This window comes from Barbatula barbatula, assembly GCF_947034865.1.
Source record: "Barbatula barbatula genome assembly, chromosome: 1".
NCBI classification, from domain to species: domain Eukaryota; kingdom Metazoa; phylum Chordata; class Actinopteri; order Cypriniformes; family Nemacheilidae; genus Barbatula; species Barbatula barbatula.
Genome location: NC_136766.1, coordinates 24,089,930 through 24,234,108, shown reverse-complemented (window position 1 = coordinate 24,234,108; position 144,179 = coordinate 24,089,930). Strand labels below are relative to the sequence as shown.

The window sequence follows — 144,179 nt, the reverse complement described above, 5'->3', positions numbered from 1 at the left end:
CCAAGCAGCATTTGGTGTCTTAACAGAATAAGCCCCCGTGTCATCAGATTGAATAGTACATGTTGTTTAATCTCATTTTCTCTCCTTGCACCAGTGAATCTGTCCCAGGGGAGAACGCCAAATTACACCACGTGTGCGTCTGTTCGGGTTTTCGCTATTTACAGGTCTTTTCCTTCCTTAAGGTCTTTTTTACCTAACGTAAATCCCTCTCTAAGAACTCTTCTATTCTTCAGAGAGTGCTTATGGACCTTCGTGGCAGAAAGAACAGCCAATTCAAAGTTGAACCACTGTCTGCCCCAGAAATCTGTGTGAGGGCTGTTCTGTGCGGTTGTCAATCAGACACATTTATTGTGCTTGCCCTGTCTCTCTTTATGCCGCTCTTTCCTTTTGAAGAGAAACTAGGACAGTGCTTTTCTAAGAAGTCAGCAGTGGGTGATATGAGATAATGTAGTGACCCAATACAATGTGAGAAAAAACGTGTTTACCTCAGCAATGCCAGAGTTCTTCATAGGGCATTAGGCACGTTAAAAAGGGTGAGAGGTAATCAGGTACTGCTAACCCATTTCTGAGATTCTAATTCTCTACTCAACATAAATAAATGCAGATTTTTTGTTAAGGACACTGAAATGTATCTAAAGTAAGACTCTATAGAGATTAAATGGGATAGTTTACCCATAGGTGCCCCACATTTATCATTTAATCCTAAGAATTTGAGAGGATTATGTAGGATGGACTGGTGGATGAACTGGGAGAAGTATGGATCCCATGAATGAATGAATAAATGTGTGGTAATAGGTCATCATACTCATGAAGCTCATCATTTTGATGAAATGCTTTCATTGGACATTCTTCATGATAGCTTGAAGCAATCTATTTTCAATGTCAAACAGTTCCTGTTGGCTATGTTTAACTATGCATGTGCCGGCAACTTGATATTGTTACAATGTTGTTAATGTGTAATTACATGTTATATGTTTTAAATAATTCCATTCTAGAATAAGAATTAGCCTCTTGATGCAATCCACAAACGCACACATAAGAATCCTGATTACGGCAAGGAGAACAGATCAATCAGTCAAGCTCTCAGATGTTTAGCCCTAGGGAACCTTGCTTTTAAACCTCCAGACCTCAGGACTCCAGAAGAAGCAATAGCTTCTGCTCTGTGGTCTACTGACAGCATGATCACCTGGACTCAATGTCAGAATCAGTCATGTGTGCCTTGGCCATGTGCATGTTGTGTGTACACATGAATACATCCATGGACATTTCCATTGCTGCCATATGATAAGGCTGCTAGACTCGGGTCAGTTTAAGAACCTCAGACTGGTTATAGGGGAAATGTTGATTCTAGATTAGGGGCTCCCAGCCCTGTCACAGGAGGACACCCAGTTACCTTTGTCGGCCAAGGTGGAATAAAGATAACATATTGGTGTTATACCCATTTGTGTGGTATTAAGGCTTTGGTGTGTAAAATATTTCCTTTTAAAATATTTCACAATTGTCACTGTTTAAATGAAAAAAGGACCTCGCTAAACCTTTCCACAATTTCCCCAAAATGCATAAACATTTCAGCATCCACCTTCAGCTTTGCCCTAAAGCAGGTTGCCTATCAACTTATCATCTATATTCTTAGCTTTTCATTTTGCTTAGTCTGAGTGATTAGTATATTTTAGAGACCCCCTTCTGTGAGGTAGATACACACTTTGTATATGTAAATGTAGCTGTCATAAAAATGTTACATGATAAACAAAGAATTGTCAAAGGATTCCAATAATTCAAAAATTGGGGTAAAGAAATTGGCTTGAAGAATATTTCCTGGTAGGCAGTATTGCATAATGTTTTACATGGTATGAAATTATTTGCATCTAAAGGTGAATGATCTGTCAGTTCAAAGCACACAAACAAAACCAAGTTTCTGGAAACACAGGTATTGCATTACATCCCAACGTTGGGTGTACTGAACTTTTTGCTTTTTGTTTCAGAAATTGCTTAATATTTTGAGAGCTTTGGCACGTTTGATTCTCATGTGGGAGACATATGCATGTAATGTAACAGGGAATGAAATTGGGAAGTGGTATGCATTGTCACTCATTTCTATCTCTCTCACTCACTCACACACATGCACACACACACAAACGTGCACACATCTCTTGCCAATGAAGAAGCCCTGTAAGGATAAAAAGCTTCTTTTAACACATATCATAGTAGAGATGCAGAGTGCTGAAGCTGGGAAAACACGTCAGTAGATCAATGAAGAGACCTATTAAATGAGGTAACGGTGGTTGAGCTAATGCTTTGCCTCTTGTAGTGTATTCAGTTGTGCATGAAGATGGGGTTGAAGGTCAGTGGGACTTACTGTATATGCAGTCTGAAGTTTTTCTGCAGGGTAGAGGATGAAGCCTGGACCCCGGTGCACAGTCTTCACTTTTTAAAGCTGTTCCAGAATGAGTTTGGCTAACATGGCAAGTGTATTTACAGTTATGATCAGAAGAGTAACTCTAAAATTGAGACCAGATCTGCATTAAAGAGGAACGTTATGAACAGTCAACCACAAATCCATTTTTATAGATCAATATATCAATGTCAAAAAATAATAAGAAAGCATGACGTTCACACTGACGCTTCACTGGAAAAAAAAACATTCAGTTAACTGTATAGAGAATATAATGTCATCAGAGGATGCATCTTTATGTCACTTCTATGGGATAGACATGTCCACATGTTTTTCTGAGGTGCAAAGATCTATTTTAAACAGCATAACTGGTTATGTCAAGATGATGTAGAAAGGAAAATGGCTGTTCAATTTAAAAAACTCAACATTCTGTTTGCCTCTCTTAAATAAATTGATTGCTCAATTGTGATTTTTTGAGAACCTGTTTTTTGTCATTTTGTTTTGGGTATTTCTAAAAAGGTTGTGGGGGCCACCAGCCCTAGTTATAAACGGAATACAACCGCACATATATTAAATATATGTCAAGCTTTTGGAGACATGTTACATGCTCGTGCTGGGAGTATGAAATTAAGCTCAGTTTTATGAAGGATTTAAGTAGGCTTGGCATAAACTACACATATGCAAAGTTTATTGTGTCAAAAGCCAGGATAGTTACTACTAAATATTTGATAACTAGAGAAGATCAACAAATTAATAACTGATAAAATGACAGTCAATATTTGCTTAATTTTTAAATATAAAAGGGACTATATAAACGGTTCGGCTCTTCACCCTTGTTCCTTTGGTTTGTCCTATTCCTCTAGAAAGCCCTTGATGATAGGTGTGATATATATGTGTGCAGCATGATGCTGTGGGTTTGGAAATCAGAAGGAATCATCTGACCTTCTATAAAAGTGCCTTTCCTTTGCAAGTGGGGAAAATTTGCTAAAAATTTGCAGAATTTCCTTTCAGATATTTTGATTACGCCCTGTATGTGAGTTTGTGGGTGTGTGTGGTGAGGAAATATAGTTCTGTGAGATCTTACCCGTCAGACTCGCCAGCAGCCTGGGTAAAAGAAGGGAATTTTCTTTCTTATCTCTATATGGCTCTGTGCTCATCACCTTGCCTGAATCCACTTAGTCAGACGTCAATGCACAAAGTAAGGGCTACCCAGAGCAGAACTTACAGAGCCTAGGGTGTCATTTACGCTATTATTATGATCTAGGTCGTGATTTAGTTCTGGTATAGCCCTGAATCATCATATAGACATGAGTACATTTAGGGCCATTTCAGTTCTTTGTAATGCTGCTATTCCAAGTAATTAGTGTCGGCTATGATTATGAGCTACTTGAAACATTTGAGTGAGATCTGAATGACCTTTAAATCTCATATTTTAATTCGTATCATAAACCTGTTATTTTATTGCCCTAATCCTCTTGCTCTCCAACCTTTGTGGAGTTCATCCTTCATTTAATCTGTCCTAGCTTGGCTTTAGGGTGAAGCTCAGGTCCCTGCTGTTGTCACAAATGATATGTCAGAAGCAAAGCGAAGCCATTCGTAGGAGCCATGCCGGGACTGTATAATTTAACATGTTGCACTCAGCACTGCAGCTGGTGCCAAAATGCTATACTACAGATTTCATCTAATCATATTCCATTCCATACAGCTTCATGCAGTCATTCATAGAAGGCTCTGTGACAATCTGTTTTGTTTGGTACAATTAATCAAACCCTGCCAGAGACCAGAGGCTCTTGTCCGTAAGAGGTCCGACTGCACTACACATAAGTAATTCTCTTATTTGTGTGAATGTCAACCTGTCAAATGGCACCCAAAATGATGCATTATCTAATGAGAACCATCATAAAATGCATGTGAAATGTGCTTGTGAGATTCACCTGTTTCCTGGCAAGAAGACGTGTCATTAGAAAAATTGTTGGTGCGAAATATTGTGATACATCAACGGCAGTTCCCCTCGTTTCATCATATTGAAAGGACTATGCGTGACATAAAATTTTCCGGCCGATGAAAACGCATTAATCTTACAATAATTGCATATTAGGATTAATTAAGAGCACCGTCCAGTCTGCGAAAGGCACAAGCTGGCTGGCCACCACCCTCGCAATCCGTGGCCGTGCGCCAGAGCGCAGCTGCATAGCTGACAGCCGAGTGGATCAGCGCACGTTGTTTGGTATGCGGCGGGTTGCAGGGATTGATGATGAGCACGCCCTCTCGCTCGCTCCCATCTCTCTTCAATCTGAATGAGCGCGGTCCTCGTCCCGTCACTGGCTCGCGATCTTGAGGAATTCGTGATCAATGAAACTGAAAACGAAGACCGAACAAACGAGTGACAAGCGCGAGAATGCGTCCCATGAAGTGCAGTTGAGAGGAGAATGACACTTTCTTAATGGGTGAGTTAAGCTTGTGTCAAATGTATTGTTTTGTCATGCATCTGTGAAAAAACACTTGTAGCTGCGTTTCTTTAAAACAGATCAACGTGTATCTTTTTTACACCATTGGTATTATTCGGAAACATGTTTTAAAACCGTATTGGTATATTTCCCCGCGCGTTTTCGTGTGGTGGGTGACTCATCTGTAAAAAAGTAAACGAAAGTCAGACAGCAGTATCTTTTGGAGTTAGTTATGCCTGTAAATTGCTCTAAATAAAGCGTGGATGGCAAACGATAGGCACGTTTTAAAACCCAGAGACTTGGCTCTGTTTGACGACTCATTGTTTCACAGTTATCCTGTACACAGATCAGCATAATGCACATTGGGAATTATAAAAAATGATATCAGGATTGGTGGTTCTGTAGCGAATAGATTGATATGCGTGACAGAACTTTATAGTCTTCTCTGCGCATCACTCCACATCCATTACACATCGTATTAATCAAGTGATATAACTCATTAGGTATACAATTTGTGTTAAATAGTGCTATGACCTTAAACAAGTCACTACTGCATTTTTCCTCAATGCATTGTCAATAAAGAGTGTAAAATGAATTATCTTTCGGGGGATATTTAAATGCTGCGTTTTTGCTCCAAGCAGTTCAGTTTTACATGTGCAAAATCATATGGCGAGGCAAATTTCGCTCATGTTCATTTTATGACCATACTGGGGCATGTCTGCCTTGAGCTAATTAAAAGTAATCATTCATAAAAGAGGTTCTAGGCTAACAAATATGATAATTTTGACCATCTGTTGTAAATGTAGCATTTATGGTGTTTGAATCTTGTATTTTTGTGTGGGGACAGACGCGACATCATTCTCGCGTCTTCCTCTTAAAAAGCAAAGTAGGACTTGGAGAGGCGCGCATCGAAAGATAGAGGACGAGTACACACGGTTCGAAAAGTGGACGTTGTAATAAGAAGTGATGACGCAATGGGGCTGACATCATCCGAACACAGAGGTTAATGCGTTATTTTGTAACATTTAGCATTGCTCAAAACAGAAATATAATTGAAGAAGGATTAAATTAAATTGTCCATATTAGTCTAATGTTGAAACGATTGAATCCCAAAAACCTTTTCCAGACGTGCAGTTTGCCTGATGAAAATGAAATTGAAACCTTATCCCATTGTAGTGGAGGAAACCGTGTGTTATGTTGACGCTGGATTAAAGCTATTTAATCATTTTTAATTATTTCCTTAAGTTATTAAATTGAATTATAAATAAATAATCATCAAAATAATGACTGTGGTTGCAGTCTGATATTATATTTTACAGAATAACAGCACATAACCAGAAATGTATTCACATCCTCTCTCTCTCTCTCTCTCTCTCTCTCTCTCTCTCTCTCTCTCTCTCTCTCTCTCTCTCTCTCTCTCTCTCTCTCTCTCTCTCTCTCTCTCTCTCTCTCTCTCTCTCTCTCTCTCTGTCAATTGGCAAAGTATAATACCTATTTAAAATGTGTTGCCCTGTGTTATGTTAGATTTTATGATTATTTATGTATGAGTATATATATGCAGTATACATAGCAACCTCATCATGCATTTTATGATTTCAGCAGGTAAGGATAACAGCTGATCTAGAGGTAAAACCCTGGAGGCAAACTGACGATGTGAGTCAATGCTGGAGTGTGTTTTAGAGGGGCATTGGTTTTGTGGTTAATGTTCTGATTCTCTGTGGGGATTCTCTCATAAATATGAATTTGCTGCCTGGTGCTGGCATTAGAGTCTGTCGGTGGGACTCAGGACTGTGTTTAGTCAATGTTCTATCAGAACTGATTGTTCCCAGTGGGAAGGTTTTGCAATAGGAATGAATGAAAGCTGTCGGAATCATCTTTTTTTGCTATTTTATTTTTGTTGGTGTTGCCATTTTGTATTGTTGCCATTATTGTGTTTATTGGCATTTTTTATTTGTTTACAATAAGAGCACACAGAAAGTGGGATAAATAACAACAATAATTTCAAAGGGATATTTCAGCCAAGAAACCACACGAATTTCCCCAAGTTTTACTCACCCTCGAGACATCCTAGCTCAATATGACTTTCTTCTTGAAGAATAATGCAGTCGGAGTGATAATACCATGTATCCTTTTAATTCCAAGCCGTTGAATGGGAGTGAATGGGGGGCATGTTTTTGAAGCTCCAAAAAGTGCATCCATCGATCAAAGATCGGCTCGACATGGCTCTGTAGTCATAACAAATGTCTTCTGAAGCGAATCAATGCGTTTGTTTTAGAGAAATATTAATATTGACAATGATGCAGGCAACGTAAGTTCCGGTGATGAACGTACCATTTTTTGTTACCATTCTGCATCATTTTACCACAATGATGCAGGCAACGTAAGTTCCGGTGATGAACGTACCATTTTTTGTTTTGTTCCAATAGGATACCGTCTCCTCTGTGCAGGAGCTTTAGTCACCATCATTTGCTGGAAAAACTTTTGCTGGTCATGCGCAGCCTAGAAATAACGGAAGCTAGACATTGTACTGTATATAATAATATTGTCAAAGGATATTTCTCTTAAATAAATACACAGATTTGCTTCTGAAGACCTTTGTTAAGACAACGGAGCAGCTTCAAGCTGTTATTTGATCGATGGATGCACTTTTTGGAGCTTCAAAAAATGGCCCCCCCATTCACTCCCATTCTACTGCTTGGAAGTAAAAGAATATGTGGTATTATAACTCCAACTATTTTGTTCTTCAAAAAGAATGTAATATTCTGTCGGCTGCCTTAAGGGTGAGTAAAACATGGGCAAACTTAATTTCTTGCCTGAAAGTTGGTGACCTGACCTACTCCAGTTTAAATTAATTTGCTGGTTTAACAACAGTGGTGGAAAGACTACTGAAATATGTTACTTGTTTGTATTGTTTTTGAATTGTATTGTTACTTAAGAAATTATTTACTCAAATACAGGTAGAAGTGCTGAAAAATAATATGACTCAAGTAAGAGTGGAAAAGTAGTTTGCTTAAAAACAACTCAAAGTACAGCGCCACAAAGTACTTTCTTTTGTATTTTTACCCCAAATTGAGTTTTGTGAGCATTATGGAGTAGGAAAGATGCTCATGTAATAATTAATTCACTGCAGGCAGGAGGGCACTTACATAAAGACCACAAGTGAGACTTACTGAGCCAGAAAACGTGTGATGTTGACTGATGCCATATGACGACAATAAACATCTATATCTGTGTTCTTCAAGCCATCTCAATTATAAATATGCATAATTCTTATGCAAATACCAAACACAGCCTGTACAGCAATATAGAATTTTATGAAATAATATATTTTCTGTCTCAGTCTATAATAGGAAGCAACAGATCATTTGAATGTTTTTATTAGGGGCAACATAATAAAAGGGATAGGTTTGAGAGGCATGAGGGATTTAAACAATGTGAAAATAAAGGTGTCAGTAAAAAATTATAATTATTTAAGTGTGTGTCCTAAAACTATTGTTCTAATGATCATTCATAAACAGCATTACAAATATGTGTTGTTAAAACTACAGCTCTAGAGCCTAACCCTAAAGCATATTATATTATAACACATAGACCTAGATCATTCTCCGGAGCATCACACAGTGTATTCTATATTCATAGTTATAAATATATTTGAATTCCATTTTATGTCTTCTAGTTTGTCAAGAGAAAGCATTTTTTTCTTTTCAAAAGTGCTCATAAGCCTATATACTCTAGGACCCCGGGGAATCCCTGGGAGCGATGTAGAAATATTGCGAATGAAGGAATCATATTGAAATAAAACAAAAGAGAGCAAAATTACAATTACAAAAGTACTCTTCATATGCAATGTATATTATGCACAGCAATAATTTGACATTAATTCAATCTGAACTGATTTATTGCGACCACTTTACTAAACAGTCGCTAGTTTCTCTAACTATGCATACTTTGGGTATTAAGCAGCGAGTTATGACCCCTGACTGACAGCTAAACAAAGCGCTCTTGGTTGTTAATGTTGAGGTTATTTCACCTTTGTATGAAGGTTGCCTTTCAAACTTTTGGTTTAACTACACTGTTAAAAGGGGCATTTTTTTACAATAAACTATGTGTATGCATGTTAGACACTGCATGTTGAAATTGCATGTTGTAGTTGCGCCGCCATCTTGGGAGGATAATGCAAAGTGCGGTTTAAGCATCCCACCCCCTAGCTGAACTGCAAGTTCTGATTGGTTTTGCCCCTAAATAAGACATGTCAGTTATTGTCTGAAATGCAGCGATCCACAGAAGCAGTAGTTTCAAAAGTGCCTGCCAAACGCAAGCTTACCCTGTTTCTCCAATGGCAAGTTTGTTGTACTTTTTGGTGAAAAATAAATGTAATAAAGTTGATTACTTTGTTTTTATTCAACTCAGGTAGGAGTAAAAGTACCACAATTTAATTACGCTAAAAAAAATTGAAAAAATTCAACAAGCACTGTAACGAAAGTATTTGAAGAGGCTTGTTCTAAAAAGAGATTGTAAACGAATGTGCATTCTAATGAATATCAATCAAATTGCAGTTGGTTTGTTTTGATTTAAGCCATAATAACAAAAAAATTAAGCTTAAACAATAACAAATTATAATGACATTACATGACTTTTGAAAAATTCTAAATGGAGAAAATTATCTCATCTTGGAACCCAACTCTTCATTTGCTAGTTACTTTCCACCACTGTTTAACAAATACCATGCTCATCAAAAAATTGACCTTAGCATTTATTTGTGCGCAAATTATTCAATGACTTTAAAGGGATCACTTCTTTAGTTTCTGTCAGTAATTTACACAAAGCGATTTGTCTTACCAGCTTTGACATTTAGTTTTTCTTAAACCAAACCCAAAATGTATCCAAACACGCGCTGAACATACAAACACATGAGAGTTCTGGAATGCATTTGGGTGCTTTCACATTCTCTCTATCTTTCACATTCTCCCATCTCATCTGATCTTGTCATGGTGTACTCTGGTACCCATGTCCCTGGATTACGGCCCCAGAGACAAGCTTCAGAAACAACCTCCTGTCACACTGCTGCTCACTGGGGACTAAAGACATCCCAATATCTTTGACACAATGTGGGGGAGTTTCACTGGCCTTTCCACTCTTCAGTTATTCTTTTTGAGTTGTCAAAAAACAGGTGAGAATCCATATGTCACTTTTCCTTCATGGGCAGCATCAATGCCAGGACAAATCACACAAAAGGGCAAGTCCAGAGAGCACACACACTTGTCAGTCACTTTACATTTGTAAAAGTTTGGGTAGATTGGTAAAGGTTACGCTGCTTATTATCTAGACCGTTATAAAATAAAACAGAATTACCTTGTAAAAAGTAATAAAAAGGAAACGGTATCCTTAAAAGGATACGGTTTCCTTCTTCAATAACACCTAAAAATGACGTTTATAGATATAATTTAATTGTCGGTACATTTAAATGTTTCTTACAGATGATGCTGACACTTCCTTAGGGCTTGTACTCAGTTGTCAATGAGTAAAGAACAGTAAATGTTTTTTGTCTGATATCTAACAAAGACTTCCCTCTGGAAGGCAACTGACTGATCAGAGTACGATGTATTATACCTATTCCTTAGTAGTTAAGTATTCATAAGTAGAACTGTGTTTGGTACTGTCACTGCTTTTTTCGGTCCTTTCTTCACATGGCTCGGCAAGTGTGGCGTAATTGTGACTTGATATCTCTGCATAGATCCTTGTTCATATTTGCAGTCTGTTTCCAATTGTTACACTCTTTAACTGTGACGCTGGTGTCAGCAGTTCGGGTCCGAACCAGCTAGGGAAGCACAATGCAGTATTGGACTGGTATGTTGTATAGCTTATACAACAGTCAGTCGCATTAACTTATGGACAAACCTTTTTGTTTTGTTTGGTCTGATGGAATACATCAGCAAAACAGCAAACAACGCCCAGTGACCACCAGTAGCCGCTCAACTTGGGCATTCAACAAAGTAGTAGACTCAAAGCTGCATGATTTACATTTCTTTTTCTTCTACAACAGATTGGCATATTAAAAGTGTTAGCATGTGTTATTATCTTTTCTTGACTGTATGTCTTGCCTTGTCACACATGGCAATAACAGTTCTGAATATAGTGTCCACTGTTAAAACATGGCGTAGTCTAGTTGTAGAACAGGTTCTCCAAGCTTAAAAATACACAAGGACAACATTGTATAGACTGTTTGTGTTTGCCTGCATCTGAATATACAGTACAAGATAAAATGAGTGGAAAAGGGAAGTAGACACTCATTTACATTAATTCATGTAGAAGGTGCTTTTATCCAAACCAACTCACAAAAAGGGGGAAAAGACATTGCATAATAGTGCATTCTGAATGAAATATTTTGACTAATGTACTAAAATGTTTCTTTGTGGCTTTGATGTAATGCCCACATACAGTACATACTCACACACTGAATTGGTATAATTTGCATATATTTAAAGGGTTAGTTCATCCAAAAGTGAAAATTCTGTCATGAATTACTCACTCTCTAGTTGTTCCAAACCTGTATACATTTATTTGTTTAGTTCAACACAGAGAAATAAATTTGGACAAATGCCTATATTCAAACAGTTCTTGTACCCCATTGACTACCATAGTAGGACAAATTACAATGGTGAAAGTGCTCCAGACTGTTTGCTGTCCTACCTTCCTCAAAATATCTTCTTTTGTGTTCAACAGAACAAAAATATAGTATTTTTCCAACTATTTTATTCAATGGGGTCCAAGAACTGTCGGTTATAAGCATTCTTCCTAATATCTTTCACTGTGCTCATCAGACTAAAGAGAAATACACAAATTTGGAACAACTCGAAGGTGATGAGAGAATTCCCTTTGAAAGACGTGAAATCAAAAAGCAAAATTCTAAGTGTTTTTCACTGTTGCAGTGATTATTATTCTGTGCACACCATTCTTTTTTAATTCATTAGCACTTGAAATCTTAAATCAAAAACATTAAGCTCCATTCCCCCTCTCAACAACAATTCTTCACCACATGAGGTATCATGTATCATACGTATCATAGCATTTTTTCCCTCCCCTCCAGGCCCAACTTACAACTGACCATCAAAAAGGGAAGTGCAAAATGAAGCCCTGCCCTACATTTCTTTGCTCACTTCAGAAGCAGTCACGATACGGAAAAGAAGTAAATCGCAACTTCTGTTTCATGTTGATTTTAAGAAGTATAAGACTACCGAGTGACTTTGAAATACACTTTGTTGCAAATTCCAAAAGGGCAGGTCACTATGTTGTATTTTGCTTGCTGGTCACCAGCTGGTCCCTCAGACTTCTTATATAACCCAGTCAGAAAGGCCATGCTTATTGGCTAGCTAGACCAATGCCAAACCAACGATAACCATTAGAAACCAGCCTAAACCAGCATCGATATTCCTGCTGATCAGCTTTCTTTGTAGCAGGGCAGACACATGGCTATTGTGTATTTGTTAGCTTTTAGTGGATAAATAAATAATCTGTTTAGCTCAGAAATATGGTTGGTACGTTAGCTGCTACAGATGGGGAGTGTTGTCTGTTTTATTAAATATCTAAACAAGCATGATATCATAACTAAACCATAGTTTTGAGAATGTTTTTCAACAGTTGATCACAATTTCAATAAAGGGCTATATTTATACGTTTTCTTTATTAAAATGTGATCATTCTTACTCGGTTCCTCACAATTTTTTCCTAGAATTTACTGGAAATACTTTCACTTGTGTCAACAGCAATTCCTCATGTGCGATCTGCGTGTCTTATTTAAAAACTGTGAAGGTTATGGAAAAACACATAACTTTGGACCAATATATACGAAGGCTTGAACTCCAATTATAGAATCATCTAGAATCATCTGACCAGATCGCAAAGGCCAATCATATTTTGTTCAGAATGTCAGCATTTACAGAACACACACACACAAAGCGCCGCCGCTTCCACCACGCGCTGTGCGTAGGGCACCAAGTGCTGAGGGGGCACCAAAATTAGCTTAATGAAAAACATTTTTTTATCTAATATAATTTCATTAGGCTATAGAAATATTATTAGGCAGGCACATTTTAGTCATGTATATGTAAAAAAAGAAAACGGCCGAATAAAATGGCTAGCAGCGGCATTGCACACACACATACACACAATTTAATTGTTTGGGTGTCAGTAGTGAATTGATTTGACAAAGAGAAAGCATGTCTCATCTATACATACACAATCAGGATTTGTCTCTCAAATCAGCAGAAGGATTCAAAAACATGGATGGCAGGGTGGTGGGTTACCACAGCGCCCCCAATCCAAACTGTCTCACTTACATGGTCCTGGATATACTTTTTTTACCCACAAATGTCACACTCACATTATTTTTCTAATTTCTAATCGTAAACAGAAACTGAAATTCATGGGTGAATTATTTCTCTGCTACCAAATGTATCCGTGCCAGATGCTTGAGTGTCATATTGAGGGTGCAGAACAAATAAAAATAGACAGGGCTGATTGGGGAAAAGCTTGTTTACTAGCTGATATTTTAATTCTATGTTTTGGTGACAGTTTTTTGTTTAATTAAATAAAATAAAATTGTATTTATATAGCGCTTTTCACAATGTGCATTGTTCCAAAGCAGCTTTACATGGGAAAATAGAAAACGAAAAACACAAAAATAGTACAACACAGTACATGGTGTTTATATAAGAAGTTAAATTATTCTAGTAAATTATATCTAATAAATGCAGTCTTCTGGTCATTTTTTCATTATATTTTGCATTAAGTAAATGCTTTGCTGAAAAGATGTGTCTTTAATCTAGATTTAAATAAGGCGAGTGTGCCTGATCCTCGAATAGTGTCGGGAAGGCTATTCTAGGGTTTAGATGCTACATATGAGAAAGCTCGACCCCCTTTGGTGGATTTAGTTATTCTAGGTGTTATCAAAAGTCCTGAGTTTTGAGATCTTAGAGAGCGTGATGGGTTGTAGTGTGATAAAACGTCTCGGTTACGTATGTAACCTCTGTTCCCTGAAGGAGGTAACGAGACGTTGTGTCGAACCGACAGATGGGGTTCGCCCTTGAGAGCCTATCATCTTCTGACTATTTTGAAAAGGCCAATGAAATTTGCATGCCGGGCTCCGCCCCCGGATATCCGGGTATAAAAGGGGAGCCGGCGTGCTCATTCATTCACCTTTTGTGCTGAGGAGCCTGAGAGCATCTCGTGACTGCTGCAGCGGATGGCTATTGTTGTGGCATGAAGGACACAACGTCTCGTTCCCTCCATCAGGGAACAGAGGTTACATACGTAACCGAGACGTTCCCTTTCTGTCGGTCTCTCGACCCTCGGGGGGCAATACAGTGGAAACATCAACATGGTCTTACCGGCAGGGAAGGATGCGAGCGCCACCAGGAGAGCCGTCTTCATCGTAAGATGAGAAAGAGCGGTCTCTCCAAGGGGCTCGAAGGGAGGCCTCTGAAGGCCCGCCAAGACCACATTGAGGTCCCAAGATGGTACGGAGCGCGGATGAGGTGGGTTAAGCCTCCTCGCGCCCCTGAGGAACCTGAGGATCAGGTCATGCTGCCCTAAAGGTTTTCCAGCAACTGGCTCGTGATGAGCGGCGATAGCTGCTACATACACTTTCAGTGTGGAAGGGGAGAGATTACTCTCCAACCTCTCCTGCAGGAAGGACAATTCCGTGGGTCTTCTCAGCGAGAAGAACACCAAGACGAGAAGAGGCGCCACTTAAAGGCGTACAGCCACCTTGTGGCAGGTGCCCTAGCCTGAGTGACGGTCTCCACCACCGTGGGGGGTAGACCACTCAGGATCTCTTCGTCCCATCCAGGAGCCAGACATGGAGGTTCCAGAGGTCTGGTCTCGGGTGCCACAACGTACCCTTCCCCTGCAAGAGAAGGTGCTTCGTCAGGGGAATTGGCCAGGGGGGAGTTCAAGATGGATGTCAAGATGCGCCTCTGCGTGAGCATCCTGAACGACAGCTTTTGAAGGTGCTTGTTCAGGGTACGCAGATCCAGAATGGGGCGCAACCCTCCACCTTTCTTGGGGACGATGAAGAACGGGCTGTAAAACCAACTGGACATCTTGGCCAGAAGGGTGGCCACCTCCTGCTGTAGCACGGGAGCACCCTCGCCTCTGACTGAGGTGAAGAGGATGCCCCGAAACTTGGGCGGAGGTTTGGCGAATTGGATCGAGTAGCCGAGACGGATCGTTTTCTCCAGCCACCTTGACGGTCTCGTGAGTGCTAACCAGGCACTCAAGACTGCGACAGGGGCACTAGAGGAACGATCTGCTTCACCGACCCCGCAGAGGGTGGTTCGCTGGCTAGCGGTGCCGGCCCAACCTCGAGGGTGGGCTGGCTCCGCTGACTTACCTGCGTGGCGGTGGCGCAGCTCAACGCACCGTCGAGGTGAGGGTGCTGAGGGCTGTGCAATTTTTATACTCTGTTTTGCGTGTCGCCACGACGCAACGTCGAGTTACCGAACACCGTCCTGTGGAGAGTGAGTGCGGCTGAAGAAAGAAAGACCCAGAGAGAGAGACTGCTCTTTTTGTGAGGAAGTGGGCGCTAGGGGCCCAGCAGTTGTTGGGACGGGGCAGGGACCGTCCCTTTCCGACCGGCCAGCGATGGAATGGTTGGGGTTCGGGCCCGTTCTCGATCTCCCCGGGTCCGGCTCGTCAGGAACGCTTATGCTTCTGCGGCGGCTGCTGACGAGACGGTGATCGCTTCCTCGCCATCCTCTTCCGGCGGGCGGCCTGGGGAGGGGGCACCGTAGCCGGAGTTGATGATGAGGAAGGCTGGGGCAGACGTTATCCGGGACCTCGATGGCCGAAAGGCGGCCGGGTTGCGGTTGGGCAGGATGTACCTGATGGCCTCCGTCTGCTTCTGCACTGCCGAAAAAGGCTGAGAGAAGTCCTCGACAGCATCACCAAACAGCCCTCCTTGCGAGATGGGAGCATCAACAAAACGAACCTTCTCGGCTTCCCGCATCTGCGCAAGGTTTAGCCAGAGGTGCCTCTCGTGGACCACTAATGTGGGCATCGTCCGACCCAAAGCCTGCGCCGTCACCTTAGTCGCCCGGAGGGCGAGGTCGGTGGCAGTGCGGAGCTCCTGAATGACCTTTGGGTCGGTCTTACCCTCGTGGAGCTCTTTCAGTGCCTTGGCCTGATGGACCTGCAGGATGGCCAATTATCCAGCTGCGAGCGCTGGGGCATGGGCAGAGCGGTGCAATGCAGCCCGATGCTCGCGGCGGCCCGAGAGAGCATGTCTGACATCTCAACGTCTGCCTTTTCCTGAGCTCTATCTCCCGGAGGAGACGGCTCGAAGGAATCGTCAGGGTTGGATGCCAGTAGGTCGCCCTCCGATGCTGCGAGGGACATCTCATCTTCGTCACGCATCGTGTCCGATTGCGTGACGGAGGAGTAAGATGGTGTGATACCGCCTTCCCGGGAACGGCCAGAGAAGCTAGACGGGGCGTGAACGGTCCGCGAGCCATCGGCTGACGGATTGACGCTCACGGTAATCCCCATGCCACCCACTGCGGTCGCAAAGCGGGAAGCAGACGAGGTGGTGGCTGACTCTCGAGAGAGCGCAGCCACCCGTGACCGCAACGTCTGTATAGTCATCCGCCCGCAGTGCAGGCAGGATGACTCCACAAAACCTGCCTCAGCGTGTTGGATGCCCAAACACCTGACGCAGACATCGTGTCCGTCCCCCTCCTCGATGAGGGAGTCGCAACCACGAGAGCAGCGGGACATGCCACGCTGAAGAAATTTGCTCTTTTAGAAATTATCTCTTTCTTGAAGACCTCTGGAACTGCTGAAACGTTGGGGGGATGATCACTGGAAGGGACAATACGCTGCACCAAGTCAAGATATCAGCTTCGTAAGTCATTCGATGGGAAGGCGCCGAAGAACAAAAGGTGAATGAATGAGCACGCCGGCTCCCCTTTTATACCCGGATATCCGGGGGCGGATGCAAATTTCATTCATCAATTTCATTGGCCTTTTCAAAATAGTCAGAAGATGATAGGTTCTCAAGGGCGAACCCCCTCTGTCGGTTCGACACAACGTCGAGAGACCGACAGAAAGGGAAGCTCTGTCATGTAGGTAGGGGCTAAACCGTTTAAGGCTTTATAAGTGATTAAGATAAAAAATATGCATCTAAATATATTTTGTCTTTCAAAATGCAGTGCATTCATTTCTTGTATGTTGCATTTAATTCCTCCTTAAAGGAATGGATAACAATGAAGTGACAATGATAGTTTATTGATCAAATATTCTTTATTTTTTCTATCTCCGGTACTTTTTTAGAAGACTTAATGTTAACTATTTTTGGCAAGACATGGTAACAAAACCCACCAATCAAATGAAAAAAAGGCTTTGGCCCTGGTTGATGATTTAACAAATGAGCCATTGAGTGCCAATGATTCTGTGTGTGTGTATATATACTGTATATCTACCGTTGCTCCTGTGGATTGTCGGAAAAGTGCAAGTTTATTTAATTTATGAAGCAGAAAATTCTCAATACCGGTAGTTATGCAGCATGTAGCAGGGCCAGGAAGACTAGTTATTTTCATTGTTCACGCAGTCTTCGGCATCTCCAGAGGAGCCATCAAGAGAGTTTCCGAAAACAAGCTCCTTCATAGTGGGACTAGGCTTAGGGCATAGTTTCTCACATCTGTGCAGAAATCTGATCTTGTTTGAAGGCCATTTTGAAGACAACTGAAATAATATTGAGCAATTATGACAGTATTGTGGCTCAGGTGACAGGCTAAAGGTCATTGACTTCAGGGGTCTGTGTATTTGTACAATGTTTCAAAGAGTTCACGCATTCAACATAAGTCAGTTAAAGTGCCTCTGTGTTCACACGTTGTCCCTCTTCTGTGACATTAAGAATCCTGTAGTGTAGCCTGTCAGATTGAAGCTTTAAAATGCCTCTCACACTTTTACAAGAGATTCAAACATCCATCCTCTCTCCCAAGGGCTTTCAGTTCAATTTGGGTCAATACTTCCACACTCATGTCCTTATACTGTCCCATTTATGGCATCTTTCATCCTTAGAAGATGACTTAGGAACGGTTCACACAGAACCCATCTTTGCATGACACAGCGCTCAGGAATGGTTTGAAAAGCACAGTGCAAACCACGAGGGTCTCGTTGCACTCTTTTGATAACAGAAATTGTCATATGCCAAGTTGCTATTGTAAACAAAGCTTATGACACTTGTCCCGCCTTCGGTGTCTTCTGATTGGTCTACTGCTGTAGAACTGTGTGTAAACAATATTTAAAACGCAGGCATAACTGTAAAACACGTCCGTCTACAGCGTGTTTACATAGAAAAACGTCATCTGTGTAAATTGGACAAAAAGCAACACAAATTGGTTCATTCATATTTCGCAGTACTCAACACTTATATAAGCTTCTGACCCCTCCAACTCATATTACGTGGGAATAGGCTTATTCCTTGCATAATTTACATTTTTGCATTAAGAAGACGAGCATTTAACAGTCCATGCATTACAAATTAAGCAATATCAATTACCAAAGCATTTACCGTTATCTTAATAAAAATGTTGGTTTTAACTTAGCTGAGAGGTATCTATCGTGATAGAAAGAAAGCTCTTCCACAACGTAATCCAAATCCTTCTGTCTCACAAGACTGCCTTCAATGGCTTTTAAATAAAGCAAACTGAGATGTCTTTGACACATTTCTGTGGTTTAAAACTCATTTTGTTATTTGGCCTTCTACACGTGACTTCTGCACAGCACGCTTATATTACACCGTGTTTTTTCCTCGCCTCTAGGTGTCCCTCTCAGGATTATTTATTTGAATTATTCACTTTGGTTATTACTTCACAGCTGTAAAAATAATCCCTTTATTCCACAGTATTCAGCTACTTTATTGAGAACATAAATGAAAAATTTTCCTGGGCCCCCTGCTCGTCTAGTGCTCTGGGCACATGCCCAGTAGGCCCGTGCGTTAATCCGTCCCTGGTCGTACTTAATGTAACATACGTTATGTTTTTTTAAGACAAGGATTCAGCTGCTGTAAGCAAGAATTGACACACACAATAAAAGAGTAGCCTGAGATAAAGGAATAAACGAAAAAGCCTGAAGCCACCTTAAATAGGTTTTGGAATCCCCTACATGCACAGTATGTGCTATGGTATACCTCAAGATTAGGGTTCAGTCCTAAAGGTCTTTCTTTCTCTTCTCTTTTTTTGATTAATAAGCCACTGTTACACTTCCCCGCTTCTCTCTGGGGTTTCAAGAATAGATCCAGAATGTTCAGTTACTGTCCTACTGTGGGACCTCTGTGACATCTCAACTCACTGCTTTCCATTAACCACTGGTTTCTGCATTGGCTGGAATGATTCTGGTATTTAAACTGTGTTTAATATTGTACATGAATTAACTTTATCAAAGGAAAGTGTCTCTTATGGCTTTTAAACACAATAGGACATTTGAGGTCAAATGTATGCGAGTCAGTGGGACAGACAGGATGTTAAGATATAAGTATAAAGGATAGGATGACAGCCAGCCTTCAGAGGATCAGTGAATAAAGAGAATCACTCGGGATTCAGATCCCTCTCTGTCCCCCATTGAAAGGCCATTTATCAAGGCTTGTTTGCCTGTATCTATACCTGCAGACCTAATCAGATACAACTAACTGTCCTCAAAAAGCTATGTTGCCAGCCTTGAGGAAGGCATGGTTCTTATTCTCAAATGGTTAAATATGTAATCGGTGGACCAGTACAAATCCAGCTGCTCATTACAAGTACTCAGAAGAACTCCTTCCTCTTCATTAAGGGTCCATTTGAAGTAACATGTAGTTAACCTGGGCAGTTTTAACCCTTTCATGGCCGTAGCCATGTTAGCCACCCAGCATTTTCACTGTCTCTCAACTTTTTGGGAAATTATTTAATATGACTACAGTTGACAAATAATTACTATAGATTCACAACAAGCACAAACGTCTCGGTAACGTATGTAACCTCCGTTCCCTGATGGAGGGAACGAGACGTTGTGTCGACAGAATGGGGTTTGACTTGAGAACCTATCATCTCTGACTGACTTGAACAGGCCAATGAAAATTGGCGAATGAAATTTGCATGCCGGTCCCCGCTCCGGGAAATCCGGGTATAAAAGGGAACCGGCGTGCTGCATTCATTCACCTTTTGTGCTGAGGAGCCTGAGGATCGTGCCCCGACTGCTGCAGTGGGCGGCCAGCGTTGTGGCATGAAGGACACAACGTCTCGTTCCCTCCATCAGGGAACGGAGGTTACATACGTAACCGAGACGTTCCCTTTCTGTCGGTCTCTCGACGTTGTGTCGACAGAATGGGGTTCCTCGGAAAACGCCACAGTGCTGTGCCGCGTCACAATCTCCCGCGAAGCGACGGTGACTGGCCTGGGCGTGTCAGACCTGAGCGCTAGCGTGAATTGTAACTTTCCAGTGGAAGGGAAGGAGTCCAGAGCTTTCTTAAAAAGATGGGAGCCCATTCCACCGGCCGTCAGGGACGGAGGCCACAGAAGACACAACGTGGGGTTGCCGAGCACCGTCCTGCGGAGGGTGAGAGCGGCTGTGAGGAAGACCCAGGGAGAGAGAAAGCTCTTTTTGTGAGAATGTGGGCACCAGGCCCTGAAAAGGGCCCGGCTGGTGTTGCTGGGACGGGGCAGGCACCGTCCCAGTCCGACCCTCTGGCGATGTAGTTGCTTGGGTCGGGCCCGGTGAACTCGATCTCCCTGGGTTCATCCCGTCAGGAACGCTTCTGCTTCCGCGGAGGTTGGTGACGGGATGGTGCTCTACTCTCCGACGTCCTTCTCCGGGAGGCCGCCTGTGCAGGGGGCGCTAGAGCCGCAGTCTGAGTCGTAGAGGTGCGGGGCTGCTGGGGAATATCGCGCATTACCGCGACTGCACGTTTCACCTGGGGAATATCGACATAGCCCTTAGCTGCCCCGTCATCGAGGGAAGTCAGGGCGACCAAGCTAGTCTGACGTGCAAGCGCCGAAAAGGGGTTCCAGGGGGTCCGACTGAGCTCATCATGCACTTCCGGGAAAAGTAGCACCGGGCTTAGAGTCGCGGCCGGCCCCGAGAAACCACGTGTCCAGCCGTGAGCGCTGGGGAAGATGCAGTGCGGTGCACTGCAGCCCAATACTCGCGGCGGCCCAGGAAAGCATGGTTGACATCTCGACGTCTGCTTCCTCCTGAGCTCGACCCCCCGGAAGAGGGAGCTCCAAGGAATCGTCGGGGTCGGATGCCAAGAGGTCGCCCTCCGATGCTGCAAGCGACATCTCATCGTCGTCACGCCCCGTGTCCGAGTGCGTGACTGAGGAGCAAGGCGGCGTACCGCCTTTTCTGGGACGGTCAGACGAGCGAGGCAGGGTGTGAACAGTCCGCGAGCCAGGGGCTGACGGATTGAGGCTCACGGTGATCCCCCTATCACCCTCGTTGCTCGCCGAGGCGGACTCCTGCCGCGGGACGGGAAGCATTCGAGGTGGTGGCTGATTCCCGAAAGAACACAGCCACCCATGACCGCAACGTCTGTATCATCATTCGTTGCACCCACGAGCACAGCGGGACATGCCACGCTGAAGAAATTTGCTCTTTTAGAGAGAAGCTTTGGAAGTTGCCGAGACGCCCAGGGGAAGTCACAGGAGAAGGGACAGTCCGCTGCACCACGTCGTAAGACCAGCAACAGTTGTAGAAGAATCGCAAAGTCGTCAGCATCAGGATGCGAAGGCTCCGAAGAACAAAAGGTGAATGAATGCAGCACGGCGGCTTCTTTTTATACCCGGATATCCGGGGCGGGGACCGGCATACAAATTTCATTCGCCAATTTTCATTGGCCTGTTCTAGTCAGTCAGAGATGATAGGTTCTCAAGTCAAACCCCATTCTGTCGACACAACGTCGAGAGACCGACAGAAAGGGAACTATAGTTACTAAAATGAATTATATAATTAAACTGTGGTTTTACTCAAAATATGAGTTACTATATAGAGAAAGTGGTACATTTGTGGATTTAGTGCTTTTAATGCAAATACCTTTTACTATTAAATTCCTCTTTGTAGTGTGTTTTGGGTTTTATTCCAATAGGATTTACCATCCCTCCAATTGGTGAAATGTACAGATAGGTGGAACACCTGCTAAGCATTTCACTAATTTAATCCTGGAACGTCTCCTGATGTTGGAGCAGTGACAGGGACATCTCCCTGCCACCCCCTGCAGTTGATAGGTGTTACCCTCTGTGGCTGTTGTCGGGGATAGTTGTTCTTTCCCCCACTCTTGTCTTTCCTCCTCATCCAGAGCCAAAATCTCCCCTTCTCTGCCTCCTCCGCTAGCTCTTTGATTGCACTCTTTAGGGTCCCTCCGGTCGCTCCTACCTCCCTCAGAAGACGTGTGGTTGACAGGGCCATCCTCGTCTTCCAACCTCCACTGGATAGATGGTGGTCTTCCAGCCAGCCTCCCGGCACTCAGCAGCCAGTTCTGAGTACTTGGCCTTCTTGCTTCCGTAGGTGGCCCCCCTCTGCAGGTATTGTGAGCTCAATGAGCAGCACAAATTGTGCCATGGTGGACCACACCACTATGTAGGGGTGGAGAGATGTAGCAGTTATCTTTTTTCATGTTTTTCAGTTTTTGATTTTCATGTTCCATTCCCTGTCAGGGGAAAACGGCCTAGGTTTTTCTCTTGGTTCGATGTTTCTTCTCCCCCGTCTTCCGTGACAAAACTGATGTGATTGTGGTTCTCTGCTGGTGGTACCCCTTTGCTGCCCTGTCGACGCCCCTTTAGCACTTCGGCTAGCTTTCTCAGATCCTGGTTGTGGTCCTGTAGCGTCCCTGGGAGAGCGCGATCTTACAGCCTGACAAGATGTGCTGGAGGCTTGCATTAGGGGTATTGCACAGTTCACAGCCTTCTCCCCTCTCCAACCACTGGTGAAGGTTCAGAGGACAGGGAAGCGTGTCATAGGATTCGGAAGCTGAGCCTTGCCTGCGGGACCAGTACTCATGTAAATTTACTTGGTTACCGTCCACCTCTGCCCAAAATAAAATGAACATGTTGTTGAAAAATAGATGCCTGGTCGATATGTTATGTGAAAATGTGGAAGATTTAGTTTGGCGAAAGGTGAATTCGAACTTGGTTGATACGTATAGCGTCAAAACTAAAATAACTTGTCACACATCTCACTCACTGTCAATGAGGAAGTGATGTTGTTTTTGCAGTCACATTTTTTGTGCTTCCGATGCTAGCTGATGCTTCTGCTTTCATACGCAGCTCTCTGCTCTATGTCTCCCAAATTGTTTGTTTCCAGAATGTGTGTTTCATGTTGTAGGAGATTATATTGTAATGTTTGTCTCTTCCTTGAAAGATGGGTAAAGGCAAGCCCTGGCAAAACACACACACGCACGCACACACAAAAAATGTATCCAAACCACGAGGCTGCCCACTTTTTTCTTAATCCTCTTTCCTTTGTGATCTTCCTGTATGGCATTTTCCAGATGGCAGGATAGTGTGAAACAGGGACAACTCTCCATCGCAGTCTTAGAGAGACACTGAATATTTTGGATTGCTGTATGACCGTACGGAAGAAACCTATTTTACAAGGATTTGTGCAACAAACAGTGGGTCTATAGAGAAATCGCATCTCTACCTTTCTAGGTCGATCTTCCTCACAAACATACATATACAGTTAACTGGACCCTGCACCTTGATGAGTTTGTAATATCCTATTTTGTTCTTCTTGGATTTTTTGTAGGTTTGCGCACATGTACATCCCACACATACCTCATCGGATCTTCCTCCCAGGGATGTCAACCAACAGTCACACCTCGCCAGCAGCATCACTAAGGATTATGAGACGTAAAGTTCTCTGACGGTATGTCATTTGCTTGCCAGCTTCCAGATTAGCATCCGTGAGGATATATTCACATCTCTAGATTGTGAGAGGTCATCTGAGGTCTAGCAGTATTCTTTTAGTGTGCCTTAGTGTAGCTTTGCAGTGTAGCACATCATTTGTTTTTTATGGGATAGATGATGTACCAATACCCAAATAGGATTTCTATTTCCCACAATGTAATTTTCATCAAAGTGATATGCCATGGCATGTGATTAAACTCAGCAGTAATTGTGAAGCCTTTTGCCAAACTGATGATTCATTTTAGTCTAGCATTGTCTGTATAAGACTGTTAAAGAGGAAGATGAAGGACAGCCCCTGTGTTTAATGCGTGTATCTGTTGAAGATTGATTTTTTTAAATTGTCTCAGTAAATACATCTACTGTGTTTTCTTCACTGCAGAGTCGTGGTTGACTCTCACTTAAGGCTCTGTGAAATTAAAAGTCACATCAACAAGAAGCTGTGTAAAAGCAGTGAAGATGTGTTAAAAGGTTGTCATGACTGTAGGACACCAGCTGTTCAACACATTGTGTACAGACAGCTTGATGTCGCTTATGAGGCCCGTCAACATCATGGTTTTATTGTAGTCAAGGGGCCCTATAGAGGGCTGCCTCGATATGAACTACATACAATACATGCAATGAGTTGGAAAAACGCATAAATGACAAAAATGAAGACAATTGCCTTGAACATTTTATGACTATTCTACTGTAAAAACATGGTGGGGTTTCAAAAATGCGAATTCCATGACAGAGGACTTGCAGTGTATGTAGATAGAACTAGCTCAATATAAGCTAACAAAAACATAACACTTCACAATGTAAGGTCTTTATACAACTTTGAAGTCATGGTTATGTATATTATATTGCATTTGTGTCAATAGATCCTCCTTACTATACCCATTGCACCTTTAAATAGACTTGTATTCTGCTTATACAGGTTACACAAATTCGTTCTTAAATTCTTCTGCTGTTTACCATACAGTCACATACAGACATTATTTGGTTCCTTACCAGAATGCACAAACTTTCTGATCTTTTCCACATTTATGTATTATTGCGCCAGTGGCATGCAAAACAAACCATGATTTTCTGTTCTTGTTTTACATGTCTGTTGGTTACCCTTGTTTCTGTCTAAGCGGGTGGATCTTGACTTCATGTTAATACTTAAATGTCTGGCTATGAATGAGGATGCCTGGTTCTAGAAACTGAGTTAGGTAGAGTAAGACCCTTTACTACCACATGAAAATTAATTTAGAATTGAAGTCTGGGCTCTTGAGCGCTGAGTCAATTAAATCTCTATGTACATTACAGTGGGTCCAATAGCCTGCATTTTTAAGTACAGTATATAGTTAAATATTTACTAGACATGTCAACTGGTCCTTTGAAGTTTACTTGGTCCATGGTCATCTGTCTTTTTGTGCTGTTGTTAAAATATGTTAATTGAAGCCTGATATTGTGTTAAACTACAGTACTTTGCCTCAAGGTTGTCATTTAAAAAGGGGTGTATTGATTGCAGAACACAGTTTGTCTATGTGTGTATGTGTAAATAGTGCACATGCCAGTTTTCAGGAAAATTGGAAAGAATGTACCAGACATTACAGACTGCCATTCAAGCGATCATTTCAAAAACCTTGACAACAGAACTTAAATCATGCTCCCACATCTTTAACATATACCCTTACTTCTAGCCATCTGGTAACAGTAAATCTTGGTTTTTAGACTTTATTTCTGGTGGTCTCTTCCCATTGGCCATCAACCCACAAATATTTCGATAATGTGACCAAAAGGGATCAACACAGTGCTCAGATGTGTAATTATATGCACTCTGGACATGACTAAAGCTTGATCTAATGTCTCATTTGGATTTATTCCTGGATACATATAGCAAGACATGCCTAAGAAGAAAGGATGTATTAGAGGAAAGAACATTTAAAAGGGCATTGAGTTGAGGGCTGAACTAGCCTGTGCATGGTTACTTGTTTTATTCTTGTAGTATATACTGTTTGAGGCAATGGTTTGAGCATGATCATCACAGAAGTGTGTACACATATGGGGAATGCGATCATAAGACGATTACTGTAGATGTTCCAAAGAGCTCTGGACAAAGCTACATGTGGCCTAATAAGTCATACTTTCAGAAATAAATATTGTTTGTTAATATGGGAAGAGAGCAAACAAATTATTTAGATTTTCCTCAACCCCATCAGGAAAGACAGCTAATTTGAAATAGCAAATAAGTAAGCAGGGGAATGCATAATTACATGAAAAAATTCTAAAATGTTTATGGTGGGACTTAAATTATATTTTCAGTAAGCCTATTTTTGCTTTGTTAAACACTGAAATACTATTTTCTCACACTGTGTGAAAGTTTAATACTGTTTCTGCAAGTTCAATACTCAGTGCAAGAATGAAGAAACAAGTTAATATAACAACTGTTAAAAGGTCCAATGTATAATTTTCCAATATAATATACATAACTATGTCTTCACATGTGTAAAAAGACCTTTCATAATGAAGAGTTATGTTTTTATTACCTTAGAATGAGCTTTTTCTATCTACATACACTGCAGATGCCCCTAAATGGAATTCGGCATGTTACATTTACATTTAGTCATTTAACAGCTGCTTTTATCCAAAGCGACTTACAAATGAGGTGAACAATGGAAGCAATTGGAACAACATAAGGACAACAATAAGCAGCGCCGCCGCTCCCACCACGCGCATCACGCACTGTGCGTAGGGCACCAAGTGCCGAGGGGGCACCAAAAATAGCCTGATGAATTTTAAAAATTTTAAGGCATGTATATGTAAAAAAAAACGGCCGTACAATCCCATATCACCCCATCCACACCACGGCAGTGCCGGTTGATCGCGCGTGCGCCTGACGCAGTTTGACAGAGGCCAGCTAGTGAAGAGCTATGTATTGTGTAAATCAATAGAGACGCTTTAGCCTCCTCGTTAGAGCGCTCGTCTCCCAATCGGACCGACGTCGATTCGAAGCCCGGGGCGACTAACTTTAATTTCGGTGCAGCTTGCAATCTGAATTGAGATTTTATTGTTAAACATTGATATTTTTTGTTTTACTATTCTGTTTACTGAAGAAAAGTTTGCACCTTTAAGGGGGGGGGGGCATCATAATGGAATTATGCTTAGGGCACCAAAATGGCTAGCAGCGGCCCTGACAATAAGCATAAGTGCGATAGAACTGGTCTCATATAGCCTACCACAGTATACAGAGCTGAGTTAAAATTTTTAGAAAGAGTAGAATAGAGATAGAAGTCAGAACTGATCGGTCAGATGTTGATGGAAGAGATGCGTTTTCAGACGATTCTTAAAGATGGCTACAGAATCTGGTGATTTCGTAGCAGCGGGCATATCATTCCACAAATGTGGAACCGATCCAGAGAAGATATGTGAAAGCAATTCTTTACCTTTTTGGGATGGCACCACAAGAAGTTGTTCGCAGAGCGTAGGGATCTGACGGGTACATAAGTCCGGATTAGCGAATGAAGATAATGCGGTGCCAAACCAGTGGTATCTTGTAGGCCAGGAGCAGAGTCTTGAATTTTATGCGAGCGACTATAGGGAGCCAATGTAACTTAATGAAGAGAGGAGTGACGTGTGCTCTCTTCGATTCATTGAAGACCACTCTTGCCACTGCATTCTGAATCCTCTGTAGAGGTTTTGTTGTACAAGCAGGTAGACAAGTCAGTAGCACATTGCAAAAGTCCAGTCTGGACAGAACAAGCCTGGACTAGGACATGCGTAGCATGCTCATATGGGAAAGGTCTAACTTTCCTACCGGGTGGTGCTGGTAACCTGAATTGATCACCACTTCAAGGTTTCTGTTGTTTCTACAGTAGCCCGAAACAGACATACTGCTCTACAGAGCACATTTCGTAAATACGCTATGTCTTTTGGCAAAGAAGCAAAAACATGACGACATCTTAGTTGAGTGAGCCGTTGCAATTCACAACCTCACCGCTAGATGCTGCTAAATTTCGTACACTGGACCTTTAAAAGTATTGAATCATAATACACTAACCAAAATGATTTACAGTATTATATAATTAAAATGAGTCGCTGCAGATTTTAACCCCTATTATAGAGTTGAAAAAGCTTCTGTGGAAGATGAAACAGTAAATGGAATGTTTGTTTATAATATCTTAAAACTTTAGTATTAACCAACAAAAGCGAACAAGATTTGTCATTTTACACAGTTTCAAATCCATACAGAACAGAACATAGTAAACAAATTGCAATGACAAAAGGTAGGACACATTAATGCCCATCAAGCAGTAAAACTAGCAAATCATCAAACATTTTTTCTGGTTCTTTTTGGTAGATTTTTGTAGTTTTTGAGAATTAAAGTTTTATTGTTCTTTCAAGTTCACTGGCTGCCAAGAACATCTTGTGACTGTGTAAGTCACCTGTTTTTTATTATTACTCTTGATAGTCATTTTTCTTACTTTGAAATGTGGGATCAGATTACTGTAAAGCTCCTACAAGATTACTCCTAACTTCAAATAAAATGTTTTCCATCAGCATTAAATGAGCTGCAAATCTGTAGACTAATCTTCGGTTCATGCTTTGATTTAAGATTTCATGAACAAAAAAACAAGCTTAAGGAATGCCTAGTAGCAGACTCAAAAACTGCATTACTAATACTAGTCTTAACTCTTAGAAAAGTGTAGAAACCAGTAGAAAGTATCCAGTAGAATCTAGTACCATTTCTAACATGAAAACTGTCACGAACCACAATCGAGATTATTTTGTTGAGCATGTTGATATTTCTTATGTTCTTACTGAGGAAACAGAAGATATTAGAACTAGCAGCTTGCATGAAGGCGGTAGTGTGGTTGGAGAGGTCACTGAAGTGTAAGCCATATACGTCCATCCTCACCAGAATTGATTCATTGAAAATTTCTCCATATAGTGGAATTCAATGGACTCCACACGGTTAAAGGTAAAAAATCAGTTTTTTCAGAAAGTATCAGTGGAGCTTCAAAGGGCTTTAAACGATACCAGACGATGAATAAGGGTCTTATCTAGCGAAATAATTGATCATTTTCTAAAAACAAATCGAATGTATATGCGTTATAAACACAAATGCTCGCCTTGCTTTGTTTTGCTAGGTGCGTTCATGAGTTCACGTGATGCATAATTACGTTGAAAAGGTCACGCAATTCCCCAATTTATGAAAATATATTTTGAAAGTGAGCAAATCCTTTAAAAGATCACAGCTTTGCTTGTGCATTAATGCGATTAAAGTATTATTGTTACGTTTCGGATTACCAAACATTACTTTTATGGGGTTTATGATACTAGCCAGAAATCTGTCAATTTTTTAGACAGTTGTTTTCTAGAAAGTCGAAGCTGAGCCGAAATACTAAAAAACAGGCACATGTTGCTGTCAGATAAACTGGGTCTGTCGCTCTGATGTGTCACAACCAACATCCTTGTCTGAGCTGTACTGCTGTTTGGTGTCAGGCAGCCTATCACACACACATCCATTCTTCGTCTTTCTGACCTCTGTCTGTCATAGAGAATACGGAAGACTTCAATGACACATCACTGATCTGTGTGAGGCCCAATGAACAGTATACCTGTGTTGTGTCTGTGTTTGTGTAAATCCGGTCGGTTGCCTTTTTTAGCCACAAAGATTGTAGTGTGGGAGGCACTCTGGGTACTTCCAAAAGCCAGTGTTGGGAAGATTACTTTGGAAATGTAATCGGTTACACATTACAAGTTACTCTATTTAAAATGTACTAAGCAGTGTAACTATACAAAAGTAAAGTAACTGAACTCATTTGATTACTTGATTACAACATTAAAAAAATCTACTTAACAGCCATCTCTTCTGTGAATGCTTGACAGACTAATGAAAAAAAAGACCTTTCTCTCAACAGGTTTTGCTCTGGCTTTTGTTGAAACAAGTAATTTGGTATTGGCACCTATTGTATCATTGCACGTCATATGCCTGTATGACCTATAGTTTTATTGCTCCCTGGACTCCCTGTAAGTCGCTTTGGATAAAAGCGTCTTCTAAATGACTAAATGTAAATGTGTATGCATTTGGAACTCCCTTCACAAAGGGAATGACTGGCCAAATGTCACATTGACAACGACAACTAATACTTCTTGTTGAACATTTCACCTTGTTTTTTCACCCACTTGGTATTAATAAAGGAAATATATGATAAAGTAAACCTATTTACAATAAAGTAAACCTATAACAACTATTTTTATACATACTTTTATTTATACTAAATTATCTTATACTATATTTTAATCATCTTAAATCATATTTATCACTGACAAAATAGTGTAAAACAATACAAACTAAATGATTGCAGTTACATTTAGGGAATGTGCCTTTGTGCTATAAATATACGTTGTGCCTGTGGGTGATATATATTTAGCCCCTGAAATCCCACTTCCATGCCTCAACACCCACCCCATCAGCTAACTGATGCACAAAGTCATTCAGGGGTCATCTAATGGACCACACTCAAAGTTATCCACCTATGCCAAGAGTCATTCACAACCAATTCACGCCAAATGAATTCATTCATCTAATGCAAAGCTTCACCCAAAGATTCACCTAACTCAATGAATCTTGAACATACAAGAGTCATTTACAGTATACATTCCCTTACTACTTTTAAATTTGATAACTGTATCTCAATAAGTAAGTTTGAAATCGACAAATGAAGCTTTCTGCGGAAGGATTCAGGTCCCTCCATCAATGCACGTGTATTTTTTACCTGTTTTTGTGTTGCCGAAAGCAAAACCGCAACGTCAACTTGCTTAGGAAAGTAATTGCACAACTCACCAGAACAAGCTGCATTGCTTGTGGTTTCATTTATAGCCGACAGCACAAACAATCTCAACGTTTAATATGGTGGTTAAGGGGTTTGTTAAAACCGTTTCAGCAAACACCACCATTAGATCTGGAAAGAAAATGGGAATACCCAGGGTATATGCATAGTTTTTTTTCTTAGTTTTCAGCTTAGTCACCCAGAGGTGCTTTTGATTGGAATTGATGTTTTTAAAGGATATTATTGAAACCGTATTTAATCTGTTCTCCCTCTACTGTTGGCAGGAAGAAGCTGCCAGTACTACGGCAGAGAAACTTAAACACTTGAAAGGGTAAAAGTGAAAAGCCGTTCATCTGTTTTCCAACTGCTCTTTGTGTCAGGTGTTGTTAAACAGAGAGGTTTGCTCCTCTGAGAGATGGAGAGAGTAAGATGGAAAGTGTGTGTGTGTTAGACTGAACGAGAACCTGTCTCGGTCATATTCATCATCGGCCTTACATACGGTACCTCCGCCTACATTTCAGAAAAAAAACATTCACTACACATCTCAGTTCTCATACTTTACTTTTGGGGTCAAAATATCACGCAGACATGTTGATAGACTCAATAGGCTTTGAGAGATTCATTCAGACAGAAGTGTGTGTGTGTGTGTGTGTGTGTGTGTGTGTGTGTGTGTGTGTGTGAACGCAGGTGTGAAATGATAGAATACAACCTAAAGTGCACATCCCACTGTGCAGGTGCTGTTTCATAGCGGAATGGGCAGCAGAACCCGTCTGAGATAAAATGTTTGTTCTAGTCCACCTATAATCTCTGCATCTCTCTCCAAGAATAACCCCTTTAAAATTTCATCATCATTTTCTCACAGAACACACAGAAAAAATGGCGATCCTATAAAGGTCATCGTAGCACTGTCTGGACCCCATCGATGGACTGTGCCATTTAAACATTTCGTAGATAAAGACAAGTGGCTTAGACACTAAGACATACTACAGAAGTGATTTCTGTAGAAGCTTTTGTAGTTTAGCCACTAGAGAATGAGAAGGAACATGGAATATGAGATTTCTCAATGAGGAATTATTCCTAACTGACAATGAAGGATCTGACTAGAGCTATTTTAGTCGATGCTCAGGTTAATTCCATCTATCCACAATTATATGTATTTATTTTCAAAGTAGGAAGTCAGGTGTTCAGATTTGGTGCTTTTCCACCGCATAGTACTGCATGGTAAGGCGCAGTGCAGCTCACTTTTGGGGATTTTCCACTGGGTACAGTACCTTGTACCTGTTCCTGTTTTTAGTACCACCTCGGTTGAGATTCCAAGCGTACTGTACCGATACCAAAATGTTTACACACAGATCACTTATTGGGCAGAGAGAATCCTTACCAGCATCATTGGACTTGCAACACAAGAACACAGACTTTAATACGTTATATTGGCATTTCTTTGTGACTGTAATATAGAGATTGAGACCCTTAACCCAATGCGAAATGCAAGATTATTTTACTCTTGTGCGCCGTCGAGCAAACCAAGTTATCGTTTTCTGCTCCTTGCTGTAAGATTTCCATCGGCCACAGATATGCTCAATTACTCATGTATTGTGCGTTTGTTTGTGTCACGTTTACAATGATGCTACAGCAGAGGCGGCGCAACTATGACAATGAGTTTATAATCCCACCCACTTTGAAGCTTTACTTAACCGTTGTGGAAATCAAACTGAGCCGAGGTGAAGTGAGCTGTGCTGAGTCGTACTTAACCTGACGGTACCATGCAGTGGAAAAGCCCCAATAGAGTATAGAGGTGCAGTGAAAGTGAAATATCCATTTTATTGTATTTATCTATCCATCCATTTTCTTAAATTATCTGGTGTTGGATTTCCTTGCAATGCATTTGATTTGTGTCCCTTTCATCTCGCAGACTCTCAAACAGTACAGATAAATCATTCTTTCAGCCATCCATTTACTCCGTCTGCCCACAATTCCATTCAGTGATTAAACGATCCGCTTAAAGGAGCAGAACAGACTCCGCTGTTAATGATTTTCTGTGGTACGGCGAAGAGATGAATGACTTGCGTCCCCACCGGTCATGTCAGCCTGGGCACAAGGACTCTCGGGAATGGAAAGGATTGTTTGCTCTTTTTCTCAGTCCTAATGCCTCGCTATTGCTCCAAAATGAATCAACATTCCTAATCTTAATGGAGTAATTTTGTGCTAATTTTGTCATTCAGCCCCGAACTGTTGATACACAGAAGTGGCATTCCATTCCCCTTGGCGAATGAAGGGGAGATTGCTTTGGTCAACTGCATGTCATACAATTTTATTATGAAATAGAGAAAGGAAAATGAAGCCAGATCACTTATTGTATTTTCAGATTCAGCATGGTTGAGGTGCAACCGATATCCATGTCATTGAATCTCCTTCGAAGAGAAAGTGTGCGTGTGCATCTTTTAAACTAACATTCAGATCTGTTTAAATACAAGAAAAATATTCTGAATTCAACAAGTGAACAAATCAAAAAGTTATTACAGAACTCTATAAATTTGAAGATTTGACCGGCAGGTTAATTGTTTGCTATCCTGGATAGCACAGATGCCAGTCATTTAAACTGTAATATTTCATAAAGTTTATTGCCGAAAAAATTTAAATAAAATGTTCTGAAAAAAATAAATGCAGTATATCAATGTTAATTTTTAGTTTAATTCTTTATTACACAAAGGTATAATTAATAATAAAATAATTTAAAATTTAACAACACCAAAAAACAGTTCTGTGTGTTACATCTACTTAAAAACATTATTACATTCATTTTAGATAAGAATTCACTTCAGAGAGGATATAAATCAAAACAAACTTTTATTTTGCAGTGTAGGGTCCACAAATTCAAAAGCAAAAAGTGCAAAAAATGAATGACCCAAGTAACAATAACATTCAGGATGAATATAGGATGTGTTGTATTGTGAATACGTCACAGCAAAAAGGAGTCATGTCATGCCTACCAACACCCTTCAGCCATGACTTATTCACAGTTCAGCACTAGCCTCAAGTTCCTGATTGCTTTTTTAATAAGGTTACCACACAATACAAATGAAAAAATATGTATCAGTGGAACTTTCATTAAGTTAAATTACTAAAAGCCTTACCTCCGCTATGAAAATAGTCAGACTGACAGACCATGAACAGCAAATTATGTTGCTAAGGATGATGTGCAGTGATCCACAGAACGCTTGGGTCCAGTGGTCATAGCTTTGTTTTATTCACAATTTAAACATTTTATAATTGGTCAGTAAATATATGTTTTCGTCACAAAAAAATAAATACCTAATTCATAAGCGGTTGTGTGTATTGGAACAAAACAAAGAAAATGAGGGAAAAAAGCCAATTTGACATAATGTCACACAAAACTCCAAAAATGGCCTGGACAAAATTATTGGCACCCTTAACTTAATATTTGGTTGCACACCCTTTGGAACAAATGACTGAAATCAATCGCTTCCTATAACCATCAATAAACTTCTTACATCTCTCACCTGGAATTTTGGACCTCTCTTCCTTTGCAAACTGCTCCAGGTCTCTCATATTGGAAGGGCGCCTTTTCCCAACAGCAATTTTAAGATCTCTCCACAGGTGGTCAATGGGATTTAGATCTGAACTCATTGCTGGCCACTTCAGAACTCTGCAGCGCTTTGTTGCCATCCATTTCTGGGTGCTTTTTGAAGTATGTTTGGGGTCATTGTCCTGCTGGAAGACCAACGATCTCAGACGCAAACCCAGCTTTCTGACACTGGGCCCTACATTGCGACCCAAAATCCTTTGGTAATCCTCAGATTCATTATGCCTTGCACACAGTCAAGGCACCCAGTACCAGAGGCAGCAAAACAACCCAAAACATCTTTGAACCTCCACCACATTTGACTGTAGGAACTGTGTTCTTTTCTTTGTAGGCCTCATTCCGTTTTTGGTAAACAGTAGAATGATGTGCTTTACCAAAAAGCTCTATTATGGTCTCATCTGTCCACAAGACGTTTTCATAGAAGGATTTTGGCTTACACAAGTACATTTTGTCAAACTGTAGTCTTGCTTTTTATGTCTCTGTGTCAGCAGTGGGGTCCTCCTAAGTCTCATTTCATTTAAATGTAGACGGAGAGTTCGCGCTGACACTGATGCACCCTGAGCCTGCAGGACAGCTTGAATTTCTATGGAACGTGTTTGGGGGTTGCTTATCCACCATCCGGACTATCCCACGTTGTAACCTTTCATAAATTTTTCTCTTCCGTCCACGTCCATGGAGATTAGCTACAGTGCCATGGGTTGCAAACTTTTTTATAATGTTGCACACTGTGGACAAAGGAACATCTAGATCTCTGGAAATGGACTTGTAACCTTGAGGTTGTTGATATTTTTGAGTTGAGTGATCTTATTTATCCACAATTTTGAAAGGGTGTTCAATTTTGAAATAATTTTGTCCAAGTCATTTTTTGAGTTTTGTGTGACATTAAGTCAAATTACACACATACACGAAATAACGACATACATGAAAAATTTCAGTCAGGCTTTAGACCGCGTCATAGACTGAAACTGCGCTCGTTAAAATTACAAACGACCTGCTTATAGCATCAGATAAAGGTAACATCTCACTTCTGGTCCTGCTTGACCTTAGTGCTGCGTTCGATACCGTAGACCATAACATACTTCTAGATCGCTTACACAATTATACCTGTATTGAGGGACAGGCACTTCAATGGTTCAGATCTTACTTGTCAGACAGACATCAATTTGTCCATTTAAATGGGGAATCATCAAGTCTAACGCAAGTAAATTATGGATTACCTCAGGGATCGGTTCTGGGACCCGTGCTGTTCTCCATATACATGCTGCCCCTCGGAAACATTATTAAAAAACATGGAATTAGCTTCCATTGCTATGCAGATGATACTCAGCTATATATCTCATCAAGACCAGATGATTCCTCCCAGCTATCCAAATTGGAAGGGTGCATTGAAGATTTAAAACATTGGATGACCTGTAATTTCCTTCTTTTAAATTCTAATAAAACAGAAATATTACTTATCGGACCAAAGACACGCAAACCGAATATTTCTGATTATAAACTGCAGGTTGAAGGATGTACTGTTACTCCAACAAATACAGTAAAAGATCTAGGCGTTATATTAGACAGCAATCTGTCATTACGAAATCACATCTCAAATTTCACAAAAACAGCTTTTTTCCACCTAAGAAATGTTGCCAAGTTACAAAATATTCTATGTGTTGCTGACGCGGAGAAGCTTATTCATGCATTTATGACCTCAAAACTTGACTACTGTAATGCGCTACTAAGTGGTTGTCCTGCATCATCAATAAACAAACTACAGTTAGTTCAGAACGCAGCCAGGTCCAGAAAATACCATCACATAACCCCAATGTTATCAACCCTTCACTGGCTACCCATTAAGTATCGTATTGACTTTAAAGTTCTTTTAATCCCTTATAAAGCCTTAAAGGGTTTAGCCCCTACATACCTAACAGAGCTTCTATCACACTACAACCCATCACGCTCTCTAAGATCTCAAAACGCAGGACTTTTGATAATACCTAGAATAACGAAATCTACCAAAGGGGGTCGAGCTTTCTCATACGTAGGTAGCACCTAAACTCTGGAATAGCCTTCCTGATATTATTCGAGGATCAGACACACTCGCCCAATTTAAATCTAGATTAAAGACGCATCTTTTCAGCCAAGCATTCACTTAATGCAAAATATGCTAAATAAACCACCAGGAGATGCTGACATTAGATATTATTTACTAGAATAATTGAATTTATTATATAAAACACCATGTAGCGTGTTTTATTTTTTTCGTTTTTCCCCTGTAAAGCTGCTTTGGAACAATGCAAATTGTGAAAAGCGCTATCTAAATAATATTGAATTGAATTAAAATTTGTTTTTGTCCCTCCTGTTTTTTTTTCTGTTCCAATACACACAAAGGCAATAAACATGTGTAATGCAATACATTTCTGTGAGAAATATTTGATTTTCTGGAACAAATTTTAGGGGTGCCAACAATTTTGGCCGTGTGTGTATACAGAAATCGAATAAATAAATACAAAAACAAAATGCATTAATAAACCCTGATAGCCTACTGCCTTGTTTTCCACTTCATGCTGCTTACAACTGATAACAAATATACTTTGATAGAAACTCTTTCAAAAGTTTGCGTGATATTTTTGTACTGTTGATGGTAAAAACAATACGATGAATAAATAATTTATTATCACTGGCTTTTCAGTCACATTACTGCAAACACGCAGCAGGTGTGCGCACGGGGTCTCTAGCTCGCTCACACACCACGTCGCAGTGGCTCAAGCTTCTGAGTCCCTTTGCTCTAACGGACGCTGGAAATGAGATGTGCAAGAAACTAGTCCTTCCATCAAGAGCATTTTAAAGGCGATAACATGACAAACCTTGAAATTAAACATTTGAAGAATATCCCGTGGTGTGGTAACCGTGGTATAAGCGGAATAATTGACTCCGGTCTAATTATTCGAAAGTTAATGCACACCCAAGGTGGTAACGCGGCCACGACGTGAAGAAGAGTGGCCGTTTCACCTCAGGTGTGCATTAACTTTCGAATAAATGAAAGGACCGAAGTCAATTATTCCTTACATATTAATCTATGGCCCCCTCCGTCCTCTCCAAAAATGTACTATATGATTGCTACTGTTCATTTAAACAGGATTAAGAAAAGTGGTGTAAGATCACAGTACAAGACACAATTCTTTATCTTTGTTCATCAGGTAAATCAACACTTAGAGACGAATTAACAAAACTACTGCTAGGTCAGGAAAAGAAAGTATACGCTAGGTCTAGGCTTTCCGTGAATTCACTTTCTTTCTTATAGCCTATTGTTCTTTAAACTCAGGTTATAATGTGGCATGCTGAACACATGAACATCTCTCAACCTTTCATTTAATTTGCAGCACACAGTTCACATAAAATTGAAGCTTTAATGTGTGTGATTTCTCACCTGCTAGTATCACCATCACCAAATGGAATTGTTACAAAAAAGGAATGTTTTCAAAGAGGCCAATTTACCAATGGCTTACCGGTAATGTTTGCATACTGTATTAAAATAAGATTAAATAAACACGTCAACGTTATGCAATAAGATTAAATGAATGAGAGCAGAGTGAAAGGCGAAAGGTTGTAATATACTGTATATGGGTCACAAAATGAACTCCGGTCACCCACACCTCACAGAATACGCACTGTCCACATTCTAGTTTACTTTTTTGATATTGAACCCAGAGCAGTTTACAGACAGGGTACCCATGCATTATAAATTAATATACAAAACAGAATTCCCCCACCCCGCCTTCACCCGTTCAGTTCCTCGGTTATCAGCAAACACAGTTAGCTGTTCACTTTCATCAGTTGATGTTTGAGTGTCAGAGTAGGCTGGTCGTGGACTTAGTAGGCGTTAGAGCTGTTTTCATTCTGAGCCGCAGATCTTTTTTATTATGTGTGGTTGACTTCTTCTTCACGGGCTAACTTTGACTGTGGTGTCAACCTTGCTTTGAGACAGAGCAGGGAAAGATGAGTCTGATCTCTGGGTAGAACAGGGAGAAAGTTCCTGAAGGTTATAGAAACTTTCTTCAGATTTTTACACTCAACTTTTGTAAACTCCTACACAGACAAACACAAAAAACTATACCTTTAAAGCTCTTTTATCCTTGCCGGATCATAGTAAAAAGTGGGTTTGCTGACCACACCAGGGAAAGTATAACCAGTAAAACCTTTGCAGGTGGAAAGTTCAGCAAGTGATTGTTTTTTAGTCTTCACCTCTGTCCAATGACTAATCACCATGCTTTTGATTTCATGTGTAGCTTGTGGGCAGAGCTGACCTAACAGATAGAGCATTTTTGGGCAGAAACAAATGAAAACACTTAAGACGAAACACGCTTGAATGATTCACGGTGGAAAATAGAGAGAGGGTGTGTTTCTATGCATAATAACAGGTCCGTCATGACTAGATTGACACTGGCCCCCAATTAAAAACTAAAATGTCAATAATTATCACGTCATGTCAACCAATACCCTGAGTTTAGGAAAGAAAACTAGCTTTGATATTAAGTCTGTGTTGACCTGTGTCAGTGCAATAGTTCAAGAAAAAAACATGCATTTAAAATATACTTTGTTTCAGAGTAATTGCAGACTACTGTGTCCAGTGTCAGAAGCGTTGAAGCTTGGGCACAAAGATATCCATTACTGAATCAAATACTGATTCATTGACTATGGGCTTAATGGAACAGCTGGGGTAAACAGGAATGTTTTACGCAATTCATTTATGCTCCATTTAAAACATTTAACTGGACCATACTGAGGCATATGCATTTTTTGGAAAAGGATGATCATCATAATTGTACTTTAATGCTATTACCTTTATTTGTTGCATAAGTAAGATATTTATGTGTTTGTGTATTTTGTCGGTGTTCTTATTCATATTTTAATAGACACACTGTAAAAATTATTTGTTATCAAGTTATCAAGCAGCCTTAAAGCTTTAGTAAATCCAACTTCAACTAACATTTTTTTGTTGAATAAACTAAATATTTTAAGCGAGCTGGGTAACATCATTTTGAGTAAGTAGACAATGTTTTTGGAAGGTCATTTTAAAGGATTGTTTGAAATCTTAATCGTACCATAGGCAATCCAAGTTTTGACCATTATGGTCATTTTTTAAATTAAACAAATGTGTTTTCTTCTTTTCATTGAGTTCCAGGGATAACATATAGTTGGCAGATGCTATTATGCAAAGTGACTTGCGGAATATTAAAAGACAAATTTAATTAGTATGCATACCTTGCAAATTGTAGTAAACATTTTTTTAGTCTACATAATTAAACGAAAATGTATATTTTTTCTTATTTGGAATAAGTATTTATCAGTCACATAAACCATCAAATAAAAATCAAATCAAGCTTTATATCTGTATGGCTGTTTGAATCACGATTACTATTTAATATTAATGGAATTTATCCCCCAGTTAATCTCATTGACCGAGTGGCCAATCAGGGGTTTTCTGGTCTCCTCATTGTGCATGCTGTGTGTCTTTTGTCTGGCCCTCACAGCGCCTGCAATGTGGAGGCCAAGAGACTCAAGGCTACAAACATGACAACTTCAATACAACACCTACCAATAAAGGTCTGTCATATCTATCAAGTTTTACAGTGGGCTTTATTCAAGGAAGCAGCAGGCAATTAAATTGACACAAAACCCTGCCCTCGTTCATTTAGGGTTGAACTTTTTAATGGTCTTCTTTCTTTATTTCTTCATTTGAACCCAATCTTCGAACCATTTTCATTTGTCAGGCAAGCACCTTACCTAGGCAGTTTCAGATGGAAATGAGTTTGCCCCTAATTATCAGCGTACAAAGAAAGTGCTGTCTGTTTCTCGAGTGAAGTCAAGTGATGCTTTCAAGCTCATTTTCATTCAATTGACGGACTGGAAGAAATTTTGCTCTAGTTAAATAGTTTGATCTGTTTAGTTGAAGTCAGTGCCCAGTCTCAAGGCGAAATTGTACACATTGATGATTCTTTTGAACACCTTTAATAAAATAACGTCAACATTTCTGCAAAGGGTTTTTGGGCACCCATAAAAGGTCCACACTTTGTTCAGAAACTAAGTTCAGAAACGGGTCAATTATCTTTACCTCTGTAGCATGAAAAACTTCTGCTTAGTAACTTACAATAAAATAATTCCCTCAAACAGCCTCCATTTCTACTGTAAAAACCTGAGCCAAACTGCTTGCCTTCTAGATACAATAAAATAAATAAAGCTTATCCTCTCCATGTTGGCTATTTTTCACAGGGCCCTCATGTTCTGCACTGAGGGTCACATTGCTTTTAAAGGTACAGAACTCAAGCCCCAGCCTTGATTGGAAGCGATATGTTCCTGGCAGAATGATTAATAGTGGTTCTTTGTTTGAAGCACCATTTCAAAGATGTCCTTTCTCGACTGTATCCCTTTATTTTCTCTCACTTGAGAGGAAGCACAATTCAGGAGGATCAAAGTCATTTAGGTGAGAGTGTATTTCCCTTTCTAGCTGTTATACGCCCTTCTGCTCTGTGTTTAGGAAATCGCTGTCGAGAGCGGCAAAGAGAGATACTAAAAACAAGGGTGAGAAGAAATAGAGGAAAAGAAAAATGAAAATTGTTGATTTTTCACTATCGGCCATGTTACCTTGGTTACATCCGTAAGCATTACAGAATGCCTCATGGTCGAGAGATTTTCCTGAACAGAGGGTTTTTGTAATATTCTCATAAAACAGTGTTTTTCTTACATGAAGAACTGGAGTGAAGTGAGAATGAAGTGTGAAATTGCAGTTCCGTAAAGATTGTTAAATAACTTCAGAGTATGGTTAAAATGACAGAAACTTGCAAATTCTTATCCTAATAAACTGTAAAGAAAGAAGCTGTGTTTTGATGGCCATAACAATACATAATATGTATGTCAACAGATCTGTTGATCACGTTTCTACAAATCCGTCCTGCTAACACAGGCTCTGGCAAGTCTTGTATGGTACCCGTTGCTCGTGCAATACGACTGCTGAAAGTCATTCAAATTACGATTAGGGTTATGAAAACATCCTACCATTATCCATAAAGTTAAAAAAACAATTATTGAGTTTATTTTTGTTTATCCTTATAATGAGAAAAAATTGGACCCTACATCCCAACCATATGTACATCCATCATAGAAGTCTGGTTGGCTAATAGATATCTTCTGAAGCGAAATGACGAGTAGTATACAAAGGGCCTTATTTTTCTTATTTTAACTAACCAAAACCAAGTGCAAATACTTGTCCACACTTTGAAGAGTTTCAGTCATAAACAAGATTCCATATTTGATTCCATATTGAAAGTTTCTTTTTTATTTCATAGCCATGTAATCTCCTTATTTTCGTTACAAGTTTTCACTTTAAAAATTGAAATCTGTGTGATATTATTAAAATAAGCATTTAAAAATATAAAAATTAAGCTGACAGCCCTACATTAAGCTAGCGTAATACCTGAATGAGCCAAGGCCAACTTAAGCTTTGTATTTCCATCTTATTAGGTTCCATTCTGTTAGGCATCCTATTAATTGTCTCGCTATTTTAATCAAGTGGATATATTTATATATTAAAACTTTATAATTACTAAAGTGTGTTTTAAAGTGCCTGAGCTTGACCAGAGCAGTTCGAAAAGATTATTCCTTTATAAGAACATTTTCCTAAATCAAAAGATATGTATATTGTTTTTAATGTGCACATGAGGCACAGCATGAGAGGAATGACCCATCTGCTCGATGATGAGTAACCAAGTAACTGATTGAACCAAGTCTAGTGTTCCAGAGACCCTTACAGCTGTGTTTTAGATGGGAGCAGGTGAGACCACATGTGGTGAAGTTGACGCTCTCTGTTATACTGCTCTCAAGGATGCACGTCCACACACCTGAGTAGACAGCAAGAGGACTGAGTGATATTTCTCCTGACGGTAAATGTGTGTCACCGCAGCACTCGTGTCAACTAAAGTGTCCTCGCGGACTCTGTTCTTATTCATATGGAACTGCTCTGTGCATTTCAGACTGTCAAGCACAATCTGCTGATCTCCACGCTGGCTGAGATTGGTACCCCAGATATGCCCTTTTTTCTGGTTTGATTGTTATTTAGATGACAGGTCGTACCTAGTCAGCAAGAAATATTCTTTCTCCAGAGCTCACACTTTTATACAATGATGTGTCAGAGCGCTGCGGGTCTCCATCTTTACTATGCGGTTGAAAAAGTTATTAACACTTTAATATGAAAACTTTTTTTCTAAGCTTAAGCCTGAAAATGAGAATCTGACAACCTGTTGATATAATCTATTAATAGTAAATGTCCAAAAAGTAAAACACAAAATTAGTTATATGAGGGCATAAATATAGTTACTGTAAGATATAGTTGCTATAGTTTTTTAGTTAAATTATAGCTGTGTTGATAAAGCTAACGGACTAACAGTTTTTGCAAAGTGGGATTTATTTATTCAGCAATGCGGCTTAAGCAGCTCACGAGAGAACACAGATCGGCTGGAGATCGCTAAACTCTTGTTTCTTGACTTGAGATCCTCAACGGCACTTCCACAGTGAGAGCATTGGCGTATGGTTGCCAGATTGCAGAAATTAAGACACCCACTTTTAACCACTACAGCATGACGAAAATGTAACTAAGTTTGTATTGACTAAAACGAGACGAAAATGCATAGACATTTAGTCAACTAAACTTGAATAAACAAAAACCGGGCAAGGATGACTGAATAAGATTTAAAAAAGTATATTTGTCGTGGGACTAAAACTAAGACTAAAATTTAAAATCTCTGACAAAATTAAGTCCAAGCTCTACAGGTATTGTACCTCATTTTAGTTCTCAGAGCACAAGCTCTTTACTATTTGGGAATGACACACTTATTTGTTTTACTCTTCTTACTCTTGCACCTTAAATGTTTCAGTTGTCATGTTAGCTAGCTTCGGTCATGTGACAACATCCACATCATTTGTTGGCGAGAACGTATTTCCTAAACTGCTTGGATGTACTGCTGGTGCTGTTCCACAGATCTATTAAACCCCCTTTCCCTGAGTTGTTTGCTAAACAATGAAAATATTGCTCTGTTTCTGTGAGTTTCCGAAAGTTGGGATGTAATATGGTCTTCAGACCAAAATTTGTATGATGCGCCGCACCTCCTCTTAAATACAAGTTTGTCTGAGAGCTGCCATGCTAATGCAAACTGTCAACAAACACTTGTCCTCTTCCCATAATGCAAAGCACAGCTGACTACGGCAGCTGATTTAGTCCAAAAAAGTGCAGTTCTTTTTGCATTTTGGTCTTTTCAAGGTCGGATCCGCTGCAAAGGAAACGCTACAGGGTTTGTTTAAAAACGTTTTTGGTGCGCACCCGAGTGCAATTGCTTCTTTCACACATGACCAAACGAACCGGACCAACAAGAAAAATTAACTCTAGAGCGATTCAACCGTACTAATTGAGCAGGTGTGAAAGCACTCTATGCCTTCAACCAAATTAACTATAGCTCGAAGATGAATAACGTAAAAAACATTTGCTTCTAGGCTAAAGATTTCATCATGAATCTGGCACTGAAATTTTTTCCTGCAATTCAGTTTAAATTATTTTACAAACACAAATTACCAATCTTAAAAGCTAGTCTTGAAAGGTTAAATGTTATCAGTAAAATATCTGCGCTGCTTAAAGACAAATTCAGTATCTGTTTGAGGTTAGTTTTACTCTTTTAATTTGATTTCCAGCACTGTAAAAAAAAAACGTTATTTTACAGGTAATATTCTGTATTTTTTTACAGAATTTCCCCATTTTTTCATTAAACAGTAAAATGCTGTTGTTTAACAGATATTTGCTGTAATTAAAAGTTTTACCATTAAAATGACAGTGTTTCATTGTAAATAACAATTACATAAAAATTATGTTTTTTAAAGGCATTTCATACTATTTTTACAGATTAAAAATTTATTTTTACAGAAAATTACAGTTGATTTTTACAGATTTAAAAGATGTATTTTTACAGACAATTATTGTAAATGTTTTATTGATTATTTTCCTGTTCATGACAAAAATGTATGTAAAATTACATAAATCAGTGAATTGAAAGTGTTTTAAATGTATCCCCCTTGAGAATGTTCCCTCCAGGAATAACTTTCTCCAGGGTGCAATGTCTGTTAATATAATAATAGCACATTATAGCAAACTCCAAATGAACTATATTATTTTGATAAATTATCAACAATGTAAAATGTGGTTTATTTAGGGTTTCACCATGCCCTGGCAGGCAATGCCTATGTCTCCTGGATCAAAGTTCTCAAAGAGCTTAACTTTTTGTTGTCCATGGTTCCTTCAATGATTATTATAAAATTTACAATTTCAAATTTCAGAACTTAGACAACTCCATATTTCTGAAGCATTTTATTCATACAAAACATTGTATTACGCCAGCATCAATCATAATTTGACAGATCATCTCTTGTTTACTGTGCCATGTACCAGGGCTGAGTTCATGCAAGACAATGCATGGGGCAAAGCATCCCTAACACACTTAATTATCCTACCCACAGTTCTCAGAGATTTTAATTTATCCAGTGCAGCAAGTGATAACAAAGTTCGTAATCATAATCATAAACACACGATAATCATAAAGCACAAGTAATTTTTTACTACACTCTTGTTTTTTTCAGGCTGTTAACCTAGTGACTAATGAAACCGAAGTCTCATACATTAAATTATCTCGTATGAAATTGCTTTGTCCATGTTGAAAAATAGGGTGGATGTAGTGAAGTATGGGGCCAACAGTCATACGGGAGCACCAACAGAATCTTTCCTTGTGGAATTTTCCAGATAGCCTATGTTTTACACGTGCACAGAAAAACACCAACAAATCCTAATGGTTAAACTATATATAACTATATAACTATATATATAAAACATATTGCTACTACGTATTTGCACATATATATAAAAATTGTTATTGTAACTTTTGTTGAAAAATATTTCCACAGAATAATGAAAATAATATTATTCTACTTTCAACTCCATACAACTATTTAACATTCACACGTTTATTCAGATGCATCTTGTTGTTTGTGTGCGACACAGATTCAAATTTGCCGCCAATTCCCGCCCACAACGTCGAATGTGTCATAGGTCATAACAGCTGAAAGAGCAATGATTTGGTCACATGTTTTAGACATTTGAATTGACAAACGGTTGTCAGAGACGTCTTCTCAACGGGTTTGCGCGGGTGTTTTCAATTCAATGCTTTTAGGTGAGCCATCCTCGGATATCATCGAGCTGCATTGGCATTTTGGAATAAGGAATGTAATGTTTTCTCCTGCGTTTCGAACGAAGGTAAGAGTGTTTTCAGCGCGATATAAAAAGTATGCATTTGTAACTGGTGTGAAATATTTGAATAGTTTTCCCCCTTTATTGTATAATTTTCTTGAATTTACTTGTTATACTACTGTTGTTTTCTGTTTTATAATTCAAATGGATTAATGAATCTCACACAATTTTGTTCATATTACTGTTCACAAGTAAGAGAATATAACGTTAAATTAAAGGAACTTTTCTTCGAGTCTTCGTTTAGAGTGGGAGCGTCATCGGTGAAACATCGCGGGGTTTCTCCATACAACGTGCGATCGCATGCACGTTGTTTTTCTCGAGGACGTTTCTCTGGTAAGCTGAGTTTTATTTAATGCAAGTTTTTGCTCCAGTGTGATTTAAGTGATAACAGCATTTGATCGTGTTGGTTGTGATGAAGTGTTTAATTGTAATAAGATTATGAAATTCATAATGTGCTTATAATTATATTATTACGCCCAGTGTCTACAGGAGAGCATGAGAGAGAAGCCATTGCCCCGTTGATCCACTGATGATGTGGTCTGTTAACAGGTATGTTGTTTGATAATTTAAAATTTATGAAAGAAAATAGATCTGGTTGACTGTTAATAAACATGTATTGTACATAGTGTTTTAAGAATCCATTTGAATGATTCGTGCTGTGCATGACGCACGTGGTGAGGCCTGCACATGGTGTAGGTTCTAAATGTAGTGAATACGTATGGCATTGTAATTGTTTCATTAGCATAATAAATCATTTGCATATTCTAGTCTTAAAGCGATAGTTCACCCTGAAATGAAAATTAGCCCATGATTTACTCACATTCTAAGTGTATATAACCTTTCAGACGAATACATTCATATTAACAAATGCCCTGGCTCTTCCCAGCTTTATAATGGAAGTGAATGGGTGTAAAAGTGCATCTATCCGTGATAAAAGTGAAACTCTGGATGTTTTCGTTCACTTAGATCTGTTACACACGAAAGCTATGAAAGGTAATTTTCAAAATTCTATAATAGGGGCACTTTAATATAACTCCGATTGTATTTGTCTGAAAGATGAATGTCATATACACCTAGGATTGCTTGAGGGTGAGTAAATCACAGGCTAAATGTCATTTTTGGGTGAACTACCAATGCCATACAAAATATCCATGTCTTTCGTTTCTCAGTGGAAGAAAAATAACGTTTTTTTTTAAAGGAAAACATTTCTGGACTTTTCTTCACAGAATGTAGTTTAATGGCACCCAATGTTTCTCAGTTCATATCCATGCAGTTTCAAAGGTCTTTGAAGTGCTTCAACGGGCTCAGCACGATACCAGCTGAGGACGAGGGGGTTTTCTAGCGAAACGATCGATTATTTTTATTATAAAAAAATTATATACTTTATATACAATAGTTCGGATTGAGCTCAAGACTGAAGAAGCTGGGAACTACGTCCTCATGCTTGGATGGCACCGGCATTGTACCCATATATATAAGTTCAGTTTGTAAACAGTGGTGCGGTACTTCCGCACGTGCATGCGCCGTTGAGCATGATGTCGTAGTTCCCGGCTTATTCAGTCTTGAGCTCAATCCGAACTATTGTATATAAAGTATATAATTTTTTTATAATAAAAATAATCGATCGTTTCGCTAGAAAACCCCCTCGTCCTCAGCTGGTATCGTGCTGAGCCCGTTGAAGCACTTCAAAGACCTTTGAAACTGCATGGATATGAACTGAGAAACATTGGGTGCCATTAAACTACATTCTGTGAAGAAAAGTCCAGAAATGTTTTCCTAAAAAAACGTTATTTCTCTTCCACTGAGGACAGAAAGACATGGATATCTTGGATGGCATTGGGGTGAGTAAACTTAAGAAATTCATTTTGAGGTGAACTAATCCTTTAATATCAATCATAACAGGTTGTTTCATACCCCTTTTCCACCAACAAGAACCGGGTGCTGGTTCAGACCAGCTCTGCCTTGGTGGAAAAGGGGTATCAGTGTTTACTCCATAATGAGTTTGTAAATTTAAAAGAAGCTTAAACTAATCCATTACACCTTAAAGGTGCACTATGTAAGAGTCATTCATGGATAGGGGAAGTCCTAACCCTAAATTTAAATAGTATTTTAAAATATGTCCTCCTTTTGTGATTTCAGGTTATAGATAAACCTGTGCTTGTGGATCTACATCAGATGACCATGACAACCCAGGTGTGGAAATAGGGGACTGTTTTTAATCTGAAATCTGTGTAATCTATGATGAACGATTCTTCTGACACCATATGAATGCATACGGTCGTCTGGCAGAAGCTAGATAATTTTGATTATAAAGTTATAAATATGGATGTTTTTCTTACACAAATGCATCTCTTTGCTTCAGAAGGCCTTTATTAAAGGATTAGTCTACCTCAAAATGAATTTCTTGAGTTTACTCACCCCAATGCCATCCAAGATGTCCATGTCTTTCTTTCTTCAGTGGAAGAGAAATTAAGTTTGAGGAAAACATTTCAGCATTTTTATCAACACAATGGAATTCAATCGCAATGCAGTTTCAAATGGCTGTGGACGTCAGGAATAGGGTCTTATTTAGCGAAACGATTGGTAATTTAAAAAAAAAAACAGACACACAACATGTATATACTTTTTAACCACAATTATTCGACTTGTGCTTGTGTTGCACCTCGCTGGGCATTACGTCATCACGTTGGAATCGTCACCCGTCATGTCATTTATCGGTGTACTCCGGTTTAAAAAGGCAGGGAAGTGCGACAAATTCCATCTCATTTTGTCCTCCAATTTCAAAATCGTCCGACATCTTTTTTTATTTATTTAAAAAAAATTGCGACGTTTCCAACGTGATGACATAATGCCTGGCGCGTTGCAGACCAGCACAAGACAAACATTTATATACTTTTTAACCACAATTGTTCATTTAATAAAAAAAAACTGTTTCGCTAGATACTTTATGACCCTATTTCTCAGGTGCGATCGTGCACATCCCTTGAAACTGCATTGATTTGGATTTCAACATTTTGGTTGCGTTTGAAGTCCGTTGAGTGGAGAAAAGTCCTGAAATGTTTTCCTCAAACTTAATTTCTTTTACACTTATGAAAGGCATGGATATCTTGGATGGCATTGGGGTGAGTAAATTATCAGGAAATTAATTTTGAGGTGAACTAAATCTTTAACCCCCCCAGAGCCCTGTGATTGTTTTTATGATGGATAGATGCACTTTTATGGACTTCAAAACAGAAGCACCTGTTCACTTTAGCTAACCCTTTAAAAAGTATTTTTAACTCTGGACCAAGAAAATGTTTCAGTAATTGCTTTAAAAAAACAGAAGTTCACTAATATCTGTCTGGTAATACAGGAAGGCCTTTCCTACTCTATGGGTATGCTTTTCTTTGAGAACCATGATAAAAGTAGCTTTGGTATGATTTAACTGTGAGCATCACCTTACAGTGTCAGTAAATTTGTAAAATAAATTTAGCAGATATTCATTCATTGATTCTTCTGGCTGACATGTTAGTGTCTTAAAAAAAGTTACCATCAAAATAGCAAAAAACACTCACTCACTCTCACTCACTCATACGGATAGTGAAAACACTTTATTTAGACCCATGCATAGTTCAAAATATTGTGTATTTTAATTCCTTTAAATGTTTTTATTTATCCATTAAAACATTTTATTTGACAATCACTTAATTATCATAATGTAGCTATTTTTTCATGCTCTGCTTGTATTTCTACTGTCCAATTAACATTAAACGTTTGTTTGCAATTCACTAAAATGACTGTTCTGTTTTATTGGAGGTACCCATTACATTTTTATAGATTTTGTTTTACTGGTAGAAACAACATTTCTTAGTTACTATACATTAGATTGGCTATATTTTAACACAAAATATTGTTTCATATAACGACAACTAAATACCTTAATTTACAGATTATGTATGTAGCTAATTTTAAGGTATTTTTAACGTACTATGATTATTTTTGCAATGGCCAATAATTTAAAAATATATTTATGTAATATTTTTGTCTTTGATTTTATGTACTTATTGGGGTTTTATCGATTGTTCTTAGTTCTTTTACAAAGATAAACTGTATTTTGAAATTAACAAATAAAAGCCATATATTTACAGAGATTAACCTGAAAGGTAGTTGTTTTTATTGTATTTTCACATAATTATTACGTTTTCTTACATGTCTTTTTACTTATTTTACAAAGATAAACATTATTTTGAAAGAAAATTCCTGTATAAATACAGAGAAACTTGATAAAGTAACAAATAAAAGCCATATATTTACAGAGATTAACCTGAAAGGTAGTTGTTTTTAATGTATTTTCACATAATTATTACGCTTTCTTACATGTCTTTTTACTTATTTTACAAAGATAAACATTATTTTGAAAGAAAATTCCTGTATAAATACAGAGAAACTTGATAAAGTAACAAATAAAAGCCATATATTTACAGAGATTAACCTGAAAGGTAGTTGTTTTTATTGTATTTTCACATAATTATTACGTTTTCTTACATGTCTTTTTACTTATTTTACAAAGATAAACTGTATTTTGAAAGAATATTACTGTATAAATACAGAGAAACTTGATAAAGTAACAAATAAAAGCCATATATTTACAGAGATTAACCTGAAAGGTAGTTGTTTTTAATGTATTTTCACACAATTTATCTGTTTTTCTACAGTTAAATAACAATTATTAACAGTAATACACTGTAATTAAACGAATTATGACTGTAAAATATTCTCTGTATTTTTACGGTTTTTGCATGTAATTTTGAAAAACATTCTTTTACTGTAATTTGACGGAATACCTCTGGCAACTTTGCTGCCAGAGATTTACCGTTTTTTTACGGGTTTTTTTTTTACAGTGAGGGCATTGATGTTGTTTAGACTGTTTACTTCTTTTTAATGCGTTCTGAGGTTACTAGTGTGTTTTGAGTAATGGCTGGAGTATTCCAATTTACTTTGACACTTGCTGTGGTACAGAATCATTACCACACTGAAAAAAATAACTTGTAGGATTTACTTGATTTTTTTATCGCAAGTTTTTGCATTCACTTTTGTAAAGTAAATTTTACTCTTGAAACTAAGTAAAAGTTATTTTGAAATTATGATTAAATCTTAGCTGTATATAATAAGAAGGTTGTGTAAATCTAACTTGATTATTTTAAGTAAAATCTACTCTGTTGTTTTAGTCAATTTAATTTAAAATTTTGAGTAAATCTAACTTATTTTCTTGACCTGTGTGTTATAAGAAAGTTATGTAACTAAAAATTGATTTGTTTTGTTGCTGATAACAAAAACAATTATTGGACTCAACTGTATCAAAAAGTATATAATAAATGCTTTATTTAAATAAAATACCATTGCAGCATTTAGTAAAAAATTAATATAAAATGCAAAAACATAAAAACAATTACAAACAAAGCAAAATAGCAAAATTAGGTAACCAATTAAATGAATCTGAACACGGTAAGTATAAGCATCAACACTGGTGGCTATTATAATTCTTCAAAACTTGCAAACGTTTTGATGCAGCAAAAGGACATGTTAGGTCACCTCAGGCAAAAAGAAATTTAAGATTACAAATCGATTCCTGATTTCTACCTAATACAGTCTTCCAATCTGATGTGCACAACTGACAGCTCTGGGTCACTCTTCAGTCCTTTAGAAACTCCTCCCCCTCAATTTCCTGCAATTAGACAAAAAATATTGAGTACACCATATTGTCCTTGAATACATATGCACACAATTAAACCGTAGCTATAAAATAAAGAGAATACATGTGACCTACTATTAACATCTTTATTATATAATTTAGTTTTTTAACCCAAATCAATACTTCCCCTTAAGGCAAGAAAATTTGACTTGATATCATAGCAGGTTATTTTTGCAGTATATAAAAAGACGTATTCAAGATCATGCAATAGCTAAAGTATATTAATGATAGATAATCCGTGCAAGAATTAATACATGAGTATACATGAACATATAAAGAGGCAGATCTGTGCAGATTACAGAACTTCAGATCACACCATTAATGTGACATGTGCTAGAAGTTTCAAACTAGGCCTATGTCTCTCTGCACTTTCTATTTTAAAACGTTTACTTCCAGCATTTTAAATGGCGTGGTCAATAGCTTAGTTTTATTCACAGGGCAGCTAAACCTCTGCAAACCAACGATGTGCATTAAACGTATATGTGAAGAAACATTTTGTTGCTGAGGTGGGCCAGGGACTATTTATTCCAGCGGAAGGATCGCCACTAGTTATTTTACTAACTGAGAAAGCAAAGGAGTGCAGGCGCGACGCGAAGCGGGAAAAGCCCTTCAAACATGATTTATTCACGATACAACAGAGCGTCTCCTAACTTATTTACTTACTTTAATGCTCCTTACCTGATCAAATGTATTACTGGATGATCGATCAGACGCTGTGGAGGCCGTATAGCGGCGGAAACAGTTAAGCAGCGCAGTCAAGTTAAGAAACATGTCAGAATATCCCGACACGTGGGTTACTGCGCAAGGCACACCGAATTAACATTAATCGGTTAAACGGCAACACCTAGCCTAGCACACCCAAGTAACGGTAATATGGAGCGAGAGGACGCGGAAGATAAAAGGTCACACATAAAAGTTAGCCTATCATCAATTTTCATATTCAAAAATACAAATGTGACGCAAAATATAACGTTACTGTTGCTCATCACTGCTGTTGTTCATTCAGTTGTCCGAATGAAAATAAAGAAATGCTTGTGAAAAACATTGTCGAACACTTAAATGTCGAAAAAGACAACCTGTCAAGAAATACACGACAACCTAGGAAATTAGGCTACTGAACGCTGCAAAACAGTTCTAAAATACAGTGACATGGACCCTAACATTAGCTAAACATATATGAACGAGAAATAATAATAAATATATAATATAAAACATTTAGAAGACAATTAACTTTAAACATACCTGCTTGTGTGGATGATATCCGCTCCCTCATAAACGACCCCTGAAATGGCGGGAGTCACGCGCATGCGCATTGACGAATTCTTAGAGAATACTCTTCTGTAATATATCTGTCTAGAAAATATCGAACTAAATATAACAAAATAATTTGCCATTCACTTGTCTGACCAAATAATTTAAAGTACGTCGAAAAATATTTCGAAATTACACCATTTTGGTTTGTTCAGGTGCGCTTCAAAAAGAAAAATGAAAAACTCTACAACGTTTTTTTTACGTTGTTATAAATACTTGAGTAATCAGTGTTAATGCAACAAACATTACATTTGAGTATTTATTTATCTTAATCAATACATGCACAACATAAACACCACGGTAGGTTTTACTCAACATTTTAAAGTTCACACATCAACTAACTTTTTTACGTAGAAATACTTTAGTTTTTTAAATAAAGTTTACTACCCCAAAAATCATTTTTATCAGTGTAGGTTCTTTTGTTGTGCTGAGACAATCCAGGATTTTTGCAACTGCTGGAACAATAAATACCATCAACTACCACCTTTACAAAAATGAACCATGTTTTTTAGCGGAAAAAATGCAGTATGTGACTATTTTGTGAAAACCACTTACCATGAGTTCTGTTTCAACTGTAGTAAAGGCCATTCTCTACAGGTAAATATAGATAACATACAGTTGTAGCTTCACTTTTTGTAGTGACACTTCTACACTGTTCATGGCCCTTCCTTTAAAGCCCTTAGAGCTGATTATACAATAAGAAGTTATTCTAGACTATCTGGACAAATGCCAGCAGAGACAAACCGTTTCTCAACAAATAATTGATGTATTGGAGCTGAAATACTGACCTGTGCAAAAGTAATTGCTCAATGGTCACTTAATTAAAAAACAACTCCATTTAGATTTTTAGACATGCCAGTGTGTTCAATCACCAGAGAAAGTGCAACACAAACAGGACTTTGCAACAAACTTGGTAAAGTAGGTTTGTAATCTGCTGATCAACAGAGGATCAGACATGAACAGCATTTGTTGCACAAGCTTTACCTTTGCATTGAACATCATATTGTCAAAACATGCCGACTCCCTTACTAGATCAATCTGTGTAATACTGGGATATCCGTACCAGGACTCAAAGAGTAGGAAAACAAGAGAATAGATTATGAGGTTTAATTGCTTTGACATGAGTGTTGATAACTGCATGTTGTATGCTTATCTTTAGGTGTTAATTGAAGTATTCAAGCTTGTTTGACACTGGCATATTGATCCATGTGTAACACAGTTAACCAAAATAACTTATTCATGTGTAAGGAATTACAGTATATTATCGTTATCTTGTCCTTTGTGGACTAGATAATATATTGTAAGGGTTAATAAGAGATAAGACACATTTATTTTCTGAGATTTTCATTTGGCAAACTCATTTATTTGTCTCAAGCTTAATAGTAACACAAACTCAAGTGCTTTAAATCCAACTTTGTGATTTTTATTGTGCATTATTCATCAGTGCACAAAAGAACAATATCAGCCAAGTGTCACAGTCACGTCTGTCCCCATGCCTGTTCCCCTGAGTTTTCCCCCGGACTACACCTCCCAGCATCTTTTTTGGCATAACCTTGTTTGTGGTCCTTGGCGTGGCGTTGCGTAGCGTAACACCAAGGAGGTTTTTGTTTAGTGTTACTAATGACCAAATACAGTCACTACTGGAGGTATGTATAGCCCTTAAACCTTACACATCTGCATTTGCCAATTTTCTACCATTCTTCTCCCCAGATTATCTCAAACTCCATCAAGTTGGATGGGGAGCATCAGTAGACAGACATTTTCAGGTTTCTACTAAGATTTCAGTTTGGGTCAAGCTCAATCACATATGGACCACTCAAGGACATTGACAGAATTGTCCATAAGCCACTTACAACAGTCATTTTCTTCGGTCTCCATATATGATCATGGAGCTCAACCAGAGTGACCATCAGCTTCTTGGTCAACGCGCTAACCAAGGCCCTTCTACATTGATTGCTCAATTTGGCCAGGAGGACAGCTCCATCACGAGATCTGGTTGTTCCAAACTTCTTCCATTAATCATTAATGTAGGTTACATGCTTCCGACGACTTTAATGTTTTTGTACTCTTCCCTTATCAGTCCTGTCTCAGAGCTCTACTGGCAGTACTTTTGAACTCAAGGCTTGGTTTCAACACTCCACTCGAAATGTAGTAACATTAACACACAAAACTGGAATGCTTCTGAGCGAAATTTCAAGTGTCCCAGAAAGGTGTATAATACTTATGCAATTATTTCAGCTTTTATTGGTAAATGTTCCAAGTACTCACAAATCTTTTTCTGTTTTGGCATTATGGTGTATGGAGTTTAGATTCATGTTAAAATTTAATTTAAAGTAGTTTTACACAGAGCAGCAACACAACAAAAAATGAAGGGGTATGAATACTTTTGCACTGTATTTCGGCATGTGGTTTTCTGAAAATGACAGATTACATGGAAGTAAAATGAGTTGTGAATGTCGTTTTATGTGCACTTTAACCTTTGTCAAATTCAAATCCATTCTTTCTGCTTAAAGTGCCTAATGAAACATTCCAGTCAGGCTGTAATATGCAGGACATGTAAGTCTCAATCATTGATTACCATCTGCTGTTGGATATGTGCACCAGTGATCAAAGCATGCAGCGAGAGATTCATTATTCACATTCTGAATATGTTGTCCTTTTGGGGGTTGAGGGCTAGGTGATAATTTGTATGGATTTAGCTTGAGGCCAAAAGGAAATTAATGTTTGGGAATACCATACCTTCATCTACAGCTCATCTCTCTCCTGAAATACATCTCAACCACCGTTCTGTTTCAGAAACAGATTAAGTAACATAAATGTCAATCAGAAACCAACTGGTATAAGAGGATAAAAATGAGAAAGTGCGTACTATCATGTTTGCTGGACTTCAGCGGCGATAATGATAAAGGAAAGTACGGTATTGGGCAGCTCAAATAAATTGTAGAGGTAGATAGTCGCATGAAATAGACTGTCTGAAGGCTGTTGCTGAGGTTATTTAATGGCATAGCTGGCCAATTAAGAGTTTTTCTCTGTAACAGAGACACTCCTGCAGAGGTGCCAGCTCTCAAGATGTCTATGACTACGGGAAGCAAAGCAGGGAGCTAATTTCGGAAATGCTATTATTCCAATGAAGATGCAATAGCATTGTAACTATCCGCAATAACCATCAATTGACTATATTACATGCAAAACAGGGGTGTGCGGTGGACCTTAGAAATGAAAAGGCAAAGTTTTCTGGTCACGATCCTGTACTTATCTGAATTTAAAATGTAAGTTTACGCTACATTATCGCAGGCAGCCATTAAATGGTTTGTATTTTACATACCACTAAAACAGTCACATAAATGCGTCACTCGCGTATGTCCCCCATGCGTTCGATACATTGCATACCTGATCACAGCAGAGTAAAAGTATTGCCTGTTCTTACGTGACTTTTCCCTATTATCCCCGGCTTCCCTTCAATTTAAACTCACAGCACGCTTTAGGGCTCTATTAAAACTCAATAGGCTCAAGGGAGGTGAGAGATATACTGCCTTCTTCTGAAATCTGCTGGTTTTGCTGTTGGATAGTGTTAAATTACAGCAATGTGAGGTTTTATAAACTATTTGATACAAAATTGTTTTGGAGGATCTATTGACAGAAATGCAATATCAAATACACAAGTGTCCATATGTGTATAAAGACCTTACGTAATAAAGCATTATGTTTTTATTTCATTAGAATGAGCCATTTCTGTCTACATACACAGCGTGTCCCCTTGCATGGAATTCGTCATGTTTCTACAGTAGCAGTACACTGGCGTTTTGTAAATACGTTATCTCTTTGAGAAAGAAGCGAAAACATGATGACATTTTAGTCCTATGTTATCCGCCGAAGTGCTTCGAAAGGGAGGGGTGGAGTGAGCCATTGGTTGCAATTCGCAACCTCACTGATACATTTCATACACTGGACCTTTAATATTTTATTTTCACGTCGCATTGCTTGTTTAGATGCAAATAGATGTTGGCCGATGAAGTAGCAGTTAAATTAATTTAGATTTTTTGTCAGAGTAGAGTTGATAATTTTGTAAGGCAGCAATTTCCAGCATCATTGTCCAAAAAGAGAAAGAAAATAGGTAGACAGACAAAGAGAAAGACTGTAATTTTCTCAGTAGTTTTGGTTTGACAGGATCAATTCTTGTTTGTAATAAGAGGTTTTGGGTGTGAGCTTGTCTGAAGACTCACTCAGAAAGCATACATTCAGATGACTCACCACTTTACTTCCTGTTTGATACGAGTGACTCAAAATGTGTGTGTTATTGTTTCAGAATTTGTGTGGGTTGGCATAACTGAAAACTTTGGTTTAATGCATTTAAAATAGTCAACTTGATGGGGAAGACATGACATTTCATCCCACTGCGGATTGTCCCCAGAGGAAACATGTTTAAGGTGGCAGTATAGCATGCACTTCTTTCTCCCCTTCTTGTCGTTTCATGTTTTGATTTATATTTAGATTCATTAAACACTTCCTGCATATAGATCCTCCTCTTGTTTTGGACAACCAATTTGAATAACACAGCCCTATGCTAGAGTCATGGGTGAATGAATCTTGTCAAGAACATGTCTCACCCTCAAACTTAAAACAAAGACATATGAAATTCGTGAGAGTTATTAAAAGTCAACCGCAAAGCTCAGACAACAATTGAGAACCTTCCATTGTAGGTACCACGGTGATCTCTGAGAATGTTTGTAGAAAACTTAGAGTAGCGTGTTCATAATAGATGAAAGCAGGCAAATCCTGGCCCTACATGAAACTGCATGATAAGTGCTGATTATCCAGATTCTTTGTGTTGGTCTTAGTTTAATGTTCAATATTTGTCTAGGGAACCATCGTGAATGATGACAGATTTAGTTCATCATACGTGTTCAGCGGCAGGTTCTTTTTACCGGAGAGTCAGCATACTGCAGACAGATTTCATTACCTGAGCACAAAGAGATGCTCCTCTCTCACTCCACTCGGCTTCATTTCTTTAACTCGGATTCTCCAAGGTCTGGCCCCACTCACGTCAAATCAGCTCACATTTTTTCTTCTATGTCTTCTCATGCTTTTTTCAAACACTCTCTCCGAGGACACTCAAACGTTATATAAACACTACATAAAGTGTATGCGGCCAAACATGATTGTATATAAAAACTTTATATTAGAAGCTAGTTGTTACAGTGTACTCAGAAGGTTTAAATCTCAGATTTTTTAATCAAATTATGTAAATGTGTGTTTTCTGTAGAAGTGGTACTGTATGATGGTTTCATACAGTATTGTATTCATATTATTGCTTCATAATTGTTGAACAGAAAACTAAATTAGCATATACTCAGGAAGTTTCAAGAGTTTCTAAATGCTTGAAATGTATGAGGGTAATGGACATTCAAATTGCTTTTATATTATTATATTGATGTGATATTTAAATAATGTTAATAAGGTTTTATTATGACTTGACTCATGGCCTCATAAACAGCCACAGTCTGTTTGATGAATTCTATCTTTTCAAAGCACTGTTTGAATTGTTTCTTTATATATCCACGACTCAAATGTACAGGGCTATAAACTGTAGAAATCGACTTTTGAACAAAAAGTAAACCCTGAAAAGTATTCACTGCAGTTAACTCTGGTCTCCCATATGCATTGTATTTGTCAGAACCGTAATTCCAACCACACAGATTTGTGAAATGTCCTCATACCCACAAATGCTGTACTGGATTGCTGTGGTCTCATATTGTCAAACGGGTTTCATTACCGCAGGCTCATTTACAGCAATTACATGGCTGATTTTCAATGGAGATTGATTTTGTGAATGTGATTTTGTGTGTGTGTGAGCGTGTGCGTGTCTGTGAAAGATGAGAGAGAAAGGGAGATTTTAAATGGAGATGTGGGAATAATGGAGAAAAGATTGTAACTGTCGCATCTCCCCGTCTTAACACACCTCAATTACAAAGCTTGACACCTCTCTCCTCTGAAACAGTGTGTGTGTGTGTTTACACATCACTCTCCATGAGGGCTCCATCAGTTTTACTGTATCGATCTCATATCTGAAACTCTTTGCACATGTAATTCTCGCAAAACCACATGGGAGCTTTGGAGGTGAAACCCAGGTTATCGTTCTTCTTTCTTTTAATTAAAAATTAAATCCCCATTCTACCATTCTCACTGGGAGTTTTTCCTGTCTCAGCGCGTCTGGTAAAGCACATCTTTCTTTATACTGATTTCTTGGTTAGAGCAAGGAGGTGTGCAAAAGCTGAAGAGTAGCATCTGTTAGTCTTCCAATTCATTTCAATGGCGGTACTTTTGCTGGTGCAGGACCTCACGGAGGTACACTCAGGTTTGAATTGGACAAAACACCAGTGTAGTGTCAGTGGCACCATAAGTCCCTGTTTAGCTTGAGGATTTGTCAAATATTTAGTTGTATTTTATTTGATTCCGTCATGCCCATGTCAGAAGAAACATGTACAGTTAAAATGCCAGGTTATGTTAAACCGAGTGCTGGTTAAAAAAGGAAAAACCCCAGCTTTTTTAAATTATACTAAGCGGTATTGTTTCAACCCAAAATGCTGTGTTGTTTTAACCTATTGTTGTGTCAGATATTAACATGTTTTTGGGGTTAATTCCACGCGTCCTTTTATGACCCAACACTGGGTTGAATGCATTTTTATGCTCTTTTGTCTCCTGTGAAAAACAAAATACTGTAAATACTGCGTGAATGTTAGTCCTGTTGATGATAAGAAAGCACGGTCCACATGACTCATTTATTATATTCCAAGTGTTCTGAAGCCATTCAACAACTATGTGTGAAGAACAGATCAGTGCTATTATTCACTGACAATGTCCTTCTTGCCTTCTGCTCTAACTGACAAACAAATGTACTTCACACTTCTCCACATTCAAATATTTGACGTCAAACTTGGTGTGAAGTTTCTTCAAATCTTATCATTTTGAAATGACTTAAGGTTGAGTAAATGATGACATTTTTGGGGGTGAACAAATCCTTCTTGATATGGAGGAAATCAAGCTTCTATTTGGAAGCTTTGCCCGTGCATGTTTATTTCTTGATCTCCTTTCACCACCCCCTTCTACTTTCCTCTCTTCATTTCCCAAACTACAATAGAGCGCAGGAGTATCCAGAGCAGGGTTCTCACAGAGATAGAGAGCGTTTAAGAAGGAGCTGTCAGGGATCCTGGGCATATCAAGGGATCTGGGGAGCTGTATGTCTGAGGATGTCTGGTGCCCAGTGTTCACTTTTCTTGGCATATGTAGGCAAACCACCAGGCTGAATAATTCATCACAGAGACTCAAGGAGCGAATGCTTCTCACTAGTACTTAACAGATTGTGTAACTTGAGCATTGTAAGTGAGAGACAACCCGGTGGGGCCATTGTCATTTTATAACTGGAGAGGCTGAAGTTGACTTTCAGTGTTCCGTTCTGAAAGCGGGTAAATGTTTGCACACTTCACTTGCTTGACACAGAGTTAGCTGTGGGTTAGCTCATTTTGGCCAAACACTGTTTACATGTTAACCCCTTTGTGTATATTTTATGTTACGTGTACAGTTTATTTCACAGCGAGTGGTTAAAAGTCTCTACTCTGTGGTTTAGTCACTTTAAATAAACACTGTCCGAGTTTCTCTGGTTTTAATCTTTCTTGTCTCTTAGTCAATATGTTACAAGCACCTCTATGCTTGTGCACCCCAAACGCTTGGTATCAACAGTGAGTGTTAGCAGGTGTCCCGTGAGTGCGCTTCTGTTGAAGGGCATATGTTGTGTGTCACGCTTATGTAACTCTAAACTAAATTTGCCTTTTATTTCGAGCAGTCAAAAGCAGTTACTTAGGTTCACCCAAAAATTGAAATTCTGCATTCAATCACACTTTACTCATTTCAAACCTGTTTGAATTTCTTTCTTCCGCAGTACATAAAATAAGATATTTTAAAGAAACTGTGTAATGGAACAATGCTGGCACACACTCACATCTATTGTATAGACAAAAAACGATGCAAGTGAATGGATGCAGGATATCTTCTTTTGTGTTTTGCAGAAGAAAGAAAGTCATACAGGTTTGAAATGACAAGAGGGTGAGAAAAGGATGACAGAATTTTCATTTTTCAAGTTTCGGTTAGAGTGCTACCTTAAAGGTAGCTGCCTGTGTAGGCAGTACATTTACATTTATGCATTTGGCAGACAAGCTACTTTCATTGCATTATCCTATACATTTGTTTCAAAGTATGTGCAATCTCCTGGGATCGAACCCACAACCTTGGCATTTTTAACGCCATGCTCTTAACACTGAGCTAACCACTACCACTCTTTGTGACTTCTTTCAGTAGGGAGTTATGCAGCTCATCACTATCACTCATAAAAGGCTGGTAATCATAGGGGAACCACTTTTCGTGCTATATACAGTAGAACCATATTTTGGTGCTTCAGTGGTTCTTGAGTGTTTGTTTGGGATGACTGATGCGCCACATAGAACCTCTGAAGAACCACGCAAGGGCTTAACAGGTTATTTATACGGAAACCTCTGTAGAACCAAGGAAGCACTAAGATATAGGGCTATATAGCACTAAAGTGCTTCCCCTGTGATTATGAGCAAAGAACCACTTTTTGTGCTATGAAAAGTAGATGAAAACTATGAGCACAGCACTGAACAGAAGACACTTAAAATGACTGTTATTTTTATCCCTAGAGGAATCAAAGGGATTTTTCTCAAGATTGCTTGGCATGACTTGGCAGTCTTCACAATACAGTGTGATCCTTTTCAAGCAGATGTTGATCAGTAGGTAGACTTTGGCAATAAACTGCCAAAAATAAAATTAAGGTAGAGACTATTTGCAATACATGCTATTTACACTAAATTTAAATAGCAGTAGGTTATGTTTACACTAAGTGAAAATAGCAGCATTTCTTAGCGATATGCTATTTACATGAACTGAAAGTAGCTGTATTTTCTTTGGATTAAGGAGAAATAGTCGTTATGCTATTGGTACTTATAAATAGTGTCAGATAAACGCTTCTATTTGCATCTCAGTATTGTTGTGCATTAAACATTATGCAATAACAACCGAGTCTAAAATGATTAAAATTATGGTAATTTATTGAGATATTAGCCCTAAACCTAAACCTACCCCTAAACCTAAACTTTATGAATAAAAATTAATTGAAGTCTTACATCAATTTTATTTGCTTGCTCAGTGCTGCCACACGGCTTTGTATAGTTGCAATAATAAACAGAAAATACTTTTGGCTTACATGCTAAGTAACAGGTAAGATTGCTTATTGTTTACCTCATTTGTAAGTCACTTCGGAAAAAGCATTTGCTAAATGACTAAATGTAAATGTAGGAGAATAGATGATTGAAGATGCCATCTCTTTACGATTTTATTTAACATGGGTTATTATGGAATATTGCTCTTAAAGTGATAGCTCACCCAAAAATGAAAATTCTGTCATCATTTACTCACCCTCTTATTCACACTCTAACTTTTATGACTTTCTTTCTTCTGCAAGAAAAGAAGATATTTTGAAGAAAGTTGGTAACCGAACAGCACTGGCCCCGATTCAATTCTATTGTATGGACACAAAACCAATGCAAATGAATAGTGTCCAGTTAACAACATTTTTCAAAATATCTTCTTTTGTGTTCTGTGGAAGGAAGAAATACATAGAGGTTTGAAATGACAAAACAGTGAGTAAATGAAAACAGAATTTTTATTTTCGGGTGAACTAACACTTTAAATGCAGCGTCTTGTTGCTCTTCCTTAATGGGTTGCGGTGACCAACCTCATTTACATGTGCTTAAAGCTAGTCATGGGAACCTCAGTGTCAGCACTGAGTTTAATGTTTTCCATCTGCAGCCATCAGATGTTTTCTCCAACTGGACTAAAAAGGAAATGGAGAGAAATCCAATATAAAGGCTCATGTTCAGAGCAATGAGCAGAGAGCTAGTTACCATGTGTGACCCTGTGATGGGTTGAGGAATATTTCTTTAAAATCGGCTTGTCTATTAAAGTTTTAGAGGCTTATCAAAAACATTTATAACGTTTATTCAACTTAAAAGTTACTCAACAGTTTCCATTAGGTGGTTCTTTTGGAAACCTTTGGATAGAGTGTTGGCTTGCACTCCATAATGACGAAGTCAAAAGCGAGGTTACAACAACGAACATTATTTTCAGATTTGATAACAGGAAGTTCTATATCCTGCATCATGATTCATCATTAGCAGTCTGTGAAGTCTACAGCTCTTCAATAATATCATCAAAGGAATCGTTTAGAGTAACTGTGAAGTCCTATGACTCCGCCATCTTCTCTCTGGACCATGACAGTGAAGTCGCAAGTATTGCGTGATCGGAGTCTGTACGATGGCTTGCGGACCTGCAGCTGTTGGAGAGAGATGTCTAAATTATTCACCTTCCAAGGTGTCCTAGCTAAATCTCCATTAATTAAACATCAGTAAACCCTGCTGATACTTTCAAAGTTAAGTGGTGGTGTATATTCTGATCTGTTTTCACTGTGTACCATACCGGCTGAAAGGAGGTTATAGCACAGATCGATATCGGCTACTATCTCACACAGCTGAGCCCCCGGCTGATGATTTTCTTTACCGGGTCCTCTGCGATTGCTGAAGCGCTGCCTATTCAATTTCTTCTTTTCTTTTTCATTTGTATTTGCGGTTTGTGTGATAGAGTGTGATATTTGCAAATAGGACTGGTTCTGTTGGTGTATGTGGCGTGGTATTGATCGACTGTGTGGGTTTAGATAATGTGTGTGTGTGTTGGCTTCTGTATGTTCTGAAGAAAAATGGTATTGAGCTTAAGTTGAGTGTCAGACACCTGGTAATTACTGGAGCGTGTTGTGACTACAGAGATATTGTAGGTGTGAAGGACGTTCAACCCCCCACACAAACTTAATACACCAACACGCACATTCATAAAGGCATGCTGATACAAGACTGTACTTTCCATTTCAAAATATGTAACACAGACAAAATCATCCTGTCAATCACGCCCTAGAATTCCACCCTGTATAGGTCCAATGTGTCATTTTTTTGGAGGATCTATTGACAGAAATGCAGTATAAAATACATAACTATGTCTTCAGAGGTGTATCAAGATCTTACATAATAAAGCGTTAAGTTTTTATTATCTCAGAATGTGTACATACACCGCAGGTCCCCTCGCGTGGAATTCGCCATGTTGTTGCTACAGGACAAACTGCTCTACAGAGCGCGTTTTGTAAATACGTTATCTCCTTTGTCAAAGAAGCAAAAACGTCATGATATAGATGCTGCTAAATTTCATACACTGGACCTTTAAGTCAGAAACAGGAGGACATTTCCATGTTTAAAGGCACGCTCACACACACACACATTGTCTGAGACTGATTACAAAGTTTGCAATTGCAGAAGATGGAGAAGAAATGGAGCTCTTCACATTGAGAGACTGAGGACGAGTAGAAAAAAGGATCATTATTTGACTGAGCTCAAGGGGACTGACCCTGAACACATGACATAAAAGAAAAGAGTTGGAAAGTGTTTGATTACACATGAAAGACAGTTGTAAGGCCAAAGTGCTTCATATGAGTATCAGAGAGCAATAGACAGACTTTGAAGACTGGAGAGAATGATGCGAAATGGTGGTGATGATGACGGATATGGTTATGATAAAGGTAATGATGATGGATACTAGATTTTTACATATTTTTACATTTACAAGTAAAAATTATGCAACAAAAACCTCGGTGCCTGGGTGTTGTAAGTGGTTGACATGATGTTGCTGTATGGTTGCTAGGGCGTTGTTAGGGTGTTTCTAGGTAGTTGTTTAGTGGCCTGGTATTAGGAGTTTTATCTTACGGCAAGTGAAGCTGTATACCCAGTTGCTTTTCAAAGCAATAGCACACATCTCTTCAACAGCAGAAACCTCAGCAATACTAGTAGTGGCCCTTATCATTTAAGATGTTGATGCCAAAGATTATAAGGCATTTGTCGAAACATCACATGCTAAACCAGCTAGTAAACCATGATAAAGTTGCTTAAATTTGGTGTTTTACTCCATTTAAATGTTGAAATGTCAATGAGAAGAAGAAAAATAAAATATTTTATGTATCAATCTGTATATGCAAAGGACATTGATTTTGATTATCTTTGGTAGCTTATTTAAAGGTATTTTGAGTAAAACTGTTCTAAGCGCATACAAAAGACCTAAACCGGATGCACTAAGACCTGTTTTCAAATTTCTTCATTTGATGGTGAACATAAATTCTATTGTGAGGATGGTACAGTTAATGGCACTATTTTCTTGCTTTGTAAGTGTCATATTTGGGATTCCTTCCTATTATCATGTTTTTGGGTCTGGACTTGCTGTATCACAGATTTCCATTTCAAAGAGTGACTTTTCCCCCAGGAAATAAAAACTGTTTGGTTCTGGGAGAAGGTCTGCTTCAAATTTGATACAGAGAGATCAGAAATCTTTTGGAGCTGAATAAATGAATATGATTTTTAAGAAGAAAAGAGAGAAACGAAAAGGTGATGGACAGAGGAACTCAACATGTGAGCTGGGGGCTCTCCTCGAAAGCATTCTAGTTACACTTGTATTTCCAACATACTCACCTACTATGTCGGCCGACCTGACACAAGTTCATTATAATGTTGAGGCATGTTGGGGGGGTGGGTGCATGTGCGGATGAACATAGAAACCCTGTAGACACTGAGACTGTAGAATGGAAAGTTGTTCAAAGAGACAAACAAGAACCAACGACAAAGATGTTGTAGACAACATATAAAGTCACGTCGAAAACCAACCTCCTTGATAGAGCAGAATGCTCCTGTCTGCATTAACACTCCAGAGAGTTCAGGAAATGTATGTGTCCGACCAATCACTTTACTTGCAGCACAACCGACCCCGAAGTTGTGATTTGGATCATTTTCAACAAAAATATTTTATTTCCATATGCACATTCTATATACAATTTAATTCAATGTAATCCATCCGAGTCAGTTCCTAATAAAACAACCTGCCAGCTGGCAAGCAAGTCAATCTTGTTTACTCAGTCATGTTGGAGAAAGTCTGCTACAATTCATAAAACAATGAAAAAAAATCTCTCTCTGAACAGAAAGGACAATTTTCATTTATAACGGGATTATTTTTTTGTCACAAAGGCGTTAACAGCTATTGCACCATGCAAGACTCCACTGAATGTCTCCTGCCCTTTTAGTCGATGGTGGATTGTATAAAGCTCTCCACTCTGGTTTAATTTCTCCTATTACTCCTAATTGTGTCAGTTCTGTCTTTTAAAATATTTGTATTAATTAACTTTACAATGTATTTGCATATCGCCTTTCCCATAACTGTACAAAAATCAACATTTTTATTTTCATTCAAATACAACAGTGGACTAATGTACGATGATTTTCCAAGATCAGGTGTTATTCTGATGTCTGGAAAAAAGTAATTGGCATCAATATCACCCATATTTTATCTCTTTAACTTTTTTCCTCTGAGTTTAAAATCCCATCCAGCTTGTTCAGTAACTTCCTAGTAAATCTCAATGATCATCAACGCAAATCTATTGCAACAGTTTCGGCATGTTTTATACCAGATCCTGCTTTGTCAACAATATCTTTCAATTGCAGTACTTTCTTTGACACAAGCAAATGTTTTTGTCCTGGACTGCGTGTGGGTAATAGACAATCAAAAACTGTTTATTATGGCTAAACATATACATAACGAAGTGTTTTATTATTATTATTTATAAGATCTGGCCATATAGTTAACTGTAGACATGGGGCATTTTGTTTTTTCCCCGTGTGCACCAAACCCATCTTGTGTTATTTTTTTCATTTCATATGGCCATAGAACACAGTCCTGCTTTAAGTTCCAGTATGGCAGATTAATATGGTGGAGTTTGTTTTTGCGCAGGAGTAGAAGATCTGTTTCTTGAACAGTGTCCCAAACAACCTGTGGTGATGGAGGTGCAGTTGTCCCTTATTGTTATTAAATGCTTTCTGACCCTAAAATTCTGATTACTGCAATGTACCATCTGTGCTCTTTGGGGAATGTTGGGCCACTCAAATTCTTCTCCTTGCTGTGCATTGAGACAATATAGACACACATCCTGTTTCAAGCTGATTTTCAACATCTCCAGTCCATTAAAACATTTTGATCATTGCCCTGATGTTGGAAATGTGATTTTTTATTATTTTAACTATTTCCTTAAAGCCATTTTGTAGCTCAACAGAACTCTATTATTTGGTTTTATCCATTGTGATAAAGGATTAAGGAGGTTTGGGCTTTGTTTTACTAATACTTATTCTCAAGAAGTCATGACTGGTCAACGTAATGTTTCTAGTCACCTTGGTTTGCAAAGAAAATGTAAATATCAATGGGAATATACTTGGGAGATATTTTACTTCTAAGGGTGCTAATAAATGCATTCATTAATTATCACATTCAGTGCATTCTATCTCAAACGTCTTCTATCTCTTCTTCTATCTGCCAGATCTGTAGGTTCTCTACAGTATATATTTTTATCTCTGTCTGTCTGTGTCTATGGGTTATGGTTTATTGTGTGTTTATGCGCATATTCGCGTGTTGTTAAGGAAATCAATGTTGTCTGAGGGAAAGGTCAAGTCTGTCTTTGCAGTTAATTGGTTACTTGTACCAATCTACCAGCTTCTCTGTGTCTCACTCTCTCACACACATTTTTGATGTACTGTATTATGTATATCAGTCGTTACAAGCATGTTCCTGATCATCCCTGATCTCGTCTGTTGCATATTTGCTCTCTCTGTTTCTCTCTCTGCTTTATGTCAGATCTGTTACACTGTATTACATCATGTAGCTCTATTTCTGCTCTATGAACTCTGTATGGCCCAGGTGTTCAAGAATATTCTCCCAATCCTCCCAGGACCGATTTCAGTTAAATTAGCACTGTATTTCAGAGAGCGTCTTGAGAGATGCAGAACAGAGCTGGCTAATGAGACGGCCTAATCTATCCTTAAACATCTGATGTAGCTAAGACCTGAGAAGCCCTGTGGTCTCACACACCCCTTTTGGTCTCTCCTCTCTATCCATTACTTTTTGATTGTCCAATATGTGTATAACTTTCATACATTTCTGTTGCGTTCTTGTAGTCGAACAGTGTGGTGTTACAGTTTTTTTCACACATGAAAAATCGTTACGTAACAACTTTTCTTGTTGGATGTTTCTTCCAATGTTTTCTAAGAGAAATAAAATAACCCATCCTCAAACTCATACAACAACATACTATGGGTCATTTGTCCCTTCCTTCAAATATGACCTATAGGAGTTGTTTTTATTTAAATTAGCACCTTGACCGGCAGCAGGCAATTCTACAGAAAATGTTGGCTTGATGTTTTATGGGATTAAATGTGCACGTTGGAAGTTCCAGTGGCTCGGTTTGGTAGACCTTTGTGTTAGCAGCAAAATAAGAATAGTTTGATCCTTATAAAATGTCAATTCTAATACAACAAGAGACACAAATTCATACATGTAAATGCAGATTTACCTAATTTATTATTGTAACCACAGTGGCTAAGGAACTATGTAAAAACTTCACATTTTATGTAAAAACGAACAAGTAATTTGACTGCCTGAGATTTTAAACGTAATTTATGAGTTGGTATATAGTTTCCTAACTATGGCAGTAAATGGGGATGAGACCTGTTTGGTTACCATCATTCTTCCAAATATAAAACCTTTCTTTTTAGTAGAACAACAAAATCTATAGGTTTAGAACAAACGGAGGGTGAGTAAATAATGAGAGAAATTCAATTATGTGGAGAACTATCCCTTTAAGTTTAAAACCTAATTAAAGATCGCAATATGCTACTGGCACAAATGAACTATGTGGTCGTTTTTTGGGCGGAACAGAAAATATACCAAAGTGTATACAGAAGAATGAACAAATTAATGTAGATAGTATATCTTAGATAATTTGGTATTGAAGGAATTTAATTAGAAATGTTGAGATCAAATTAAAATCTCTGCCTATTGATAGCAAGTTTTTATGTTGACAAATCTGAGCTTTGTTTAAGTCAGTTGAAATTATAGAGGTGCCACATGTAAAATTACTGTGGCACTTTTACTGGAGAGAAATCGTGTTTCTGTACGCAAGTGCTGCAAATGACACAATAATCCTTCTTGTCATCTGTTCGTGTTGTTGTAGCAGTGTCAGTGCACATGCTACAGAACAGAATGCAGATGATGTACGCAGAAGGCAGAAGGCATCCCTGACCAACAGCAGTTCACAGTTTTGCATTGCTTAAATTTAAAGATGACGGGGAAATGCTTGAAAATATCGGGCATATCAGAATTGTTGACGTTGGTTTTAAACTACTCAGGTTTTCATTGCATGCCTCGAAAATCCATAGTGACAGCAAAATCTCCTCCAAACTTTTGTAGCGTGCGTTTGGCAAACGTTTCAATTTGATCTCTGTTAACTTTTTTATTTATTGTGAGCATATACAATAATATACTCCGCAGAACCTCAAGCATATGTGCGTGGCATATCTCGATAACAGTAGGCTCATGAAATACAACTAATGTTGAGCGGCTGGACTATAATCACATGCATTCAAAAGAAAGTAATTTTTCTCACCATTGACCATGTAACAATAAGTGGCAAGATTTGTTTTTCTTATACATGAACTGTGAAGGGAGTTGAGCAAATGATGAAAAATACAGTTCGCCTGTTACAGTGGAAACGAGATCGAGGGAGGCCAAGCTTTAAACTATTTTCGTCAGACAAGCATAAAACAGAAGATGAATGCTATTCAGACTCTGTTCTCTTCTCTGATTCTGTAAGTTAATACAATTGTATTTCCTTATCTCTTCGAAATCCTCTCATTTAGACTTATAAAAGCGGGAGCCGTTCTGTAGGAACAAAAAACATAAAGCCACAGATGAATTGCCTTAAAACACAACAGCTAGTCTCGTCAACAGCTTTTCTTGGCTTCACATACTCATGCTGGTTTACATAGATATTCAAACGCTGCTGTCCCCTAAAGCTTAAAGTCTCCTGAAAGATAAATTATCACATGCTTTTAAAGAGGGAACTCCTTTTCACTTTTACAAATAATGTCTTGCCTGTAAAGGTTTTATTTAAAAAGGAACTGGATCAGAAATGTGCTGTCAAAGCAAATGGCTTGTGAGTGTTTAACTGGGGGCAAAGGTGGCACCGACTTTCCCATTTTACTTTAATTGCTTGTTCTTCATTATTTCCCCTGACACTCGCTTTGCATCTCATTAAAATATCTGATGAATATTACGCAAGGCGGGGTCCGGCATTGTTTCCACCAAATGTGCCAGTGACGGGCAGAGCTCTATGGGAGTAAGAGTGATAATGGAAAAGAGCTTCCGTGAGTGTATCGCTCTCCCACAATGGTTGGTTCTTAACACTAAAGTTAAAGACTCCAAAGTTTGCTTTGATTGACAGATGACTGTGGATAAGACCTTGACGTCCGTTCCGCACCCAGTCCTTTCTGCAAACGGAGGTCTCGGGCGCAGGCTGTAAGACTGCAGGGTGGAACAGATGTTACTTACTGCATTAATTACAATCACTAGGGTGGAATATTGATCACAGAACGAGACATTATAGGACAAATCGATTTGGAAACAGGCCATGTTATTTACTAACTACTTGAATGGATGAATGAAAAAACTCATTAGAGAATTAATTCAATACGTGATTGAATGGATGGATGAATGAATGAGTGAGTCAGGCTGTAAATGGGGGAGCGAGTGAGAAAAGGACTGTTAAATGATAGATGGATGAATGTTAAAGTAAATGAGGAGTACACTTATAATGAATATCCTGACAATAGGATTAAATGACAGACAGAGCAAGTGAAATTGTGCCTGAGAATGCTGCATGTAAAATTATGATAAGCAAGTGAAATGACTGTTACATAATGCTCCTTTATTTCTGACGCTGTCTGCATGCTTCTCTTTCATTTCTCCCTTTCTTTTCAAAGACAATTTATACAGTTTGGTTCCCTTGATGGTCTTCAGATGAGTGATGCTGTACGCAAAGTGGGCTGATATTCATGGATAGTTAAATTTAAAAGACCTACTTATAAAACAAACGTTTCAACTTCAAATAGGCTCCTTTACATTTATTCATGTAGAAGACACTTTTGTGCATAGAGACAGTACAAATGCGATTGAGGTGTTGTCTTAATACCCGTGAACGAATGCAGTTTACAAAACTACGTTACAAGGATGTCAAAATGGTTGAGGATTTGTCAAGTTAACAAGGACAAGGGTTTGGTGGTCTTTGCAGATTTTTGCAACTAAAAAGATTTAGTTGGTTGTGTTTAAAAGTGAATTTATGCATTGTCGTTAGGGGCCTGTCTGGTGCACTGATTTACAAATGTACTGTAGATGATAGTTGTGTTGAGTTGGGTAAGTCATAAGTTTTATGTAGGAAGCAACATCTAGTCAGTGAAGTGAGGTCTGGAGAAGTACGTTGAGTGGTCTCTTTTTGGTTGATTCTACATTACCTGCAAATGCTTTGTCGCACTGTCTGGAAGGCCAAGTAATAGGGCATAGCAGTACTCATGAGTCATGACATGACAGAAGACTCTGTGTAGCGTCCAAGACTGTGCAAATGTTTGATATTACTGATATTGTAAAGCACAAACATATTTAAATTGGTCATCGAGCAACACCACCCCAGATTCCTTAGACTTACTAAGTATATAGTAGTACTAAACAAACTGCGTTGTGCTTATATTATATTCTCAAGGCAACATTTTGTTCATTGAGCACCTGTTATGTATTTCACCTCCTTTGCTTGTGTTCATGTTATTTTATCCAACCCCTTCAGACAGGGGTGAAAAGAGGTGCCGCATTAAATTATGTTTTATTATCTAAGTTCGGGAGGTGAAGGTGCAGATTATTTACTCGGCTGGTACACTATCAGCAATCACAGCACCCGACCTTTCAGTTCAAGGAATGAGTAGAGGCCTCTGGTCCGAAAGCCACCGCAGCGGCCCCTTTGCTAGCTTGGGCCGCGTCCCAGATGCCACATCCGCTCGCCTGCAGTCTCTTCCCAGCTCACCCGAGCTCCAGCAAGCAGCATCTCCAGGAACCATTCAAGCCCACCACACCTTGAGCCACCCCAGCAGCCCGAGCATGGCTCCGCAAGCTGTCTTGGCTTACCCACAAATTTCCACGATCTCTTCCTCCAATCCCCTTCCATGTCAATGGCCTGCTGCCCTGCCGTCGAACTTCAGTGCGAGGTTGCCTCCACTGGTGATGCATGCTCAGGCAATCTGTTGGATTCTCTCTAATCCAACTACTCAATTCCCTACCTCAGTCACCTTCTAGACATTTTTTGTAATCTCGCCCCCCGACTCCATCCCAGGCATGCATCTCTTGATAGTCCAAAAAGACTTTGCCAAGCCCGTTCCAAAATCATCTCAAAACTATCTTGTTCCAATCTCCCCACAGAGGTTCGTGCCTCCAGCTACATGAGCCTTATGCTTCCATTATCTCTCTGCCTCAGCCGGCACCCTTTCTCCAGAAACCTCAGCAGTGCCCGCTTCAGTAACAACTGGACTCTCTTCCAGATTTAGCAACCACAGCTTTTGTATCCAGCAAACCCAGGTCATCAGCAGCCATGCCAGCCTCGTTTTGGGGGGTGCATGTGCATGTCGCCGGCTGCTGTCCTGCACTATTTGCATCTCTTGGGGTCACTACAAGTAGTGACGCTACTAGCTTAACAAAATGTTTCAGTAGCGTGGTGGTAGCGTCGCTGTTTTCTGAATCAAATAGCTTTTCTGTAGCGATGCTCTTTTGTTGATCAAGTAGTGCGGTAGCGTCCACACAAGCTAACATTACATATTCCCAAACATTTCTAAAGAACAAGCTCAAATCGGAAACACAACTGCTAAGGATCACCGATCCTGGATCAGTAAGTGACGCCACCACCATATATATGGACAGGTGACTTTTTCTTCTTGTTTTACCGCATACAGCTTTTTGGTGCATTACTGCCACCTTCTGCTCCGGATGGTGACATCACAAACTCAACCAATCCTTGGGCTGATGCGAGAAATGTACTTGATGGAAAGATGGCAGAGGTTGAGGACGCAGAGGATTTTATCCCGAGGGCGGAGTCGCCTCGGCCGTATCTATAGAATTGGTTTGGAACAGTTATAATAAACAATTATAATTGTTTATTGAATAAACAATTGAACTGAACAATTATGCCTGCCGCTCTATTTGAATGAAAGTTTTATTGATTACTGAGATAGCATTGATTTGGAATGAAGTTAGTTCAATATAAAAAATGTATTTAAAAAAATATCTTTGATGTAGTTAAACTACTTAACTTGCTACATTTCCCAGGGGGGGGGGGTAGCTTCAGTGTAGTGAAGCTTTATTTAATGTAGAGTAACTGATAGCTTAGCTCACTACATTTTCAAGTAGCTTGCCCAACACTGACAACACGCCAAATACGCTTAGGCAAAATCGTGAATGTACAGTATGAGAAAAAAATATGTGTTTAAACATGTTTTCACTGGAAATCATGTAAATGTGTTCAACCCCACGTATGTAATAAATAATAATATGTCATTTAAAAAAACAAAAACAATGAACCCTCCTTAAAATAGCATTAGCTTATACATTTTAAAGATAAGCTGACGTAAAAATATGAATCATGAAGTCATGAAATTTTGAGTCATGAAAGTTTGACTGTCGCTAAAAAATCTAAATGCTTGTTGATTTTTACGGAATGTTCGTACTTTATACAAACCTGTTGTTTTTACAATATTAAAAGAGCAAAATCTGCTATAAGCAACTTACATTCAAGGTATAAATTTTATTAGCATGTGTGGCATCAAACCAGCTATTCTCGCACTGCTAACAAAAGTATCTACTATCTATTCTACAGGAACGTTTTTATTAGCATGCACATTAAACCCCACAAACCCCCCTCAAGCCTCAAAATGAAGCAAAACTTTATAAAACAATAGTACGTGACAAAACTATGCTGTGTTTCAAGTGTCCTGAAGCCTAACGACGAGTTTGGTGAAAGAAAAGAAAATAGAATCCATTATTTTTTTTTAAAGTTTTGACCTGTGCATTTCTCTGTGTGCACAAACCAGCTGTACCAGAGGCATCTCAGGTTTATAATGTTTGAATGAACCGTTCCTTGAAATATTTGGTTTAGGGTGTCATGTATTTAGCATTAGTCTTACTTCACCTATTTTTCTCAATAACTGGAGGTGTGTAAAAATAAGAGCAGGTGAGAATCCAGCTCTGGATGAAAACAGGATGCAACAGAAGCCAGAAGCTCTGTTGCTGAAAGCAAACAAACAAAGATAAATCCCTGTGGACAGTTCAGAGAGGTGAACAGCATGGTAGAAAGACACAGACCCTATAAACTATCTCTGAGAAACACCATCACAGAGAGACTGAAGATGCACTTAACACTCATGTTTACTGCCTGTTTGTTTAGGACCAATGACACAGTCAAGTATACGAAAGAAAGACCCTCGACCTTCCCTTGTGATTCAAGCGTCAAATCCCACAAAAAGGAACATGACCCAGGACCGTGTACATAAGAGCAGGATTAGGATTTCGACTGTGTTCACAGCGCAAACCTGAAAATCCCGATATCAGATTCAAGTGTGAACTGCTCATGGTGCTGCACTGGTGAATCAATAACCTCATAAAGTGTGTTGCATGTCATATTGCTGAAATCATTGGATTTGACTGACTTCATGTGGCACTGTGCAAACTGTTTGGGTTTAGTAGTATAGTATAGGATTAAGTATAGTGAGAGTATGCATACAGCATACAGAACTCTTTTGAATCTCGTGGTGCTCTGACGTCAAATGCAGATCGTCTAGAAGTGCGGCATGAAGTCGAAATCACTCAAATGTATAAGGTGATGTGCGGTGACAATCTGTTAACTCATTAGCAATTGAAAGGATGGATGAGAAGCCCTTAGTCCAAGCTGTGTGTGTTATGATTTTGTATAGCACCACAATTGGAAGGATTGTGTTGAACTTGGTGCCTTAAGCCTTAACATCTCTTTCCATTTCAGTGAAAGGAGCCAGTCACAAGCATGCAACAGCTCTTTAGAGTTGAACGGTCACTGTTCAGTCAAAAGTGTAAAAAAATGGGCACTGAACAGCCTTGGCTATGTGGTAGAATAAAGCAAACCTCACAAACTGCATGTCAGAGCCTTAGTGATAAATTGTTGTATGTCCTTTCAAGTGGACAGTTTATTGAAAGAAAGCTAAGATGTTTTTTAAGCAAGATTTTCTGCACTAAAGCAGCCCACTTCTGTGCTTGTTCTTATCCATTTATTAGTTTCGTCATTTATTTATTTATTTACAGGAACTGTGTGTGGGCAATGAACGCAGTTAGATTTGTGTCAGCAAGCAAAAGTTTTCGAATAAACAAATCCTAATTGCCATAGTCATCACACATTCCCCAGCAAAAACACACACACTCGCACACACATGCAGTACACACACATGCAACATTATTATGGGCTTAGACAGCCTGAATGTTAGAAATAGCAGGATTTATACTCAGATGATTCATGAAGGTTGTGATAGTGTGGTAATTAGAACAGACTGTTCACGTCCTCCAAAAGTCGAACCCTCAGATGGAGAAGATGTCCTTTAAATAAATGGCTGAGACCACATGCACTGTATGACCGAGTGAGTGTGCATAGCCCTATGTGTAAAAAGGTGCGATCAATCAAGAAAAACTGTAATGGTTTAATAAATGTTTATGGATTCAAAGATATTTTAAGAGCACCTACCCTATCCCTTATCATAACTAATTGTCAACCATAAAACACGACACACAAGTAAAAGTACAGTCACATGTATTTATTCCATAAAATAAACAAAACAGTAGAAACGTATTACAAACAAGCCATGATTCAAACCTTTTAAACTGACGCCAAACGATTACTTCATAATGGACATCAACACATCTTCAAACAAACCAGAACATTAGAAAGATGTAATCAGTAATGAGAGAACTTCTTTGAGACGCGGCTTGCCTCGCATGAAAGGAAAACGAGAGAATGCAGCTGCAGTAAGGGGATGAGTGAAGACAGCGCGTCTTGTGTATTTGTTTTGATATGGACGGATTGAAAATGTAGATTTTTAGAAGTCTTAGCCCCTCTTAAAAGTGATGTTTTTTAATGTAAACTTTATGCTATCTTCTTGCTTGATCTAAAACATTATGTTTTATCACTTTTTATCACAGATGAAATCAATGCAATTGAAATGCCGCAGAAATCGAAAGGCAGCAGATAGAGATCCCGTTCGCGTCTGTTCCTCGTACAAACCGATCGTTTGAACTGAGTACACTTGGAATATTTCTACTTTTTAAGAGGCGCTTATAGTAATACAATAATAGTAAACGCTCATGTTTGTCGTATTGGAGGAAGGAACAAATACAGTCCCTTCGGTTTCCCTGCCTGTCTTCCCTGTATTTCCCTTTGGTATTCATCCTCCACGCTCCCTCACCAGTTCCTCCTTTGTTATCACCGCACCTGCCAGCCATCATGCTCATCACTAGGACTGTTTATATACTCACCTCTGTTCCCTTTTCCTTTGTCTAGTCTCCGTTGTGTTAGCTGCTGTTAGCTGCAGTATATTTCTCATTGTATATGAATATTTTAGCAAATATACGTGTTTGTGGAATCCCCTGTGGCTGCAGTCTGTGGCGATCCGTCAGCATCTACTCTCCAGAGGATATTCTTAAGTTCCACCTGTACCAGAACGGCCGTCCTCTGGAGAGGTATGTGGAGGACTTCCTGGACATTTGCCAATGGGTGAGTTGGGATAACTGCTCACTTAACGCATGCTCTATGATGGGTCTGGATGATGTCTCCCATCGTGTCTGTCCTCTGAGTTCCAGGACAGCCCCATGGTCAAGTTTATCATTCTCATCCTGGAAATGAATGGCTCTCATTTCTATGTGGGTGAGGCCATTACGGATGAGACTGATCAGCATCTGGTCCTATCCGAAAGCACGTTTTGTGCCCCAGCTCACCCCAACACCACAGAGAAGTCCTCCACAAGCCACACCACTGCACTCCTGAACGGCGTTCCCGCCGCCGAGCTCCCGATCACTTCGCTGCTCATCTGAGCCAGCACTTTGCCTCAGCGCCCCTTAAATCTGCACCCAGCTGTTTTCCCGAGCCAGCACCAACCAGTTCTCCCGGGCTGGGATGAAGGCACTCTCCCGAGACAGCACACAGCCTCTCTCATGCCGGCTGTCAGCCCCAGTCCTCCAGGCTCCACCATCACGGCCTCGGCGGCAGTCTGCTCCTGTACCCCGCTAGCTTACAGATTTTCAATGCTCCCCTGCTTCAAGTCCCCCTGCTGGGAGCACCGTCCTGTACGCCCACCCTGTACGCCAGTTTTTTACAGACACCAGGACGTGATTTCCAGGAGTGCCTACTGTCAGAGTGCCTTCTGTTTACCTGCCTATTTTTCCCATATTTCCCTTCGGACTTATCTCCTCCATCATCATCCATCACCAGTTCCAAGTTTGTTATTGCCGCATCTGCCAGCCATCATGCTCATCACTAGGAATGTATACTGGATATACTCACCTGGTTCCCTTGTCCATTGTCTAGTCTCGGTTGTGTTAGCTGTTGTCCTACCGGTTGTTATGTGCTGTTTAGTGTATTCCTCATTGTATATGGACATTTAAGTAAAGATACATGTTTGTAGAAATGTCTGCAGTCTGTGGCGTTCTGTAACAGTATGGGTTGGATGATAGGTTAAATATATTTGTTGCAAACCCAATAATCAACTTGAATAAATCAGCCTGGCACTGAACTTTTTTTTGACACAGTACCATGTTGTTTAAAATGTGTACCATGGATGTCCCACATACAGTAAATACCATGGTGCTCTAAATGATGCTCAAATTCCATGGTACCTACTAAAGTACAATCTGAGACAGCCACTGTACCATTGGACTGCCACTGTATTTTTTGTGGGGGAGCTCAATGAAAAAAATGTTTTTGCGCCTCTGCCTCTGACATTGCACACTAAAAAATCAATCACATTTTCCTTTGTTCCTTTCATATTAAGTATATTGATGTTGATAGATGCCTAAGAATACCCTTTTAAATTAAATTACCATTTAGCACATTTAATCTCTCAAGCATCTCTGGGCTTCTGGATCTTCTGCTTTCAGGCACAGCTACAGGTTGTGTCTTTAGTCAAATGCAAGGTGTCCTTGTCCTGATGCTGCTTTTTATGCCAAAGGACTATGCAGGGCTCATTGGATGCCCCTCAACAAGGGCTTTTTACTAATGAGGACTTGTCCTTTCTATTCCATTGCTTGCCCTATTAGACGCTTCTGTAGGTCACATAATTGTAAGAACTTCACAGAGGACTGTCCACAAGGAAAGTGTAAATGATTTAAAAAAATACCTTTTTGTTTCATTATATGCTAAAGGTTGTTGTTTGATGGTGTTCCACCTTACAAAAACTCCATGCTTGCAGATAATTAATTCACATTATGTGAATAACAAAAGTAACTACGCTGTTGCATTTTATGTCAAATAGCTAATTATTTTGCATAATGTTTTGAACATGACATTTGTTTGTAGTGGATAGATGTATTCCTCTGGCAGTGCTTGCATACAGTAAGGCTATTCCTTGAAGAGGTGTGTTTGTGGTTTATGGTGGCCAATCACTTTTCAGTAAATAAATGGCATTTGTTTTGCTCATTTAAAAAGTTGGATATTGGCCATTACTTGGCTATAAGGACTAAATGCACGTTTACCTGTTTATTGTTGCTCGTAAATTGCTTGTCATGTTGATTTATTTGTCTCTTTGGGTCAAGCTTCTTAATGTCAATGCAATGTAGTTGTATCACGAAACAGTAATAAAATACTAAATAAAATGTTTTATACCAATTAGTGTTCACTGCATAGGATACTGAGGAAAGGGTCTGGAGGATACCTGCCTATTATCCATGGAGATTTCAAAATAAAATGCATGTGGGCTTAAGCATGGTTGTGTTGATTTTTCATTTATCGTAAAGAAATTGTATACCAAAAGTTATATTTCATGAAGCTCAGTCTGCACCTCCATCACAGGTCTCCTCTCTTTTTTGTCTCGACCGGGGAAGGACAGAACCCAAACGCAGGCAGTAGGTGCGGATGAAACAATGATTTATTTAACAAACACAAAACAAGACCCAAGAGGGGGTAAAATAGGAACGACAGAAATAATTTCAGGCGAAACAGGAGACTAGGCTAGGCTAGACTAGATTTCCCCCAATGTTCATAGGCGAATATTGTTTAATGTTGTTTAACATTGTTTTTTTTATTTGGAACGTGTAATACTTTTTCTATGCGTAGATAGGACTTATCTAGTATAACTGTGCAATGTATTTACTATGTTCTAGATAAAGTAAATAGTTCAAATCAAAAGTTACAAAGTGTTTGCTGAACCAAATTTTATTACGCTTTTGGGTGTTGTGTTGGGGTGGCAGTTTCAAGTTAAGCTTATATTTTATTAGGGCCTATGTATTATCTAGCATGCACATTTCTAAGTCCAAACAACATGTTTATTGCACACTTGCATCACCAGCACTTTAATAAAAATAAGCACAAAGTTTGGTCATTATGAATATGAACCTTTCAATTAGAGAATGATAAAATGAAGAGCTTATCAATCCAATTTCTCAGCAAATCAGGACTTCATTTTCATTAAGTAGCCTATTACCATCTGCAGTTGTTGGAACATGATAGACAGTGTGTGATATGTAAGCTATGTAGCAGCCTGAAAACCTATAATCACATGGTTACTCTATATACAGTAGGTAGAGGATAGTTCACAATAGGCAAAGAAGAAGTCATGGCTGCACTACAGCAGCAGGAGAAAGACAAAGTAAGAATTTTGACCAAAATTTTCTTTGCATAAAATGCAGAGTAACTTTCATACAGTAATCCAGCAACAAACATGCATTCTTTGTTCGAACAAACAACTTGCTCATACTATTTATGTTTTATTCTTTACTTTATTAATGTATGTTCAGTAATTTTATTTTTATTGTACTGTCTTCTTTATTATAGTTTAGCAATTAGAAAAATTAAAACAAACAAACAAAAAACTAAATAAATAAAAACATGGAAAGTAACTTATAGGTGTGTTTAAGTTTAGGTGTAATTCTCCAGTTGTCCCTTCTTAACTCTGTCGTCTTACGATGCACTTAGGGATTTACGATAACTCCATAGCAATAGAGGTTGCTCATGGTTCCTGAGCCACGGCAGATGCCCCAACAGCACAACTTACATCATCTTATCAACCTCATTTGTGTAACCCGCCCGGCCCCAGCCAAACTCAAACCACTCCCAGCAGGACTTGAGCCAGTGATTTGTCGGCACGGGGGCTAGGTGCTCCGACATAGAACCTAAAGGCCACAGCCTCTAGAGTCACTGGAGCATCTCTTGAGGTCAGGAATTGAAATAGAACACACAGTTCTGACACATTAGCCTCTGTTACAACTTCAACAACCCACCTAGACACCATGGAAATATTAAATTATGCACTGATTAGCGAAGATGTTTTTAAAATGAATGTCATGAACTTATTTTTTTTATCAAGTCAAGTCAGCTTTATTTATATAGCGCTTTTTACAATGTTCATTGTTACAAAGCAGCTGTACAAGAAAACATTGACTATAAGCAAAACATATAAGGTTATGCAAGTCAAAACACAGGTCAAGACTGTAAATTCCTATATGCAGTGTTAATTAAATAAAACAATAATATTCTAGTTATAGAATTTAGCTTGTATTAACTAAATCATCAATATTTGGTGTGGCCCGGTTGCTTTGATAGGCCCTTTTTAAGGGAGCTAGAGCCCCCCTTAAGTTCTGGCTTATCCCCCCTAAAATATTGTAAGTACAAGTATTCGTGATCACTTTAAAGTCCCCTTTTAAAACTCTTATTATGTAAACGGCGGCAGGCTACGTTATTTAGCGCATTCTTGAGTTCATAGCAGCACAGAGTGGATTGAACGTCATAAGCAGAGTACAAGGTGACATCTGCATCTTTGCCATTTTTTGTTATAAATGCCGCTTACATAATATGATCCGGGAGCAATACTAGACCCTTTCTCATCCACTGTAAAACGTTTTGTCAGCGTTCACCCCTCATCACACTGTTAACTATTTTTACATTACCTCTAGCAAAATAAAATCATTTTTACACCAACGACGGCATACTTTACAAAACAAGCATGATGATGTTGTTGCGCACAGATATGTGTCATTCATGATGATGTTTTATTTTTCTGCACCTAGTTATTAAGAGCTGATGGTAGTTTCGAGAGCCCCGGAAAGACGACGGGCAGATAGAGTAACTGTAGTTCAGCCTGGTGCGGCTGCTGTGTTATTTATTGTTCTGAGTTCCGAAGACGAATATTTTTATTATTAATTTAAAATATATTGTGGCTGTAATACATGAACACGCAGTCATGCACAGGAGTGACAGCGCTCGTGCTAATCAGAATGAATGGCTGGGAAAACATATTAATATCATATAAAGTTATTTCTTTCAGCAGTTGATTGTGACATTTATTATGTGGGTTTGTGACAGTTGCTGTCAATTTGACTTATAAATGTTGCAGATCGCTCGATTAATGTGATATTAATTGAAATAACTTGTCTTTAATCTGCATATTCTGTCAGAATTATTTATTTTAGTAATGTAAACAGTATGTGGTGCTAAGAGAGTGGCTATGTACGGTATTATTTATTTATATACCTAGAATCGCCCCAGGTGTGTCCCTTTTGTTCTTGCTATACTCACACCGTCTTTTACGGTTGGTTGCTTCAACCATCTTGGTATATTTCTGTTTTGATTGCAAAAAGATCTTTGTGATTCTTCGGATCCTCGCTTCACTTAAGACCACCGATACTTCAATATGTGCTGCATTATCATTAACCCAGCCGACTCCCCCTAACCCTGCTGTAGAGGCCACGGGGGTGATGTTGTCTCGCTGATTGCCCTTAAATATCCAAACAGCTCAAGAGTCATTGAATCAGATTTGCGGAAAAGAGAACGCGATGCATCACTTCATCATTGAACCCGCGGGTCACACGGAGGAAGCTAAGATTCTTGAGTGCTCATTAATGGGACTTGTGAAATTGTAACGTTATGCATCTTTGATCATGCGTTTTTATTGTGAAGCATTAAAAACGGATTACAGATCAAGAACAAAATATGCGGAAATCTGCATGATTGTTTATTTGAATGTTACCAGCAAACAAGCGTGGCAATTACCATAAACAGCCATTCAGTGAGAGTCTACGAGTGAAAAGAGAAAGATGGTGTAGGTTTGGAGGGGGGTCTGTGGGTGGCGAAAAAGACTAACTGTTGGAATACTGTTATGATTACAGAACGAAGAGGTGCTTATAAACCTCTGAATGGAAGAGTCAGCCATGGCATCTCAAAGACTCTTTTAACCAGTAATGTTCTTGTAATAAAAACAGACATTGTATTAAAAAGTGGCGCATTAGTAGAGTAAAAGGATGGTGAAAGGAATTGAGAAGAGGGAAGTAGTCACATAGAAGAAGTGAAGAAAAAAACAATTTCTCTGTTTTGATAAAAGAGGAAAGGAATGGCAGGGCACGGATATTTAGGAAGAAATAGAGCGATGAGGTGAAATTACTGCCAATGGAGCTCAGTCAAGGGCATAGAGCATCCAGAGAGGCTCTTCAGTACTGCCCCTGTAATGTAAAAAAGACAAAGAATTGAAAAGCTTAAGAGTGAGAGAAAGAAAGAAAGAAAGATATAAACCAATAAACAATCCCAGGAAACCAATACAAAAGTCCCCCTGAAGGGCTGCAAAAATGTTACAAAAAAGAACCCCAAATTACAAGTCGCTTATGATTCTTGGAGTGATACAGAGGAAAACTAATAAAGACTGAATATAGTCGTAGAGATGAAGGGATTGATATGGAAGATGTCTGAGTTTTAATTGTTCAAAAGCCTGCAAAGACTCTTTTCTCACACATTTCTTATGCCCAGACATGGTTTGATTATTATATAATAATTTCATATATACACACACAACCTTTTCAAACATTCTCATTCTCAGGAACATCACTGTGCATTTATACAGCAAAAATACGGCTTGAAATTATTAAAGATGACTTTATTGACTTGATAAACAAATTAACAATGAACTTAATTTCTTTCTGTTGTTTTAAAACAAACGGCACAAAAACTCTATGTGCATGTTGTGACAAGACTCAAAACAGTTTAGTCTTAGAAGAAAATCTTAGAAAAGTTTACATTTCTGTGCTTCACTCTCAAATAGCTGGTGGATTCTCAATATCATAGATTCAGACTGACCTCATGCATACAGAAGACTTTGCTCTTTTGAACGATCTAGACTGGAAAAATGAGATAATTCGGAGAGTGGCAGAGACTTGCCATAGTCATTGTTACCTCACCGCAAAAGATATAGTAGAATCCAAAGGCTTAAATGGAACTCAAAAAAGGACAATCAATCCCAGAATCCTCTGCGTCGGCCCGGTTTTTCTATTAGGGGATGCTTTTCTTGAATTCAACTTAGATTAGATAATTTTTTTAGGTACAATGATACATTTGGGTTTGGCCTAGGATCAGCATATGAATGGGATTCAAACTTTTCTACTAAACAATATGATTATTAAATGATCAATATGTTTTGTACCTATATGTTAAAGCCAAATATGTTTAAATGCAGCCAGAAAAATGATCGGAGAGTAGCAACAGAACTTGTCAACTTGTAATCTAACAAAAACAGTCAAACTGAGACCACAGGTCTCATCAGCTACTGATGCCGTTCAACACAACACATTATTTAAATTGGCAATGTATTTAGCTTAGGCCACTAAAACAAAAACCAAAACCTAACATGAACTGTTCAAATTATAGCAATTTATAAAAGAAATTGGGAAATGGAAATCTGGCAGCCTCCACGTTTCTAACCTTGACCACCTTTCTGTCATATTGATCTATTTTCTGCTTTTCAAATCTGGGCAGATTACGGAGTAGACACCAATCAGAGGGCATCGCGTAGACCTCTAACAAAGTATTGTACAAAAACACAATCCCTGAAGTATTTTGATAGAAAATATGAAGCTATTTTCATCAATCCGATCAAATACAAATGACAAAATACTGTTTTGTATCTAAAATACGTATTTGAAATACATATATCATAAATACTGCCCGTTTATACGTGATATCCTTCAAATGTATAAATATACAGTATATCAACGCAATCTGATGATAATTCATTCCTATTTTACACGGTGGCCCATTCGTGTGAATTCCTATTTCCGATGATCTCATTCGTTTGTTTGTTATGATTTGACTTTACCTCTGTGACGTCAGATTTAGGGGCGGGGTTAGGGTCGCCATTTATCATTACCTCGTGATACTCACGTTTTTAGCAAAATAAACCTTTGCGGCTGTGATTTTAGGGTTCTTCAGATGGACAGGACATTTGACGAGAAGCTGAAATGTACAATATCATCAAAGTTCTAGATTTTGGTGCATGTAAACTGAGTTAGGAAAGCTTAAATCTATTAAATGCAAATGTTGTCATTGTTTTCAAGAACAAAAGCTTCTACTGCAGGTAACCTTAAAACACACTCTACTTTAGTTTTGATTTCAAAGACACTTTTTTAAGGGGAAATGTAACACTGACATTATTTTTAGATAGCAGTATTTCCACTTTGATCATCATTGGAATGTGCAATTTTCTTTGATTTCCTTTTTTTCCAGTTAAATTACATTTATCACCTCCACACGCACCTGTCTTCAGACCATAACTCTGTATTTCATATAAATTAGATTATGATAAACTTAAGAAGCCATGAAAAATAACTATTTTTAAAGACGTTACTGTCCTGACAAAAAGAAACTGAAATCATTCCGCAGCTGCGTCACTACAGTCCTGTTTTCAACACCTTTACAAGAAATACATCCATTTCAAATTAAGACAAAATTAAGTCAGTCATCATTCTGAACCTCCACGTTTCACCTGCTATGAGGTCAATAGGCATATAGACATACAGATAAAACTAGACAAGATTTTATGTCTGACAGCAGTGACTATTGAATTTTGAAGCCACTCTGTCTGAAACATTCATTCGGCGAATGCTGCGGTTGATTTTTCCATTTGTAGGCTACAATAAATATTTAACACATTATTGTGATCTGATAATGATTCATATTATGTCATATGCCTGTCAAAAAACTGTATCAGTACTTAAGAATCTGGGACTGTTCACACATGTGAGGTGTGAGAAAAAGGGTCTGCCTACGCTTTTTATTTGTTTAGATTTTTGTACCTAAGTGCATTTACATGACAGAAACCAAAGGCTTTCTCCTATATTACATTACATAATTGAAAGAATATTGTACGAGCAGGATTTTGATGATGTCTTTAGTGATTCCTGTAACAGTCCTCCCACATGAGCTAATTTATTAGCTGGCTGACCTTCTCCTGCATGAGAAGAACAGAGAGAAACAGGAATGAATGGCTTTCAGATCAGAAATATGAGTTATCTAGAAAGAACAGATTGTAGAAACAGAGCTCTTTGTTATAACGGTAATGTACTGTAAGCTGTTTCACCAGCAAGGCTGTATAGATCAGGCACAGTAATGAGACGGTCAAAATGTCATTGTATCTATAAGAAATATACTGTAAAGGTTTTCATAGTCCGGATTACACAACCAATTAATAAATACATGGATGTGAAATGTTGAAATTTTATTAAATGAAAATCAATACTCCCCAGATCAAAGACGAGGTAATGTCAAACAAGATACACTTTAAAAGTTTAACACAAGAGAGAACCAGGATGACAACCATAATGTTATGATGACAGGACAATGCACAAAGGAACACAATGGGAATATATGCAGGCTGGTGATGATGCTGATGACTGTCGGGTGCGTGTGTTGCCAAACCAGGGACAGGTGGAGAATGCTGGGAGGTGTAGTCCGGGGGGGAAACTCGGGGGAACAGGCATGGGGACAGACATGACTGTGAAGATCGCACAGAGAGTAGAGAGATAAAACATGAGCACTGCCCTGTAGGATTTGTTATACAGTGTTGTCATGCAACATGGTCATTCTTCCTAAATATTCTTCCTCTGGATGCCCCAACAACCAAATTCAAGTATTCCAAGCAGCTGTGTAATAAAAGAGATGAAAAGTATTTGCTGTTGTTAAGGGCATTTAGTGATTTTCTTTCACAACTTGCTAACAGCTATATCAATTGCAAAGAAACTGCCAAGGTTGACAGTTAACAGAGCAGCTCGGTGACAGTTATTGTTTACTTTTGTTTTATTTATTTTCAAGTGCTTGCCAGTATAGTTTATGCCGTACTCCGGCGCACTTAATAAATAAATCGAGAAACAGCTTCTGTTCCATAAAGATCCATTTTAGTTCTTTTGCCATGATTTTCCAAACCAGGATAAATTGCATTTAAAAAGTTTTTTTTTACTAAAGTGCTGCATTGAACGGCTTTGAGCAAATAGCTTTTCAAGCCTGCTGGTTACTTTCTAAATCTATATGCCACATTCAGCCCTCTGGTCAAGAATGATAGCTTCAGCTATGAAAACCAGTGCTGAGCTCAACATAATAATAAATGTATAGACGTGATATCATGACTGGGGTCCGTTTCTCAAGCACTTACTGTGAAAAATATGGATCTACGTTTTGTCCCTGCCCATAGTTTTGCGCCTAGGGTGAGCCATATACAGCCGCTGAAAATGTATTTTAGAGACCATTTCAGATACTGTTTTTCTGATTTTAAAATGCGCTATTAATGTGTTTAGTTAAAATTTTAAGTTTTGTTTCATTCTGTGAACTACTAACAATTTTTAAAGATAAAAAAGTATTTTGTCAGACCTCAGAAATTGCAAAGAAAACAAGTTTATGTTCACTTTTAAGCAAAACAGTAATATTTCTACACGTTTTTAGGAAAGGCTCTCTTTTACACCGTATGTCATAACCAGTTTTTATGTGCCTTGTCATGCTGTCAGTCTTTCATATTGCTGTTGGATGACTTTGAAATTCAACAAACATTGGATCGAAATGGCCACAATACATCTCGAAATGTTGATTTGAAATTACAATATGGAATGGTCCATATAAACAGTATTTATATATATATATATATATATGTTGCTCTTTTTTAATAAGGCACTGTTGCTATTAACGTTACAGATGCTTCTGCTAAATGAGCTCCCATGTTTTATCCTTTTTGGAAATCTCACACTTCACCAATTTCCAAACATTTCTTTTGGGATGCATAGACAATATAGTAAAAAGATAATGTTTGTTTTTCGCAGTAAGCCACATAATTATTATCAATCCCTGTAACATTGGGTGTTAAGATTTTTTAGTCCAACCAACCCTGTATTTTCTGTATGGTGCAATTCTACTGACATATACTGTGTAATGTAGATTCTTTCACATAGTGAAGATGACAGAGCCCTTCAATCTAATACTAGTTTCGCTGTGTCTTTATCTATTCTCCATTTGTCTTATGATATTTGTTGACAGCACCAAGACGAATGAACTACTCAGCACTTATCTCTTATTTCACAAAAACACACTCCAAAACACACACTCAAATAGAAAATTGGCTTAAGAGACCATTTTCCTGCCAGGAAAATTAAAATTAGTAATAAGACATCCAGTTCTAAAGGCACATTTATTTAGATGAGTCTTCCAAATGCTTTAAGGCAAAATGTTCTTCCTTTTTTGTCTTTATTTTGTATTTAAGTAAGGGATCATGTGCAGTCAGTAGGTTGTTATCTTTACAGTTTGACAGGTTAATCTTGTATTAACCCGAGGGGCTTTAAGTAGGGTGACCTGACGTTAAGCAAGAGGTTTTTTTTACAATAACAACTTGTTGGTTGTATCACTCTTATAACATGCATACATACCTCATAATTCATTAATTGATATGCAATATTTTATGAGCCAATTTGTAATGAATGCAGACCTTCCTAAGGAAAACATGTTTGCCTTTGGTTTCAATGCAAGACACAAGTCAATTTGGTGCACTTGTAAATATAATCTCATATTTGTTATTAAAAAGGCATTTTGTCGCTGTCCTTACGAAACCTTAGGAAATGGAAAAACACTGTACTTTTTAAATGTAAAAAGTTAATAAGTTGACAAGCACTCTTTAATACTTTTTTTTGATCGGATGTTTTCAAAACCAAGTGAATAAAGGGTGACTAGTAATCATGATTTATTAGTCATTAAATATGGAGATGCAAGAATAGAAGGACAGCAGCGATATTAACGTTTTATTTAAGTGTAATATTAAACTGCACCTGTCAAGACCACTCAAAGTTTTAAGCGATCATTATTGAGACATAACTGAACTTGGAATGTCATTTATCAGACATTTATCTAACCACTGGATGATGTGACTAAACAGCCTTATAATAAAGTAAGCATTCAAAGAACGGTCAGATCATTGCACATTGTTTTGAACAAATGACTCTTTATACAAATGAATGCAAAAAAAAGGTAATCATTTATAGACACCTATAGACTTAAGGCTTAAGATCTCCATCCATTAACAATGATCATTACAGGATTAAGAAGTGCAACTGGAAAGGTGTTTGTGCATTGTCCCTGTTTCTTGTAGTCTTTTCTATTTCATGCAAATTTAACCCAATTCACAGTTACTTGATTGGTTTCTGCCGAGAAGGCTAATTGCTCATTGTCGGAATGCAGAAGTGCCGTTGGTGAGTGTACTCTCATCCGCTTCATTAATGTAAAATGAAGACTTATCTCAAGGAGGAAAGAAGGTGAGAGAGAGATGGGGAGAGGCTGTGAATGGGACAGATTTAGATTACGATTCTCATCAGCTGTTATTTAGAGCCTCGATCAGATTCGTTCACCCGGAGTTCATCTTTCAATGTTTTCTCTAACCAACTGGGTGCTTCTTGTTGTATTGCACATCACCTCTCATTCGGATCAGATTCAGAAACATGGGCTACATTGAGACATGGACCGTTTCAGAGGCCTGTGATACTGACCTTTGTTTCTTTGTCTCTTTAAACAGTGATATAGCCTTCTTTTTGGACTAGGATGTCTCCCAAAGGAGATCCTCTATTCTTTCATAATGGGACCATTCTTTGTGCACTTTCCTTGAACTTGTATATACTTTCCTTTTTGGATGGGCGTGTGTGGTAGACACACAGGAAGTGATTATCAGTGATTTATTTATTGTTTAGCGTTAACATTTCTGCTGTTGTTTGCTTTATCTCAAACCTCCTGAGATAAGGTGAACTATTGTACAGAACTCTGCCGCGTCTGAGAAATAATGCGATTTCACCTTCTCTCTCCCTCTCTCTCTTCTACTGCATAAGATGTAGGAAAACATATCAGAAAACTGCTGTCCCTGCAGTGAATAAACGATTTCATAAGCTTCGTAAATGGAAACCAGGACAGGCGTTCACATTGTTTATTCTGTGGAACTAACAGTTTAGGTCTATTGGGGGTATTTAAAGGAATAGTTCATTATTTACTCACCCTTTTGTCATTTCAAACCTGTATGATGTTCTCTTCTGCAGAACACAAAAGAATATATTTTGAAGAATGCTGGTAACCGATCAACAGCGCTACCCATTGACTTGCGTTTGTTTTGTGTCCATAAATGGCTGAGTGGGTATCGCCGTTGTTCGGTTACCAACATTCTTCAAAATATCTTCTTTTGTGCTCTGCAGAAGAAAGTAAGCCATACAGGTTTGAAATGACAAGTAAATGATTACAGAATTTTCCTTGAGTGAACTATCGCTTTGAAAGAGAAATGTTCATTGGTTTGTTCAAGTTCTTTTTTTTAAGAGGCATATTGTTAAGATCAAAGTATTCCAGCACAGATTAAATGCTCAATGATACAATTAATTATCTTTTAAAACTAAAAAGCAAATGACCTTGAGTCAAACATGGTTTGCCCCAAGCACTACCTATGGAATATGTTTGCATGTTGTCTACAAGGCTATTGCTGAACTCTTTTACTCTTGTTTCCTTTGGGGTGGTACTGTAGCTGGATAGAAATCAGTCAATATAAAAAATGTATTAGGATAAAGCTGATAATCTTACCTGATGAAGCTAAACTGTTAATAAAGTATAGATTGTTGATAAATGGCAACCAAGTGGATTACCTTATAACCTTGTGAAACATTGGAGATGATTCATCTGGTATCGCATTTCTTGCCCCTTTCTGTTTTGGCTGTGTTCTGTTAATTAAACCATGCATGGTACGATGTGGACCCCAGTGTACTGTGTGTACTTGTTATTCCCACTCAAGCAACTTGCCATCAGTCTAAACCTACATAATGCACACCCTAACTGTTGGGGTGAGGACTGCAATTACTGAAACTGATTAGACATGGCGTTCGGTTCAAGCGTAAAGTGGCTGGATGCATAAGAACACAATTACCCAGTTATCATCACGATAGTAATGACATTATATCACATTACCTTTGACAGGTGTCCTGAGTTATTAATACCTGTTAATTTAATAAGGAATAACCTCAGATTTGGTAAAGTATGGCCCTCCGTAGCCCAGTGCAGCGAGGTGTGACAGGTTAGTGGGGAACCACACTGTAGCATATCATTTCAACTAAGTGACCTCAATTACCCTCATTTATCCTGAAGACAGAGCGGGCACTGGTTTTTTAAACAGATGGATCAATTCACCATTGATCATGTGTCTCATCTACTATTACTAGATGATTTAGTGGTGTTATCTCTGCATTTCTAAATGTATGATTCTGTGTGTCTTTTTGTGTTACAGATAGAATCTACTTGAAGATCCTGCATCCCAAGCTGGCTACAAGAAACGCTATGGATATCCTTAACGCAGAAGATTTCTCCTTTTCATAGCATTCTGAGTGAATCACACTGCAGTTTTTTACACAGTGCGATCATACCAAACTTCTTTCCATAAGTGGCCATCAGCGGCCATGATTGAAAAGAGCGACTGATACTGACACTCAAATGATGGGGGCACCTGGCGGGCCAGTTCTGGCTGGGTTCGGTTCTACAACATCATCCCTAGACCTAGTTGGCTGGATGGTCTGGCCCGGTAATACCACTGTGAGTCTGAACCACAGCATCTTTGGGACCGACTACAGCAATCTCTCCGCATCCTCCTCTTCTTCATCCTCTCCCCATGGGGTAGCAAGGGATGGGATGAAGGAGAAGAACTGGCCAGCCCTTCTGATACTGGTGATTATTTCTTTGACAATAGGAGGGAATATTTTGGTTATTTTGGCTGTGTCGCTGGAGAAGAAGCTTCAGAACGCAACAAACTTCTTCCTGCGCTCACTAGCAGTGGCGGATATGCTGGTGGGCATCTTGGTCATGCCCATCTCTCTCATTAACATCCTGTACGGTGAGTAAACACGATCCTCACATTCTCCAAGCTCATAATCGTCACTGCAAGATGCTGGATTTAAAACTAACACCTAAGTAGTTCAGGTTGCTTTTAGTCCTACCTTGTGTGATGTTAGTTTTGATAAATTATGGAAATCTGTCAAACTAGAGGCAAACTTTAAAATAATGCATCGCTTTATAAACAATGTAGCACTGAGAAGACCCTTTTTTTATATAACTCTAAAGCAGCCTTTCCTTGTAAGACAAAGGGGCTTTTTCAATGGTACGAGCAAACCCTTCTCCTCCAAATAACATGGCTCATTATACAAATGACACGACAGGATCAACCCTGGTTAAATAACACATTTAATTGGTCTCTTTCCGCCAAAACTCAGGAGATCATAACGTCCTAAACTTACCTGTTTTAAAAAAAAGGTTGATTTAGCTTGAAAATGTTACACAAACTTTATTATGCATGGTGAGCAAAGAGCCAGAGGTGAAATAGCTTTATAGCAGGCTACTGTATAGCATGAAATCTCCATTCACAGATCAAATGAGAGATATAGAGAGGAGACAGACAGGGATGGCGAGGTTGTGTGGAATCATATTGAGAAAAACACAAGTTTGTTTGGCATTGCTTTGCTCAGAAGTCCTCGGAAATATCGCCTATGGCAGAATTCAGATCATTTACCAGTTCAACTACCTCAGAGCTGCTGTCTGCTTTAGAGTATTTCTGGCTCTCGCTATCCATGTCGAGACCAGACTGTCCATCTCTCCCCGGCCATAGTTGAGTTTCTCTCAGAATCCATTGTTCAGGCCTCTTGCTCCTCGCCAAACACTGCACATAGTGGGTTAGCCGAACTCTCTCAGACTCTCTTCTGTATTGATTGTAGAAAATGTCCTAGCATTAAATGATCTTAGCTGGATGTCAGCTGTAGATAGTACACATGATGAGCTTGCATTTGTCAGTTTAAAAGAGACCGTTATTGATCAGTAGAAAGAGATATTGATCAGTATAGAAGCCTGCAGACCCTCAGAGCAAACAGAGCACCGGAAAAGAGGGGATTAAAGCCGACTGTCACACATAAAGTATGTGCGCATATAGCTGCATACAATGGAACACTGCACATACACATGTACACACACATGTGCAGTATGGCCTCATTTATTAAATGAGAATGCATCAGAAAACTGGGCAAATTGTCATTTCCACGCAAAAATGTATCAAGGTGGATAAAAAACAGATGATACTATCAAATCAAATACAACTTTAAAAACACAAAACAAAGACCCACAAGGGGGTAAAACACTGAGCTACATGGAATACAAATAATATACAGACTCGACAGGAACACTGACTATGACTATGACTATGACTATGACTATGACTATGACTATGACTATGACTATGACTATGACTATGACTATGACTATGACTATGACTATGACTGACAAGAAGGCAAAACGAACCAGCACAGGACAGCAAACACGAGAGCATTAAATAGGGAACCAAATCAAGAGGGGAACAGGTGCGGGGCATGAAATAATTAACAATTAACAAAGTATGGCATGTCTCTCTTACACAAAATGTGTGGGTCAGTCATGATCCTGCCACAAGACTATGAAAAAATGATCAAAAGAGGCAGAATCATGACAATTAATATACTATAAAAATGACTGAATTTTATTTAGATTATTTTAGACTGTATGGATTTATAACATTGAGATTTACATTGACTTTAACTTTACCTCTAAAATAAATAAACTATTACTATTATTTATGGCAAGAAATGGCATATACAGTACAGTATATATACACAAAATATGAAAATGTGATACAAAAATGCAAAGGACTCTAGAGTAAAGCTTTTCATAGTACATTAAAATATATAAAAATGATTTCACATTTTTCATGAATCACACGTGAAACCTTTCATAAAATGATTTCAGCGTTTCTAGATTGATAAATGAGGCCCATAGACCTTACATAGTTATAAAACCTCTCATTGACACCAAATGGTTTTCATATTAACATAATATTATGAACTAAAAAATATCTTGGTCTATTGAAATGTAAAGCAAAACCATTTACTCCATACTGTATTTTCACATAAACAACATATACACAGAAACAAACATGGACCAAACACAAGTGGCCACCTCATATTGCATAAAACATATGCAAAATAACAGCAAAGGTTTTGGGAATCCTGCAGCCAGAAGAGAAAGATACACCAACCCCCACAAACACACAAGAACACAGATTGAACGGATAAAGCCAGAGTGGATGGACTGTGCTGCATGTCTGCTTGTTGTCATAAACAGTAAGCTTGTGATGGCCATTACCAGCAAGCTGTCAGAGCAAAATATCATCAGCTGTTGAAATGTGTGAATGTGTACACTCAGACCCCAACATACAGATAGATACAAACTTCTTCACATGAACGACTCCTTTAACCTTATCCTTACACACACAAGCACAAACATAGAGAATGTTTTCCACTGAGGTGGATTTGCAACAGTGATGGATTTCACACTCCTCATTTCATTTACAGCGTCTAATCATGTTTTTTTTGTTTGTGTGTGGACGTGTGTGATGAAAATACAAATGAAAACACTCTGAATGAAGCAGTCACATATTTGAAAGCATGTGGGTGTTTCAGTGTGTGTATTTGTATGCGAGACAGTCATCGTGATTGAGCTGGTATGCGACTTTCAGAAGATACAGCGACTGACCTTGGAGGTTGATTCACTCTGTTTAATCTATCTGTGAGTTGGGCTTGGCGTTCTACTGCATCATTTCCAAAACTGATAAAAGAAGAGATTGAGATATAGGCTGATGGACCATATGGCCTGCCACATGTATAACTGTCTGCTGGAGAGGGCAGAGAAAGAATGGAGAGGCGAGGAGGGGAGACAGGGTGATAGGAAGGAAATCAGATGAAATCATGAGGCTGATTACTTTTGGGAACATACAGTGTCGGGATATGTTTAAGATGAGCCTTATATACTCATACTGAGCAGCTTAGACAGGATCTGACAAGCTATTTCTGTCTTATCCCGTTTACACCGACAGAATAATCATGGGGCCCGAGACCAATCAGGATTTGTTTTCAACAGGGCTGTATAACTGCAGATTTGATAGTGTCATGTAAACATGTAAAGCCTAACAATAACTTTCTTGGCTGATTGTTCCCATTGCAACTAAGTGGTTTCCTATTTTTCAGTACACAATAACTTATTTCTTGATTATGGGTAAACTAGTTTTTCTAAGACACAACGGTATATAATAAATAAACAACAACCGTTTCATGGCATTTTTGTTTGTTAAAAGGTTGTGTAGTAACAGTCAGTGATATAATAATTCAAGTCAGTGCAAGAAAATGCCATTGCCAGAAGTTGGTAGCATGGACATAATCAATGCCTAGGCCGTGCATTGGCCGTTATAGTTCCCTGCTGCAATGGTGCTGCCATTACAGCCCTTGCAAAACTTCACCATAAACACATACTAGTGGACGAAATAGTGTTTCTTCGGCATTAAAAGTATAATAACATTTCTTCATTTTTTAACACATTACAGTGGTTTACAATCTGTGTGGTGTACAAAACATTATGTGTCTAAGTACTTATCTAAATCTACATTCGCTTTTAAGTTAGACTTTTTAGTTAGAAATATAATTGTTCATTTTGTATCTTCACATGCATCAAAGTTGAGCAAAACACAGTGCCAAACACGTTCACATGCATACGCCAAACTGCTCACGTCCCGCACGCACCTTCTGTGTATTTGTATGTATAAATATAACCCACAGGTTTTTTTTGCCCACATGTTTTTTCTTGCGTCTCTGCATTTGTACAGTTAAGTAGGTTAGTTTTTAAATTTTCGCAAGCTAGCGGCGCATAAGGGATTACAGAAGAACAAGTTGTTGGTCACATCGTATCGCGTTGCTTGCGTGTGATGTGTTAGACAGTGTCGTTGGGTCAAGTTTATGATCAACATCAACAACACCCCATTCGTTTGGATATAAAATCACACCCGTCATATTTTCAAACATAACGTTGATTGTAGCACAGCTATTAAGAATAAATCTGCTAAGCCGTTTGTAGTTCAGCTACTGTTTTTAGAAGGAAACTTACACTTAATGACAATATTACCTGGTATTTTGGGACCGCTATATGAACGTTGTCTTACAGGTAAAATGACAGAATATCATTGCTTGTGCGCCATTTTTTAAATTTCTATGTAATAATTTTAAGAGTGTAGGTTTTTCGTTGTCTATGGTTGGTAGAACACCAGCAACATCACCATCACTCATGATTCTGATTGGACGAGCCAAATTTAAAGATGTTTGTTGAATATTGGTGTATTTTGTTATATTATTGTTACCACCTTTGTCTAATGAACACCTCTTGCACATGGTAAATCGTATTGTTTTAAATCTTTTATTTACTTTATTAGGAAAGCCACATTCATCATTGATTGAAAGTGTATGAGTGGGCTTTTCTAGGCTGTTTTTGTCAGTTGTAAGCAAAGTGTTCAGCCAAATTTTCCATTATAGACTTCCTGAAATTGTTGAAAGTCATTGATTAATGGGCTCATTGGCTTTCTGTCAGTTATATCAGTGATACTAAACGAACAGATAATTTTTCTTTTCTCTGTAGTCTCTCAAAACTCCTGTCCGCATTGAGAGAAAGATTAATTGACTTCACATGTAAACAGTAGCGGCTCCAGACAATTTTGTTTGGGGGGTCAATGGGGGGTCCTGGTCATTTAAAGGGGGGTCTCATGAAAACCAACAGAAAATACAGTGGACACGGGTAATAACTGCATATTAATGCTATAAACAAATAAAACAACACAGCATATCAACTACTTTGTTTTTAATTAATTAATCAATTGTAGTTTGCAAACAATATGCTCGAACTTTAATTGCCATATCCACACCCAGTGCCGCTGCTAGTCATATTGGTGCCCTGAGCATAATTCCATTATGATGCCTCCCCCCACCCTGAAATTTGCCAGTTTAACTTTTTATTACCAAACATATAACTCAATACCAATAACACAATAGCAGCATCGCAGTATAAAACCTAGGAACACTAAATAGAGAAAGTAAAATCTTCACAGCTTTGCTGACTTTGTCAAACATATGTAGAATAGCCAACACACACTACACATTTGAAAGTGCAAACTTTTCTTCAGTAAACAGAATTAGTAGCAGCACATCCACATTTCCCGAATTTAAGTTAATTAAACATGGACATACCTGCATGTGATGCACGGTCATCATCTCGCAGTTTCTTCTTCTTTCTTTTCTCTGATCCTGACTCCTAATGTCTTTTCGGGGCCATTTCCAAATAAGTTGTCTAGACTACCGTCTGTCACACTGCGTCAGGCGGACGCGCCATCAACCGGCGCTGCCGTGCGGACCGTACATGGGCGGGTGGTGGTGATATGGGATTGTTCGGCCGTGTTTTTTTACATATACATGGCTAAAATGTGCCCGCCTAATCATTTTTCTATAGCCTAATTAAATAATATTAGATTTGAAAAAATGTTTTTCATTATGCTATTTTGGTGTCGCCTCAGCACTTAACTTGGCGTTAAGTTAACGTCACACGTCACTCAAAATGCAAAAGTAATAACTCATTTGCATATCCCGTCCTTTTCTAGGTTGCGGGCTCTACGGCAAGTTAATGGTTAATTTGACTGCAGTGAATGATGTTTAATACTTTAGGGGAAAATCTTGGTATTAAAAAATGAACAATACATTTCTGACGTTATAATTAGCTATTAATGTTACCTGTCTACAATACTTTGTTCTCCATGCTCTGGTGATGCTTCCAACAAACAATCAAGTTGTGAATTTATGCGATCCCTTATTGCAGATAGGCGTCTTCTAAAATGATGATTAGGTTCTGTAGACATAATAAGAATGAATTGAACTCCTGACTTTATTTTAAATCAATCCCTTTGACCTGCGCTTTTGCAAAACTGGATGCTCCGACTTGCCGTAGAGCCCACAACCTAGAAAAGGACGGGCTATGCAAATGAGCTATTACGTTTGCATTTTGAGTGACGTGTGACGTTAACTTAACGCCAATCGGCGTGCGGCGTTATTTAAACGCGTGGCGGCGTGTGACGTTAGTTTAGCGTCAAGCGGCGTTTATTTAACGCCTGGCGGCGTTAAGAAATCGGCGTTTCAATATTAATACGGCGATTAAAAGCACGCGTTTTCTGACCCTGTTGGCTTTCCATAACAGCGCGTGGTAGCGGCGGCGTTTGCCACACCCATGACAGAAAACATATTTACAATCCAAACGAACTAAACGTGTATGATTTAAATTGAGGCTGTCTTGGTTTCTCGGCTGGGCAATGGATTAAATCCCCAGTTAAATCCTCTCCGCCGTCAGGATTCCCACCATCTGTGCCCGCTGTAGCGCTCGATGAGGCGCCATTTCTTTCCATCTGCTCACCTGTCTCTTCCGCCCTTTTTTAGGTATGACAAAACGATCCATTTTTAGCTTCAAGAAAAGTGCGTAGCAGCTCTTGCGGTCGCGCGACAGCGCCTTGAACGCAATGACGCAAGACGCAGCGGCAGCAACGTTCATAGGGCGTCGCATTGATTCTGATGTTTATATTTTTTTATATGTCGATTAAATTATTAATTATTATTGTTCTGCGTAGTTTGAAGAGAACGATTTTTAAATCTTTATCCCGGATATATATTTTAATATATATCAAATATTTTTTAATCAGGAAGGGGTGGGGGGTCTAATGGGGGGTCAAGGCGTTTTTTGGAAGGGTCTTGAGACCCCCCAAGACCCCCCCTGGCGCCGCCACTGCATGTAAATCAGGGCTGTGTTATCAGGTGTTTTAAATTCATAGAAGCACGATGCAAATGGTCTTGGGCAGTTGGACCAACCAAGGGATGAAAAAGCACGTGCCCATCCATTGCCAACAAAACACAGACAAATGACTCAGTTCCACTTATCGTGTGCGTTCATGTCTGTCATCTTTTAGCATGGGGACCGCTCCATCTATCAGTTTCAAACAATCTCCAAATTCGGCGTTATATCCACCATATTTGTATAACATCCATCACTGAAATGCCATGAACAAACACACACACCTCAACTTCTCTCACTATCGCAAAGGTAACAAGCTGCAGCTGCAGCTGCAGGCCCACTGCACAGCCAATCTTGATGGTAAGCAGGTCTTCCTATCGCACGTCGGTTGATGCGAGGGCGGGCTATTTATTTCGCCTTGCCGTGGCCACGCTTTTTTTTTCCGGGACAATTGCCTATAAGGGACTAAGAAAAGTTGTTACATAACAGTTTTTCATGTTAAAAAAAAACTTTCTGAAATAAGAACCTTGGGGGAGTGTATCAAGCACAGAAATTCTACCTAATACGTCCAACAAGTTTTTTGACAAGTTGACCATATCAAGCATGAGAAGACGCTTAACATTGTAAGTGAGTGCAATACTAACAAAGGGTTAAAATTGGGCAAAATGTTTTAGGATGGCCCTAAACAGACAAACTGCTCTACAGAGCGAATTTTGTAAATATGTTATCTCCTTTGGCAAATAAGCGAAAACATAATGACATCTTAATGTATTCTGAGTGTCATTCAAGTTTTAGAAAATGACCAAAAATACTGTTGTCGGCTGGCAAAGTTTTTTTTATGCTGGGGGCGTAAATTAGTTATTTGTAATACCAGTACATCACGACACTCCTAGTTGTACGCACGCAGTTAATAACAGTAGAACAATAGGGATGTAACAACATTATCGATATTGTGTTATCGCCAAAATTGTCTCAATATTAGGTCTTCCGGGCCTATAGAGGGCCTATAATGTTCGAAAAAATGATTGAGGTTACCTTTGGCAAGGTCCATCTCTTGCAATTATTTTATTTTATAAAAGGGATTTTTAGGTAATTTGACCCATCTCATACTATAACTCATACCTCTAAGCAATTTTTATGATAAGAGGATGCTGATAAGAGGATGCTTATGATAAGTCATCATTTGTAACTTTAAATATTGCAAAATATTGCTAAAAATACCATACCGTGGAAGTTTTACCGAGGAATTATTGCACAGTGAGATTTTGAGATTGTTACCTCCTTAGAAGAACATGTTCACTGGGTTTTAACTTCCCTTCCCTGCCCTTTAAAAATTTGCTAACCACATTCATAGTTCAGATCAGTATTTCTCTGGCAGAAAACAGAATCAAATAAGCTTAATATATTATTAGATACATTTACTGCACAGCAAATATAACTAATAAATCTATACACTCTAATCTAAACACTCTCATTTGTAATACAAAAAACAATAAGCTAGAAACTGTCACGGTTCTGCCACGAACCACAGACGAGGTAGTTTTAATAGACCTATTTAATTATTATTTATAATTTATTTATTATTATTTAAGTTTTTAACTGTAAAAATTTGTAACCTCGCAAAGCTCCTACAGTAGTTTTCCCTCATTTACGTAAAGTGTAATCACATATACTGGTTTATTTCAGTGGACAGCGGAATGTGAGTGGGACCACCGGAGAAATCTGCACAAATAAATGAGATGAACGAAACACCCCTCTTCTCTCCAATCCGTGTCAAAACACTTGGCAGTCTCGTGCTGGCACAGAATCTATGTTATCATTAATTTTGTTAACTTGGCATCAGTTGTTCCCACATCTCATGTCCAGGTGTTCATACCGTTTGTATCTGGTCCAGTGTAATTCAGCCCAGACTGGAGGGACCGCGCTGGCCCTGAGCTCCAATAAAACGTTCAATTGACGCGGCGCTAATGTCGTCTGAGCCTCAGACGTGCCCCTCCACATCTTAAGACCCGTCTGTAAGAGTATCTGACCCTGCATTAGTACGTGTCCTTTCTGGGGGACGTTTTCATTTTGTCGCTTCTACCACCTAAAAGCCTATCAATCTAAACTTGAAATGTAGTATTAGAGGTCTTATCTCTTGTCCTAGTCTCTTTTTTAGTTCAAGTGTGTTGAAGAAAAGTTTGTTGGAAAGAAGTTAAGCGTTGATGTTCAGAAACTCTAGGTTGGATTTATATCTTCTACTTAATGTTGTGCAGAACACCACAACTGAAGGAGTCAAGTTTTTTTGCTGCAGTGTGTATCTCTCTCTCTCTCTCTCTCTCTCTCTCTCCAACTCTCATTTCTCATACTACAAAACTTGAAACTTTTTACATAACCTGTCATGTGTATAGTGTTGGTTATTTCAGGGGTTCTGACATAACACAGCCATATTTAGCTGCCTGGGTTGGAAGTCAATCTTTGCTACTATTATAACGAGGGATCATCCACTTTTGCCTTGTAATTCTGTTAAAATGTCTTTCTTTTCTTTCTTTCTTTCTCTACTATTATTTGACGTATATGTTAAATTAAAGATGTTTACAAAGCTACACTGAAAATGAATGATTTTTGCTACTTGTCGGGTTTACTTAATTAAAACAAGACAGTAAAGAAAATCAAACATGTTGTGTTAACACAGAATTGTTAAAAGCAGCAGATGATTTCCATTTCCAAGCATGCTTTGCGTAAGACTGCATTTGGAGATCATTTTTCTTAATTGTCGTTTTATGTATTTTTCGGTAAAGAGAAAGTGTTTTAATCTTCATTTATCTTTGAGATTTAGTTTTTTTGTCTTGTGCTTACCATTGTTCACATTCATCAATTCCATGCTTCATTAAGCTGTTGTAACCTATTTTCTCATAGAAGAATGACATGTAAAAATCATTTAATGATAATCCAACCGATTTTCATTTAGTCAAAACTACTAAAAAGTTTACAAAAAACACTTTGTTGGAAAAATATACAATTTTGCTGAAAGTTCATTCACCAACTTATTTTTGGAGTAATTGTTTGTCTTTATGTCTTTTTAGATTATGCCTGGCCGTTGCCAAGTGCCCTTTGTCCTATTTGGATTTATCTGGATGTGCTCTTCTCCACTGCTTCCATCATGCACCTCTGTGCCATTTCTCTCGACCGCTATGTGGCCATTCGCAATCCAATAGAGCACAGTCGATTCAACTCCCGCACTAAGGCCATGCTGAAGATTGCTGCGGTTTGGACCATTTCAATAGGTCAGAGAAACATTTAAAGGTGTCAATATAATAACGTGGTTTGTTTCCTTTCAAAGAGAAAATGTAGTTGACTGCAGAGAAATTGTCAAAAGTGCAAGAGCCTCCAGCTGGGTGGCTAAATCCCAGTTTATCAAAAAATAACAACATTTAATCTAAATTAGACGTATTAATGACATACACCAGTTTGATTATGTTGTCTATCATTCAAAACGGTTCTTCATAGACCCTTTTCTCTAAATTCAGAAATGTTTTGGTCATTGAATGTTTAAAATAACTGTTAAATCCCAGTCAGGCAGCTTACTGTAATGTAATGTGTACAGAATGCTTGTGGGTTTTGCATGCTATTACATTAGCTCCATCTTGTGTCTGGCTGATGACATTTGATGTAGAGTGGCCGTGACCGATCCGTTACAACAGCAGAGACATTTAGGTCTGGTTTGATTGATAAGACTGGCTGATGTGTTTGAAGGTTTAATTATTTATTTGTAAATTACATAGAGGCTATTAAAGCATATGACAAATGACAGTGGCTTGAGGAGCGGCTTAAACAGAAAATCTCACCAAAAATTCCCTCACTTCCTTCTCTGTTTTTTATTAATCTCTTTCTCTATTTGTCCACTGAGGGCTCTTGTGTCATTTGCTAATGTTAGTTAGACTAAGTGGTGACAGTGCAGATAACAGAGCGTTCACACTTCTAACGTGAGCCCAATGTTTATTTGATGTTTATCTGGATCTGAAACAGCGTTAGGCCTTGACAGTCCGATTCATCTGCTCTGATTAAATAAAGATCCTCTCTTTCAACCACACGAAAACTGATCTGGTTGGACAAGAGAGAGGACTCCTCCCAAAGTCTGTTTGTCTTTTGCTTTTGTCTTCATTCTTTCTTCTTCTGTCTGACTTTCAGTTTGTTACCTATCTGTCTTTATCTCTCTGCTCTTTAATGTTGGCATACAAGTAACGTTGTTGGCTGACAATACTTGTTCTCCATATGTAGGTAGTTTGGTTTATTGAATATTCTCTCTCTCACCCATCACTCTGTCTTGCAGGTATCTCAATGCCTATCCCAGTGATTGGACTGCACAACAGAGATAAGGTTTTTATAAACGGCAATTGTGCTCTGAACGAGGAGCGCTTCATTCTGGTCGGGTCCTTTGTTGCTTTCTTCATTCCTCTGGTCATCATGGTAGTGACATACTGTCTTACCGTCCAAGCACTTCAACATCAAGCCACAGTCTTCCTCTACGAGGGCAAAGCATCTTCTCAGCAGCCTTTGCAGCTTCCAGCTCCATCCACTTCCCAGCTTGCCCTACCATCTGCTCCTTCCCGCCGCAGCAGCCTGAGCTGTCTTCGGATCAGCAACAGCGACGGAAACAACCTGACCCCACCCTCAGACACCATCTCAATAATCCCAAGCTCAGAGGTTCCGTCTCAGCTGAATTCGCCCGCTGGGCGAGACCCGAGCGGTGCCCATGGCCGGCGCGGCATGATGCAGGCAATCAAGAACGAGCGGCGAGCATCCAAAGTGTTGGGTGTGGTGTTTTTCCTCTTCCTTGTCATGTGGTGTCCTTTTTTTATAACAAATGTTCTCTATGTCCTCTGCCGTGGAGCTTGTAATGAGCCTCTACTCATTGAACTGCTAAACGTGTTTGTCTGGGTTGGGTACATCTCATCCGGGGTCAACCCTTTAGTGTACACGTTGTTTAACAAGACGTACAGACGGGCGTTTTCAAGTTACATGCACTGCCAATATAGACGATTGGGCCTAAAACCCATCACCATAAATGTCCCTTTTCCATCTCATGCAGCAGTCACGCCCGTCCTTATCTGCCAAAAAATTGCTGTTGACCGCAACAGTAACTGTCGGAACGGGGATGGGAATGGAATTCGGAATCTGGAGCTGCGCGACATGGACACTGACCCTGGACTAGAGCTAAAACCAGGATTATCAGAGCTATCCATCAGCAGCAGTCATAGCCAAACAGAACACACCAGCAGTGTTTGAAAAACATCCTAAATGTGACATGGACTCTAGGATTGGGTACAATGTGCTTCAAATGATCTTTTTAGATCTGTGTCAAAAACTCATTGTGATTGGCTGCTGTCACCACGACCTCAGCTGTATAACAGCATAGAATGTAAGCTGATCAACACAGTGACAATAAACTGAACAGGGTCAGAAAACATTGTGTCAGTGTGAGGAAATTCGGAAGGAATGTTAATGTGTGAATGAGTGAGTGTTTGTTTGTGTTATTAGATTTCGATATAAATGCTAATACCAACTGCATGAGTACCTTGTGTCCCACTAAAGCAGCACTGGACAACTGAGCATTGATGATACTTCATACAACATGCAGTGAATATTTCACAGACAGAGTAACAGCATCCTCTTGTGGTAAATGGAATCATTACATAAATGTGAACCCAAAACATGAACAATCATTTCTATGAAACCAAATAGTTAATTTCAATGTTATGGCACCATACAAGGTAGTTGCATTAAAATATGGATGAAGCTATGCTGTCTAAACTCACCAGCGAGTCAGATCATTGTTTGTGCTTGTTAAATCTCCAGTAATACATGTTAAATGATCTACAGAAAAAGGGTATCCCAGTTAGGGGTCATTTCTTCTTACATTACAAGAAAATTCTAATAATTTACAGATCTTTCCGAAACATCGGTATACCATGCACGATACAATATTTATTGCAATATTTAAAATGACAAATGATGACTTGGAAACGTGCCCTAAGCTTCCTCTTTTTTTTTACCTCTAATCATAACTGTTGCTTAGAGGTATGAGTTATAGACTCATAAAAATAAAATAATTGCACCAAATGGACCTCTCCAAGGTAACATCTACAAATTTTTCTAACATTCTCTATGTAAGGCCCAGAGGATCTGTCGTTTCATACATTCACATGACCGCGATACTATTGAGACAATTTTGCTATTGCAATAACACAATATCGATAATGTTGTTACATCCCTACTGATTTACCATACCAAACAGAAGAATGACATAAAATTCTAAATAAACAAGACTTCACAGATCCAAGTTTTTTTAAACATAAGTACAAAGATTAATGGTTGAATTCAGTTGTGGCTGCAATATTTAAAATATACGTTTTTTTCTATTGTTGAAGAACAGTCTCTCATGTGAATGTAGCGCCAGTTGTGAGCTATCAGGCCAACCCATCAGGTGGTCATGAATGAGTGACGCCAGGAGCAAAATTGCACAAGAGAAAGAGCCCTCATTTACTTTATAAAGACGAACTGTCCACAACATATGTTGGTCCGAGAGACCAAACATTTTCATTTGAGGATGACCATGAATATATATTGTATATAGGGTTGGGAATCGTTTGAATTTTATCGATTCCAATTCCGATTCTTCTAATCGATTTTTATTTTTATCGATTGCCAGTTTCGATTCCACAGTTGAAGTAAAACATTTTGATATCAACCTGTATGGTCATTTAGCCTGCTCATGGGCTCTATGCATGCGTGACCGACGCGTCTCACAGGAAGAACCCTAGGCAGTTTCCGGTTGGGGAGACTTAAAGCAGAGAGAAATGGAAAAATGAGAAAATAGTTCAATGAAACAAATGCTGTACATTGCGGCACACAGCAGTGGTACATAGAAGTGGCGTTCTACCATATTGTTTCTGAAACAAAAAGGATAACATGTAAAAACCCATGGGATGACATGTAACATGTGTTGGCATATGAAGAACTTGTCATCCCATGGGTTTTCATGTTATTCCGCGGGATTCACATTATAATATTCCAAAAACACACATTTCACACGTGACCACATGTTTTTTGCACATGTGAAGTTCGTGTGTCTTTCTGTAAGGTCCGAAACTATGGTTAATTTGTGCCTCTGTGCTTTAACACAAATACTATAGTTAATACTATAGGTAAACGATGCTTATAGCCTCATTTTCATGAGGGCTTTAATTAAGAAATGTTTATATTCATGTTTATATTCTGAAAATATGCACACAGGAATTAATAAAAAGAATGAACATTTTAATCTCAAGTATCCAATTTCGATTCCTTTCAATTCCGAGCCGATCCGATTTCTAGCCTTTCGATTCCGATTCCAAATTGTTATTGATTTTCGATTCCCAACCCTTATTGTATAAAGCTGTAAATTCTTGCTGTGTAGAACCTTAGAATTTCTCCTGTATCACCTGCCCCTTAAACTGCCATTTTTATACATTTGCCTGAATGTTTTTCAAATCCCTCTTTTTTGTTCAAAACCATCACTTTCGCAATGTTATTCTTTTGTGAAGCTGCTATTTATTTAATAAAAGATGATTATTGCTGTGGTGGTCAGTGGTACTTTTGCTGTAAAGTTTACTATATTAAATTTACTTGGCTCTAACAATACAAACATTTTTACCTATGTTGAAAACAAAATGTAATGTTTTTGTAACGCTTTCAGGACCAAGGACAGCAACAGCTGTTTGGCAGATAACATCTTTGTTCAGGCGAGAAGATATCCTTTGTTTTTCTTTCTTCATTTGAAACATTATTAATACACAAAGCTATTTCTTTATTCCATATGTTTTACATATACCTAAGAACAAACTTAAGGAAAGTAATAAAAGGTGACCTTTTCATTTTTAAATATTAAAATAAAATTTTTTCTGTGTTTTATTTATATGAGGTTAACATACTGCCTTCTACTGATGAAAAGGGAATGAAAAAAAAATAACATCCATGATCTCCCATGTAATTGTTTCAATAATTTGCGTTGTTGAGTTTCAATTTCCTGTATTGAATATTCGATTCACTCTCTGTTAGCGCTACAAATAACTGCGATTTATCATTTATAGATAGGTGTATGTGGTAATAATAATAGTTATGCTATTACATGTAACTTGAAAAGATAATATACCTACATTTTTACATTTTAAAGCCCCAACATCCTCTGCCTCTACATCCAGTGCGTCGCTAGGTTGGTGGGAGGTGGTCTCTACATCGGTTTTGCGCATGCGCACCGGCCATCGTTTACCAGCGAGCTCTGACAGAGGGCTGTCAAGGAAACGCGCACGCTACGCGCATCGTTCCGACGTTTAACTGAACCTGTTATTTACACCCGCCGGTCCAAAGTCATCTGCGCTCGGGCAATGCACACAATCTGAAACAAACAAAGAGCTAGTAAACAACGGGACCAACATCGGAGAGACGCAGCGGCAGCGCTCGCTAGACAGGTAATACAGACCATTCATCGGTTTTGCATCAGGGACTTGCACAAAGCTGCTAACGCCGTGTAAAGCTCTGCTTTGATCGAGGGGAAGGCTGTGCCATGTGACCAAATGAATTATGAAGCAGAATATTTTGCTCCGACGTAATTATTCACGTGGTGTGTAGACATGTGTCTTAACTTGCTTATGTTAACATAAATGTGAAACATCAATATAGTGAAGGTATAAAGTAAACGCGTTTGCGGGATTTTTTATTAATCCAATGCATATTTGTCATGCGAGCTAAATATTCGTATGACACCATCTTAGAAAGGTTCAGTTATACCACTGTTATGGCTTTTAGGTTGAGCTTTATCGTTTTAGTCTGAGCAATGTGTTTGTGTGCATTCACTGTTGTGTAACAATTTTGGAACGTCACCTTTGATTGTTGATCTGATGTGCCTGTCAAATACCATCATATCCAGAAAGGATCTGTTTACACCTTAAGCAGTGATGCTGTTTCTTTAGTATATCAAGCAGTGTTCAATTTTTGCTGTTGCCATCCCTATATGACATTAGCTTGCTTCTGTAACTAAAATGTTTATTTACGCCTCTCAAACAAAGTGTAAGAACATTGCCGAGCATTTTATGAGAAAAAAATACACCCAGTAACAAGCAGACGTGTATTTGAGAATGTAAAATACGAGACGTGTCAGGTATGAACATCTCTCAGCATGTGCCACCCGGTCATGTATGTATTTATTCAATACCGTATATGCTTCTGCTTGTGTTTTTATTTAATTCCAGTACACTGTGTGAGGTGTATCTTGGTCTTCTATGCTATTAATAATCTTTATTAATCTTAGTCAACTTTGACATCTAAACCATCACAATGTTTGTTTTAGTTCACGGTCGATTTTGCACAGTATGAGAACTTCGTTGGTAAACAGCTTTAAAGGAATAGTTCACCCAAAAATGAAAACGCAGTCATCATTTAGGCTACTCACCCTGAGATTGTTCCAAATGTGTATACCTTTCTGGAGAATGTCAGTAACCCAAACCGATCTCATACCCTGTTGACTTAGTATTTATTTTCCCTACTATGGCAGTAAATGGGGGATGAGATCTGTTTGGTTACTGATATTTTTCCAAATATCTTCCTTTAAGTTCAGCAAAACAAAGAAATGTATACAGGTTTGGAACAGCCTGAGGGTGAGTAAACGATGACAGAATTTACATTTGGGTGAACTATCCCTTTAAGTGACACATGAAACTACGATTAACAATAAAAAATCTAAACAAATTATTTTAATGTCACTTTACCATAAGGGTTAAATAGAAAAAAGGAATTTAATAGACAATCAACTTTAACATACACACATACTGTATGTTGTAACATACATAATACAAAACATAACACGCTGTATTAGGTTGGCCTTATGCATTTGTGTCATGTTGTTTACCAGTTAGCCTGTGGTTTGTATCAGTGTTTCTGTGTTTTCAGAACTGGGCCTCTGACTACCTTGACCTGTATCTGCTATTAAGCCTCGTTTTTTAAACAATGTGACCTCTTTGCTCTATTAAGCACAAAATGAAATGTCATGGGCAGCCATAGTGACCATTTGTTTTTAGTACATGAAAAATCAGCTTTCTTCGTAATGTCTCTACTTGCCGATATTTTTGGGTTAATTTTGCTAAGGGAATAGAAAAGTCACATCAGTGTTCTGAGTGTTTCCATAGTAATTCACACAAAGCAAAGTTTAGTTTTTTTCACCTGGAAGTCTGCATATGGTTGTTATCCAGGCCACCTCTGCCCTCTATTTTGTTTGTGTCTAAATGAAAACAATGCCTGCGTAAAAGTGCCGTTTGCTGTTATTTTGTGAGTGGCATTTGCCTTTTGTTGTACCAACCAAAAAAGAAAATGCAAGCATATAGCATTACTATTGAGACCAAGCAACAGTCCGATCCAGGTCACATTGCATATCAGGACACTAGCTGACTAACTAACCTCTCTCTCTTTCTCTCTTTCTCTCTCAGTTTTTCATTTTCTCTTAATTTATGTAAATTATCATCAATCTATGAGTAGTTGCTGCTTTCAAACATTTACAAATTAGCACACAAACACAGATAGATATAAATATATATAGCTTGTCTTGCCAACATGCTGACTCTGCAGTATTGGGCATGATCGATGCTGTGTTTCCATGGCAATATCTCTTCATGGGTGTCACTGCGGTGATCATCGATGTTGTGAATCAGTTCATTGCTGTCCTGTATCATCAATCTTTGCTTGCTGTTTGTCTGGATGGTGCCAGAGACTATTTCTGTTGACTGGTTTTATCATTATGTTTATGGTCAATAAAGAGTTGGTACTTCTATTGGGATGCTCTGCAAACTCTCTACTGATCTTCACGGCCGATGCTTGCTGAGTGCTGTCACATTCCTCTATTACAGGGTTATTTTGTCCATGGAATATTTTTTATACTGAGTAGACTGATTGCAGTCTCTTCCATGTGTCTACATTGATGTGGTCTTTGTTCTGCTTTTAATAAACGTTTTGTGGGCTGTTCTGTTGTAATGTTCTGAAATACCAAAGATTGGATCAAAATTCCACAGTACATTTATTCTCTAATAGCCAGCGGATATCAGAAAGCTCATATTTATTTTAGTTGGTCAGTTTTAGTTTGTCAGTCATTTTGCAGTATTTGTTGAAGTGATCAGTCATGAAGTCAATCAAAATCCAAATAGTTTGTAAGTGACATGAAGTTGTTTGGCTACCATGCTTTTGAGCGGTTTTCCCTCTTTCAAAGAAGGTTTTCGATTGTTGACATTGCAACAGCAACAGCTTATGTAGCTGCTAGATGGTTGTCACGCCAAAATAACTGCACCACGTCTGTAACAAATGTATCACCTTCAACAACAACTTCCACAATTACTGTCAGACTTAAGATCTCTTGCTGTGAGCAATGTCTATACTGTAGATCTTTTGTGGTTTTCTGTGAGGGACTTGATATCTATTTATTTGTTAAATGTCTGTCTGTTACTCAAAAACAGTTAAACATGTCTGTTGGATATCTGCTGGATATGACCCTGAATAATCCTACAATAAAGTAATATTTCAGGTTTAATACAGAAAAGGTTTATATGAATATTTACCCAAACTTACATTACATTGTACTATACATTTGTTTCAGACTATCTGCAATCCCCTGGGATCAAACTCATGATCTTGGTGTTACTAGCGCCATGCTCTAACCACTGAGCCACAGGAAAGCCTCGGAGGTTAAAGAAATAGTTCATAAACCCCATATGGCCTTCTTTAATTTTCAGATGTTGTTTTTGGGAATGGATTGTGACGGAATCTGCAAGCAGTCTACTCAAATAGAGAGATATTTTGGAATCATGTTAGCGATCAAAAGTTCTGAAGCACCATTGCCTGCCATAGTAGGAAACATTTATCAAAGTATCTTCTTTGGTGTTCAACAGAACCATAAAATTACTAAAATTACTATTGTTGTCAGTGGTGTCTCAGAATTGTTGGTTGCTAACATCATTCCAAATATATACATATAAATGTTTGGAACAACTAGAGGGTGAGTTATTCATGACAGAATTTTCATTTTTGGGTGGAGTATCCCTTTAATCCTCAAAAGGATACAAAAGTGTCCTGAAGGTAAATGAGCAGGTTTGGTCAAAACAAACTAAATACGATCCATTATTGGATGAAAGTACACATTTCGTTTCTGGATGAACTAAGCATTTAACCCTGTTTATTTTGTGTAATAAAACGATGTATTTACATTTAGTCATTTAGCAGACGTCATTTGCTATATTTAAACATACAATGTATCTCAACTGCTTAAGAAATAAACAGAATGATTTGTTTGGCTATGCTGAAGCAGCCTCTATCTTCATTTAGCCCTAATTTATTAACCCGCCAACCTCTGTCTAGGTAATCCAGGTAATCCTGTAGTTAGTCCGTCCCATTTACAGAGATAAAGGACCTGTGCAGGCCATCCATCCTAAAAACAAACTACTGTCTGGAACACTGAATACAAAAGAAGTCCCATATCAGAAAAATCCTCTGAGCGCTAGCATAGATTCTGGGAGTGACCCCTTTCGTCCTACGGCTTACCCAGCACCCGTCCGGGTGCGTGCACTCCAGGTCACATGAGTGCATGGCTGATTTGTTCCGATTATGCTGAACACAGCACATTTAATTGTGTGTGACAGAGTAAGTTGAGTTCACGGGAGAGAAACAGAGAGAGAGAGAGAGAGAGAGAGAGAGCATTACTTACCCTCCGTCTTTTTCAGTTCCAAACTGTAACAAATGTACTCTTATTTTAATTATGACGTTTTAAAGAGGAGGGATCATATTGAAAAACGTCTTGGTTACGCCTGTAACCTCCGTTCCCTGATGGAGGGAACGAGACGTTGTGTTGAGAGACTGACTGGGGTTTGATCTTGAGAACCTACCTTCTCCGAGATAATTAATTATAAAACGCCAATGGGCTTGGCGAATGGCACGTGCACGCCAGTCTCCGCCCCGTACATACGGGTATAAAGGAAGATGGCGGTGGTCATTCACTCACCCTTTGTACTGAGGAACCTGAGAGGGCATCCCGGTCCTGCAGTGATTCGGCGCAGCGTTGGGGCATGAAGACAGATGTAACCGAGACGTTCCCCTTCAGTTGGTCTCTCAACGTTGCCTGGGGATCTATCTAAACGCCCCAGCGCTTGCACCGATATCGTGACCTCTAGCGGAGCGACCCTGACTAGGCTAGCGAGTCATAAGAGTGCTACCGCGAGACGTAATCTTCCAGTCATATAGTATTGGTCATACTGAGAAGCCTGTACTGACGGCCTCACGGACAGTGGCGTACGCCTCTAGTAGCGAGGAGCTGTCCGGAGCCGAACACTGGGGAAACACTGCTCCCCTCTTAGAAGAGTGTGTTACGGAGGTCACATCCTACCCAGAGGGGAGGTTACATATGCAGACACTAACATGGTCTCACCGGCGGGGAGAACAACATGTGCAAAAAAGGGTGTCAGCCTTTTTAGGGGGACAAATCCAGGTGGGATTACCACCGGCGGGGAGGTCACAGATTCACCAATCGGGAAATCATGAGCGAGGAATTCAACACACGGGACGACCCAGAGGGGAGTCACTCCGTATGGGGCACTAGTCCTAGTACAGGGGTCTACCTGAGCAGGGATGACTCTACCTATACCGGACCTGGTTCCAACAGACGGCTCTGCTCCGTCTGTTACCAAATGCCAATGCTTAGTTGCTTAGTGATGGATGGAATGCCTATACTTCGCCACGAGAGGGGAAAGTAGGGAGGCTAAAATAGCGCACTAGTCTCATCTGGTAGGCGAGAAGGCGCTTTCGCCGTCATGAGTGCAGGACCAATAAACCCAGGTTACGAAGAATAAAGGATGAGTGAATGACCGCCGCCATCTTCCTTTATACCCGTATGTACAGGGCGGAGACTGGCGTGCGCGTGCCATTCGCCAAGCCCATTGGCGTTTTATAATTAATTATCTCGGAGAAGGTAGGTTCTCAAGATCAAACCCCAGTCAGTCTCTCAACACAACGTCGAGAAACCGACTGAAGGGGAACTGTATTTATCATTTATACATTTTACAGCTGTTACATTCAGGACAATAAGAGTATCCTGAGTTTGTTGTATAGGCATATCTGGCTTTACTCTAACACCACAACAGCTGGTCTACATAATAAGGATGAAGATTTGCACGTTTACTGTAGGCGTATATGTCCGTGTGTCTGTCTGACTGTCTCAGTGTTTGGCTGCTGCTCTTTTATTGGTCAAGAAAAATCTGGGACCATGAAGGGAAACCATGGCAACACTTCCTCCAAGTCTGATTAAATGTCACTGCTGTTTTGTATTCTGAACGGCTCCGACCATTTTGGCCATAGAAAGCAGTCACTTTGGTAGTTTTGGGGTTGAAAAGCATGGTTTCCTGAGAGCCCACAGTGTTGATCCCAGCATTATGGAAGTGAGGGGTTGCATTCAGGGCCTTGTGTGAGCAGCACAAGCTCACGTCTGCTCATCAGATTAGCTTGCAAATGCAGCTGTGCTGTTTGTATTCCTATTGATTGACATTCATAGGCATCTTCTAAAATGTTTCTGAGATACACAGTAAGTGAGAAACTAAGCTGAACCTTTTGCGTTGTTTTGGAGCATTTGAGGATTTTTGTAAGTGGTACAGTAACAGACAAACCCATGTGTCAGTCTGATCTTATTGTTATTTATATAATAATCCAAATATTTTCTCAATTTTCATTTTAGTGTCTGATTCCAGTTGGATCTGTAAATGTAAAGAATCCAAAATTCAGAATCATCGAACAGTAAAGCAATGCTTTGTTTCTTATAGTATTTTAACGTTGTTTTGTTCAACAGCACATTTTGAATAAAAACTCATGTTTTGTCATGCTGTCGGTCTTTCACGGTTCTGTTGGATTACTTTATTTCACTCCTGAGGTTGAAATTCAACAGACTGGACTGGAATGACCACAATACATCTAGAAATGCTGATTTTAAATGAAATTTTTAAATGGTCACTTATTTTTTATGTGGCAGTATGGATGGTTTGAATTAGATCACATTTACATTTAGTCATTTAGCTGCTGCTTTTATCCAAAGCGACTTACAAATGGGGTGAACAATGGAAGCAATTGGAACAACATTAGGACAACAAAAAGCATAAGAAACATGTCTCAAATAGCAGTATATGTTTCTTTTGAAAGAGTAGAAAAGAGAGAGAAGACAGAACTGATCGGTCAGGTGTTGATAGAAGCGATGTGATTTCAGAAGATTCTTTAAGATGGCTACAGAATCTGCTGATCTTGTATCAGCGGGCAGAACCATTCCACAATTGGTTTTAAACACATGGCTGTAGAGAGAGAGAGAGAGACGGGTCTTAATTCTATTAAGAATGATGTCTGTTTAACACAGAGCAGCCCCTCACATGCACACCCATATTAAATAGACATGAATGTGCATTACAAACAACACTTATACACTTACACACCAGGGCCGGTATTCTTAAAGCTTCTAAGAATCCTTTAAGAAAGATCTTAATTTAGCTTAAAAACTTCTACGTAGGAGTCTTAGCTTAAAAGTGATTCAGATCTTAGAGCAACTCTGAGCAAGGAAAAGACAAAAACTTTTATCTTAGTGAGGAGGCGGGGCTGACCCTGTTGCTATGTCTTTTGAAGACTGTTGAAGATTTGTTGGTTGGCCATGAAGGAAAAAAGAGCGCTTTTAAATATAGGGTCATTAGATTGAAATTGCACATGTAATTTTTTTCTGTTTTAACATACTCCCGCACATATCATTTATTTTTTATTCACCATGCTGTTGATGTCACATATTTGATAGAAAATGAACAGTGCCATAACAATTGTTTGTGCGATCCCAATAGAAGGTTGTGACAGAACAAATTCATCCCTGCTGCATTTCTCCAGTTGCTAAATATGTTAATGTCATGTCTTCTATTTCTGGCGCTATGTCATCACGTCTGGGAGATGTTAGCGTTTCTCTAATAGGAACGGTCACAAACATGAACCCAGCACGATCTAATGTGCTGTGTCTTATTAACTCACTGTCATTCAATTCAATGTCATTTTATTGTATAGCGCTTTTACAATTTGCATTTTTCATGAATACAGGCCCAGGTGTTTAAATAAACAATATTGTTTAAAAGACAGAGAGACACACACATACTCTCATACATGTGCAATGATGCATACATGAACATTAGGAGAGTAAACAGGGACCTGGGGGAATCTGTGTCATGATAAAAATATGTGACCCCGGACAAAAAAACAATCTTAAGCAGCACAGGAATATTTGTGGCAATAGCCGTCAAAATACATTTTTCTTTAATGCTCAAAATTATAAGGATATTTAGTAAAGATCATGGTCCATGAAGATATTTTGTACATTTCTTACTGTAACTTTATCCAAACTTTATTTTTGTGAGTGGATGCTTAAAAATTGCTAACAAAAATGGCCAAAAACACAACTCCCCTTGTTGCTGCCTGCTCTTTGGAAATTACTCATTCAAGTTTGGCATCCATGTAAATCTTAGAATATCTGCTTTTGGGTTCATGTACTCTCCAAAACTTCTTAGCAATGGCCTGCTACAGTACCTCTGATTAACAACTTACTGATAAACAAAAGATTTTTTGCACCCTCAGATTCAACATTTTCAGATAGTTGTGTCTCGGCTTAATATTGTCCTGTCCTGATAAACCAAACATCAATGAAAAGCTTATTTATTCAGCTTTCAGGTGATTTATGAATCAGAATATTTACCCATTGGACTGGTTTTGTTGTCCAGGGTTGCATGTTTTTGTTTACTGTATAGTTTTTTATAACTGTGATAACTGTATCTCCTTCATACATTGCACTTCATAACTTTTGTGTATTTATAGGAAAAGTTCATCCAGAAATGTCTCCCATAATTTGCTCCCCCTCTTGACATCCCACCACTTTGTTTTACTTTTTACATCCGTCACTACATAAATTCAAAAAGGCCAAAATGTAAATATGGTGATACATTTATAGTCCCATCGGTTTCTCTTCAGCTTGTTGCCTTATTCAAATTTTGCGCTGATGGTTAGCTTACTTTTTCAATAAATAAATATTAATAATAATCATTTAATAGGGGTGTGACGAGACACTTATCCCACGATACGAGATGAGATTTTTAGTCTTTTTTAAAGAAATCCTCAATGATTAAATATATAGTTGGAAAAGTTTATGAAACAAATTCAACTTCTATTTTTAATGAATCATAGTATGCAGTAATAAACAATATGTAAACACTGCAAAATGTTTTGTCACAAACTCAACTGACAGGCAGTAATTGCACAAAAATGATGCTTTGTTTTCTTAACAGGCATAGCTTTTAGTAAACATTTGTAGTAAAATGTTTGTTTTCTCCATATGCTCTTTGCATATCGGGCGAGTTAACAGAGGTGGTGATCATATGAAACTTTCAATCCTCCTTCCTCCTTTGACTGAAGCCTCATAGCCTTCTTAGAAACAGTTAAAACTACATAAACACATCATGTTTTATGCTAACTTTGCACATATGTAAGAGACAGATCGGATCTCGCGGGACAAATCGAAATCTCGTCACACCCCTATCATTTATCAAATGTAACAAAAATATTGATTATTGATACAGTTTGTGCGGTAACATATTGTGACATTTTTATATTTTTAACACTTATAGAGTGTATTGGTGAGAGACATGCAACGACTTTAATGATGTCATAGAACAGGCACACACACACACACACAGGCCTGTATGCCAGCTGTAACTTTTGCTTCTAATCAAATGATTGTGGATTAGTATTTAGCTTTGGTTAATGAGGTGAACCATATACACATGCTCATCTCATATCACATATTACTGCTTTACACCAGATACACAATAAACCAGCTGAGAATTGATCTGCCGTTGCTGCCTCTGGGGTTCTTCAGCGGCCCCTGCTGCCACAGAGACTCTGGGAAATTCAGACATGCTGATCATATCCTTAATAAATCAAACAAATCTGGAATTGCTAAGAAACACACACACACACACGGTTCTCTCGGTTTTTCCTCTGTAACTCAATCCTCTCATAGAAACTGTCTCTTTAGTGTTGTTGCCATGACAACAACACAGTGGCTCCTTTTGGAAAGATGGCACACTTTTTTGTGATTTCTGTCTTTTAATGTTGTTCTCTGTGCATCCAATAATTCATACTATTTTTCACCTCTACATACATAATTTTGACAGTGTGTGTACAAGCGTTCAGCTGTATCATACGTGGATTAGATTCAACTAGGTTTGATTCTTTGTTTTTGTAGAAACGGAGAGTCAAGAGCCAATATAATACAGTTGGCATCTACCAAGAAAGGCATGTATCGTACATAATATAAATAAATGTGTGAAATGCAAAATTTATAGAGACTATATATGCAAGCTATAGAGTATTAGTATATTGGTAATATTTAGTTCAGCTTCAGTAATACGTAAAAAGCATTTTTTGGTGCACTCTGAGGACAGAGCAGGATTCTTTGACCAAAATTCCCCCAAAAAACTTTGTCTAGACCTGAAGGTCAAGCAAATGTCATGGGTTCGAAAAGGGATGAACCGAATGTTTGGCAACCGCTCATGTTCGGCCAAAAATTGCAAAAAAATGAGTTGTGATACGATCAAGCAGCAACCAGCGAGGGAGAGAGACGCATGTTCGCTTTATTAATGCCACAAAAAGTTTGGCATGTTTTTAAGTGTTAAGCATTTGAAAGCGTCGGAGAAAGACACAGCACAGGACTTTCAGAACGAAAGCGTCTTTACCGGTCGGTAACTACTTCAGACTGGAGCGGACGGACTGACAGTAGCCCGACCGCTCACGACATCCTTTGAAATCATACAGTGGTCGTGTGCACACAGTTCCCTGTCCTAAACAACTTGTCAAAGTATGTTCTGTGCATCCCGGCTACGAGTGCACCTACTGAGAGAACAGTCACCTTTTGTGTAGAGACGTGAACTGTTGTCAGTCAGCATCGGTCAGAATTGCTTTCATTGGATGTTAATGTTTTTCTTAAAATCATTTTGCAATGTATCCTTTAATAGTCCAACAGTTTTTGAATTTTAGCCTATAGGCCTAATGTTGAATGCCAATTTTTAATGAACTGTTTTGATTAAGTGTTTCACTTCATGTTTGGCTTCGGCCAAGAATTTTCATTTCAGTGCATCCCTAGGTTTGAATACCAAGAAACATAGATCATCCCCTGAATCCATTGAAAGTCATTGAAATAAAGCATCTCCCACTGTAAATTGAGAGTGACAATACACTAGGTTGTTAGACTCACCCATGATGCACGACGCGCCCAGTCATCTGATTATTTCAAGGTCTGACGTGTCCTTTCATTCCCCCAAAACACATAGATGAAATAATAGGTTAACCCACCCATTTATTACTTACACTTCACACAGTTCAGTCGAGCGCTTCGAGGAGTGAGGATTACACTCCTGTGCCTCTGCGGTCTGATTACTGTGCTCTGCTTCTTTATCATAAGCAAGCAGATGGAGAATGAAGACTCGATGAGGACAGATAAAAACAGACATTGAATATTTTAGTGCAGTGCAGATCTTTATTGAATAGGTGGGAATCGTTATGATTTTGTCGACGTGCATGTGGAAGTTTATGTATTGTTTAATTAAAACTGTGTCCGAAATCGCTTACTTCCGTACTGTACGATAGGCGAAAATGAGTATGAGCCATGAATAGTATGTCCGAAACCTCCGTGTGCAAAAAACAGTACTACTCCTTCTGCCGAGATTCGCGAGTGTGGATCGGATGGACAATTTTCTATCCCATGATGCCACGGGAGCTGAGCAACGGTCAAATTTCCAGAGTAAATCAAATGAATATAGCAGAAAACTTTAAAGCAACATCGAGCCGTTTTGGTGTATGGTTACCCCATGTGGTTGATAAGCGCAATTGTCTAAGACGTGTGCCGTAAATACTGTCGCAAAGTTTCCCTGTTGTCAGCGATACACGTGAATTTACAAAGCTGATGTAACCAGCATACCCAGATACATCGTTTTGAAACTATGTCCACCGATCAGGTGAAGTAGCCTGTGATACCATAAAAAAAGTAAAGTAGCAGAGCCTATTTGTTTGTAAAACGTGATGCCGTAAAGCAGGTGATGGGCGGTGCTTGTGAACCTACCCGCGTACCAATGTTACAAGTGTGATTTCGGCCGATAAAGGGCTGCTTAGGTAGCAGCGGCAGTTAAATTCGTCCATTTTAGAGAGATGACTTTAATGTCGAAAAACGGCTTGTTGTTGCTTTAATGTGGACGTCTGTTTTTAATGTAAGTGCCAATAAATGAATTTATCGTATCTAAATTTTTTTTATCAACGCTCACGTTCTTTCTTTCTTTCTTTCTTCCGCAAAACATGAAAAAAAGATATTTTGAAGAATGTTTTTAACCAGCACCCATTCACTTATGTATTGGGTTTTTGTCCATACAATAGAAGTGAAAGGGGTGCTGCTGCTGTTCGGTTCACAACATTCTTCAAAACATCTTCATTTGTTTTCTCTGTCAATCAATACATCCCTAGTAGCTTGGCCTGAAATGTAAGAAACAGCTTTAGTTTAAGTGTTCAGTTTGTGTTTTAACATGTTTGCTAGAGTTTGATATCTTACTATGTCTTTTACAGCGGTAGGCAGTCATGCCGCTGGTTGAAAGAAGTATCGAGCCGAAGCATCTGTGTCGAGGAGCTCTACCTGATGGAGTGCCCAGTGAGCTGGAGTGTGTCACCAACAGCACCCTGGCAGCCATCATCAAACAGCTGGGGAGCCTGAGTCAGTGGCACTATTTTCTTTTTATGGACTGTTATTTTATCTTTTATGTGTCGAGCACTTGATAGGTTGCCCCTTTTAATGCTTTTGGTAATTGTTTAACAATGCGTTTTTTTGCTAATGCAATTTAAATGAAAAGCTTACTCATGAAAGAAATTCTCTCATAATCTACTCATCCTCATGCACTTCCAGATTTTTGTCTTTTTTTTTTTTTTTGTGAAAATAGAAGTATTTTTTTATGACTTATATATTTTGTACTATCTATTGCCAAGTTTTGGTGTCAAACAGCATCACGGTGGTTCACCAGCTATCATCATAAACCATTAGTAAACATAAACCAGTCAGACCTGTCTGAGACACTCCAAAAATTGTGGGATGCTATGGAAAACCCAAGATGTCCATCGGATTGTCCATGACTACAGTGACAGTATGTTATCGGGGATAAATTAAAGATGCAACTTTTCTAATAGTTTTTTTTACTGTTCACAAAGCCAAAGCACACTGTCTGAACTCTTGTTTAAATACCTCAGCTGTATATCTCATGGCTGTCGATTGATATTCAAATGAATGCCATAATGGCGACTAAGTATTATGTTGCATAAAAAAAGCATTGAATAGACAGAAAGTTGCCTTAGATGATGTTGTATTTTCTTGGTTGCTCTTTAAAGCACATCACCTTTTAGTTTATCAAGGTATTTCTTTGTTTCTCTCACTATATGTCTCACAGGTCGACATGCGGAGGACATCTTCGGGGAACTGTTTAATGAAGCCAACAGTTTCTACATGCGCATGAATAACCTGCAGGAGAGAGTGGACCTTCTGGCTATCAAAGTCACCCAGCTAGACTCTACTGTGGAAGAAGGTAACATCAAGCATTAAACTTCATCTCTAGGTCATCTCCAGATCTGTTAGCTGTAGTGGAGAGCGAGAGAGAGTTTGCCTTTGAGTGCTGTCCTCTATTCTGATCTTCTTTTAGCCTGTACTTAGAGCGGTGACCCAGCTTTCTCTACATCTTGAAAGGGAAAGAATCATCAAACTTTGTCTTCACCCTTCCCTCAATTCCTCTGATCTCTGATCAGCTCTTTTTGTTTGTCTCTCCATGGAATACAAAGATCCAGTGCCTAGGGGCACGTACTCTTCCGCGTAACAGATAGAAGAGCTCAGTGCGGCTGTCTCATGTCCGGCTGTGAGTTTGATCATCCAACTCCCAGAAAATATTTGTATCGATAAACATCCCGTCCACAATACGCAGAACCAGGATTAGGGCCTTTTTTAGCATCTAACAACGTTCTCATCTATTTAAAGCATTCAGCGCGGCCACGATCGATAACCGGAGAGCCGATAAAGAGGGTTCAGTATGCACCGGCTCCCTCATGACCCCTTACTGAAGGAGAAGAAACATCGATGTTTCTTTTAAAGTCCAAGCGTTCCATTATCACCTGATTCTCTTCAGAGTGAGCGATGACCTCTCCGTCACACTCATGCTTAGAGAACGGCCTGCTGGGATTGCTCAGCGTGCGGTTTCTAAGTCTATGGCTATTTTATGTGACCTAATGGTGATCTGAAGTCATTTCGGGCTGCAGTTGGAAGGGAGAGGGGAATGGAGATTGAAACATTTTCTGAGAAAAGTGTGTGAGTGCGTGTTTGTGTAAGCGGAGGGTGGTGGGGTTTGCTGGCATTCATCGTCGGGTCTGATCCAAAAGTGTCTCCCCATCCCCCCTTTTAACATCCTTTCTAATTATTAATTCATAAGCAGCCATCCAGACTAAAAACTGAGCTTCTTTTGCTTTTGAAAAGACATGCTGTACACAAGGACAAAGGGGGAATTTGGAGCTATGAATCAAGGTTATTTTAGTTTACTTAAATTAAAACTTTGAAACGTGTTTGTTCGTTGAAATGTAATTAAATATTGACCTAAAAAGCATTGGAAAACTGAAATGTTGCCTCAAAATAAACTGAAATAAGTTTAAAGGACTAAAATGATAATGGTAAACAAAAATAAAAATGAATTAATATCATACATCAAATCAATTATAAAATGACAAAGCATATACGTACAAAATTTGGTAAAACTTAATAAAAATAACATGTTTTTCTATATATTTAAAATATTAATCACACTTAAATCTAAACTATAATAACACTGATATGAATAAACATTTAGTGCATTACAATAATGTATGTTGTTCAAGATTCATGTAAAACAGTGGCTGGGTTTTACATTAACAAATTTCCCTTTCGTGTTCTACCAAAAAGGCTTCATATACAGGTAGACGTATATGTTTCAATAAGATCCTTTTTATTTGAAGGTGAACATTCCTCAACATAGGAAGGGAATACAATAAAAAGAGAAAATGATGCTTGAAGTTTGAAGTTTGTGTGTAGAGCCATAAATCAAAGGGAAGTGCCTCCATACCTATCAATAGGACTCAGTCCTGTCTCCGAGGAGCCATCTTAGGATCAATAACATCATTCTGATTGCAGGTGAATCTGAGAGGAATCACTTCTGTATGAAATAGGATGCCATTTTGAGAGCAAAAATAAATTTCCAACATCAACAACCCGAGCTGAGGTTAAACATAGTAACATAACAGCTTTTCAATGAAATCTACAATCTGAAAATATAAATTCGTCATTTTTTGGCAACCTAAGAGCTGAATAATGGATGTTTTCAATAAATAAAGAATCGTGCATTGTGGGTCATTGCTTCCAACAATGTTTGTGTTGTGGCACGTTTGGCCTGATATACACCATTTCTGCTATCCGTGCCGTATATTAAATATGAATGCCCGGTAAAGCAGTACAGAGACCCCTGAGGCGCAGTCAGCGCTTTAATATTTTGTTCTCCTGTGGCATACATCATTAGGGAGCGATTGAGGCTGTCATCCTGTACATCAAAACAAACCCTGTCCTCTCAGTGGCGAACAGACACAGAACGTGTCTGATGCAGAAGACCCTTCTAAATGATTGATTCTCAAAGTGTGGCAAGCTTCCATTAGTCTGTGGCTCGGAAATTCATTTTCATTTAATGTCATAGAAATGCCTGAAGATATTACATCTATATAACAGCACAAACTAGGTATTTTGTGTATCTAAATGTGTAATCTGGTTTTATACAGGCATGTACATAACCAAAGCTTCAAAAATTCCCAAAATTGACCTTGTAAAGAGTAGGGCCCTGTGTACTACATTACATGTTTCAATATGTCTGACTTAATGAAAATTATGAAACGTATACAATTTACCAAAAGTGACAGTTTGTTTAGTTGGACTAACATATTATTATTACATTCCATGTGTTACATTTGTTTGGTAAAATAGATCATTATTAAGACGTTAGTAAAACAGGTCGTTTCAGTTTTAAATAAATATTTTAATAAAAATCGTTTTTTTATTTTGATTCATGTACGAATGGGTGTCCCTTATTTTGCCAGACTTAAAGGGGCCACCCATCTATAAATAAAACAAATATATAGCCCATACAATGCCCAAATAAAAAAAAAGATTTAAAGATTTGAATTGTCTAATGAATGATTTCTCTTCTTTTTTTCTACTTTAGTTTCTACTCTTAAGTTCACAAATGTAACCTTACTGTAAAGGGTTACCCGACATAACCGTTAACCTACAGCTCAATGTACTAAAAAAATGCAGCATGGGACGCGTCTTCTAGAACCATCACAGTAATGGCATTGCTTCTTAATGTGCAGCTGATATATCACATGTTTGTGCATTCAAAGATTAGTCCAGACCGTGTGAACATGACAAAAACCATCTGTTGTGTCCTGTACAGCGTCATCCTCTTGTTCCAAAAACGCATAAGAGTCTTAAGCAGGGATTTTAGACAGATCTGCGTAAAGGCCTTTATTCATTATGTTGAAAGGACTTGTCTTAGTAAAGCCCCAACTTGAAACTTTATAGACAACAATAAACTGATTTTAGATCAGTATTATTGAGTAATGGCTATATGTTTTGTCTTTTGACCGCAGTTCTGTTGAAGTGGGTCCTGTAAGTAAGGGACAAATAGTTAACTTACAAATAAACACACTTAGCTGATAACTATTTTTGCAGTGAAAACAGACTTGAATTAAATAAATGCATTAAACTCTATTTCTGTCTCGCATCTTTAGTCTCTCTGCAGGATATCAACATGAGGAAGGCTTTCAAGAGCTCTACCATTCAAGACCAGCAGGTGGTTTCCAGAAACTCCATACCTAATCCTGTCCTTGAGCTCTACCACAGTGGAGACAAACCTCCCCCTCTCAATATACTGAGCCCTTACAGGTAGGCCCATCATCATTTGTTATTTTCTCACATTTGACCTAAAATCAGTGATTCTCAACTGGTGGGGCCGCGGCCCTTTGGTGGGCCTCGGAGCGCTATCTGGTGGGCCGTATAGGCAGTGGTAGAATACCGCCAAATTAATTTGTATTTATTTTTAAATTGACACATTTTGTTTGTTTTGTAATGATTTAATAAGTCTAATGAATTTACATGTTAAAGAAACACTAAAGTCGAGTCAAGATGCATTAACTAAATGTCAATTTATATTTTAATGTCCCAACACCAAACACGTCACAACGTCAGATTGAATGTCCAATCACATCACAACGTCAGATTGAACTAACACGTTACGACATTCAAATATAAACGTTACAGTAAACAATGTTACTGTAAAATGTCTCTTTTTCTGAAAAGAAAATCAGATTTCGGAGACAATCCTGTTCAAGCAAAAGCGTCGAAGTGTGTGGTAAGAATTAAGACTGTGACAGTGGCCGTAACTACCGTACCACTGAGGTGGTAAAGTGCCATGACAGTGTTGAGCTGCCACCGGCGGAATTGCACGTCACTGTGACAAATATAAGTGTAATAAAAATAATAGTTGTGATCAGGATTGCTATTTGTAGGCTTTCAATTGTAGATTGTTTCATTTAAATATTTTACATTAACAAAGAAATTATTGGCATTCATTTCCGTTGGTGAGTTCGAGCACGGGCCTGCATGTCAAAACCCAGAGGTTCTGCGATGGATCTTGTTGTGAAATGAACAGTTACAATAAAATCTGTTCATTTTCGCTCTTGTGCACATCTTCTGAACGCGCATTTATTGCAGCTGTAAACATTTTAATCTGGACAATGTCAACATGTAAATTCCCTATCGATACTTCACTCTTACTGCGTAGCAGGACGCTATGGGAAAACTCCTTTTTCTCCGATGACTGAAGCAATTCAATAGCGCAGTGAAAACTGCACGGTGATTGGTTTGGACAAAAGTAAAACTTTAAACCAATCGTAGCGGAGCTGCCGGACCAATGGCGATGGCACCCGCCATAATGGGCGGGGCTTATGGCTATATAAGCAGACGCATCGCCGTAGAGTCCTCAGATCTCTTCTTCTTCAGCGACAACTCGATCTTCGCTTCCCGAGACTGACTGCTTCGCCGTCGAGAGAGCACCTGCAGCGGATTCGACCTCCTGCTCAGTGGCTACGCTTCACGGCAGTGCCGGTCTTCTCCCTGCCGCTATCCGGCGACGCTAAAAGAGCAATTTTCCAGAGCAAATTTCCTGCGGCGTTGTTGCAAATGCCGCGTCGTCCCTGTCACTCATGTGGGGTCTTCCTGCACGCCGCTGACGGGCACGACAAGTGCGTCTCATGCTTGGGTCTCCCACGCTGAGGACCCACTCAAAGAGACGGAATGCTCTCACTGCAAGAGCATGAGTCTCTCTTCTCTGCGCTTGCGGATAGCTTTCTTTTCAGAGAGCGACTCCGCAGGCCTCTGTGCGGATGAAGCAGCGGAGTAGAGGAGCAAAGCGCTCGGGGGAAGCGCGAGCTCACGCCCACTCGCCGTGCCTCGCCTTCACCAGAGAGAGACATCTCCCCGGTTTGTTTCTCCCAACCGGATCAGCGCCCACTGGCGCCCGGCAGTGGCATGATCTCTTTCGGTGGGGACGAAATCTAGGATGACGACACCATGTCGTTAGCGGCTTCGGACGTGGAGGAGCTGTCGGGCTCAGTCTATGACCCCGCCCCACGCCGTCTCCAGAACTCAGCGGACACACGCCGTGTGCGGACTCCGAACTCTTCCGGGTCCTCACAAAGGCTGTGAACGAACTGGGTCTAGAGTGGTCTCCCCCAGAGGAACCCGCTCGCAGCCGCCTGGACGAATGGTTCTTGCCGGGGCGCCATCAGGCCCCTCTTCAAAGAAATTCACCGTTCTTTCCGGAAGTTCTCGGCGAACTCACCAAGTCATGGCGCGCCCCCTACTCGGCCCGTCTTCGACCTTCTTCCTCCTCCGCTCTCATCTCCATGGACGGCGCAGAGGAAAAAGGGTATGAGAAACTGCCCCGCCCCACATCTGTGTCCGCCCACCGCCATCGGATGGAAGGCAAAGGCATCTCATCCCTCTAAGCCGTGCAGAACCACCCCGGTCCTCGCTGGACGCGCATTCTCGTCCTCCGGCCAGGCGGCTTCAGCACTACACTCCATGGCAGTGCTCCAGGTGTACCAGGCCAAACTCTTCCAAGGAATGAATGAGTCCAACCCTGACCCTGCACGCTTCAGAGAGCTACGGAGCGCAACGGATCTTGCTCTACGCGCCACCAATACCACGGCCCAGGCGATAGGAAGATCCTTGGCCAGTCTAGTAGTGCTCGAGCGCCATCTGTGGCTGACGCTTACGGAGATCAAGGAGGCAGACAAAGTCCCCTTCCCAGACGCTCCAATTTCCACTACCAGCCTCTTCGGACTGGTGGTGGAGGGATTCGCGGAACGCTTCACGGCTGCGCAGAAGTCTTTGCAGGCCATGAAACACTTTCTGCCGAAAAGACCCGGATCTAGAACGGTGGCGACTCACCCCAAGCCAGCTTCGACGCAACAGCCGGTGAGAACCCCTGCTGCTCAGAAGGCTCTGGGAGCGGACAGACGTCAGCGCTCCCGATCGGGACGGCGCTACCCGCATCCCCCACGACAGGATCCCCGGCCTAAGATCACGCTGGACTCTGCGCCTCAGGCTCCCTCCTGAGACCGATGCGAGGAAGAGGAAGGCTACAGGGCCCGCTCCAGCTGGCCCTCCTTCAAAGACCGCTCTCATGTCTGTACGATCAGACAGCATGACGGTGGTATCTTACATAAATCACCAGGGAGGCCTCTCCTCAAGACGCTTTTTTATTATGCCTCTTGGAATGGGCCCAGTCCAATCTGCGCTCACTGAGGGCAACTCACGTTCCAGGAAGACTGAACTGAATGGACGTTCCCCCCCATGTCGGTTCAGCAAATCTGGAAAATCTTCGGCAAGGCAGAAGTCAACCTTTTCGCCTCAGAAGACAATACTCACTGCCCAACGTACTTTTCGAAGGGCAGGGACGCCTTGGCCCACACCTGGCCCAACCGGCTCCTCTATGCTTTTCCCCCGATCGCTCTCTTACAGCAGACGATCAGGAGGATCAGAGATCAAGCGCACCAAGTGCTATTGGTAGCCCCTCTGTGGAAGAACCAGCCTTGGGTCGCAGATCTCTCTCAGCTGCTAGTAGCGGCCCCGTGGCACATTCCCCGGAGGCGGGACCTCCTCTCTCAGGCAGGGAACACGATATGGCACCCCCAGCCAGCGCTGTGGGCTCTGCATCTTTGGCCTCTCGATGGGAGTCTACGACCCTCCCCGAGAGCGTCTTGAACACAATATCCCCCGTCTACTAGACGTCTCTATGCCCTCAAATGGTCCGTCTTTGCCGCCTGGTGTACACCACGCAGCGCTGACCCAGTGTCCTGTGACATATCACTGATACTGTCATTTTTACAAGAGTTGCTGGATAGGGGCCGTGCCACTTCCACACTCAAAGTTTATGTGGCAGCCATTTCAGCCTGACATACCCACATTGCGGGAAAAAGAGTGGGCATGAACGACCTCATCGTTCGTTTCTTGAAGGGCTCCAGGCGGTTACACCCCCCTCGCCCCCCTACAGTTCCCACATGGGATCTGCCCACGGTCCTGTGGGCTCTAAAGAGTTCGCCCCTTGAGCCTCTGCAATCTGTAGACCTCCGTTCTTTAAAGCTAAAAACCGCTCTGCTTCTCGCTCTAGCATCCGTCAAGCGTGTGGGCGACCTACAGGCACTCTCTGTGAGCCCCTCCTGTCTTGAATTTGGGCCTAACGACTCCAAGGTCATCCTCAAACCAAGGCATGGCTATGTACCTAAGGTGCTCTCTACTCCGTTCAGAGCACAGGTGATTACGCTCTCTGCACTCCCCTCCTCCGAGCGGGACCTAGAGCCTAACCTGCTCTGCCCAGTCAGAGCATTAAAAATCTAGTTTGAGCGTTCCACCCCATTCAGACGGTCGGAACAGCTTTTTGTGTGCTTCGGTGACCACACCAGAGGGTCTCCAGTCTCGAAGCATAGGCTATCAAAATGGATAGTTGAGGCTATATCACTGGCATACTCTTCCTTGGGCCTTCAATGTCCCACAAGAGTTAGAGCCCATTCTACTAGAGGCATTGCCTCTTCCTGGGCCTGGTCTAGCGGTGTCTCCATAGAGGATATCTGTGCGGCAGCCTGCTGGGCTTCGCCGTCCACTTTTACCAGATTCTACAGTTTGGACGTTCCGGCCCTTCAGGCCCGGGTCTTTTCTGCTTTAGATTAGGCCGCTGGACCCAGGCTCTATAGCGAGTGAAGTATCGATAGGGAACGTACTTGGTTACTATCGTAACCTCGGTTCCCTGAGATACGGGAACGAGTAATGCATTCCTTGCCGTGCTACGAGCTGCATTGTCGTCGCTTCAGTCGAAGTAACCTGAGGACTCTACGGCGATGCGTCTGCTTATATAGCCATAAGCCCCGCCCATTCTGGTGGGTGCCATCGCCATTGGTCCGGCAGCTCCGCTACGATTGGTTTCAAGTTTTACTTTTTTCCAACCAATCACCGTGCAGTTTTCACTGAGCTATTGAATTGCTTCAGTCATCGGAGAAAAATGAGTTTTCCCATAGCGTCCTGCTACGCAGTACTCGTTCCCGTATCGCAGGGAACCGAGGTTACGTTAGAAACCGAGTACGTTTTCCACCATCAGAATAGGAAAGCCAAGGTATGCCTTTTTTTAATGGAATGGATAAGGACTGTAAGGGTTAATACGCGACTGACAAAAGTTGTCACTGCGACAAGAGCTTTTTTATTTAATATTTAACTTTAATCATTAAGTTTTATTTAAATGTTTTATATGCGGTAGTGTGCTGTTTCACCGATGGATTTGCGCATTATATGGACGGATGTTTCATCCTCGTTTATTTCAGATATATATTTCAATTTTAAGTATTTGACCATTTCTAGTATTTAAATAGGGTCCATATTTCTCTCCCACTCGTCATGTGGTTGCTACAAACAAACCACCGCACAAAAAACTGCCACCATCACAGCCGTCGGCAGAATACATTAAGTTTGGTTTTATAATGGCAGGTACTGAGACTATGACGAAGACAGTGTGTTTTATGTGGAGAAATTTTGTCGAACGATGAAACCATCTAATTAACCATCAAAAACCATCAAATTTACAGAGACATTTGAACACAGAACACCCTGCTGGTCAGACCTGCCCTGTTTTTGTTACAGGAATAAATGGTTACTGAACAGACCTGCCAAGTCTTTTCTATGATTATACAACAGTTTTAATCTATATAGCTTACTTGACTAAGTCTGCTACTGTGGCATAAAAGATAAACAGTAGAGTATAAGTACTCGTTGAATATTCTGTGTTCATATTATAATATTTGGAAAGGTGGTCCTCGGAAACTTTTTAAACAGTTCTTGGTGGGCCATGAGTTGCAAAAGGTTGAGAACCCCTGCTTTAAATGATAAATAGGTCATACAAACACTACCAGCATGTTAGAGACGTGCACTTTTTTATGTGCACAAGCTTTGTTGTTTTCAAAATACTGTAGCTTTTCCAGCGGCAAGCTGTTTTTTTCCCTACAAGTAACTACATAGTTTGACACGATGCTGCAGCAGCATATTGCGTCCACTTTCCTAGAATGTTCTCACACTCGGGTTTCTTTGGGAAGTCCAATTTGATTAAGAGAAAAGGTTTGTTTTCTTTGCTGAATGTGAGTACATATTATTGTAGCAACTATGATGTTTATGTCTCCATAGAGATGACAAGAAGGATGCACTGAAGTTCTACACTGACCCCTCCTACTTCTTTAGCCTGTGGAGGGAGAAAATGCTGCAAGCTACAGAGGACAAGAGAAAAGAGAAGAGGAGACAAAAGGTGTGTCTGTGTATGTCGTGTTTCACTGGTTTCCTGTAATATACTGCATCATGTTGTTTTAAAGTGTCTAGGTGAGAGTGTTTCATATATCTAAACGATTAAATGAGCGGGAATGTGTTCCATTGCCTACTCCACAGGTCGGCCACCTTTTGATCATGGCGTGCAGTTTAAATTTTTTTTTGGTTATCACTTTGCCGAATCAACAAAAATATCTCAATATACTTATTTAATATATGTAATCTGCTAACCGTAACATTAGAATCATTTTTGAAGAGCAATCCTATTTTTGTGGAAAGAGCATAATGCATTGAATAGGGGCCTATACCTGTATAAGAACTCGTGATCAAAGTTTTTTGTTTGATAACAGTTGTATTATCGGAACTAAGAGGAGTCAATGTTGTGGAAGTATTTTTAGTCATGTTAATGTAGTAAATTAATCTTTACCATATAAAACAAAGCTATGCCATGTGGTGTTTGGTGGTGGCGCTCTGCTACAGCGACTCCAAACAGTCAAAACCCTGCCGCAACACAGATCGCCACACACATAAATACATGTAGGCTAATCTTTCAAAATGATATTTTTTATAAAAATAAACTTCATCATTTATTTGTTTGGGAATAACAAAAAAAAGGTGCATTAATACATTATTTAATAAGGTGCATTAATACATTAATACAAGCCTATCAATTAAATGAGGTTCAAATACCACATATTTGTACGCTATTTCTATTAGACAATGTGTTAAAATTGGTCCAACTAGCACCAGGAGTAGACTTTAAACTTGAGTTTGCGCATGCTTTATGTACAGTGCGATACCTGTGAACTTTTCTTGACAGATGCGCCGCGGCGAATCAGAACATGTGAAGGCTAATAATAATATCAGGCACAATAATAATATGAAGCACATATCCATGTTTCTTCAAATTCTTGAACGGGTTGGGATGCTTTGCCAAGCTCTTGGTCTGCGTGTTTAATACATCTTTTACAGGCTGATTTTGTGGTGCCGCATCGCGCCTATTATCTTGTGTTTAGTTTCAAAGAAAGGTTGGTAAATGGCATACAACATTGAGTGCATACAGACTGTTAAAAGATGTAAACGATTGTGCGGCACCATTTCCTCGATCAGCATCTGCCTGTGCGCCAACGCCTGACGTGAAAACTACAACTAAACTTGATCATAAGGATTTGTTGTAGGAACTATTACTGGGCTTAATCATTTGCGTAAACTTAACAAATAATAAAATTTTTGGAATTAATATAACATTTAACTGCATGTGCTTGGCATGCTGTTGATTTCCTTTCAGCGTGCCAAAAGTGGCACTCGTGCATTTGGTTGCCAACCCCTGGCTTACTCAGTATATATATATAATATAAGATTTCCCTGTTGAAAAAAACAGAACAGCATAAGCTGGTTTGAGGTGGTTTAACAGGGTCGTGTGCTGGTCATGAGCTGGATTAAGCTGGTCGTGTCGTGGTCCAAAACTGTCCTAAAACCAGCTATGACCTGCTCAAATCAGCTTCCACGCAAAACATACCTAAGCAGAAAATGCTGTTTTTTTCCAACTGGATTGACTCAGAAATGTTAAAATACTTTGTCTTTCCAAGTGTAATATGCAGAGAAAAACTGTCAGAAAGCCATTTGTAGGGTGCTTGTTTTTGGAGCCAACAAGCCTGATACAGCAATACTGCAATACGATCAATATGCCTGAGTAGGAAACATGACTACCTGTTTGTCCAGTCAGGGTAAGATGGGGGACTGTTTTGAAAAAAATTTAATTATCACATTTCAACCTGGTAGCATTGGTGTGTTTGTATGTAAATACATTTGTGTGGTAACAGAAAGAAACACATCAGTGGACATTTGTGTCTGTGTTTGTGAATGAGAGCTCTAACCCCCCAGACTTTGCCCCTTCTCTCCAGACCAGCAACTCAGGCCAGACTCACTCAGACCAGACTAAGTCCCACTCCAGGCAGGCCCTTCTCAGAAGCCCCCTTCTATCCTCCGTAAGACACCTGCATTTCTGTCGGTCCCTCAGACCTCTCCCTCACAATACCTACCCCTGTCTGTTTATGCACTTCCTCTCCCTGCAGCCTCCCTAGCTTTTCTAGTAGTATGTTTAATGCATTCCCTGAAAACTTTCTTCACAGCACTTCTCAGTGAAAGATGTGGACACTGCTGTGTGTGTGTTTCCTTTTTCGATTTACAATTGAAAACTTCTAGGTGACTACCTCCAATATCCCTCTATTTCAAACACTCTGTCTCTTTCAGGAGCAGCAGAAACAGGTGGAAGATCCTAGTCGTGAAGTTAAAAAGGTCCGAAAGGCTCGGAATCGCAGACAGGAGTGGAACGTAATGGCGTATGATAAGGAGTTCCGCCCGGACGCCAGATTCACCCCCTCACCGTACCACGGCATGTCGTCTGAGGGTTCGCTTTCACCTGACAACAGGTTGGGGATCTCTTTCACTCTGCCTTATCACCATAGCAATACATGAATATAAAAATGGACTAGTCATACCTGCTTCAGCATTGCTCACTGCTGCCATCTATTGACATGTACAGGTGTAGAACAGCTGTTTCTCACAACAAGCTTTACTTCTATGTTCTCTTAAAGGGATAGTTCACCCAGAAATGTAAATTCCATCATCATGTACTAACCCATTCCTTTATGACTTTCTTTCTTCTGCAGAACACAGGAGAAGATGTTTGCAAGAATGTTGGTAACCAAACAACTGGGGTACCCATGCACTTCTATTATATGGACACAAAGCCAATGCAAGTCATTTGGTACCACTGTTGTTCAGTTACCAACATTCTTCAAAATATCTAATTTTGAAATCATTTTTTCCATGGTAATTGATGGCATGACACATGTTGAAAATGTTTGATGTTACCAGTTTACTACCCCAAAAATGTTCTCTCCTTACATCATCTTTCTTTCTTACCAGGTCAGTTGCCTCAGGCGAGCACTCTTATCCGGGTAGCCCAAGCCACCCAGGTCAGCAGATGGCCGTCAGCAGCGCCTACTCCACTGCCGATGGCAAAGAGCACCTCAAGGCCCTGTCTCATGTCCAGACCCAGTCTCTGGACCGTGGTTACCGCCCTGCTCCCTCCTCTGCTCCTGCTTGCAGACAGACCATTGGCAGGGTTCAGACCACCCATGGCCAATCAATTACAGAACCTGCCCTCAATGGACCACGCCCACTGCAGGCTAAAGATTACAGGTCGGTGATTATCTTGGTTCTTATCTAATCGTTTCATCCTGCACTCAGCTTAAAACTCAGTTAAGCATAATTCCTGCTCCTCTGTCCCAGTGGTCAGCAGTCTCGGGAGTATTTCATACCTCCTGCTCCTCCTCCCCCTCCTCCTCTCATTCCCTCCGCCCAAACTGCCTTCGAAAGCCCCACTGGAACCTCTTCTGCCCCAGCCAGTGCAATGGCATCTCTCACCCAGTCTTACAACCCTTCTCCTCCCACCCCTGCCCTCCCTGTCTCCTACACCCCTTCCCCAACCCATCCTCCACCAGCAGCCCCCCCTCCACCTCCACCCGGACCACCCATACACACCCATACACACCCTCACTCACACTCCATGTCTGCTACGGCCCCAGGGGATCCACCGGGAGTTACCAGGAAGGGCCAGGTACCCCTGATCCCGATGAGCGATGCACGCAGCGACTTGCTGGCTGCCATCCGACGAGGTCTGAGATCTCTGTATTATTCTATTTATTTATTAATTATATTGTATATAAAAATGGTTTTGAACTCTGTCTGTATCTCAGGCCATCCATTGTCTTTTGTGTTTTACAGGGATCCAGCTGCGTAAGGTGCAGGAACAAAGGGAGCAGGAGGCCAAGAAGGAGCCAGTCGGAAACGATGTGGCCACTATATTATCACGCCGAATCGCAGTGGAGTACAGCGAATCTGATGAAGACTCTGAGCTTGATGAAAACGAGTGGTCAGACTAAGGCAGAGGGGTTATATAAAACACAAAGTAAGGGTAGAGAGTAGGCTTCAGTAAACAAAATTATCATAACTAATGTAGCATGCCGATGTATGTCTGCACTAATATGACACAGCGCATGTGTTTGAAAAAGGGCTGCGTAACTACAGTGAGTCTTAAGAAAAAAAACCTAAACTTTGTCATTTTAGATGTATGTCTTTAATTTAAAGCCTTGTCAGTGGAGTTCAATGACGGTTTTGACCTCGTGGAAGAATGTTCACGAACGCCTCTTCCAAACAGCGGGCTGAAGTCTACTGCCTGAGACTATTCATCATTTACTCCGAGTGTGGTGGTTCTACCATCTGTTTTCTCACTATATTTCTCGTATTCTCTCTCACTAACCTCAGAGCATGACCTCATAATTATTTGAACAGCCAGCTGGACAACAACAAGGCTAATTTTAGCCCATCGGACTGTTGCTCGGAGGGAAATAAAAAAAAGTGTGAAATGCAAATACGAGAAATGTTTATGGTAAACAAACAGAGAGAAAGGACACATTATGTCCTTTGGTAAGTGTGTTGACCAAGCATCTAAAATCCGCGAAGCAATATTTATGGGCGATTTGCTCGTATAGTGTAGAGCACAAATACACAGTAGGTGTCAGAGTTTTGTTTGATAGCTAAATATGAAACATTATTAATGTTTAGGTCACATTTGAAAGGTACAACCTTTCGCCGTATGGACAATCTGATTTGGAAAATTGTGTCTGAAGTGTCCAATTTAATATATATTCTAATTAAGTGTTCTTTATGTTGGGAATAAAGCATATTTTCTGTCTAAGGGATGACAGAAACTGGTTGAGTATGCTTTACTCAAATCATAAAATGTTCCAGTATATATTTAAAGAAATGTAAAAGGTTTGGTTGAATTGAAGTTGTGTTCTTTTATTTGTTTCCAAATAAGCTAGCGGAGGACTTATATATGGTGCATTCTGAATCTCCCAATCCGTTAAAGTCAAACCCTTTTATTGCTGCCTCTTGTGGGCAGTTACTGGTAGTGCAACTACAAATGACTTAAAGCCCTTATACTGCTATGGGTCCAGTAAACACTTATATTATTAGGGGACAAAGCCACAAAGTGGCGTAGACACCTATTGCTTCCTTAAGTGTTCTTATTATTACCATTATTCTGCATCTTCTACTTTTGCCATGGAAGTCTATGGGAGCCCATACAACAGTACATGGTAAAGTAGTGACATTTTTCGTACACACAGAAAGTACAGTCTGTACTGTTACCATGGCAAATATGGAGTCTCTAAACCAAACTCCATAGCGCCACCAACAGTTCAACCTTTAACTTTTGAACTGTACATCTTAGAAACAAAACAATGTTTTCCTCTGAACCCTTGGCTCATGCCGATTCTAAACGTTTTAACATGAACATCCGATTGAACATGAACATTTTCCCACCATTTTTTTATTTGTAGAAAAACATACTTTTTAAACTCCTCCTAGTCGGTTTTCCCCAATTTGCCTGAAATTGTATATGCAGCATCTAGAGACACTGCAGACAAAATTATTTTAGAATTTTGAATATTTCCAATAGGCGAATCCGTTCTCTTAAAGCGCATCTACGAATGTGACGACAAGCACACCAAAAATGATTTGATACTGTATCTTCGCCAAGATTTAGTGTATCAACACAAAACTCGTTACATGTCATCACAGTCATGACTTGAGGTAACATACAAAGTTTCGGCACAGCCCCACCTACTGGTTCAGATATATAAAAATGGCTATTATTCTTGTTTGATTCCTTGAGGCATGTCCAGTCGAACCATAAACAATGTTCCTCATTCGTCGATTGTGGGCGTCGGCGATTTAGAATTTTGCAATAAAATGATGTATGTTACGAACACAATAATGTATCACGACTCTTGGCATGGTTCATCAAGGTCAAGTTCTGAGAGGACTTGTAAAGTTAAAGGACAGCACCCCCTAGAGGTCAAGAGATATGACAATATATATTAAAATATTTTAGAAAAAGAACATATGAAGAAATCAACATAATGTTTTTCAATTCACATTAGTATATTTGTTGGCTGAAGTCGAGTTGTTTGATACAAGAGTTGTCATATTCCACCATACTTCCTGTCCACCATATTGAATTATATAGAAAACATACTTTACTCTTCTACAAAATCTTTCAGATAATTTGGTATGTAGCATCTGGAGACAATACTGACAAAAAGTTATCAAAAGATTTTTATATTATCAAATGGTTCTCGTATACAGCGTCAACGAATTCTAAGGCGAGCTCGCCAAAGGGTCATGTGGCTGTATCTTAGCGAGATTTATGTGTATTGACACGGAACTTGGTAAGCATAATCACTGGCACATCTTGTCTGCCTAAAAAAAAATTGGTGACGAAAGTTCTAAGCTATTTTCTGCCTTTATTCTGTTTTAAAACTTAATTTTCAAAATGTGATCATCTGACATCCTCGTTCTGCCATTGTGGGCATCGCCCATTTGGAATGTTGTCGTAAAATGCAGTATTTTACAATCGCTATGAAATGTTCATGTTCTGAGAGGACCTGTAAAGTTATAGGCCAGCGCCCCCTAGTGGTTATCTTACATGTCCAAAATATTTCCCTTTTGGCCGTTATTGGGTTTGACCCTGTAATTGCTGCTTGCAGCTATATTTATATTTTGTTTTGAGGTTTAAGTAGTGCTGTGAATGTAGTTATGAATTTAGTCTTTAACAGTGTCTTAATTTTTTCAAGTATAGCTAAAGACAATATACAAGTGTGTTTTGTTCAATTTCCAGTTGCTGATTTTGGGATTGTTGGATTTTAGTTTCGTATGGTAGTGCTTTTATTTAATTTATCTTGCCTTTTGCTGGGCAATTTGATATGCTAAATATGCTATATGTACACAAGGAGAGCATTAAATGTCCCACTTACACTGCATACACAGGGAGGCTTTAAGTTTAAACTCTCCCGAATGTACCAGCTATCATGAGCTGTGTGTTTTGCCTGTTTCGTATGTGAAGAATGAAATCCTCTGTATTGTAAACACCATGATGTAGAGTATAGCTAAAACTATGCTTTTGTAGATAAGAAACTGCAAGAGAATCAATGTATCAAAAAATACACTCTAGGCAAATGCCGTATGCATGTACTGACTGCCATTAAAGTGCTTCTTAAAACGTTTGTGGTAACATTTAATGTTTCCATTTCAGTTTTGAAAGCTTATCTGGTTCACATTCTATTTGCGATTGCTTCATTTGTTTATTGTGGTTGTATTTGATCTGTCTTTGGGTTCCCGGAAAAGCATGGAAACTAATAAAAAGTGTTATTAAAAATGTTATGGTGAATATAATATTACTTTAAAATGTTACTTTTTCTGCTGTGATCCAAAATACTGTTCAGTCACAAATTATTTCTGTATGGTAATAAAAAATAATACTATTCTAATCTTTTGCACCTATGCAAAAGTAATCCACTCCAGCCATCTTTATATTTTTTAATCCTCAACTAACAAACTAACTTCAAATGCGTGGGAATAATTATCGTTTTAATGACAGCAAGCATAAAGTACGTTTCAACATCGTGTGTTACATAACCATCTCTATTTTACTGTCTGTCCATTGTCTACTTGTAAACGGCGTCTGTTGAACTAGATTGTACACTTTAGCCCTATCACTTTACAGCTGCTAGATCCGATTACCTGAGAGATAGTGGTTTAACAAACTCGCCACTGGAAAGGCTTCTATTCCTGGCCTTTCGGTTTTGTCTCTCTCCTTGTGTCTATTTTTTATGCCTTTCACCTCTTATAAGACTGGCGGTCTTGTTCACCTGCCATGAACTTTAAGGGATGTCAGGTGTCTCTCTATCACAAATTCGATTTACAATCTGTGAGGCACATCCCTGCTGTTTCACTGCCCAAGTTGAGCTGCCCGTTTAGGATTTTTACGTGAGCCTGCAGAGTTTGCTAGAAGTTTCTTTTTAGGTTTTCACAGGAAATAATCACTATAGTAATTGTGACAGAAGGGTTCATGAAGTCTTGTTTACCGCGTAAGTCCATTTTCCAAACGTGTGTGCGTGTCTAATGGAGAAAATGACAGAATGACACTATGATTAAGGTTGAAAACAGTGACAGATGAGCATGTAGTCATACAACAGATGCACTAGCTCTATCTCACGAGTCTTCCTTTTTTAGCTGTTTAATTTTAGTAGCCCTCAAGACACATGCCATATTGTCCCAGTTTTCTTAAATTGAAATAAAATAGTGTAATAACAATGTACTTATGTTTGATACAGTGTATCTGTTTGTGTCCTGGAGCGGTGGCAGTGTCTCAGTAGTGATGTACTGTGACTCAGTGCTATTCAGGCGTGATACTGTCACCTCTCACTTTCTGCATGCGGGGGCGTGCGTGCGTGCGCCCGGTGACTCATCCCTGCTTTTCGCCCTGTGCGTGTTTGTGAGTGAGTGCGTGAATGAGTGGGCAGGCTACGTGGGTAAACCTTATACTCTCCTCCTGCCTCTCTTGACATTCATTTGTTGTGATTCATCGAAATTACCAGCAGGAAGCGCAATTCCACACTTATTAGTTCAGCAGTGCTTCAGCTTCAGAGAGTGTTTCTTTTAATTTACCTAATATACAAACAAAAGTGCCATTAACACTGAGTAAACATTCTGTCTGTGTGACACAGTGAGAGATTCAGTTCCTCGCGGCATGTTCATTACATCTTATTCGTTTTCTTTATTTGTTTCAGGAAATCAAATCATACTTCTGAAGTTAAATTCCTCCCTAACAAGTTTCTGCATAGCAGTTTGTGCCTAAATACAATTTAGTGAAAACATATGTAATATTGTTGTAGCTGCTTGGTGCCAAGTTATGTAATGTCGATCCCTCGAAAAAATTATAAATAAATCAAAAATACATAACTTTATTATAATAACATTAACAGTGATGGTTACAATGGTGTTCATTTAGTAAGGGAATGGCCAGGGGTAGTTGCTAGTCCTAAAGCTCAACTGGGGTGTGCAACAATACTGGGGAAGGTAAACATTTATGTATTTAAAAATATTGAAGTATCTTCAACATAATTAACATGCACTGTATGGAAATAATAAAAGCAGGGAGAATTTTGAATCTGCACTCATTACACAATGATAACAATGAATACCACCATCTTTTCAAGAATTTATAATTACAATATTTCAAGAAACCATTCGTGTTTTGGCTCTTAACTAATATAAATAACATATTGTATCTGAAAATATTTATTTTCTGGTTAGCAGCCAAACTAAGTTGGTTTTTGAACCAACTTTACATGCCTATAAAATTTATCTCAGCCATAGTTACTGGCAACTTTTTATGTAATGTCTTAAAAAACATAGACAGAAACTAGAGCTAGTAAATTAAATATTAATTTCATTTCTGCGAGTACAGAACACAATGTTTTTCTAAGCAGCGATACAATTTAACAGACTTGACAAAGGACATTTTCCTCTAATGTCTGAGACCTGACTGGCTGTGGATGTACAGGGCCAGATTTTCCATTGGGCATTATGGGCACAGGCCCAGGGGCCCATGCGAACTTGGGGCCCAAGCAAGGGGAAGACAATTTCACATAACAGTGTTTCCGCTATATTCATTCTGCCGTGCGCTGGGGATGTACAGTAGTTTATAAAGTCTTACCTCCCTCAAACTTTGCAAAAACTAGTTCTGATGTCCATCTACAGGGGCTATCAATGGTCGAGTCAAAATAAGATGATCGATATTATTTAGAAACGTTCTTTAGTTTCGTCATGTTTTCATAGGCTACCTCAGTTGCGTTTTGTCCCCCTTGGGCGCATGCGTGCGCACTAAGCAGCTTCTTTCTGCAGTGGTGGCAAGGAAACACAGACATGCGCGACTGCATCGCTTAAACAAGCGTGAATTGGGTTACTACGTTGCATCGGTCAGTTTTTTATGCCGCTATAAATACTGAAAAAGTTTTATCGGGGGGCACAGCAGATTTCAGGGCACATGCCCCACTAAAAGGGGTCTAGCGATGCCCCTGGGAATGGCTACGTTTATCTCTCCTCTAAAAAAGGTGCGAAAAATCCATAAAAAATCCTCTCACAGCGTGGGTTCGGCAAGATCCCACACTTTCTGTGATCCTGACACAGTGCGTTATGTAAACAGAACGGCTCAATAATTTATACGCATCGCTTTAAAAGCTGAGCCGCCTTCAAACGGTGACCTGCGCAGGTGTGAGTGCTGTTCTCTCTCCCTCACACACACACACACAAACAAATGACAGACACCAACCAAATCCTGGATTGATTTTGCCGAATTTTATTTGACAAAGTTGTTGACTTGTTTTGACCTCGCCCTCCCTTTGTCTCTGTAATGTTATATTTACAGTAATAAAAAATAAATCATTTTTGGAAGGATTACATTCCACACTTACATTGCAACGTGTAGCATGTTCCCTTCATAAAGTGCTTGTCAGATTTGATTTCACAATACAAAGAGAATCAACGCAAAATAAACAAAAGATTAAAACTATTACATCACAGTTTCAGAGCACCCATCCACATCTCTGACCATAAGGGCCACACATTTGTCCAGTAACAACCGACACATTGTGCTGACAGTTTGCCTTTACATGTACATTCCTTAGCTCTATATATGGATTTTCGAGTGATGGTAGATTAAAGCGAGACTTAACGTACACAGATTTTGATGATGGACTGCGTTTGGATGCAGTGGTTACATAAACCCAGAGGCTCTTCCAAATGCTTAATCTCACTCTCTCTTAGTCTCTCCCTCATTCTGGAAAGTCTCCTTCGCACAAATGTAGATGTTGATGGGAAACACAGAGCTCTGCTTAATGGCCCAGAAAAGGGATTTCAAGTAGCCTAGATAAATGTAACATTTCATGCTCTTCGGGTTTATTTTTAGCAGGGCCGGATTTAGTGGTAACAGAGCTCCTGTGCGGTTACGAGCTGTCATTCAGACAACCTCTCTCTGTTTACGTATGACAACAGAGACGTCACAATAAAGTCTGCTGGTCTTTTCATCATTCTCACTCCAGATTTCTTTTTCTTGTAACTAAAGAATTCAACCTCGGTAGCTGAGGATGAGTGCACTCGTTTTACATTTTATCCACTCCACTCCTGAAGATATGTGACTCTTTCCTGAAGATGTCTGCAGTTATTTCATTCTATGCTGATATCTGTGGTGTAAGATAGGTCACTTTTGAGCATGAGGCTGAGGGTGGACCATCTGTCTGCGGTCTGGCGCAAGAAAGGGCTGTCCCAATCCATCAGAATCTTAAAGAGAGGATTGCAGTGTTCTCTGTAACCAAATTGGTCAACAATGTCCAAGAAATCAACAGAGAGAGCGTTGAACACAGATGTTCCCTTGGTGTACCACCTGGTTCTCTGGGTCTGATTTTAAGGTCTCCCTTACAGACTCCACTTAAAGCTAGTATCTGTTGTGGTTAACACTCTCAAGCCGAGCTTTGACCAACACAAGATTTTCAAATAAATGTTATTGTTGACACAGAAAGTGATTATATCACCGGTGATGAATGCATGAATATCAATAAGACACTAGTTAGTGAAATTATGGCACTTTCTGCCTTGTCAACACTTTTTTGTTTTGTATGTTTTTGTTGTTTTGCTTTTGCTTTTTTAGGAAACCATCGATAAGAATACGGATACGGAACACACACGCACATATACATACACACCGAAACAACACCAAAAAACTCATGCCCTGATGTGTACAAAAATATATGTTTCCATACAGCATTGCATAAGAAAAATAACCGCTTGAACCCCTTAACAAACAGAATCTATGGCATCCCATTGAGTACACTGTAGTGGAGATACATTACATTACATTAAATTTGAAGAAAAAAGTTGATATTTGCCAAGTTTTGTGTGTTAGGTGGGGTAGGTAATTTTGGTTGTGACAGGTCACTGAACCCCACTCCTGACAGAAATGAGTGGTGTATAAACAAATGGTTCATGCTCTCTTTCACTTTCAGAGTCACACGCACAATCACACAGAACAAAAATGTAGATTTTTACCACAGTGTCCAGACTGTGGAAGTTTACTGCTTAAAAGTCCATCAGATTTCGTACAGGTCACTAAGAGTATTGAGGTTAGTCAGAGGTCACCTGGGAGGGCTCTCCACTCCAACTTGTACTACACTGTGAAGGTACATTTTATAAAACAGTACAGTTGATTTAATAAGCTTTAAAAATAAACACCCTGGTCTCGCTAACCTATTCTTAGTTTGTTCGAGTCAGGAAGTAGAATTAGCTCTGTTGATGGCCTCATTGTGATTGTAGCTCTATCAATGAACGGTACACTTTGCTTCATTATTGCAGAAGAGAGAAGGTAAGGCCAAAATGAAGATTCTCTGATCGCAAATGAGGGGTTGTCAAAAAACAGCTGCGACATTCGTATCCCCCTCAAAAAACGCAAGGCTTTATATTTCAAGCTCCACAAATATCTGTCCGTATAAAATATTATGACAACTATTCCTTTGCTGTATCTATTTTGAGAGGCATAGTGTTTTGTTCTTTGAGTTTCGTATGCTTTTTTTGGTTATACAGCTTAAAAAGCATCCGATATGCCAGATTCAGTGTGTTTCAATGTGCCATTTATAGGTCATTTTGCTGTCTTTATTTAATTCAACGCTTAATTTTAGTCTTTAGGGAAACGATGTCCTTGTCCCATGTTGGTTTAGTTATTTGATCTTTTGTGTAGATCTCTTTACACACAAGCCAACCCCTAACATTAATCTCTGGTCTAACTGACTAATTGTACAGTCAACACACTCAATTATATCTGATAATCGCTGGGATAATTTCACTGTACAGACCCAGCAGTTTCATTTAAGCCTTTCCGGCCAAGATGGCCTTTTGCAAAAAAACGCAATAACAGTTCAATGAAAGACGTCGCCTGAGGTCGAATTTAAAGCGTCTTGGCTGACATCTCATTTCGTGCACAAAACTGCATTAACCCAGCCGTCACACAGTCAGACGTGTGCCCGAGCACGCAAATTGCGTGTGGGATGCGACTTCCAAAGACCAAAAATTTGTGCTACACTACTTCATGGCAGCGGTTTCTTTAACGTCCCACATAAAATTTGCAATAATTTGGAAAGTTGTAAAGGGATTGATACTAGAATTGTTACAACTTTTAACTTGTGGGACTGTGTTTTCTCTCGGTTGTTAGTCCATTTAAAAGGGGGAATAATTCTCACTATCCGCTGCTGTCCGTGGTCCTGAAAGTGCTCCATGAAACATGAAAGGTATCCACTCCATTTCCACTGTTAATGGTGATTTTATAATGTATTGATATATTTGATATCAATTTGTTTTATCTCACTCAGATTAGGTATTTCTGATGCAATTTGACCTCACTGAGTTGTACAATGTATTGAAGACATCTAATCATACAGTTCAGGTTGACATCATGGACTTACATAACCGCAACACCTATTGCACAACCAGCAACATTTGACTGGGATCCCAGCAAGGAAGGACATCATATCATTAACACAGACACAGTAAAAACTTATTATGTGAAATAGACGTAACTCATTCTTAGTCCGACCTATACATCACTTGATGTCCTTGGCCGCAAGGAGAAGTTGGATGGCACACAACCGCAGCAGGCGAGCCAGAGGGATTTCTGGATGTCGGGGTTTCTGTAAGCGTATATGATTGGGTTTATGACCGAATTGCATGTGGCTGGTAGCACCGTTGCATACGTGTAGATCATTGGGTAGCTGGAGTCCGCCACAATTGAATACATGGCGAAGGGCATCCAGCATGCGGCGAAGGTGCAGAGGATGACCGAGAGTGTGGAAACTCCTTTTGTCGTAGAAATGGCCATAAACTGGTGCTGGACTGCAATTTGCTGCGCGTGGCGGAAGGCAATCTTACAGATCTGCAGGTAGAGCTGCATCATGAGGGCAAACACCAGCAGGAACGTCACAGCAAGCACCACAGCATTGTTTTTGGTGACTGGCCGACAAATACTGCAGCTGGCCTCGTCTCGTAGGCAGTTCCAGCCAAGCATTGGCAGAAGGCCCAGGATGATGCACACCAGCCAAATGAGAACCACCATGACATAGGTGAACGTTACCATGCGTTCAGTGTGGTAGGTCAGGGCATTGTAGAGTGACAAGTAGCGATCCACCGTGATGGCCAAGATGTTGAGCACTGATGCAGAGAAGGCGGCGATCAGCAGGCCGACGGAGATCAGAGTCACAAACTCGGTGTTCAGCATATAGATGAAGACAAAGTTGAGAATGAGGCCAAGTCCAGCGAGCAGGTCCGCAAACGCAAGACTCCCTATCAGAATGAACATGGGAGCTCTCAGCGTGGGTGTGTAAAACAGGATGGCGATCACAATTGCATTCTCGCAGGAGATGAGCGTGCCCGTCACGCACAGCGCAATGTCCCACGGGCTAACAGGAATCGGCCGCAGCTCTGCCGTTAGCACCGGCGATGAGTTCCGCACATCCAGGAGATTCCACGTGCCCGCCGTGGAGAGGGAAGAGGTGTTTTGAAGTTGGTTGCTCATTGCTGCTGCAAGAGAGTGAATCATAGCTGATGGTGGGGGGAGGGGGTGAAAGAGAGAGAGAGGGGTGCGGTAGTGAAGATAAGAGAGAATGTGTGTGTCAGTGCAAAGGCAGTGGGAATAGGATATCTGTCAAAATAAATATGCCTGAAGCCCCCAAACCTAAACTTATAGTCTTATTCCTTTAGCAGTCTCTTCTAAACAGCAGAACAAACATCCCAATCAGGCAAAATGAGATATTCAGTACATTTATTTATTATATCAATAATTATAAATTGTTATAAAAAACACAATCATTGTCCATTTGAGATGCACAATTTGTATTTTTAAACAACATTCTGAAGCACTAAATCGTTGTGGGAAATTGTGTCCAATCGAGCTCTAAATGTGCAATAAATCTTTATAATTGCAAAGCTGTGTGTGCATTTCAGATTCACACCGGTCCCGACAAAAGCGCGGACTTCACTTTGTTTCTATTTTTAGTAATTGTCTAAATATAAGACGCGCCGCCTCACCGCACGCTTTTCTCGTGAAGGCATCGCGTATATGCTTCCAGCATCCACAATGATGCTCTTTTGCCTGACGCCATAGAAGCGGACGCATTTAACTCAACTCGATAGCTTTTCATTCATAAATTTTCCCCACCGACCTGCCTTTTTATAAACTGCCTAAA

At 39.4% G+C, this 144,179-nt stretch overlaps 3 protein-coding genes and 1 long non-coding RNA gene across 6 annotated transcripts; 3 read left to right on the top strand and 1 right to left on the bottom strand.

Moving 5' to 3' along the window:
• Positions 1-45,326: 45,326 nt before the first annotated feature.
• Positions 45,327-49,270, top strand: LOC306895696. 2 transcript variants are annotated; one of them, XR_013786818.1, is made up of 4 exons: positions 45,327-45,507; positions 45,720-45,834; positions 45,982-46,050; positions 47,641-49,270. It is a non-coding gene; the product is annotated as an uncharacterized lncRNA (long non-coding RNA). The 2 variants fall into 2 exon arrangements; XR_013786819.1 differs by having other exon boundaries at positions 45,332-45,507; positions 45,746-45,834.
• Positions 49,271-90,632: 41,362 nt separating this feature from the next.
• Positions 90,633-103,127, top strand: htr2cl1 (5-hydroxytryptamine (serotonin) receptor 2C, G protein-coupled-like 1; the record flags this gene model as incomplete). The annotated part of the gene is made up of 3 exons (XM_079467264.1): positions 90,633-91,029; positions 100,925-101,125; positions 102,172-103,127. 3 exons carry the CDS (start codon positions 90,633-90,635, stop codon positions 103,125-103,127), a joined length of 1,554 nt encoding a protein of 517 aa, XP_079323390.1.
• A 3,002-nt stretch (positions 103,128-106,129) lies between these two features.
• Positions 106,130-136,262, top strand: LOC306902039 (actin-binding protein WASF3). 2 transcript variants are annotated; one of them, XM_079470318.1, is made up of 10 exons: positions 106,130-106,348; positions 118,578-118,722; positions 119,447-119,581; positions 122,847-123,000; positions 128,845-128,962; positions 130,884-130,967; positions 131,233-131,411; positions 131,911-132,186; positions 132,277-132,662; positions 132,772-136,262. In XM_079470318.1, exons 2-10 carry the CDS (start codon positions 118,590-118,592, stop codon positions 132,927-132,929), a joined length of 1,623 nt encoding a protein of 540 aa, XP_079326444.1. In that variant the 5' UTR covers positions 106,130-106,348; positions 118,578-118,589; the 3' UTR covers positions 132,930-136,262. The 2 variants fall into 2 exon arrangements, with proteins under 2 accessions (XP_079326444.1, XP_079326445.1); XM_079470319.1 differs by lacking the exon at positions 130,884-130,967.
• Positions 136,263-142,534: 6,272 nt separating this feature from the next.
• On the bottom strand, positions 142,535-143,533 carry gpr185b (G protein-coupled receptor 185 b; the record flags this gene model as incomplete). The annotated part of the gene is made up of 1 exon (XM_079451599.1): positions 142,535-143,533. One exon carries the CDS (start codon positions 143,531-143,533, stop codon positions 142,535-142,537), a length of 999 nt encoding a protein of 332 aa, XP_079307725.1.
• Between the last annotated feature and the right edge of the window lie 646 nt (positions 143,534-144,179).

Coding starts and splice junctions, on each gene's coding strand:
- LOC306902039 (XM_079470318.1), top strand. CDS start 118,590: ATGCCGCTGGTTGAAAGAAGTATCGAGCCGAAGCATCTGTGTCGAGGA. Junction 123,001..128,844: donor AATATACTGAGCCCTTACAG/GTAGGCCCATCA, acceptor ATGTCTCCATAG/AGATGACAAGAAGGATGCAC. Junction 132,187..132,276: donor CTGCAGGCTAAAGATTACAG/GTCGGTGATTAT, acceptor CCTCTGTCCCAG/TGGTCAGCAGTCTCGGGAGT.